The 144179-nt window shown below is 33.0% G+C and overlaps 7 protein-coding genes and 1 long non-coding RNA gene across 15 annotated transcripts; 5 read left to right on the top strand and 3 right to left on the bottom strand.

The window, feature by feature from the left end:
* The first annotated feature begins 9324 nt into the window (after positions 1-9324).
* Positions 9325-24260, top strand: LOC112729697 (uncharacterized). The gene is made up of 8 exons (XM_025779858.3): positions 9325-9836; positions 9913-12435; positions 12608-12940; positions 16705-17472; positions 17672-18595; positions 19009-19677; positions 19769-20608; positions 22686-24260. Exons 1-8 carry the CDS (start codon positions 9366-9368, stop codon positions 24258-24260), a joined length of 8103 nt encoding a protein of 2700 aa, XP_025635643.2. The 5' UTR covers positions 9325-9365.
* Positions 24261-25445: 1185 nt separating this feature from the next.
* On the top strand, positions 25446-29821 carry LOC112729137 (uncharacterized). 2 transcript variants are annotated; one of them, XR_003166377.2, is made up of 4 exons: positions 25446-25772; positions 27747-28806; positions 29049-29147; positions 29364-29821. XR_003166377.2 is itself a non-coding variant. In XM_025779491.2 (2 exons), the coding sequence occupies exons 1-2, from the start codon at positions 25692-25694 to the stop codon at positions 28773-28775; spliced, it is 1110 nt and encodes a 369-aa protein (XP_025635276.1). In that variant the 5' UTR covers positions 25446-25691; the 3' UTR covers positions 28776-28946. The 2 variants fall into 2 exon arrangements, 1 of the variants encoding a protein (XP_025635276.1); XM_025779491.2 differs by lacking the exons at positions 29049-29147; positions 29364-29821 and having other exon boundaries at positions 27747-28946.
* Positions 29822-42960: 13139 nt separating this feature from the next.
* LOC112726874 (probable transmembrane GTPase FZO-like, chloroplastic) lies at positions 42961-99730 on the bottom strand. Of its 2 annotated transcripts, none has more exons than XM_072208812.1 (11): positions 99075-99730; positions 97495-98057; positions 97311-97379; positions 96657-96851; positions 96387-96518; positions 96184-96270; positions 95622-96059; positions 95364-95528; positions 94936-95160; positions 43534-43631; positions 42961-43265 (listed from the first exon to the last, which is right to left on the bottom strand). In XM_072208812.1, the coding sequence occupies exons 1-11, from the start codon at positions 99571-99573 to the stop codon at positions 43019-43021; spliced, it is 2718 nt and encodes a 905-aa protein (XP_072064913.1). In that variant the 5' UTR covers positions 99574-99730; the 3' UTR covers positions 42961-43018. The 2 variants fall into 2 exon arrangements, with proteins under 2 accessions (XP_072064913.1, XP_025632195.1); XM_025776410.3 differs by lacking the exons at positions 42961-43265; positions 43534-43631 and adding exons at positions 91758-92173; positions 92442-92557.
* Positions 47032-77238, top strand: LOC112729698 (uncharacterized). Of its 4 annotated transcripts, none has more exons than XM_072208810.1 (14): positions 47034-47204; positions 53040-53134; positions 54172-54256; positions 56705-56771; positions 61455-62010; positions 62105-64597; positions 64725-65066; positions 65527-66291; positions 66476-67318; positions 67735-68403; positions 68502-69320; positions 75177-76233; positions 76486-76604; positions 76815-77238. In XM_072208810.1, exons 5-12 carry the CDS (start codon positions 61516-61518, stop codon positions 76200-76202), a joined length of 7452 nt encoding a protein of 2483 aa, XP_072064911.1. In that variant the 5' UTR covers positions 47034-47204; positions 53040-53134; positions 54172-54256; positions 56705-56771; positions 61455-61515; the 3' UTR covers positions 76203-76233; positions 76486-76604; positions 76815-77238. The 4 variants fall into 4 exon arrangements, with proteins under 4 accessions (XP_072064910.1, XP_029146420.1, XP_072064911.1 ...); XM_072208811.1 differs by having other exon boundaries at positions 65530-66291; XM_072208809.1 differs by lacking the exon at positions 54172-54256 and having other exon boundaries at positions 47032-47204.
* LOC114924860 (uncharacterized) lies at positions 48819-51282 on the bottom strand. Its single transcript, XR_003812581.2, has 3 exons — positions 51112-51282; positions 50965-51019; positions 48819-50854 (listed from the first exon to the last, which is right to left on the bottom strand). It is a non-coding gene; the product is annotated as an uncharacterized lncRNA (long non-coding RNA).
* A 1426-nt stretch (positions 99731-101156) lies between the features above and the next one.
* On the top strand, positions 101157-104378 carry LOC112726875 (chloroplast stem-loop binding protein of 41 kDa a, chloroplastic). The gene is made up of 6 exons (XM_025776411.3): positions 101157-101880; positions 102160-102281; positions 102581-102683; positions 102782-102920; positions 103477-103754; positions 104092-104378. Exons 1-6 carry the CDS (start codon positions 101476-101478, stop codon positions 104272-104274), a joined length of 1230 nt encoding a protein of 409 aa, XP_025632196.1. The 5' UTR covers positions 101157-101475; the 3' UTR covers positions 104275-104378.
* A 9-nt stretch (positions 104379-104387) lies between these two features.
* On the bottom strand, positions 104388-106104 carry LOC112726876 (RAN GTPase-activating protein 1-like). The gene is made up of 2 exons (XM_025776412.3): positions 105666-106104; positions 104388-105441 (listed from the first exon to the last, which is right to left on the bottom strand). The coding sequence occupies exons 1-2, from the start codon at positions 105982-105984 to the stop codon at positions 105104-105106; spliced, it is 657 nt and encodes a 218-aa protein (XP_025632197.1). The 5' UTR covers positions 105985-106104; the 3' UTR covers positions 104388-105103.
* A 2317-nt stretch (positions 106105-108421) lies between these two features.
* LOC112726877 (uncharacterized) lies at positions 108422-112082 on the top strand. Of its 3 annotated transcripts, none has more exons than XM_029290589.2 (6): positions 108422-109179; positions 109656-110398; positions 110476-110589; positions 110770-110924; positions 111022-111223; positions 111626-112082. In XM_029290589.2, the coding sequence occupies exons 2-6, from the start codon at positions 109856-109858 to the stop codon at positions 111809-111811; spliced, it is 1200 nt and encodes a 399-aa protein (XP_029146422.1). In that variant the 5' UTR covers positions 108422-109179; positions 109656-109855; the 3' UTR covers positions 111812-112082. The 3 variants fall into 3 exon arrangements, with proteins under 3 accessions (XP_029146422.1, XP_025632198.1, XP_029146421.1); XM_029290588.2 differs by having other exon boundaries at positions 108761-109179; positions 109278-110398; XM_025776413.3 differs by having other exon boundaries at positions 108543-110398.
* The last annotated feature ends 32097 nt before the right edge of the window (positions 112083-144179 follow it).

Consider the following 144179-nt stretch of genomic DNA (forward strand, 5'->3'; position numbering starts at 1 on the left):
GTATATGTATGATCTGAATTGGTTGAATAAATCATTATATGTAGAGCTTGTTGACCTCTTCTTCAATGTATGAATTATTTTCTTATTTGTTGAAGTGGTTGTTGCACTCAATGCTATAACCATTGGCTTGTTTGAAAATCCTTTCTTTGTTTAGCTTGATAGCAATGTGCAGCAGCTTTTCTAATAAAGCTTGATTTCATCTTCAATGATATATATTATTCTCATTATTGCTGTTTTACACAATTCAAGCTTGCTTGTTTTGGTCATCTTTAATTACTTCTTATAATGTTTATTATAATAAATTAGTTATAATAAAAAATTATCAATTATGTTTATCAACACAAGAGTTAATATTCAAATATTGACTCAGCAATCTTTTTTTAGTGACAAACATGACTAAACAGAATTTAAGAAGAGAAAGAAAATGATAACTTCACTGAATTTTCAGCAAATTCTCCTGCTTATGAGCATCCAACCAATCAAAAACAAAAGTACAAAATGTGGTACCAGAGCATAAACCAAAACAGCATATATATAATAAGGAATTGCTAGATAAATATGGTGCATATGAAATTAGGATTAGAGCAGAAAAAAAAATCGAATAAGCACAAAAACCTATCAGGTCAAAATAGCAAAAGTAATGTAAAAAGATACCAAAAGCAAAAACCAAAACTAAGTTTATGCATAAGTCCATAAAGCATAAAATATAAAACTAGTCTAATAGTAAAACTAGTTTAATCTTTAACTTATCCTCTTTTTATCATCAAAAAGAAAAAACCAAAAAGAGTACCTACAGCAAGATATAAGTTCTAACAGTTTATAAAAAATAGAAGTTAGGAATTATTACAGTCATCCATAAATTAGTTTAAAAAAAAAATAGGAGATAAAATAAAAAAAATGTCTCTTAAAATCAACAGTATCAATAGCATAGAGATATCCTGAGACATCAGAATCAGATTCCTCAGTTAATCCTTCTTTCTCTTCTTCTTTAGATAAGTAGGATACGTCATTGAGCTTGCCCCTTAAAGTATTGCTTAACAATTCCCAATTTTCTACTTGGATTTCCTACATCCAATGCAAGATTAGTTTCATTCTTCTTTTGTATTTTGGTACGCATGATCTTCAAATTAGAAAAGAAAAAGACCTCGTGGAGCATATCTTTCACGATGCCTGAAAGAATCTTAATTTTGGAACTTTTGGTATGCTTTTTTGGATTAGTTGGAGAGTCTGTTATGCTTTACTATACCGCTCCCTTTTAAATTAAAAATCAGTTACGCATTTCGGTAATTTCAACAGATAAATCAACATTATAATACCAGTTCAGCAGCGCTACTACTACTAGTGCACATCTGTTCCTGGTACACCACAATCAGTTGCTCCATCCGCTTCCTGTCTAAGCTCTAACCTGAGAGAATTTGTGTTTGACATGCGCGCGAAGATTTCGTTATACCTCTCGCTGCTGAGCCTGTTGGTAAAGGCTCTAGGTGAGATTCAGTACCTACTCCCTCAAATTGACAACACTGTCCTCGGGATCGACATCACGGCTGATGGCAAAGGCAGTTGAAGCCCTCAATGTGGAGGTGCGGAGGTTGTTAGCGAAGAACGATCCTAACCTATAGACATGATTCTTGTATGGCTCAGATGCGGTCTCGTCCCAAATCGTGTTAGGATTGACGACTGCATCAACGGAGTTGTTATCGTCTTCTCCAGTAGGTTAGGATTGCTGGGTTGCGGCCTCTAGCCTCTATCACTCTATGTGTAGGACTCCTGCATACATGTTATGATTAGGACGCAAGTTAATTAAAAACTTTACTTACATAATGATCCGCAAACCGTTGATCATCAAATCTCTCATTATTCCCGTTCAAAGTGTGAGTATACTTGAAAGACTCCGCTGTTGTTGCATCACGATCCAACGACTTAGACTGCACATGTTAAAACAATATGTTAAATCAAATAATAATGACATTAAACGTCAAAGACAAAACGAACTTAACAACAAAATGAAACAAGTTACATACCAGCCTGACCTTTGTCTTCATGAAAGTCACTGAGCCGCCAATATACTTCGACAACCTGGCCGATGCCCTGTTAGCTCTATTTGTGAGACGTCGACGCCTGAACCCCTCATCAATCTTTCAATACAGTACCTTCTTAATGTCTAGGCGGAGCCAAATAGCCAGTGAGATAATCGTGCCTCTCACGTACGCCTCCCACGTATGTCCTTACATCTCAATGCTTCACCAATTTGATCCTTGTCAAGAACAATGATTTTGCTTTTCACATATGAAACAAACTCGACATCTTGATATCTCATATTAGAATAAAATTGCCTAACCAAATCAGGATGCACTTGTCGCGAATAGCAAACAAAGGCAACCATCCATGGCAGCTAAAAGTGAATAAAATCCAAACCTTTCTCAACTAAAGTTTCGAGGAAAACCAATTTTGGAGTAACAATGGGTCTATCAATAATGTCATTTTGAAAGAAATGCCAATTAGTAAGCCTCAAAAACTTTTTGGAATAAAAAATTTTCTTTTGGAAGTTTAGCATATTCGGATTTTAGGCAATAGGGTCATGCAAATAACATGGGAATAATGAAAAAGATACCTAACATGGGAATTAAAATAACGGTTTGGGTGTGAGACTTGTTTGGAATTTGGCTGAAATAACACTTGTTCACGTCGTATTCCAAAAGTTGATGAAGACTAATTTTCTAAACTTCTTTTAGTTAAGAACTATGTTGTTGATAGAAAAAATTGTGAAAAACTAATTTGAAGTATCATTTAAAAAAAGATAATGTTGCATTTTCCAAGAGCATATATTTAAAAAATTGAGCATTTTATATCGTTAAAAAAATCAAAATAGATTCTTAAATAAAAGAGGAACTATAGGGAGCCAATAAAATATTTGTACAATGTGTACAATGAATGTTTAGGGATGTCCAATTCAATATTAGAGATATAACCATTAGTGTTACATTTTTCCATCAGCTGAAACTTTTGGATGAGTGGAATTATGACATAGTATGTTAAAAATTTGAAAAAAATGTTAAATTTTTGGCGTTTACTCTGCAATATTTATAGGAGGCCACTCAGATAAAGACGTCTAAAACGTCTTTTTTTAAAAATGTTTTCATGTTGTGTTTTAATTGGTTTCTGTATAATTTATTCGGTGTTCCTCATCACATATTATTAAATTCCTCAAAAGATTTTCTTTCCAAAAATAATAAAAAATATTTAATTTGGACTAAAACAAAAAAAAGTAATAGATTAACTATTAAATTTTTTTTAAAAGATTATTTACATAAAAAAATATATCACATTCATCAATATATATATATAAAACAAGCTCTTAAAATTTTTATAAATAAAAAAAATAATTAATTTTTATTCGTATAATATATAAAACAATTACTATATTATTATTATATTATAGATTAGAATTTACTAATTTAAATTATGTTTTTATTTTTAATATAAGCATTAGAAATAAATAAATTTTTTATAACAAGATGTAATGTAACAAAATATATATAATATTAATTAATTTTTAAAAAATTCTGAAAAGATGGTTTTTTCTAATAAAGTGTTATTAAAAAATTAACATTATAAAAATTAATTTCAACCAATATGATATAATAGGTTATTAAATATATTTAATACAAAACACATTGAATATAAATTTTTATTGAGTTTAAATTTTAAATAATTTTTAATTGAATTTTAAATATTTTTATTTTAAAGAGTTAGAATATTTTAACATCATTCTTTTCGTATCTTTTTAATTGCGTCTTTAATTTTTTAAATTATAAACCTTATTATTTATAATTAAGAGTAATGTTTTAACACCACCAATTAGTCACACATATAAAAATACAAGAACAATTCTATTGTCATAATTATAATCTAACTTTATAAGCAATACAATACAATGAAACTATATATAAGTAATATAACTAAATTTTATCTATATCTATAGTCACATTTTATAAATAATATAATTAAATTATATTTATGTTTATAATTAAAATATGAATAAAAATACAAAAAATTATCAGGATGGTTAATTTTTTTCGTTCATAATTTTTTTTATTATTTTTGTTTTGAAAAGTTTAATTATTTTAATAATTAATTATTTTTTAAAAAAGATAATTGAATAACACAAAAAAGTCTTATTAAGAATAATTTATTTATATATGATTAAAAAATAATTGAATAATTATATATGATAAAAAATTAATATTATTAAAAAATAAAATTTATTTTAAAATTAAAAATAAAGTTTATTTAAAAATAAAATTAAAAATCATGGTTTTTTTCTTTTTTTCAAAATTTATCTACGAGTAATTCTATAAATATTTTATGATGAATAAAAATATTAAACTCGTACTAAAATTTATTCTAATAAAATTTATTTTTATTCTACTAAACGTTAAATAAACTATTGAAAAGAATTTTGTTTCCTCCATTAGAGAAGAATGATAAACTTCCATACTTCTATTATGTTATGGCAATAATTTGGCCTGTTATTTTTTAATGTACATAATAATAATAATAATAATAATAATAATAATAATAATAATAATAATAATAATAATAATAATAATAATAATAATAATAATAATAATAATAATAATAATAATAATAATAATAATAATAAAACAAGTATATCACAGTAAAAAAGGAAGCACATCACTAAATAATTTATCATCCGAATTATATATGAATCAAATTGATAATATCAGGGCTAACACTACAAAAATCAATAACAAAGTTAGGGACTTACAAAATCTTTCTTAAGATCATAGAAAAAAATGTTTATATTTGTGTGATATATAAAACAATTATCATATTATTATTATTATTACATTATATATATATATATATATATATATATATATATATATATATATATATATATATATATGAGCAAAAAAAGTCCAACTGTTTTAAAATAAAATTTTCTTTTAATATTTGATTAAATGTTCTTGTATTTAGTACTTTTTTTTTACACTTCCTCTTAGTTAAAAATATAATCATTATAATTTTTTAGTTATTATTGCTAGGATGTTTACAGATGGGATAATATGGCTGAAATTTCGATCCAATCCGCACTAAACTCATTAGATCAAATTCGATATTCGCACTTTTTATGTTTGGATCATACATCAAATATATCCATAAAATAAAAAATATTAAAAAATTTTATTTTTATAAAAAAAGTCAATAACTTTTTTTGTTTACTTTTTTAAACATATTTACTTCTATCTGATTAGAGTGTGGATCCAATTCGATCTAATCTGATCATCTTATAGATCATATCATATCCTCAAATTACAGATCGGATAAATATTGTGATTTATATGGATATGATTTAATCTATGAACACCCTTAACTACTACTATAGGTTCATTGTTGTAAAAGAATGCTTCTTTTATTATAAACCATTATTAGATCTTAATTACCATTAAAACAACTTAATTGTCAACAAAGAGATAATACTTATTGGTCTCTGAAATTATGTTCGTATTTCAATCCATAGTTGTAAAAACTGAACTGGATCGGCTGGTTCGACCGAAAAACTAGTGAACCGGACTAGAGTCCGATTTGGTTTATTTCTTGGACCGTTTAAAGAATAAAACCGGTGTGAACCGGTACGAACCAGTCTAACCGAACTGGTCTGCTTTAAAAAATTTTTAAAATGTCTCCACAAGGTCTCGAAACAAGAACCTTGGAGCAAAAACAACCTCTACTTGCCACTTAGCCATTACACTTCTAAATACTATATTTGACAAATACTAATTATATAGTATACATAAATATCTAATTTAATTTAATTTTTATTTTTTCTATTTTTAAAATTAATTATATTTTAATTATATACCATTATTAATATAAATATAAATTTCACTAAAAATTTATTAATTTACTTGATCTATTTTATTGCTAGTATTGTGATTAAGGTTATTTGTTTGATGTTAGTTTTAAAATCTACTGATATTATAGTTAGATGATAGGCTTTGTGAATTAATTATTTTTTTATTGTGTCAAAATAAGATACTATTGTAGTATTAAAATTTTATGGTTTTTTTATATTAGTTATTTTTAGAAGTTGAGACTTGATTCTTCATAAAATGTTAGTGAAGATATGTATTTTATATTTTAATTTTAATTTTTTAACTATTTTATATTTTATATTTACGTGAGACCGGTTTCATCAGTTTAACCAGTGATTTATCGGTTGAACTAATAAACCAGTGAACCAGTAGCTTGACCGGTTCGATCACTGGTTCGGTTCTAACAACTATATTTCAATCTAATTTCAAAAATTTTGATTTACTCAATTTAGTCTCCCAACTTAATAGTTATGACTCACATTGGTTCCTAATCTTATTTTTGTCACTGTCTCACAAAATCGTTAACGACATGCTGAGATGGACTAACGACTGCTGCATTATACATTCTAGCGACTTTTTGATGTGACAATTGAAATTTTTTTTATCTTATTTTTTTTTTCAACTAAACACTTAAAACCCTAATATGAGTCACGGATACCTAAGTTAAAAAATCAAACTAAGTAAATTGAAACTTTAAAAATTAGATTAAAGCTCGAATATAACTTCAAAACAGAACTTTAACTTATGTAGTGATTAATTTAAATGAGAATCAAATAAATCAAAATTCAACATAATTTTTATCAATGTTTTCAAATTCGAAATTTCTATACCAAAATTAACTAGGATTTTTTTAAATTAAAAATTTAATAAAATAGTGACTTTAATTATCTTAACCAATGTCCTAATTAATTACTTTTATGTCTTAAAAAAACTGTATATGAGAAGAAAATAATTAATTTGTCTGCTTTAATAAATAGTTATTTTACTAAAATGAAAGAAACTATTTTTTAGAATTTTTTAAGAACTAATTAATATTATATATATTTTGTTACACTACGTTTAGTTATAAAAATTTTATTTATTTCTAATGCTTATATTAAAAATAAAAAGAAAATTTAAATTAGTGAATCTTAATTTATAATATAATAATAATATAGTAATTATTTTATATATTGTACGAATATAAATTAATTATTTTCTTATTTATAAAAATTTTAAGAGGCTTGAGCTTGTTATATATATATATTGATGAATGTGATATATTTTTTTATGTAAATAATCTTTTAAAAAAAATCTAATAGTTAATCTATTACCTTTCTTGTTTTAGTCCAAATTAAATATTTTTTATTATTTTTGGAAAGAAAATCTTTTGAGAAATTTAATAATATGTGATAAGGAACACCGAATAAATTATGCAGAAACCAATTAAAACACAACATGAAAATATTTTTAAAAAAAGACGTTTTAGGCATCTTTATCTGAGTGGCCTCCATATTTATATGTCAAATATTTTGAAAGAAATTTGACAAAATACGTGATAATTCTTTGGGTGTATGAATCGAATCTCTTTAGAAAAAAGATCTTTTGTCTCATGGTAGCCTGCTCCAGTTCCCTTACAAAACTTTCGTTATTGGGTTAGCCATACACTTCACATGTTTCTTGTTAGTTCCGATCCCGAAAAGAAAGGAAGAATTTTTTTACAAAGTTTTTGTGTTGTCAATTCCTAATCGTAGTGCTTCTTCCCCCATGCCGCCTATTGCTACTAGTGGAGTAGTGGAGTAAAGTTAATCTAACTCTATAGTATAAGTATAACCTTTCGCTTAATACTAAAAATCTATAATTGAAGCATATGAGGCTGCATTAATGGTGCATCGCTTCTATAAATAGCAAGGTTTGCTTCATTTCAATTTGAACCAAGAGAGGGGAAAAATCTAGCGAGAAAATATGTGAAGGTTGAGTTATATATTAACAGATGTTTTTTTTGTGATAAAAGGTGTTTGTTGTGTTTAAAAATTATAAAGTTTGGTAAAATATTTTTGGAATAAAAAAGTTTAGGGAGCCAATTAGCACATAAACTAACTCAAATCAATTCTTTGTATTTTTAATTTTGAAATTTAAAAAATTAAGATAATGAGAAATTATTTTTTTTTTATAACAGACTTCCTATTTTTTAACTAGTTGATTCTAGTTGACTATACTCCTAGTTAGTTCTTAGTAGAATCATTTTGAAAATAACACTCCATTATATTCCTTGGTATAGAAATATGTAATCAGGACAAAATAGTATCTATAACATAGGAGTATAGAAATAATACTATGTAATTATTCTGAATGTAAAAAAAAAAAAATTAAAGCTAGTTTGTGATTTATATCCAATTTTAAAATTTTCATGTTAAATAATGGGATAAGTTATTATTCATGTAATAGTTCTTTTGTAATTTTTTTTATCCGTACATATATATATATATATATATATATATATATATATATATAGAGTAAAGTATCGTTTTTAGAACCCAATGTTTGGGATAAATTCTATTTGTATCCCTAACGTTTGTAAAAGTGATTTAATGTTATCCTGCCGTCAATTACACATCATGAACGCTTTAGTTTTAGTTTTAAATCGATGATCTAGTCCTAAAAATAGCTCATCAAAAGTTGAAATTAATTCCTACAACATTTACATAATTCACTTTTCTAGGGACTAGGGACATAATTGAATCTAAACACAAATAGTGAGTATAATATTAACCGTTAGTATAATTGAGAATAAATACATCGAATTGAGAATAATTGAAAAATATAATATGATTTGTTAGTATAATTGATAGTAGGATAACATTGAATCACTTTTATGAACGTTAGGGATACAAATAGGATGATTAAAACGTTAGGGACACAAATAGGACTTACCCCAAAACGTTGAGGACAAAAACAATACTTTACTCTATATATATATGGATTGTTGACATATCTATAGTATTATACTTATATATGTATATAATAGTCTTAAGACAACTACTCAAATGAAGATGACAAAAACATCTTTCTATGAAGATGCTTTGTTTAAAAGTGCGATTTATTTATTTAGCCACACTTTAAACAAAACAACACTTTTATAAATATCAAAATCTAACCATTCAAAATCCATCATCCAAGAGTCAAAAGAAAATATTTTCATATAAAGACAATTATCAAATTTTCATTGTAGTATCCACCTAGACTTAATGTATACGATATTATTCACAAATATGATTTTTCAACAAATTAATGCTTAAATCGTTTAGATTGAATTTCGACTGGAGAATGGTGTCATGTTTTCCTAATTTTTCCAACATAGCATTCCATTTTACATTTCCAATATGTTCTCATTATTATTTGTTTATATATATATATATATATATATATATATATATATATGCATGCAGAAAGAAGATGTAAGTCAACAAGAAGAAGGATAAAAGCATGTGTAATCCGATTCCTGATTTTATACAAGAACGTATTTTCGACTTGGTAACTGAGAAACTTGTAGTTGCATGGAAGAAGTATGCAAGCAATCCGGTGAACTATGTGGTGAACAACAAGAAGAAACTTAAGGAGCTAGAGAAAGCTATAAATGATCTCCAGGAGGATAGAAACAGGGTATATGGAAAAGCCGAGGAGGATGAAGTGCGATTCGGGAGAGAAGTATATCATGTTAAGGCATGGTTGCGTCAGGTAAAAGACATAGTCGATGAACATAACAAGTTGAAACGAGGTAGGCAAGAACACTTTGTGGCGTCCTTCCTAAATCCAATTCAAAGGTATGTCTGGAGCCAAAAAGCAGAAGAGATTAAAGGAACGGTTGGAGAGCTACAAAATGAAAAGTGTGATATTATTATATCTTCTTGGCAAGATCTATCATCCATCGGTGTTGCGACTTCTGAATTTGGTGATGTGAGTTTCTACAATGCTTTGTTTTTAAAGGTTTTATATTTATGATTATTTTTCTAATAAAAGATTTGTATTCCAGATACCTTTAAGATCAAGAAAAAAAACCAAGAAAAAGATCAAGGAATCACTGGAAGATCCTAATGCAAGATTGATCGGTGTTTTTGGGCCAACTGGTGTGGGAAAGACCACTTTGGTAAAAAGTGCTACTGCTCTGTTGGAAAAGCCGAACGAGTTCGATGTGGTGATAACGGTTAAAGTGACAAAATGTCCTGATATAAAAAGGATACAAGGCCAAATCGCTGACATGCTGGGAGTGAAGTTTGAAGGGGAAAGTGAGCATGCAAGAGCAATCGCCATACAAGACAAGCTTAAGAATGAGAAGGATAACATCCTTATAATCCTAGATGATCTATGTGCAAAAATAGATCTAAATTCATTGGGGATTCCATCACCAACCAATGATCTTGGTCCTCTTCTCTTGACAAAAGGTGAATCTTCTGCTGACAAACAAACTGATGGAGCAGATAAGGAGAAACAAACTTCCACACAAGATAACAGGGAAAGAGCTCACACAGAAACTAACAAGCAAAAAGCTCAGACAAAAACTATCTCCAATGGCTATCGCAAGTTGAAAACAGAAGAGGGTAGCAGGGGGTATAAGATTTTGTTGATTTCTGATCTGAGACAAGTATTGACTGAAATGGATGTGAAGCTAGAGCTTATTATCCATGTGAAACTCTTAAATCGTAAGGACGGAGAGACACTGTTCAAGGAGATGGCTGGAATAGGAGCCAACAATTCTGAAATTGAAACATTAGCAGCAGAAATCGCCAACAAGTGTCAAGGTTTGCCGATGTCAATAATTACAACTGCAAGGGCATTGAAAAATCAGAGCAACTTAGTTTGGAAGGATACTCATCGAGCTCTTGAAAAGCTTGAAGAGGAAAACCAATTAGCAACACCTGAGTATTCTACAAAGTTGAGTTATAGGCTTCTAGAAAATGAGGAGCTCAAGCTTACCTTCTTGCTTTGTGCCCGTATGGATCATGATGCATTGGTTGCGGATTTGGTGAGATATTGCATTGGTTTGGGTTTTCTTCAACGCGTCTGCTCAGTTTGGGAAGCCAGAGACAGAGTACAAATGCTACTCGTCAAGTTAAAAGAGTCAGGTTTGTTGTCTAACAGTTATTCAAGTGATCGTTTCACCATGCAAAATCTTGTTCGTAATGCAGCTTTGTCAATATCATCTGAGGAGAGGCATGTGTTCATGATGACAGAAGAAAAACTAGATGAATGGCCTGATGAGGATCTACTTAAAGAGTACACTGTTATTTCCTTACAACGTTGTAATTTCATTGAGAGATTTCCTGTGAACATGTGTTGTCCTAGGCTTAGAGTCTTTCATATTGAAAATAATGATCCATCTTTACAAATACCAGATAATCTTTTTCGAAAAATGAGAGAGCTTAGGGTGCTGATTTTGGTGGGGTTCAACCTTTTATCATTGCCTTCCTCAATTAGATACCTAAAAAAACTAAGAATGCTTTGTTTCGAGAAATGCATTTTAGGTGAAGGTGAGAAATTAGGTGTCTTGGGAGAATTAAAGAATTTAAGAATACTAAGCTTTTCAGGATCTGATGTCAAAGTTTTACCTGATGGGCTAAAGCATTTATCTAAGCTTCAAATCTTTGACATCAGTAACTGTTACAAGCTTAGAGAGTTTCCACATGATGTAATGAAAAGTTTGACTAGGCTTGAGGAGTTGTATGTGAGAAACACTCGTATTCAATGGAAGGCAAATGACAGTTTTCTATCTGTGTTGGGTGATCTGAATCAATTAACAAATCTAGACTTGCAAATCCCAAGTGTTGAGCATCTACCCAAGAATTTGTTCTTTGACAAGTTGTACAGTTACAAGATTATCATTGGCTCTTTAAATAGATATTTAGAGGCTGATTTCAAGATTCCAGATAAGTATGACCTGTCAAGATGTTTGGCATTATGCCAAAAGGATGGCTTTGACATTCATTCCCAGGAGGCAATCAAAATGTTGTTTGAAAGGGTTGAAATCTTGTTGCTGCAAAACTTGAACGGTGTCCAAGATGTTTCTTATGAGTTGAATCTAAATGGATTTCCTCATCTTAAACGTTTATCCATTGCAAGCAACAAGAGTGTTCGCTCTCTCATTAGTCAGCAGAGACAGCATTCTGATCAGAAGGTTTTTCCCAAATTGGAGTCATTGTATCTCTATAAGCTTAGGAAAATGGAGCAAATTTTCTCTTGTAAGTCACTCTCAAAAGGTTCCTTTGGTAAGTTGGAAAAGATCAAGATCAAACTGTGTGGTTGCTTGAAGAATGTTTTCTTAATGTCTATGGTTGGACTTCTAAATAAGCTTGAGACAATTGAAGTTTCAGAATGTCACTCTTTGGAGACTATTGTTGGAGAAACAAATAATCATAATAAAACAGAGCCTCTTAAGTTTCTTGAACTTCGTTCTTTAACGCTGCAATCTTTATCCAAGTTTATTGGGTTCTATCCAATTTCATCTGAAGAAAATACCAGATCATCTGAAGAAGATAGCAGATCACTGTTTGATGGCAAGGTATGCTCATAACTACTTTTCAGATTTGATTCTCTTGTACATTTTGAACTTTGTTTCATAATAGGAAGAAAGCTTGTAAATGTACTAAAAAAAGTGACAAAAGAAAATAATTTGAGAAAATTATATTCAACTACTTTTGGAATCAGCATTAGTTGTTTATATTGCTTGGCAGATTGAAGTTCGGAAGCTAGAGAGAATTGAGTTGTCTATGCTCCAAATCAACCACATATGGAGTGACCAAATATGGACTACTGTGGATCAAAGCAAATCTCCTTTACAAAAGTTGAAAGAGTTGGGCAAGAAGTACCACACTATCAAACAAACTTATTCTCCCTTTCAAAACTTGATACACCTGGATGTCAATGGGTGTTGGAATTTAAAATGCCTGTGGTCTTTCTCTATTGCTAGACATTTGGTGAATCTTCAAAGCCTTTTTGTTACTGATTGTAACTTGACCCACATCTTTCCCCAACATCAAGGTGGTGGAGAGGCTAAAACGAAGAAGGTAAGTAAGATTTTTTTAATTAATTAGTTCTTGATAAAAAAGTTTCAAGTGCTTCTAAAGAAAATTACAGATTATTGGTTTTAATATATTTATTACATGATATATTATTTATTCAAAAATGCTATTTGTATACTAAGATCAACCACTAATATATTTATGTATAAATATATGTGTAATTTAATTTATTTTCAATGAATTTTTATATTCTAATATGTATTTTATGACTTTAGTAGCTGATTTTGGTGGAGACGTACTATTTCTCTTATTTATTAGATCCATATATCCATATATTAATATAAACAACAACAATAAAAATCTTTATCTCACTATGTGGCTGGAGTTAGTTAGACAGATCAAATAATATCATTATGTCTCATCATGTGATGGCTCTTGTGAGACTTTTCATAGAGATTTTGTTTAACCTTCTCATGTAGAATCTTTTTAGGTTTTCTTTTGTCTTTAACTACTATATAGGTCTATCTTTTATCAAATCTACCGCTGTCCTTGTTGTATGATTTATTCATTGTGGTGAGAATTTGAACTTGAGTTCTTTATGATATTTAAGCACTTTTATCTATTAGACTACTTATGCTTTTAATTTTATATATATATATATATATATATATATATATATATATATATATATATATATATATATATATTTATTTAAATTTTAAGTTAGAGAAATATAGTTGTTTTTTTATAAAGTTGATAATTAAAACTATTAGATTATTTGATTTATTATATTTAATTAAATTATTATTTAATAATTTTTAACTATCAATTTTATGTAAAGACATACTATTATATATAAATTTTTTCATATTTTAATGCCTTTGATTTTATTTATTTAATTAATTAATTTATTTTTACTATTTAATCATCATACCTTCTAACATATTTCATCTTATACTAAACTTAGTATTTATTAAATAGCCTTTAGCCTATCTAACAAACTTACATGGCAAATTAGGCCTGTTAACAATGAAGCTTAGTCTAACCTTACTTAGAGATGAACCTTTTTTAGCTTGTCTCCACCATCTCTCACACACACACACACACATATTGACATATATATCCAAACTATTTAATTTGAATGGCTTTGATAATAAAGATTAATTATAATAAATTTTACTAAAATTGGAGACTAATAAACATGCAGATCAATATGCAAGCAATTTTGATTTATATGCATTTTGAACATATATTACATTAATTTTTAAATATATACGTTATCAAGTAGTTTTCAGTCCACTTACAATTTTGTAGACATAATTTATAGGATATATAAATTTTTATTCAATACTTAGACTTTTAAAAAGGAAAAAACTACCATGCATAATGAAGAGTTATTCAATTATATATAAGAATTGTTTAAATTTTCACCCATCATTATTTATTCTAATTCTATATACTTACAGCAAATGTTAATGCGCTGACGAAAAAGTTATTAGGACTGCAGCACCCTTTAAATTTTAAATCTTAAATTATTAATACTAAATTCTAAATTCTGAATATTAAATTATAAATTCTAAATTTTAAATCATAAATTCTAAACTTTAATTTTAAATTTTAAATTCTAAACCTAAAATTTATAAACTCCAAATTTTAGTTACTAATATAAAATATAATAAATAAACAATTAAAATTTATTTAATTGAAAAAAAAGTATAATACACTTTACTTAACAAGGAATATTTAAGGATTAAACTATACATACACACATAAAGATAACTAGAGTGAAATTCATGCGATATACAAAAAGATAAATTAATTATACTATATACTGTATTTTAATAGGTGTTATATTATTTAGTAATTGATTAGATAATATATTTAAACTAATGTTAAATTTAAAGTGTTTTATATTAAAAATATTTTATAGAATATTTATTTGATAATTTATATATAATTTCATATAATTGTTTAACTAAAATGTAATATAAATTAAAATATAGTTTGTTATTTTAAGAATTTGAATTTATTTATTTTTTAAATAAAGCATAAACCTTTTATATTAGAGTTATACAAAGTTACGTCTTCACTTGTTACTTCTATTTTTACATTTGTTTTAGTTATTATACTTTAACTTTTCATATGGTGTTTTTTGGTTTGTAAATAATAAAAAAAATTTAAAAATAAATAAGAATAAAAAATACAAAAAATATAATATAAAATTATGAATTAACTTTATAATCATGATATATTTAAATATACATAATAACTAGTAAAAAGATGTACTAAATTTAAACTTACTTGAGTTAGAAAAAAATGAATAAGAATAAAAAATATTAAAAATATAATATAAAGTTATGAATTAACTTTATAATCATAATATATTTAAATGCATCTAGTAAGAAGATGTGCTAAATTTGAATTTACTTGAAAAATTTTTACCAATTAGTATGAGAGAAAAAATAAAAGATAATATGAGTCTTATGTAATATATATAAGTAGACTAAATAGTATAGTAATAAAATTGTAAAATTCTTAACATGTATAAATTATAGAATATCAATATTTGTAATTAAAATTTTTATAATTATTATTATTATTATGACACTTTTAATATATATTTATTGTATTTAGTTAGTACTTTATGTTTTAACTGAATAATAATAATAAGTAAGATTTTTTTTATTGTTTAAAAATCTTTTACTACAAAATAATTTGATGAATTTTATCTTTTGTTAAGTTGTTAAATTGCTGATGTATAATATTATTAACAAGAAAAAATAATTTAAATTTATTATAAAAAATTTGATATGAAATTTGATATGTTTTAAATAGATAAATTTTAGTATGAGAACCTACAGCACTCTTTTTTTATATATGCAGAGAAATAATATTCATTCTCATACATATTGTCGGTAAATGATTGACGATGACACTCCTAAAATATATAACATTGTTATTGTAGAATAAAATAACAATAATAACAATAATAATAATAATAATAGGAAAAAAAAGGAAGAAGAAGGGAATGAAAAATTATTTTATTATTGAAAGGCTTAATGATATGTGTCATATATAAAGAATACCAAAGAGTTCTTTATAGTCAAATATGAATCAAATCAAATAACAAATTTAAAATCGATTTATAGTTAATTCTATCTAATTTAATCAAATTCTAGCTAATAACAAAAAAAAATTATAAGAATTAGAAAAATTTATTATTTTTTATTAGTACTTTTAATTATTAATCTAATTTTTTTAGTCTAACAATAATTTAATAATATATTTTTAGTTTACATTTTTTAAAATTACTGATTAATTACTGGTCAACAACAATAAATTTTGTTGATACTTTAACCTTTTTTTAATAAAATTAACATTTAAATATTTCGTAACAAATTCAACTTTTCTGGCTTTTTATTTAGCTATAAACAAATTTCTGTTACACTCTTAAACATTAAAAAATATAGAATAAGTGATCTCATTTTCGATAGTTGGTGAACATTTGACATTCAAAAAAAATAATTTCATAAGCCGCTCTGAATCTCGTGCTTCCTTTGTTACAATGTCTTTTGAGTAAAACTGTAAAAGAACGAACAGGGCTTTTAGTTCTCCTTCCTTTTCTGCATATATAGTTATCTCTTCATCCATTCACATTCATATTCCTTATTTACCTTTTTATATACACCCATGCACCTTCACATGAATTTCTATACCGCTTCATTCAATCACCCATTTTGAATGCAATACATGTATTTAGCATAGTTGCTAATTTTGACTAGCTTGCTATTGTATGTAAACAAAAGCAGGATGCCATTTTTCCAAACTTGAAGACCGTCAAGCTGAGTAGCATGAAGAGATTGTGTAAGATATGGAATTCTGATGAAGCTCCTGAAACTTCCTTTGGCAAGCTGAACACTCTGATCATTGATAAGTGTGATGAATTGGTCAATGTAATTCCTCATAATATGGCTCGAAGATTGTCTAGTTTAAGTTGCTTGAGGGTTACGAACTGCGCGTCAATCAAAGTTATATTTGAAGAAGCTGATGATGATGATAAAAGACAAGATGCTATGCATAACATTAAGTTGCAAGATATTCATTTAGAAGCACTCCCGAAACTGGAGCATGTATTCAAATGGAAGAAAGAAGTAAAATGGAGTGATCTCAAATTGCAAAAGATATGGGTGCATCATTGTGGAAGGTTGAAAAACATATTTTCAGTTTCTGTAGTCAAGAATATTGAAATAAAGATTGAAAGCCTTGAAAGCTTTGTGGTATCAGATTGCTCCCAATTAAGAGAAATAGTTGGCAAGGGAAAAGATGCTGTCATCAACTCAAGTAGTCCTATTCAATTTGAGTTTCCTAAATTGACTACTGTCAAGCTTTTTGGATTATCGAAATTCAAGAGTTTCTATTCATCAGGAGCTTATGAATTAAGTTGTCCAACATTAAAAGACCTATCTATTGAACGTTGTGACTTGTTGGAACTATTTGAAGAAACCTCATCACATTCAGAAATAAAGAATGCTCTTTTTCCAGAAAATTCTAAAACTGGAGAAATAGAAGTAAAGGAGGTAATACTAGCAAGTCTTTTAACTCTGCATAGATTCTAGCTTGCTAGTAGTAAAATGGAAGAAAGTTTATGGCATAAGAAAAATTAAACAAATTAATTAAAATAGAACAGTCAATGGCAATGTTGTATGTAAATATATTTTAACATATTTAGTTTCTAATATATATAATTTATTGATTTTCATTATTTATTTGATATAGGTAATCAATAACAAGTTAAAGTCCATGCACATTGAATCTCGACATGTCGGGTCATCAATGGACTATGACTACAGAAGGGATAGCTTAGAAGAGCTTCAGTTGTCTCGACTGAAGAATTCTGATATTATATATTGTTTCCTTCATTGCAACCCTAACCTCAAGAGCTTATGCTTGAATCATTGTAACTTTGAAGAATTGAAGCCTGGTGGAACAAGAAGGCCTGCTATTGGAGTTGTGCCAAAGTTGAAAAGCTTGACATTAACAAACATGTATTATCTTAAGAAGATCTGTTTTGAACAAGATGTAGTTCTTCAAAGGATAGAGTCATTGGTTATAAACAATTGTTCATATTTGCACACTATAGCACCTTCGTCTGTGTCTCTCGCTCACTTGACAATTCTAGAAGTGGTTGACTGTGAGGAATTAAAATATGTGATGTCACCATCAACTGCCAAAAGCTTGGGTCAACTCAAAACCATGAAGGTAATCAATTGTAAAAATCTAGAGGAAATTGTTTCAGAGAAAACACAAGAAGAAGAGGACTCTGAATCTCTAGAGGAAGAGGAAACACAAGAAGAGGACTCTGAATCTCTAGAGGAAGAGGAAACACAAGAAGGACAGGAAGAAAAAGAAAATGTAGGCACGGAGATTCCCATCATTTTCAAACAATTGACAACTCTTGAGCTTGTGTCATTGAAGAGCCTTAATAGTTTCTGCAGCTCCAAGAATTGTGCCTTTAAATTCCCATCACTGGAGAATTTTATTGTGAGTGCATGCCCCAAAATGGAAGTTTTCTCTGCAAATGAAGTGGACTGTGGGCCAAATTTGCAAAAGATATATTATGTGCATGACAAAGAGAAAAAGAGATGGTGCTGGCACGAAGACAATATAGGATCTACAATAAGATACATATTTGACAATAAGGTAAGTCTTTTATGAAATTTCATTTTTTTTTTGTTAGTGGTTCCCTTTTCATTTCCTCATTTAATTAATAATTAAGACATATATATTATTTTATTTTATTTTATTCTGTAACTTATTTTATTTTATTCGAATATGACTTTGTTTGAATTATTTGGACAAGACCTTATAATTAACATTTTTATTTACGCAGTTTATTATTAAATAAAATATTCGAATAATATAACGAGTATACTTCAATTATTTTTTTTTTGTTCTAGTAAACTTTCGAGTTGCATTTTTGTTAGTGGTTGGTTGCAGTTATATCTCTAGCTATTTGACGTAAGCTAATAGGAAAAACATTTTGATAATAGTCATGCATTTGGTTTGCATGAAATAAATTATAATTGTGATAACTAATTTTGCATTATTCACAGAAATTTTTTGAAGGCATGAATGAGTTGGATATGAAAGAGTTGGATTTGGATTCTGATCAAGATCTTCTAAAACCAATCTGGCCAAGTAAAGAAGGTTCCCGAAAAGATTGGTTTTCCGGTTTAAAAACTCTGAAGGTATATTTCTGGGATGCATATAATACGCATGCAATTCCGTCAAATGTCCTCTGTTGTTTGAAGAGCTTACAAGAACTCCAAGTGGAGGACTGCCACAACATAGAAAGCATTTTTGAGATGGATGACACTAAGAGCTGGGAATCATCATTCCAACTGAAGAAGCTATATTTACATCATCTACGAAGTCTGAAGAGTGTGTGGCAACATGACAAAGGAGAAATCCTTCTAGGCTTTCAAAATCTGCAGCAGGTCACTATCTATGATTGTCATAAACTGACAAGTGTGTTTCCTACTGTCTTGGCCAGAGATCTTAAAAAGCTCGAGAAGCTCGATGTAAGCGATTGCGCTGAGTTGCAAGAACTTGTTGGTAAAGACGTGGGAGGATCAGAAACGTTTAAGTTTCCTCGTTTAACCACACTGATACTATCAAAGTTGCCACAACTAAATGACTTTGAGGCTGGAAGATTGAGTCTGGAGTGCCCCGAGTTAAAGCAGCTGGAGCTGTATCCGAAGCAACAACAAAAATATCCGGAGGTAATAAGCAAGTGCATGGAGTATATATACATTTCTTGTTCTCCTATATATTTTGTTTCTTATCATTTGCGTTGCCTTAATTCATTAATAGGGCGGTTTTTCCAAGGTGGAGAAGTTGTCGCTCATGAATCCAAATCACACTTTGGCGCAGTTTATGAATCAAGGCGGCTTTCATCACTATTTAAATGAACTTCACCTTGCGTATTTCTTTGATTACAATGATGATGGAGAGAACTCTACTTCACCATTTGAGATATTTGCCGATGACAAGATGCTTCCTAATGACAAGATGTTTCCCAAATTAGAGATTATTCGTATATATGGGAACAATTGCAAAACCATCAATATTCCCAAAGAAGCGGGTGAGAGGATGCTTCACTTGAAAGAATTGAAGTTGAGGTCGCTATCTGAGCTGAACTCCATTAGTGGGCTAGAGTACTTGTTAAAGCTGCGGCTATTGAAGGTTTCTTCTTGTGAAAAATTGACAACAGTATTAATCCTACATTCATGCTCCAATCTGAAAGAATTGCATATAAAGCACTGTAATGAATTGGAATGTTTATTGACATCCTCAGCAGTAAAAATGCTAATACACCTTGAGGAGTTGAAAGTTGAATGGTGTAACTCATTGAAAGAAATAGTGCAACAAGAAAGTGGGACGGAAGACATTATTGAATTTAAGCGCCTACACAGGATAACTCTTGCTGATTTGGGAAGCCTGGAATGCTTTTATTCAGGGAATGCCACACTGCAGTTCCCCTACTTGATTCGGCTGGACATACTAGACTGCTACAAGATGAACTTTTTTTCTCAAACGGAAATACACGTGAAACCACCATTATTTCAAGTATTTTACTCCGATGGTGAAGCTGAAAGATTGTTCCTCCATGATCTAAACGTAGCTGTTGCATGCCAATTTCTACGACGGAAGGTAAAAGCTTTTGAATTTATTTCCATCAAAGTTTTTTTTTTTTTTAAACCAAGTTTTGTTTTCTTTCCAAGTCTAGCCAATAATAATAATAATAATAATAATAATAATAGTTTGACTTTAACTTTGAATACTACTACAAAGTCTACAACGCAAAAAATTTTATGTTTCTCACATGGTCAAAAAGACTAGCTAGATCCTTGAGTTCATGACGTAATTAACATATAGGACGACAAAGATATATAACTTTTTTAAAAAACTTATGCATATGGTTTTCTTTTTCAATCCATAAGACAATCTTATACTATATAGTGATGTTAAACAATATATGTTTTGCACTAATTTTTCATTTTATGTAAAAAATTATTACTTTTCATGATGTTATCTTTTCTAGCTAAATGTTTTGTATACATATAAGTATGACTTGGCGCCACTATATAAGTACGTATGACTATTCCTATTTCTCAATGTATGTTAAATGTAAAATAATTAAAAAATTATAGCACCTATAAATAAATGATAGGTTAAAAGTAAAATATGTTTTCTTTGAATAATGACTTTCAAACTAATTTTAATATTTGTCTTAATAAAAGTCACTTTGGTTATATACAATATAAATTTAGTTAGAATTATTTACCACGCTCAACTAATTTAACTTAATCCTCTTTAATCTATTATATATCTATTAGTTATAAATTTATCTAATGTAAAATATAAAAAAGGCATATACAAGAGTAGTGAAATGGGTGAGGTAGGTGACGTCAAAAGAAATTTATTAATAAAATAAAAATTTTAAATATAAATAAAAAGAGAAATATGAGGAAATGAGGATAGTAAGGGAAAGGTTGAGGTGTGAAATTACCAAAAATAAAAAAAGGTGGTAAGTGGCATAAAAAGAAACTTTTCAACCAAACTTAAGATTTACTAAAATTTTTTGTTTAGTGATTGAAATAAAAATAATAACAAGATAAATTTATATAAAAAAAAATATTTGATATTTTTCTGATATGCCATTAAATAAAATTTTCCTATAAAATTTAACATTTACAAAAAAAATATTGTGAGAAAGATTTAGAAATAAAGAATAATATATATAATATTTTGTATATTCAATTATTTAAGAGTACTTTTATTTAATAATAAATTTTAAACGTTAGTAAGATTTATTTTTATATTAATATGCATTCCTTTTGTTTGAAATTATCATAAAAAAAAGAGATTGCATTATGGTATATAAGTATATACACATACTCCATTGTTACTTTATTATTAATTAGTGTAACTTTTTCTTTCTTTTATTTTGTTTCATACTATTTTTCATTCTCATTTTTCTATCCTAATATATAACCAAATTTTTCATTAATAAGTTCATTTAGAATTACTCAACAACTATCTTTCTTTTTTTTACTAATTAAATGTTATTTAGTAATTTTTTTAGATTGATTTTAGGTTTCCTAATAACCTGACATCTAGCCAAAGTAAGGGATAAAAAAGAATAAGTAAAGCATATTTTTGAAAACAAAAATACTATTAATACATAAGAACTCAGTGACATCTAAATAAAAATACAATTGTTACTAAAATATAAGAAATTGATTATATATCCTTTTATTATATATTGATATAAATTTTAGAAATGAAATGAAAATTGGCAATATATATTTTTTTTGTTAGCATTGTTTTATGGTCATGCCAAAAGAGGTATAATTAATTAAAATAATTTTGACAAAATGATCAATGTGGGTAAATATAAAATTCCAAATATCTATTTATAAAATGTTTAATTTGAATATAGTGGTAAGTGACAAATAAATGATTTATCTAAACCTTTATAAACAAGTGATACATAGATTTTTTATACCAATTTCAAACTATCGGCAAAGGAATTTATGTGTTGTCCATTAAATTTAATAAGATGTTTAGTCGTCTTTCCAATTAAAAAACTCAAAATCTATTTATTATTTTTTCTGTAATTAATTATATTTACCACTATTGTTATTTCTGATAGAAAATTTGAAATGTTCAAAGTTCTAATTAATCATTTTTATTATATCTATTTTTCTGACATAACAAAACTCAGATGTATCTTGATCTTGGGGATCACCCAGAGCTAAAAGATTTATGGCTTGATAAAATGCATATCCCAGCTGAGGCCTACTCCTTTGGTGTCAGATTGGAACGTCTGGTGGTAAAAGGGTGTAATGAATTCTTTACAACCGCAATATTTCCTTCTCATTTACGTCCCTTCCTCAGTCAATTAGAAAGGTTGGAGGTGCAGGGATGCAATTCTGTTGAGGCCATATTTGAAATTAAAGATACAACAACAAATGTTGTTATTCCTTTGAAGAAATTGACTTTGGAGAAACTTCCAACTCTGAGGCATGTTTGGAACAAAGATTTTGAAGGAAAGCTCAGACTTCCCAAACTGGAGGAGGTTATTGTTGATGAATGTGCAAGCATAAAATCGGTGTTCCCAGAATCAGTTGGCAAGGGTAACATACAAAGGTTAGAAGTGAAGAATTGTGCAGAGTTAGTTGAAATTATCACTGGAGATGATGTAGCCAAACAGGTTAGCATCTTCTCCACGCTATGTTGTCTGAAATTGGTGAATTTGCCAAATTTGGAATGTCCATTACTATCGCAGTTGCTACCTTCTCTTTATAAATTAGAAGAGTTAGTGGTTCAAAAATGTGGTTCCTTTAAGATTATATTTGATGTGAAAGATGCGCCAACAAATGAAGAAGATGCAAACGTGATTACTGTTATTCCTTTGAAGAAATTGACTTTGGAGAAACTTCCAACTTTGAACCATGTTTGGAAAGGAAAGCTCAGTCTTCCAAAATTGGAGGAGGTTATTGTTGATGAATGTGCAAGCTTAAAATCCTTGTTCCTAGAATCAGTTAACATACAGAGGTTAGAAGTGAAGAATTGTGAGAAGTTGGTTAAAATTGTCTCCATAGATGAACTAGCCAAAGAAGAAGAAGCACATAAACAGGTTAATATCTTCTCCAAGCTATCTTGTCTGAAGCTGTGGAATTTGCCAAATCTGAGCTACATTTATCATGGAATGGAATACTCTGAATTTTCATTATCAAATGCATTACTACCTTGGCATATGCTACCTTCCCTTCATAAATTGAAAGAGTTGGTGGTTGGAAATTGTGGTTCCTTTGAGACAATATTTGATGTAAAAGATGCTCCAACAAATGAAGAAGATACAAATATGATTACTGGTATTCCTTTGAAGAAATTGACTTTAGAACAGTTGCCAACTCTAAGCCATATTTGGAACAAAGATCCTAAAGGAAGTAGTCTCAGCTTTCTATGTCTGGAGAAAGTGATTGTGAATGGATGTAAACGCCTCACAAGCTTGTTGCCAGCATCAGTGGCCATGTCTAACATAGAAGAGTTAGATGTGAGAAACTGTGAGGAATTGGTTGAAATTGTTACAAAAGATGAAACAGACAATGAAAAAACTACAAATAAGGAGCTTATTATGTTCTCTGAGCTAATCTCATTGACTCTGCACAATTTGTCAAATCTTACACACATTTATGCTGGAATGCAAATTTTAAATTGGCCAGAGTTAATAAAATTTGATGTTTCTCATTGTAACCTGATAAAGAAATTCACAGATTCTGCTGCAAAGGTATGAAAGCTCTTATCTTAAAAGTATTCATAACTTTCTAGTCTTGTTAATTTTATATATGGTATACTTTTTTCTCCATAGAATATGCAGGAGACTTCATTTTATTTATCATAATAAGCAGCTCATTCATATTTTATTTCTTCATATAGCTATAGTGTATCAATCCAAACACTAGATATTGGAATTCTTGTACATTCATAATGAGCCTAATGCATGCAGTATCTAGTGTGAGAAGCTTGCCAACTTTAGAAAGTATGAGCAACTTTGGCCAATAGTGGGGTTAATTGTTACATGAATGAAGCACATCTAAGATAGCTATATATATGCATTGCTATTAAATTTAAAAATTGCATGCTCAACATATAAAACAGTGCATATGTATATACTAACATATGTATAAATTATAATTTCTATTAATAACCTGTTATACGTAATAATTTTAGATACTAGTATTTTTACCAGTAATAACGTTACGGGAATATAAATCTTTTAAAACTACATCGGTTCTGACATTATAGATTATGGCATAAAAAATTTATAGCATTAAACTACTTTTACAAAAAGGTCGTAAGGGACAAAAGTCCCCGTCGGCTAAGAAAATCAGAGTCTCTGTAAATAAAAAAATTAAATAATAAATTTTTTAGTTATTATTTTCATATAAAAGAGTTTGATTAGGTGTTAAGTATGTTACACAAATAAAAATAATTAATTTTTATGTTTGTTATTTAAAATTAATATTTATATATATATATATAAATTGTAAGACTCCAAGTTTTCGAAAATTAATTTAATAAAATAAAATTTAATTTAGTTCTTATTATTATTATTATTATTATTATTATTATTATTATTATTATTATTATTATTAATACGCAATTATTACTGTTATTACTATTATACAAACTTCCTTAGTTATTACTATTGTTATTATTATTATATGTATCATTACATTCATTTGGCGGAAAGCCATATGAATATATACATATCATATGCTATTATTATTTTTATTGTTATTATTAAGTAAAGTTCCTTAGTTCCATATAAATTGGCTGAAGCCTTTAGGGAATCAAGGAAAAGAAAATAGAACTTATATGCATGTATACACAGATTTAGAATCAAGCCACGTTGCCTTTGTATATATAAAACACAAATGACTCATGTTTCTTTACTTTCATTAATCAATAGTTATATTTCATTCATTTCTTCTTTAACCACCGAAAGGAATGACCGAGAGAGAAGAGAGAAACCGTGAAAACTCCTCAATTTCCGGCTTCAAATTCTTGCGATCCGTAATTCCAATAAAAAAAATCTAATCTGGTAAAAGTGTTCGTATCTTCTTCCTCTACACGTTGGTGTTACTTTGATCCAGTAGAAGTTGACGGTGACGTAGCTCCTCTTTCCCTTGAGTTCGGCCAACTGGAGTTCTAGGAGGCACATATGATTCCTGACATTTTTCTCTTCAGCAGCGTGGTCAAAAAGTTTTCCTGGAGTTTTCGTTGTTGTAATTTCTGCACGGAGGTAGGGTTTGGTAACTTTATAGTAATTAAATGTGAGTTTGATAAATGAATGTTGATTTGGTTGATTATTGCTTGAATTTGAATGAGTTTATGTTAAACTATTATTGAATTATTGTTGTTTGCTTGAGATTTTGATTCAGTTATGTATGAACAACTAGCTGGGATGCTTTGATTATTTTGGGAGTAAGAAATGGAATTTTCAAAAGCTTTAAGAAATATATTAACTGATTTTGAATTATTAAAGAAATGTTTTTGCTGCTGGAGTCGGTTGGATTATTAATTGTTTTAAAGATTTTGGAGAATGGCATAAAGATGTGGTTTTAGTTTTAAAAGAAAAAGAGAAGACAAATCGGCACGTGTACTTATGAGAATGATTGAAAGGTCACGAGAGGGTGACGGAAAGTAAATAGTTATGGTGCCGATGTGAAAGTGTTAAGCCGTGGGCTTTGTTTTTGAATGATTGTGCGGGGACGCCCGTGTGTATGAAATGGCTTCCAGGAGAAAGTGGCACATGCTTCAGTTGGAGAATCAGCGCCTGCAAGTACTTGCAGAGGTCATGTTCGGCATACTTCAGCTGGAGAATCAGCGCCTGCAAGAAGTGGAAACTTGCAGAGGTTATGCCGCTGGAATGCCTTATCTGACTTGCGAGTCGGATTGCGTCGGGTGCGGGTCGAAACCGACAAATGAGCTCATTACCTGCGATAGGAATAGACATGTATCATGCTTGTTTGCGCATATCTCTGTGCTATGTAACTCTGTAATTTTGTGTGTGTGCTGCATGACTGATTGACTTCTGAGTTCTTTTATTATTCATGCTTATAAGTGTTTTGTTGTTAGTTGCGGTCGGTTAATAATGGCAAAATGAACTTAACTTCTAACCCCGACCCTACTAAGAACTTTCCAGTTCTTACCTCCTATCTCCACCCCTTTCAGCTACAGGTGCAAAGGCTCATTGCCAAGCTACAAGAGTATAGAGGAATATGTTTATAAGTTGAGTTGTTAGGATTTATTTTCCCCTCGCCTTGTTAGTTAGAGTTTTTAGAGGGGTAGGATTTGTTTCTAGGAATCTTGAGATAAGTTTATGTATTTAATACTATGTGAATATATATACTTTTGTGATTTAGTGGCGTAAAATAAAGTCTCTTTTCGTTTTCTTAATTAAAGTTTCGGTTCGAATTCGCGAAGGCTCAATATTAAATAAAGATAGTATATAATAAAAAGGTTTAGAGGTAAGTAGCACTCGGACTTTTAGTACGATCATGATGAGGTGCTAAAAGTTAGGGTGTTATATTATTTTTAATTAGATATTAACATAAAAATTTATATTGATAATTATAAAATTAACTCAAATTATTTTTTTAAAAATAATTGAATCTTAATTCTAACTTTTAAGTATAGTGTCAATTAATATTTTTGAAATTATCTAAATGAATTATAATTTGGGAATGAGTTCAAAATAAGTGACTCTTATTTTGAGTTTAAGATTAAATTAAGGGTATTTATAAATTTTAAATAGAAAGACTAAAAAATAATCAGTTAATATTTTATTTAAAAAAAACACTCAACTATTTTGTCATACACTTTGTCTTAATATATAATACTTTTCCATAACTCAAAAAAAAAATGCCAAATTCTTTATTAAATTTGTTATTTAATGTTAAACAAATTGATCTTTTTATTTAAAATATTTTTTAATTTGAATTTAATTGTCATGTGAAATCTTTTTTTATTTATAACAAAAGCTATATTGATCGAGTAAAATAATCTTTTATCACATGTTATCTTCATCATCAAGAAGAGTAATTTCTATAACACATGTTTAACTTATAAGCTTCTGCATGCTTCATTTATTTTATTTTATTTGGAATACTTTACACATTTTGCAACATTTAAAAAACGGAGAAGGTAAATTATATTGTCATGTCATGATGATGGTGTGTTGTCCTTCTTACTAAATTTGAATCCAATGGAGCAGGTTGTTACCCCTCACTTACAGCAACTGTCAATAGACAAGGCAGGTGTGATGATGCTTGACAAAGAACTGCTTCATTTGGACCCCCAAAACATAAAATATCTGACATTGCAAGGCTTTAATGATATTCATGACTCAGATGCCGCATCTGTCTTTGATTTCTTTCCAAAGGTTCCACTTCCCAATATTCAGATGCTTGGAGTGGCTGACAGTGCTTTCAAAGATATATTCCCCTCACAAAAGCCTGAGATTATTCATTCACAGTCACAACTGCTGCTTATTAGCAAATTGGAACTGAGGAATCTGCACAAGCTTGAATCTATTGGGTTAGAGCTTACCTGGGTAACCTTTTCTAATCTCACATCGCTAAAACTTGAGGGTTGTGCATCTTTGAAGTGTTTGTTCACTTCTTCAACCTCCAAATGTCTTGATCAACTTGAACAGTTGCACATATCCAACTGTGAAGCACTCGAAAATTTAATGGTGGATTATCAACCACATGATAATGATCATGATGTCATCATATTTAAAAGTCTTTTTGAACTGTCTCTTAGCCAGTTACCAAAACTTGAGAGCTTCTACAAAGGAAACTCAACTTTGAATTTTCCATCTCTATGGATAGTCGAGGTTACTGAATGCAACAGATTGGAGTATATGTTCACATTCTCAACTGCCAAAAGCTTCAAAAGTTTGATTCAGATGAAGATTTCCAAATGTGAGTCATTGGAAACAGTAGTATTAGCAACACAAGAGGCAGACGAGCCACATGAGCTCACATTCCCAAACCTCGGGTACCTGTTTCTAAGCGAATTGCCAAAACTTGGAAGCTTTTTCACGGGAAAGTCAACTTTGAAATTCCAAAACGACTTGATTGTTGAGATCAGTCAATGCAAGATCATGAAAACTTTCTCACACGGTGGCGTGGAAGCACCTCGATTACGGGAGGTGGAGATAGATGGATTGAGTTGCTCGACAGATAATCTAAATGTTGCAGTCAGTCAAGAATTTGAGAAACGAACGAAACATCATTGATGAGTTAATTAGTACAATCATAATTTAATATGTAAGTTATTTTCTATCTGCACAATTTATATCTTCTTTTACTTTTCGTGTTATACACTGCACCAAAACAAGTTTCTGTTTTGGAATGTCATTTAATTTGCTTCCTCCATATTCGGTTATATAAATTTTTGACATTGCTCATTTTATTATCCAATGTTTGTCCTTTGTGAGAATTTAATAAATTAAAGAACGGTATAGTTGATGTATCTTGAGTTAACTAGCTCTTTTATATAATTCTTGCAGGAAATTTGTTGCTTGCTAAGAGAAGCTTATTTTCAATGCATTTGTTACCAGCAAAACTAGTAGTCTAATCAAGGAGCAACGGACAAATAAATAAGAATGGTTGGTAAAAATTTTTTTTTTTTGAGAAAATAAATAAAATGATGCAGTTACATATTTCTTTTTGCTACAGGAAAGTTTTTACTCTAATAAGTTTGGGTAACATTATAACAATCATTCAACTCAAATCATGAAGAGTTTCTTTTTTACAACCTATAATTTTTTTAACTTCAACGTAACTAATATCTAACACAATTGTATATGAACTTTTTTTTTAAGGTTCTATGCGACACCAATTGCAGCAATTAATAGGATATAAGTGGATCCCATCATGGCAACAAATATTCATTTCTGTTTGAGTAGTGTGGTGTGGTGTGCATGATATGAATAAGTTCCCTGTATCACTATGCAGGAAGAAGTGTGTGATTGCCTTTTAAGTGGCATAGCTATAAACTAAGTGTGTTTTTATCAATTAAATTATATCTTGTATTTTATACAAGATGTAAGGTGTGTGCGCTTTGTAATTTATTGAGAATACTAGTGTGTTTTTATGTATGACAGTGAATGGTAATAATTTTATACCATTCAAGGATTGTGATTTGTGATGAAGTCGTAAGAAGAGAATGCTCTGAAAATAAAGTTGAGAATGGTATGTAGATATATTTCTACATGAGAAATGTTATTTGTACACTAAAATTAGTCACTAAAAATTAGTCACCAATGTATTTGTGTATAAATATATGTGTTGTTTAATTTATTTTTAATGTGTATTTATATTTTAATATGTATTTTATACTGGTGGCTGATTTTAGTCACTGATTTTGATGTACACATAGCATAACCCTTTTTACATAAGATCGTTTTCATGCATAAAGTTAACCTTATATTTCAATAAAAATTCAACATGTGTCTCCCTTTCTTGCATAAAATGTGCTTCTGTAATAACAATGTATATTTTTTATTTTAAAAAAATGCGATTGTTAGATAAGATTTGATGTATTAACTAGAGAGTATAGAGATGATGAGTATCTTAATAATCTATTCTGATATAATTATTAGAGCATAGATTACATCATAATTTTAAATTAATAAAAAATTGTGAAATATAATTTTTGTGCGTACATTTTTTTAAGTTTTAAAAAATTATATTTAATTTGTTTTAATTTTTTCTCTAATTTTTTTTTATAATTCATTCAAGACTCTCAATCTTACTTAGAAAAAAATAAGCAACAAGTACATATAAAATACCATAAAAACCTATTTTCAACCTGAATCACAGGCAAAACATAATAACTCCCAATACCAAAGCTAAAACTTGGATAATACTTTTTGAACCATCTAAATGGCTTAGCTAAGAAGACTACCAAATATCAACACCCAACTCTCAAAAACATATTAACAACATCCAAGAAACACACCATACTCTTCTATTACTATCACTCAAATATACTGGCCCCTAAATTTGGACACTTTTCTTTGCTACTATGGATTAAGAATTTTTACGCACACCATTATAAAATCCACTCTCCTATACTCCCAAAATTCAACCACAAAGAAAACAAGATTATTGCAATTAGTATCACCAACCTGACTAAAAGTCTAAAACTAGTTCTTTTCCTTCCTCTGAACCTTATTTTTATACTGACTTTCTCTAGAGCTTTTCTTTCATTTTTGACTGTCCTCCAAAATTATTCCAAAATTGCATTTTCATCACTACAATACATCATAAGTTAGGATCCAATCCTCTAAGTCTTGATTGCTTCTCCCGCTATGTCTTCTATATAACTGTCATTTTTATTTTCATGTTCATAATTTCTTTAGCTCTTTTCTAATTAGCTTTTTTCTTTTTGTGACTATCTTTTTTTATTCTTACATCACTACTAAAAAATAGTTGATTTGCTACTGATTTTTCTATAATTTTTTATTGAATTAGCAAATAATTTTGTTTGTTGCAAAATTTGCTACAAAATTCAATCTACAACATATGAGCTTATGGATAACTATTGCTGCAAATTTTTAAATTTGCAAGTAACTTATCTACAAATTTTGTCGCAAAAAATCTATAAAATTTGCACATAATTTTATGATAAATTATATAATTTGTCAAATTTTATTTTAAATTTAACTTCGAATCTTTCACGTGTACCAAATTTGCAACAAAATTCATAGGTTCATGTGGCAACAACTTTTACAAATAATACATCCGCAGCAAAATTTATAATTAATTTTTGCAATAACCTCCACACGTAACAAAATTTGCAACAAAAATTACCATTCACCTTTGCAAAAAATTTCACAAATAATCAATTTACGACAAAATTCATAGCTAATCTTTACAGCAAATTCTGCAAATAACAAAATTCACAGCAAAATCCATAGTTAAATTTGTTTTGCTCTTTTTCTTATTTTATTTTTATCTTGCATATATTTTTCTAATTTCTCCCCTTTTCTCTCTCCTTTGTTGCTAATTCTTTTTATGTGGATCATTCTTTCCTTTTGTCTTTCTCGTTCAAGCTAAGATTGAGCCACTCTCTTTTTAATAGTGTTTACAAAGCCAGGTGGATATAGAGGGGTTGAGATTAACTTGTTATCCTTCTCTCTTCATGTACCAATTTTCTTATTCTATCATGCACACCATCTGTTTCAGACCATGTGCCTCCTTGCAAGTCCAATTGGGTTTCTTGAATCACTTCTTTAGTGTTCCTATATTGTCTTGAAAATATATATAGGTCAATTTGAATCTTCAAAGAGGTTTAAGTTCTCCATGTATTGTACATCTAAGAAATTCTCTCCATCTTCCTGAGTCTCCACTTCTTTGATCTGTGGAGTAGTATTTAGCTAGATATCATTTATTGTCTCTACATTTCATTGGTTCTTTGGGAATCTTCTCTTCATCATCTACGCAGTGGCGGAGCCAGAAATTTTTTATAAGAGGGGTCAAATTAAATATAAAATAAATTAAAATAATATAATAAAAAATTAACAAAATATAATTTATAGTATATAGGTCAAAATTAATAATTATATTATATCAAAATTAATATTCAACTACATACTTTAGGATTTTGATATTTTTAAATTTGTTCTGTGATATTTCATATAACTAAAATATCAATTTGTTACGATGGGTAACCGAAGATTAATGGGCTGGATGGCGTTGGTTGGCCCAAACGTATTAAGGAGGAAGCTTTCGAGTGGATCTGTAACTCGGTGCCCTTCGTCCGACTTGTGTGTATGGAAGAATGGGGGGTAGTACCTGCAAAGACACTCCGATGCCTAAGTTAGCAAGGGCGTGAGCAGGTTTAGAGAGTATTGGAACTTAAAGATACCTGAGGGGTATCAGTGTATTTATAGTGGCGAACCAATAACCACCGTTGGAGTAATGCCACTTTTCTAGGGCGTTAACCGTCCCTTTATCTTAGGGAGGTTAAGATATGGCTCGTGGAAGTGGTTAGAGAGATTCTTGGGGCAGTTACTCATTCAAATGAGTGCTTATCTGCCAGCTAACCCTCGTTCCCGACTTCTTTAGAGCAAGTCGTGACGAGTACCGACTTCGCAGGGGCTGATTTGGTGAAAGGTGGGGTCAACCCTTTGGGTTGGGCCTTTTTACTTGGTTCCTGGGCCTTAACGTTGGGCCAGGGTATGAACAGTGCCCCTACTCGAGCCCAATTTCTCTTTAAGATTCGGGTTCGAGTATACTACTCGGGCTTGTAACCGACTTGTTGGAGGACCGACGTGATGTTCTGAAACCGACGTGTCTTTTCGTGACCTTTTGGTTCTGACAGTTACGTCTAATCAAGCGTCGTGTCCGTTAGGGATGTGCGTAGGGATTGATGGTCTTGGTAACGGTGCATTTTCATTAATGACTGCCCCGTTTTTACCATTGTGCCCCTAACGTACTTATAAATACTTTCCCTCTCTTTCATTGTTTCGTTTCTGCAATTTTTCAAATTTCTCCTTCATTCGTTCGTGCTGCGTTCTTGTATCTTCGAAGGCTTTCGTTTTCTCCAACCCTTATTTCAGATAAAGGTTAGTTCTTTTTGTAACATACTTTTCTATTTGCATGCTTTTATTTTGTAGATAGGTTGGTTTGTAGACTTTAGTTCCGTATTCCCTCCCTTTAGAGACCGTGTTCTTGATTTTCCTTTTCTTTTTTTTTCCCTTGTAGGTTTTTGTTACCTTTTTAAGAAAAAGAAATGGCTTCCGTAGACGTTCTTTCTCAGTGGGTTGATGTCACGGTCCTAGGGGAGGAACCCTCGTTCGATACTGAGTTTATCACCAACCTTCGTACTCACCACAGAATTTGTACTTCTGAGAAGGACGAGCCGAAGTATGAGTTGGTAGTCCCGGGTCCTGAAGACCGGGTTTGCTTTGGGAGGGTCAATGAGGCGGCCCCTCATTTTTTCTTTATGTATGAGTGTATGATCACCCGTTTGGGTGTTTTTCTTCCTTTTTCAAACTTTGAGATATCTGTTTTGCATCACTGCCGAGTTGCTCCTACCCAGCTTCACCCCAACTCTTGAGGTTTTTTGAAAATTTATCAATTTATTAGCCAGGCTTTGGAGTTCCCGACTTCTTTGAAGATTTTTTTCTATCTCTTCCATATGACCAAACACTTCAGTGGGCTAAACAATAAGCAACAGTGGGTGTCTTTCCGAGCCATACAGGGTCGGAGAGTTTTTACCCTTTTTGACGAATCCTTCCATGACTTTAAAAATTATTTTTTCAAAGTTCAAGCTGTAGAGGGTCACCACCCCTTTTTTCTGGATGATAATTCTTCTCCCCGCTTCCCTTTATACTGGCTGGAGGCCTCCTCCTGCGAGAAATATGGTCTAGATGACCTGGATGAGGTAGAAGCGGCCATTGTGGGGTTCCTCCGAGAAGTATGGGGGAGGGCCCCATACTTAGACACTAAAAAGTTTCTCCAGGGGTCTCCGACCTTTGTCCAGGCACAGCTAGGTAGCTTTTATTTGTTTGTTAGATTACCGACTTGTCTGATTGACCTTTCCGACTTGTCTTAGCCTATTATCTATTGTTTTTTCAGAGATGGCGAAGGCAAACGCGCAGGAATCTTACCAGAGAGTCCAGGAGGCTAAAGCAAGGTCTCGCGCCAGGACGGGTGGCGCCAGGGCGGTTATCTCTCCTCCTCCTCCTCCTCGGAACACTAGGACTCTTTCACAGCCCATTGTAATTTCTTCTTCAGCTTTCTCTCAGCCGCCCCCCTCCGCCCGATCTTCTCCTGAGCCAGAGAAGAAGAAGCGCAAGACTTTAGAGTCTGGCTCTTCTGGTGAGGTTAAGGCGGATGCTCTTGCATTCGTCCGAAAGAACATCTATCCCCATGCTCGTATAAGCATGGATGATGTTTCTGTTCGGCGCCACCTTACCACTCTGGTTGAGGAGAGCCTCAAGGCGGCGGGGGTTTGTGATAAACTCTTAGATATTTTTGAGAAGGCTCCTCTCAGCTCTTTAGGGATGACCTCGAGGGTTGCGGAGCTGGAGGGAAGGCTTCTTTTATATTAGGAGCAGGAGAGGGAGTTGAAGGAGGAAGTCGCCAAGTTGAAGGAGGAGATGGATAGCCTCAAGGAGAAGGAGAGGAAATTGCAAGCCCAATGCAACATGGAGGTGGGTTTGAGGAAGACAGCGCAACACAGCTACCAAAGTTTATTTAACGATCTTGTGTCTGTGAAAAATGAGCTGCTGAATTCTCAGAGGGCCTACACCGAGTTGGAGGACTCTATTGCTGATGGGGCTGAGGAGGCTTGGAGGATCTTTAGGGAGCAGGTCGGAGTCATTGCTCCTGGCCTGGACCTTTCCCTTTTAGATCCTGATAAAGTTGTTATTGATGGTGCCATTGTGGATCCCCCTGTCCCCGAGATTATTTCCGAGTCAGACTTGAAGACTCGGGGGCAAAGGATTATAGAGTCTCCTCCTCGCTCTAAGGACGCTCCGAGTTCTTCCACAGTTCCTCCGACTTCCTCTTCATCTCCTATGGATGCCTCTCTTCCCGGTCCTGGTGGCGCTCTTCCTACCTCTGGTGGTGGTGATCTATCTACTCGTCTTGTAAAAAAGTAATTTGCTGGCTATTTGGGGCCCGGCCTGTGGGTCCCCTCTTTTTAAACTCTTTATTTTTTTGGTAGTATTTGAACAATTTTTTGGCCTTTTAAGGCCGTAAACAAAACGTTTAATAATACCCTTTTTAATAAGGGTTTAAGTTAAAAAATAAGTACCCTTTTTTGGATAAGGGTTTAAGTTACCTTGTGTGTGCATGCTTTTCTGATTTCGAATTTTCCTTTGATCTTTTCTGAAAAAACCTTTTCTTTGGCTTTGTCTGTCTTTCTGAACCTTTTTATTTTAAGGATCTTTAGGACAACCTTTTAACCTTTTCTTGGGGTTTTTTTCTATCTCTCTTTTGTTATTCCTAGTACTCAATTTCGTTTCATTGAGTTTTTATGACTTAGGCTACTTTTGTGATTCATTTTTGTTTTACTCGGTTTCCCATTCCGACTTAGGAGTCGGAATGTTTCTGAGTTTATCATGATCAACTTCTATAACCTCTTTACACCGACTTGTACCTCGTCGTTTTATCTTGACGACCATCTAGGTCGGTTCATAGGATTTTCACGTTTTGTCGAGCTTAAGTCGGCGCGTTTCGTCGAAAGAAAAGAAACAAAAAAGGAATTTGCAAGAGATATATATGAAAAAGATCTTTTATTAATTGGGGAGGTACCTTATTGCTACTAAGGGTTTTTGACAATATATTTCCCTTAGTCTCTACTATGATGCCTCGTTAAAAACCCTTCTCCAGAAAAAACCCTTTGATTTTGGGAAAAAAATCATGAAGTTGGGAAAAGAGTACATCAGGGAGTAGAGTTCGCTTTTAACTGTAGTACCTTTTCATATTACAGGCATGCCACGACCTCGGTAACTCGGTGTCGTTCAGGTCGGTCACTTTATAATAGCCTTTCCCTAAGACTTCATTGACCTTGTATGGTCCCTTCCAATTTGCAGCGAGTTTTCCTTCCCCTGATTTGTTGACTCCTACGTCGTTTCTGATCAAGACCAGGTCACTTGGGGTGAATGCTCTTCGAATGACTTTTTTGTTGTATCTTGTAGTCATCCTTTGTTTCAACGCTGCTTCTCTTATCTGGGCTTCTTCTCGGACCTCGGAAAGCAAGTCGAGCTCCTCTTTATGCCCCTGTATATTTCCGATCTCGTCATGGAGAATCACTCTTGGGCTTTGTTCGTTGACTTCTATTGGGATCATGGCTTCTACGCCATAAACTAGTCGGAAGGGTGTTTCTCCAGTGGCAGATTGGGGGGGTTGTCCTGTAAGCCCATAGCCTTGTGGGAGCTCTTCGGCCCAGGCTCCTTTTGCATCTTGTAATCTTTTCTTCAGCCCTGCTAGTATGACTTTGTTGGCTGCCTCGGCTTGCCCATTGGCTTGCGGATGTTCCACCGAGGTGAACTGGTGTTTGATTTTCATACTGGCTACTATGCTTCTAAAGGTAGAGTCGGTGAATTGGGTTCCATTATCTGTAGTGATGGAATGAGGTATCCCATACCTTGTGATGATATTTTTGTAGAGGAACCTCTGACTTCTTTGTGCGGTGATGGTGGCCAATGGTTCTGCTTCTATCCACTTTGTGAAATAATCTATTCCCACGATCAGGTATCTGACTTGTCCTGGCGCCTGGGGGAAAGGCCCTAACAAATCCATTCCCCATTTCGCAAAAGGCCATGGAGAAGTGATACTGATGAGCTCCTCGGGGGGAGCCACGTGGAAATTTGCATGCATCTGGCATGGTTGGCACTTTTTCACAAATTTCGTGGCATCTTTCTGCAAGGTCGGCCAGTAGAATCCGGCTCGGATCACTTTTCTGGCTAGTGACCTTGCTCCGAGATGATTTCCGCAGATCCCGCTGTGGACTTCTTCCAACACTTCGGTGGTTCTTGAGGTCGGTACACATTTTAATAATGGTGTTGATATCCCCCTTCTGTAGAGGATATTTTTCACCAAAGTGTAATGTTGTGCTTCCCTTCGGATCTTCTTAGCCTCTTTCTCCTCCTTGGGGAGGATGTCGAATTTCATGTATTCGACCAAGGGGTTCATCCAACCGAGGTTTAATCCGACTACCTCAAGGACCTCTTGTTTGTCTTTTTCTTTTACTACGGAAGGTTTCTGGAGAGTTTCCTGGATCAGGCTTCTGTTATTCCCTTCTGGCTTGGTACTTGCCAACTTGGATAGGGCGTCTGCTCTGCTATTTAGATCCCGAGTGATGTGTTGGACCTCGGTTTCTGCAAAGTGCCCAAGATGTTCCAGAGTTTTTTCCAAGTACCGTTTCATATTTGGGTCCTTTGCCTGATACTCTCCACTTATCTGGGAGGTCACCACTTGCGAGTCGCTGTATATCATCACTTTTGTAGCACCGACTTCTTCCGCCAGCTTCAATCCAGCAATCAAGGCTTCATACTCTGCCTGATTATTTGAAGCTGGGAATTCGAATTTGAGGGAAACTTCTATCTGGGTTCCTCTTTCATCCACCAATATTATGCCTGCACCGCTTCCTGTTTTGTTTGAGGATCCATCTACATAGAGTTCCCATGTAGTTGGTTTTTCCTCTTGGTCTCCTGCGTATTCTGCGATGAAGTCGGTGAGGCACTGGGCTTTAATCGCAGTCCGAGTTTCATACTTCAAGTCGAACTCGGAGAGCTCTATTGCCCATTGAACCATTCTCCCTGCAACATCCGTCTTTTGGAGGATTTGCTTCATGGGTTGGTTCGTGCGGACTCTTATGGTGTGAGCTTGAAAGTAAGGTCGTAGCCTTCGTGAGGCTACCACTAAGGAGTAGGCGAACTTCTCTAGTTTGTGGTACCTTAGCTCAGGGCCTTGTAGAACTTTACTGATGAAATATACTGGGTGTTGTCCGACCTCGTCTTCTCTGATCAGGGCCGATAAGACGGCCTTGTCTGCCACGAATAAGTATAGGACGAGATCTTCCCCAACTATAGGTCGGGCCAAAATAGGAGGTTGGCTTAAGAATCTTTTGAACTCCTGAAACGCCTCCTCGCATTCAGGAGTCCATTCAAACTGACATCCCTTTCTCAATAAGGAGAACAGTGGGAGGGATTTTAGTGCCGATCCTGCCAAGAATCTGGAAAGGGCTGCAAGTCGACCATTCAGCTGCTGGACCTCTCTTAAACAAGTCGGGCTTTTCATCTCCAGGATAGCTCTACACTTGTCGGGATTAGTTTCAATCCCTCTTTGTGTTAGCATAAACCCTAGGAATTTTCCCGCCTCTACCGCGAAGGCGCACTTTGCAGGATTTAGTCTCATCCCGTGCAACCTTATGGTGTCGAAGACTTGTGAAAGGTCAGACAAGAGGTCGACTTCTTTCTTGGTCTTTACCAGCATATCATCGATGTATACTTCCATTAGGCTCCCTAGGTGAGAGGCGAACACCTTATTCATCAACCTCTGATATGTGGCCCCTGCATTCTTCAATCCGAATGGCATGACCACGTAGCAAAAATTAGCTCTGGGCGTGATGAATGATGTTTTCTCCTGGTCGGGTTCGTGCATCGGGATTTGGTTATACCCTGAGTAGGCGTCCATGAATGACAAGTATTGATACCCCGAGCTGGAATCTACCAGGGTGTCAATACTTGGTAGTGGATAAGGGTCCTTGGGACAGGCCTTATTTAAGTCGGTATAGTCGACACACATTCTCCATTTACCATTTTGTTTTTTGACTAGCACTATATTGGCTAGCCATGTTGGGTACTTTACTTCTCTAATGAAGCTGGCTTCTAGGAGCGCTTGTACCTGCTCTTCTACTATTAGGGCTCGCTCTGGGCCGAGCTTGCGTCTTCTTTGCTGTACAGGTCGGGACCCCGGTAAACCGAGAGCTTTTGGGACATAAGCTCGGGGTTTATCCCAGGCATGTCGGAGGCCTTCCAAGCGAAGAGATCGGAATTATCTCTTAGGAGTTTAGTCAACCCTTGTTTTAGGGTTTCCCCTAGGTTGGCCCCTATGTGAGTATTTTTTCCCTCCTCTTCGCCGACCTGTATCTCCTCGGTTTTTCCTCCCGGTTGGGGACGCAGCTCCTCTCTAGCCCTTGCGCCTCCGAGCTCTACTGTGTGAACTTCTCGGCTTTTTCCTCTCAGGTTTAGGCTTTCATTATAGCATTTCCTTGCCAATTTCTGATCTCCCCTTACCGTTGCTATCCCCGCTGAAGTCGGGAATTTCATACAAAGGTGAGGAGTGGATACCACCGCTCCGAGTCGATTAAGGGTAGCTCTGCCAATTAAAGCATTATATGCTGACCCTACATCGATGACTATGAAGTCTATGCTCAGAGTTTTTGATTTTTTCCCTTTTCCAAAAGTGGTGTGGAGGGGCAAAAATCCTAGTGGCTTTATTGGCGTGTCGCCTAGTCCGTATAAGGTGTCGGGGTAGGCTCTTAATTCTTTCTCATCCAACCCTAGTTTGTCGAAAGCGGGCTTAAAAAGGATGTCTGCTGAGCTTCCTTGGTCTACTAGGGTTCTGTGGAGGTGAGCATTTGCTAGGATCATAGTTATTACCACTGGATCATCGTGTCCAGGGATTATTCCTTGCTCATCTTCTTTTGTGATTGAAATGGTGGGGAGGTCGGATGACTCTCCTCCGACCTGGTAGACTCTCTTGAGATGCCTTTTGCTAGAGGATTTGGTGAGTCCCCCTCCCGCGAACCCTCCTGAGATCGTGTGGATATGTCTCTCCGGGGTTTGTGGTGGTGGGTCTCTTCTATCCGTATCCTCTCGCTTTCTCTTCCCATGACTATCCGACCTTTCTATGAGATATCTGTCGAGCCGGCCTTCCCTAGCCAGCTTTTCTATCACATTTTTAAGGTCATAGCAGTCGTTTGTGGAGTGACCATATATCTTATGGTACTCACAGTAGTCGTTGCGGCTCCCCCCTTTTTTATTTTTAATGGGTCTGGGGGGTGGCAGCCTTTCCGTATTACAAATCTCTCTGTACACGTCCACTATGGAGACTTTTAGAGGAGTATAAGAGTGATATTTTCTTGGTCTATCGAGACCGAGTTCTTCCTTCTTTTTGGTTTCCCTCTCCCTCTCTTTTGTTGAGGGAGGGTGCCCAGGTCACCAGCTCAAGTCTCTCAACTTAGCATTTTTCTCCATGTTGATGTACTTTTCAGCTCTTTCCTGTACATCACTTAGAGAGATGGGGTGTCTTTTGGATATGGACTGTGAGAAGGGACCTTCTCTAAGCCCATTGACTAACCCCATTATGACTGCCTCTGTGGGCAGGTCTTGAATCTCTAAACATGCTTTGTTGAACCTTTCCATGTAGGCTCGTAAGGATTCTCCGACCTCCTGCTTTATTCCCAGGAGGCTTGGTGCATGTTTTACTTTGTCTTTCTGGATAGAGAACCTCATCAAGAACTTCCTTGAGAGGTCCTCAAAACTGGTAACCGACCTCGGGGGGAGGCTGTCGAACCACTTCATCGCCGCTTTCGACAAGGTTGTCGGGAAAGCTTTGCATCGCGTAGCATCAGATGCATCAGCCAGATACATCCGACTTTTAAAATTGCTCAGATGATGCTTCGGATCAGTGGTTCCGTCGTAGAGGTCCATATCGGGGCTTCTAAAGTTTCTCGAAACTTTTGCCCTCATTATGTCCTCACTAAAAGGATCTTCCCCCCTAGGGGCGAATCTTCTCTACCGTCGCGGGAGTTCTGACCTTTGAGGGAGGATTCTAACTTTAAGAGTTTTCTTTCTAACTCTTTTCGTCGCTCCATCTCCTCTTTTAGGTTCTTTTCAGTTTCCTTTTGTCGCTCCCGTTCCTGTTCTAGCTGCTCGAGGCGACTGTGGACTAATCCCATGAGCTCAGTTGCATGGGATGGTCCCTCTTTCTCTGAATCGCGCCCTTCCGAAGAATTTACTTTCGGGTTTTTTATTCCGGAGGTGCCTTTCCTGTGTTGGTCATTGGCTTCCTGGTGAAGGGTCAGGTCTGCCTCATTGTTTCCGGTGTTCAGATTCTCTTGTTCAGAATCTGTCTCTACATGACCCTCCTCAGGGGATCTATCCGCCATCTCTGGTTGATCTCTCGGGTCCCCGGCAACGGCGCCAATGTTACAATGGGTAACCGGAGATTAATGGGTTGGATGGCGTTGGTTGGCCCAAACGTATGAAGGAGGAAGCTTTCGAGTGGATCTGTAACTCGGTGCCCTCCGTCCGACTTGTGTGTATGGAAGAATGGGGGGTGGTACCTGCAAAGACACTCCGATGCCTAAGTTAGCAAGGGCGTGAGCAGGTTTAGAGAGTATTGGAACTTAAAGATACCTGAGGGGTGTCAGTGTATTTATAATGGCGAACTAATAACCACCGTTGGAGTAGTGCCACTTTTCTAGGGCGTTAACCGTCCCTTTATCTTAGGGAGGTTAAGATATGGCTCGTGGAAGTGGTTAGAGAGATTCTTGGGGCAGTTACTCATTCAAATGAGTGCTTATCTGCCAACTAACCCTCGTTCCCGACTTCTTTAGAGCAAGTCGTGACGAGTAACGACTTCGCAGGGGCTGATTTGGTGAAAGGTGGGGTCAACCCTTTGGGTTGGGCCTTTTTACTTAGTTCCTGGGCCTTAACGTTGGGTCAGGGTATGAACACAATTTATCATCTGAAATAAATTTAAAACATTCTCTTTTTTAATATATACAATCATATAATCTACTAAAAATTTATCTTTTATCTTATTTTAAAGTTTTATTTTAATAATTTTTATTGACCATTCTCAAATCAGCTATGACCTCTTTATCCAACCATGTTTTCTTCACATAAATATCAAACTTTTCTCCATTTAGATCCATCTAGATCCTGTCATTGATTATTGGCACCCAAGTAGTGTCCATCGTCATTTTGACTGAGTCGAAATTTCTTCTTTGAATCAAGTTTTTATATTTTATCCACACTTAAAACGGTTCCCCATACCACCGCTATGATAAAAAAGGTTTCTTCATTCCATTCATGTAGAGGCATGCCACAAATTTCAATCTAAACTTTTCTTATCATATATGTTTCTCCTGCAATCCATCTCCTTATCTCTCCAAAATAATTCAGTAAAAATGATGATTGCAGAGTTTCATTCATATTCTCTATCGAGTCAAAAGTTCAGATCATCTTAAATGATCCCAGACATTTAACCTCCGAAAGAGTATAGACTGAAATGATCTCGTAAGCATTCAACGGGCTAACCGATTCCCTAATAATGAATGACTGATTCTCCAATAATGCTTCTATTTAATTTCTCCAACATATTCTGATTAACTTTTCCTTTGACCTCTCTCAGCATAACTGTTTCCTTGTTGCTATAATCTTTTTTGATGTTGGCCTTCATTTTTTTTTCTGATCAGTTAGCACCGCTTTGAAGGTTTTTTCTATTAGGTTCAGTTATGGTGTCCCCACTTCCTTCCTTCTTCATGCAACACATGTCCTCTATTTGGCTGCTGCGTTGCTCTTTGTAACGAATAAAAGGGTACCATATATCTTCCATCTCTTAAGAAATCTAATTGCTCTTTTTGCATGATCTCTGAATGCAAATCTCATAAAAGCAAACTTATGATACGTATTTGCTTTGGGGTTTTTGCGACAAATAATTTTATCTTGAGTTTAAAATGATTTTAAAATTAAAACAAATCAAAACGTCAAAAATAATTTTAAAATTTCTTGAAAATTTTTTATGCAAAAAATATATTTCACCCAGAAAATCATAATTACAATTAACTAAATGAATCAAGAGTTTGTACAGAAATACTCTGACTTTATTACTAAATTCACCTCATAATAGATTTTCGTATTCCAAAACTAATATTATGCCAAAATATAGTGGAGAATTCCTAAGCATCATCAACATCAACAAAAATGAAGATGGTTGCAATGTTCTAAATTTTTTTTTTTTCAATACTCGATAATTCCTCTTGAATCTCTAGAAGCATGTTAAGTCTATTCTGTGCTTGATCTTGGTAAGGCTTACCAAGGATTTTCACATAATTGTTCAAATTTTCCATGGCTTCATTGAAATCTTTCTTCATGGCCTCTTCAAGCTCAGATGCTAACTTCTCTGCTTTTGCTTTCACTTTATCTATCACACTCTGTCTGCGCCTTGGGAAATTTGATATAGCAACATACCTGACAAAAATATATGTCAACCAAATTTCAGCAACAAGTCATCAGCATGATCATAAATTAAACCAATTAAATCCTTAGGCACATACCAATCTACATTTCTTATTTATAAAATATGAATCTAAAGGGACGTATTCTTTAGGTTACATGATAACAACTCTTGCCGTAACAGTGCAATATGTTTCTTTAGAAGATTTAAGATTTTGAAATACAATCTTGAGCAACAAGAAAGGAAGCCAAATTATAAGTAAAAATTAGAAAATCATAATACCCGCCAGCAGAACAAATGGCAAGAGCAAGAAGATACACAGATGTCAGTAGCGAAGCAGATAGACCAGCCACACCCACTCCACCAAAAGTCGATAAAAACTAAAATTTAAAAAATTTCAGATATATTGACAGTATAATACCTATAATTTTAAGTAACATAAAAATAAATAAATAATGATGTCAAACCTCAATATACCAAAGGAAAACGATAATGAGAACATTATATTTACTACTGAAGAAGTTCCACAAGTGATGGGATCCACATTAGTACAGAGGTTGCAAGGGTCAACAACAAAGGGTAGCCTAATACTCAAGTATCCTACCTTGAAGTCACCCAAACAACTAAACCGTTGCTCAGGGTTTCTCTTTGCATAACAACACTAATGGAAAAAAGTAACTAAAAAAATGAAGCAGCAACCCAGATGAGTCTAGCAGCAATAATAATTTCTCAATATATAGACATCACTTACTTATCCATCTACTTTGAAGGCATTAACCTTACTTGAATACAATACTATGACCACAGTTAACCTTATCACTTTGAATGGTAACCCTAACAAGGCCAAATCCCAGAAACACTTCAAACTTATTAGACAAGCATATTCTTCTCTTGCACAACATAATATCACATAAAACAGCAAAATCAAGGGAAGCCTAGCTCCAAATCCTTCTAAAATTGGTGGGTTGGGTGTTAATTGCACAATTGATACCTAGTTGAATTCTGAGTTTTACTAGCCTTTCTTTTTTTGAATGATGTGACCAGACTTTTTTTTTAATAATGACTCATTCTTCTCAATCTCACTATTTTCGTGATTCAAAGATGGCCATCGTTTTTCAAAAGACTCCTTGTATAATCTCCCTTGCTGGGCACTTTTGGTACGCAACCGATTAAGTACGGATTGGTTTGATTCGGATAATTGGACACCGATGACTTCAAAATTCATAAAAAAAAAAAGTTTATCTTAAAAATTCAACAAGTACAATAAACATGTAACATCAATAGAAATAATTCAAACATGTTAAATACCAAATACATTAAAAACTAAACTCATTAAAATCCAAACATATTACTAGTGAATAATTTTTGTCTAATGAAAAAGTCATATATATATATATTTTTATTTAATTAATATATGATCGGGTTCGCGAGTTGGTTCGGGTTTTGCACCCCAGAAGGCCAGAACCGGTATCCGAACCAATCACTAACGTTTGGTGGAGAGACAGAGACGGAAAGACTGAGACTGAGAGACAGAGACTAAGAGACAGGGATTGAAATAAATCTCAGTATTCTGTTTGGTGCAAAATGAGAGACAGGAATTGAAACAAGAATGAAACTCTAATTTAATTTGCACAAAGGGTAAAATTAAAATTAATTAATTGAAATGAAAGTATTTTAGGTATAAAATGTTATTAAAGTTTCAGTCTCCATCTCTAAAAATTTCAGTTCCTTGTGTCCCTACTTTTTGGAAGTACTGAAATACTGAAATTTTAGAGACAGAGACAGAAATTTTAGTACCAGTCTCTGAACTAACAAACACGATACTGAGTCTCAATCTCTTAGTCTCTGTCTCAGTACCTCAAAACAAACGCTACCTAACAAAAATCATTGATTTGGTTTGGATTAAACCCGATTACCCATTAATTAGAGAACCAATTTAATTCGAACAGGTATACCATTACCCGTGCTCATCCCTTATTCCACCTGAATTATTTTGATACTTTGAAGAGAGTAATTGTGAAAAACATTCATTCAACATTGAGTAATACAAACGTGACTTGATATATAAGCTAGATATAAACTGATTTCACAATTGATTCTCTTTCGATCATCTTCTAGAACATGTCTAACATCTTTATAACAAAGTATCTCTAGTGAGGTTTTTTTTTTTTTTTTTTTTTTTTTTTTCAGAGATAGCAAATTGTGAATGGGTGCGTTTGTTTTCAGATTTTGTAAAAAAATAAAAAAAATAAAAACAGTAAAATTCATTTATTTATTTTATCTTTTTGTTAAAAGATAAATAACTTTCCATTCTAAAATTTATAAATTTATTAAAAATATTTGTAATTTTTTTATTAATTTATATTCAAATACATTAAATTATTAGGGACTATTTGACTCATTTTGAACTGTAATTTTTATTGTATCTATAGTTTTTTATATATTATATATGAATTCAACTGTATAAATATATATCAAAATTTAGTAATTAAATCAATCACTCGTATAAAATATATATTAAAATATAAAATAATATTAAAAATAATTTAAACAATATATATATTTATAGATAAATACAAGATGATTGATGTTTAGTGTATATATAATAATTTTTATATGAATTATATTGTCATTTTATTCACTAAAAATCAAATAGATATTAGGATAGATAAGACAAAAACTAATACAATATAATTTAAAAAGTCTCTAGTCTAAAAAAGAAATAAATAAAAAAAAATCACGCATTTAAAAAGGATGAATTAAACGAGCATAATAATATCATACCATGTGCATCATCTTGAGCAACCTATATATGTTGCTCCCGAAACAAATAAACAACCACGCCAACCTTAATGCCTTCATCACAAGCAGAGAATCTATAATTAAGCAGGAAAACTAGGTTGAGCGCAAATGTTTCAAATACTGTCTTGATTGTGTTTTAAGTACGAAGAAGTCTTTATATATATTTTCTTCTTTTTAGAAATTAAGAGTTTTATTAGTAACTTTTAGAAAAAAGAACAGAGATCACAATTAATTTTATAAATTATTAAAAGATATTGTAATAATCCCAGATTGTAGTGTTTATGCGATTTTGAATAAATTTTTTATCTAGTTTGGAAATTCTATGAATCATGCTTGGATTTGGAATAATGGCTGAATTAAAGTAAATCGTACATCCCAGTTCTTATTTAGCTTGAGCTCAAATACTCTCTGGATATATAATTGATTTCTTAGTATCTTCAAATAGAGAGTTAATAGTTCAAATAGTAATAACAATAAATAAAAACAAACAAGCAAAAAACGTTGATGAGGTGATACAGAATAATTAGTGTAAGAATTTTCTCTTTTTTTTTTTTTTTTTTTTTTGAAAAAAAAGGGAAAAGAAGGAAAGGAAAAGCAAAAGGCAAAGACATGAAATTGTTTTGTTTGGGAAACGTAATGAAAGAGTGGCAATAATAGATTTATAGCATCCAAAGTAGAGTTGGTCTCTGAAGCAAAGAATGTGGCTAAAATGCATTGAGGCATGTTTACTCAAACAAAAAAGAAGCGAACCAATAAGGGAAGGAATAAAGAAAAAAGCCTAAAGGATAAAGGGGAGTGCTAGGGTAACAATGAAAATTTTGAACAACATGAACACTCACCAATCAAATGAAAATACACTACACTTTAATTTAATGTTACTAATTAAATTTACTATTTTAACCCTATTAATTCACATTATTTACACATTGTTCAAAAATCTTGTTGGTTACCTATACTTTTCCAAGCGTAAATTATTATGTGCCTGAAGCAAAGCAAAGAATTTATGAGATGTTGGTATACATAAGACCCAAAGGATACCAAAAATCTAGGAAGGAAGGAAAAGATCTAAGCAGAGGGATCGGAGAGAAAGAGAGATTGAGGAAGCATAAGAAAGCTGAACCAAAGATATTATTGTACCTTTGATTTTCCAGGTCCGTATAATAATTTAATTAACTTGTCTTCTTCCCCGTACTCACTTCTTGTTATCCTTATTATGTTTGCTTCTAAAATACTAAATGGCTAATAGACAACTTGTACTATTTAATTTTTTGCCCCTCTATATGTCTGATGATGATGATTTAATACAAGTACTATGCATATATAGTTCATGCTCTTTTGTTTGCAGTTTTGCACAGCAAGTAGTTGAATTGATGATGTGTTGGAAATCACATATGTTCAATTGCCATTTCACTCCCTCTTATAAAATATAAAGTACAAAAATAAAAATAATTTAATTCATAAAACTTATACAAAAGAAATGAATACTTTGTTGTGTCAATAGTAATTAACTTTTTTTTTTTTCTTTTATTACTGATACTTACGTACTTATTTGATCTCTAAATTAAATCTTAATACACAGGTAAAACTTTTATTAATATTATTATAGATATAATAGATTTAAGGGTAAATTATATTTTTTGTCTCTGAAGTTTGTTAAAAGTTTTAAAAATATTCCTAAGTTTTATTTTATTTCAATTTTGTCCCAAAAATTTTCGATTTGCATCAAATATACACTCGACAGCTAAATTTTCAAAAAATTTAAGACCAATCTAACAATAATGTATGAAAATTATGCTTAATTTGCTTGTGTACTGTTGATGGGTTGTTCTTATAAAATTGTTGTTGAATCGATTTTAAATTTTTTGAAAAATTAGCCATCAGGGATATATTTGATGCAAATCAAAAACTTCTAGAAGAAAATTGAAATAAAATAAAACTTAGGGATATTTTTAAAATTTTTGTCAAACTTTAGGAACAAAAAATATACTTTACCCTAAATTTAAAAATTATATGTGTTTCCAAGTATATGAAGTTTTATATAATAACGATCGATATTGACAATAACTTGTTTTAAAGTCTACATTATTAACGAAAATTCGTCGAAAATCTATCCAAATTGCAAATGGATTTTTCATCGGTAAATAAAAAATTTCCTCTCTTTTTTAAGGTTTGATAGAAAATTCATTGAAAATTTGACTAAAAAATTATAGGTAGAAAACTCGACGATAATTTAACAGTTTTGTCAACCTCTTAATTTTAATTTTAGAAAAAGTTTTGCTGGTAATTTTTTGACGAAAAGAATCAATGAACAAAAATTTATTGATAAGAGTTTTGGATGAAATCCAATTGATAAATTTGTCAGTAATTAATATAAAATTCGTCAATAAAAATAAGAAAATAGCCCGTGAAAAGAATGATTTGATAATAGCCGGTGAAAAGAAAAACAATATATCTTTCTAAGTCATGTTCTTAAATATATCTTTAATTTTTAATTGTCTTTAAGGTTTTTAAAATATTAAATTTATTTAAATTTTTTATCTGTTTAAAAATTAAGAAAATAACAAAAAAAATTATTAAATATTCCTTGAACACATTTTGTAACACCCTACCACATTGAACTTTACACTTAAGTCGTAAAACAGAGGTAGTGTGGTATTACGACCTCTAAAATAAAATGTGTACATATAATAGCAGAAGAATTATAATATGCTAGGAGTCTTGAAGAATAGAGGAATTAAAATCGTGAAATAAAAGCGCAACGCTCAAGAAACGAGTTAACTTGCGTGTTAAGGAAGATATAACCATCAAACATAAAATTATAAAAGTAGGAATAGAGTGCCAAAGATACAAAATAACAAGCTCCTAACTCAACTTGCGAAGTCAAGACTGGCCGGAGAATATTTACACATATATACGTACATATCCAAAACCCAAATGTACATAAACAAAATCTTGTCTCAGTATGGTAAAGGTGCCAGAGGCAATCCTAGAACGCCGACACTCAGATTACAGAGCTTAAAGTATTAAATAGAAGCCATAAAAGGTGGTTTTCTAAGAGTATCTAAATCTGACTTAACTTAACCTTAAATCTAAATCTCATACTGCCATTCCTTCATACCTCCATCTCCATCAATATTTTACAGACAGTTAAATAGATAAAAAGCAAGCAAGAGAAGGTTACAAATACAGCAGGTAACAGTTATACATTTAGCATGGCAAATACACTTAGGCACATCCAGTTAATGCACAAGCAAGTAATTCAAGTAATATGCAGATGATGCATGCCTGTCCTATGACTGATGAGGCTCATCTGTCGGTTATCCAGCCAATCCGACAAGTTCGAAAACCTTAGACTGTCCTTCGACGTGCATCCCCAAGAGTCTATGCATAGTTTTTTATCAAATAATCAATATTGCTCAAGGGGGTTAACATTTCCGGGAATTTATAGTGCCCCAGTTACCCTTACGTCGTAGGGTCAACAGAGTATCGAGTTTTCAACCTAGTACACGTGGTGGCAAGCCACGACACACTTTATCCAGGGAATCTCGTATCTCATATCATTTAATCATTCAAGCCAAGTTTCATGCATAATCATTCATTTGATTATCAAGTCAAGTATCATACATGATCATCTATAATATTTCATAATCAATTCATCACTTTTCATCTTTATTTCACCTCCAAGTTATCCCCATTTCCTAACTTCATCTGATTATCAGGTGTAATACTACTATTCATGACTAAAGGAATGAAAATAGAGGTCTAGAAGTTTGAAATATGATTTAAAAACTAAAAAATCATGTTTGCTGAAACAAGGGCCACACGTACCCGTGGCTCACGCGTGCGCGTAGGTGAAAACTTCGTGTCACGCGTGTACGTGGGTCACGCGTACGCGTGGACATGCTTGTTTGCCTTACGCATACGCATGAGACCAGTCGCGTACGCATCACCAAAATTTCATACCAGGCGTACGCGTGGGCCACGCGTACGCGTGGGCCACGCGTACGCATGGACATGCGTTCTTCAAAAAAAAAAAAGAAATTAACAGAAAGCTGCACAATCAGGGAACCACCTGCATATCCACATATTCTTTACCAAATTTTTCAACGGCCATAACTCAATCGTTTTAAATCATTTTTCATCCGTTCTTCGAATGGCATAAACTTCACGAACCCAATTTTCATTTAAAACAAGTTATAATCAATTTGGGATTCCAGAAGGCAAGTTATAGCCGGCCGAAATTCAGCCCAAAACCAAATTTTGCAAACAATTTCAAACCTTATTTTCATTCAATAAATTCCATTCCATTCTTTTCCAATCCTATCAATACCAACTCAAATGCCGACATCATTACTCAATAAATTCTACATCATTTCGTCAACCTCCATTCCATAACATTACACAATTTCTTTTTCATCAAAACCACCAAGCTTTCCTTTATTATACTTGTAACCATATATTCAATAATTCAACAATATATCCTCCTACCAATCATATAGTAACCATTTCCAGCATATACCCCAATCACCAAATCAAACCAAATATATTCACCAATCAAATTACTAAATATTATATATACACCTGCATTCCAACTTATCCTATGGTCATCTAACCTAAGTTTTCACAGAACATTATATATTAAATGCAAGAAACATAAACTATACCTTGGCCGATTTCTGCGTAGCGACCAAAGCAATTTATCCAACACAAACACAGCCACTCAAAATTCAATAAACACTAGGCTCAGCTTCCTCCAAGTTCCAATATCCACAATTTCAAGCTCCAACTATTCATTCACAACCTAATACATATTCATAACATATATATATATATATATATATATATATATATCCAATTTAATACTCAAAACTCAAATTCAATAAAATTAAAATAGAATTATTGTATCCTCACCTTACCCAAGCTTCATATAAGTAAGAGTGAACGTTTTCCTCAAGCTAATTGGATCCTAAAATATCATAAATCAAAGAAATTCAATATTTCTACTCAATTCTAAAAAATTTGGGGGAAGAGGAGGCTGGGAGTGATTAAACAAGTTACCAATGAAATTGTTCCGGTAGAAATGTAGAGCTCAACGCGGTGGACGCGTGGCCGCAAATGATGCGGCGATCGGAGCTCGGACAGAGAAGTTACGGGGGATTGGAGTTCACCGTAAGGGTTTCAGTGTTTCCTCTCTTCCCTGGATGCATTTCACGTTGCTCCAGCTGAATGAGGAAGAGAAGGGAGTTTGGGTTCATTTAATAAGTTGGTCCGGTTGGATCGACAATTCGGTTTGGGTTTAGTTCAATCGATTCGGTTCGTTCGGTTCAATCTTAAACCGTTTTTTTCGAAATTAGTGTTAAAATTCTCGTTTCGATGAGTTCTATCCTAATTTAATATTATATTCGTATTTCTAATCTTTCTTATTAAAAATTAATTTATTGACTAATTATTTACTAATTTATCATGGTTTACACATTTAATTAATATGTTTTTCAAAAACATTTATAATAATTCATTATTTATTTTATACTTAGATTGTAATTATGAAAAATAGACTCAACTAATCTATCTATTTATTATAACATATTAAAAGAGAGCTCAAAATAATATTATAGTGAATGAATGACATATAAACTTTTATATTTCATATAAAATTACTATATATGTCATCTATAGCAATAATATAGAAAAAATTATCTATTTTAGGCCTACATTTATACTACTATAAAGAATAGCATTTATAGAATCAATTTAGCATTAATCTCATAATTTCACATATTAATTAAATTATTTAATTCAACAAAAAAGCAACAAAAAAAATTTAACTCATAGCAATAGTCTAAATTCTAATATCGCATATCCTATTTAAAGAATAAATTTCATTTTATAAAAATCTATTTGTCTATTTATTAATTTATTTAAAATGTATAAAAAAATTAAATATATAATGACACAATAGATACTTGACATATTAGATAACTTTTAATATTATCACATAAACATTTTAACGAAATTGTCATTTTATAGTTTTTCTATCATCATATTACTATTTTTTAATCTTCTTATTATTAGGTAATGTTTAGTCTTATCTTTTTACTCTATTTTTATTTAGGTTATATTATTTTATATCTTTAATAGTAATATTATTTTTTTTAATAGATATAAATTAGTTAATAAAACTTATTTTATTTTCTCTTTTTATTCTCACTTATATTCATATTTACTATATAAATCAACATTTATTTTATACATATTTTATTTTTCTCACATCATCTTATGTCTTTCAATCTTTTTCTTCTATCATTGCTAATGTTTTACGTGATTATTTGAAAAATTTAGTTAATGATCACGGTTTGTTATTTTAGTTTGCTAAATAATTTTTTTATTATATATTAAGTGATGAACTCCTAAAACACTATAATGTAGTGAATTTTTATAATTTTTTAAGTTTTATTTTGTTATTTATTATCTAATTTTATTTATCAATTATATATTATCTTTGTCATTTATATATTATTTTTTTTAATAATTTATATTTTTTAATATTATTTAATTATAATAATAATGTTAAAAGGTATGATGTCATAATTCATGAATGTTATTTTTAATTATTAAAATATTATATTCATATTTACATTATATCTAATAGTTTTAATCTTGTACTATATAATATTTAAGTTTAATAAATATATATATTAGATGATGAATTTTTTCAAACACTAGAATGTATTATATCTTTAGAATTTTATTTAAATTTAATATTAATTTTTAAGTTTTTTTAAATAATTTTTTATGTATAAAATTAATTAATTTTAATTCCACACAACGTGCAGATTTAAATATAGTTGAATGATTATTAGGAGGCTGTGTCTCATTCCAAAATAAAAATCATATGTTCCTTCTAATCTATTTATTTCTTCCTCTTGCATTCATTTTTCATCCACCATTATTTATATTATTATCTTACAAATTAATATTTTTTTCAGCCTATTGCTTAGCTGCTTCTTATCCTGGCCGGAACTGTGATGGTGGTGAAAAAAGAAATCATTACTTAGGATCATCTTAATCAAACTATACAAAGGTATGTTTGAAGCACATTATGGTAGTTTGTCTCTGAATCTAGTCGTAGCTTATTAAGTTTGGTTCATTGCTTGGGCAAGGATGAAACTTATTGGAAAGAGGGATGTAAATGCTAAAAAAAATGTTATTTCTTCTATATTTAAATATACTTTTATATAACTATCACTACGACTGATAATTCTGCTACAATAATTTAGCTCAAATAACCATTCACAGCAAGAGCAAGAGAAATAAAATACATAATCCATACAGATTATGAATATATATGCATCAAATAGTGAAATAAAAATTGTGTATGCAAATTTGGAATTAAAATGTATAAGAACTTTTTTGTTCGAGTAAAAGAAAAATACTCTTTAAAAAAAATAATACAAAATTTTTATTCCTCTTTCTTTGGTTCACTCTCTTCTTTTTTGATCTCTTCCTCTCTCTAGGTTGTTATATAACAAACTTGGCACTACCTCTATTTTATTCCTAAGTGGCATTCCTCATTTTACATGTCATAATCCTTCAAATGAGCATTTAAAATGCTTAGCAAAGAGTTGGTTCTTTTGGCACTTACAAGGTCTAAGTGCTCTTTATGTTCCTCTTTACTCCGATTATATACGAGAATATCATATCATAAAAAAATATAACCACAAAATGCCTCAAGAATAGTTGAAAAATCCGATTCATGGTAGCCTAAAATATTGAGGGTGCATTCGTAAGCCCAAATAGCATAACTATAAACTCATAGTGACCCATGTGTGTTTTGAAAGCTGTTTTTTAATATCTTCCTCTTTTATGGATCGCCAATCTTAGAGAAATAGATAGCACCATGCAATTCATCTAAAAGTTCATCAATAGTAGAGATCGAAAATTTATCTTTTAATGCAATGGAGTTGAGTGCTCGATAATCAACACAAAAATGCTAGCCTCCATCCTTTTTTTTTTTACTAATAATATTGGGCTAGAGAAAGCCCTTTGGCTATTGCAAATGACTCTCGTGCTAAGCATCTCTTTTACCAATTTCTCCATTTCTTCGTTTTGGAAGTGCAGATATTGGAATGGTCGAACGCTCACAGGTGTTGACCCCGGAATTAGATGGATAGGATGGTCCACCTCACACTACGACAGTAACTGGGTACGTAGGTTCCTCAAATACATTCGAAAAAGTACCGAGAATCTCCTATATGATGTCATCTTCTGTACTCGCCAGTGGGTTATTTTTAGCCTTAGCATTCTCCAAATGAACATGGATCAATGGGTTTGCTATCGTTTAGCTTATTAAATTCTCTGAAGTTAAGACTGGTCTCCTTCAACAACCGTTCACCTTGAAACACAACCCACTTACCTAGGACTTTAAACTTCATGAATAATTCCATGTAATTAATTCTGATGGTGCCTAATTGCATCATCTAATGCACGCCCAAAACCACATCAGCCCCTTCAGATCTAACACATAAGTATCTGCGGCAAAATTATATCATTGTACTGCCAATGCTAGATTCTTACACATCGCTCTACAGTGGATAGAGTCTCCATTACCCACCATTACTTGGAGAACCGGAGTTGGACTGAGTGATAAATTCAGTCTCCTAGCGATCGACCCTTTTACGAAATTATGGGTACCCCCCCCCCCCCATCAATGAGAATCATCAAGGGGCCGATTGGTGGTTGTTCCTCACTTTCCTCATCGTCATCGAAATCAAAATCCTCAGCCTCACCCATTTTGGAGCCGTGCATAAATTCTCACAACTTGTCTTCTCCCACTAAGAGCTGCAGTGATGACTTGCAACAGTGGCCTGGGGCGTATTTGTCATCGCAGTAATATCAAAGCCTTTTTTGCCTCCTTGCGCGGATGTCAGCACTAGTAAGTTTCTTAATTGTTGGTGGTGGTTTGGGGGTGGAGGATGCTATCTATGAGTTAATGGTTGAAGGAGTAATGGGAGGGTGAAGGTTTGGGTGGTAGTTTTCTGAGTTGAGAAAATTGGGTTTAGGGTCCGGTGGGGGTGCAAAACGGGTCGATGTCCCAAATAAGGAGTTGGGCCTGCCTCCATTGTTTTTGGTGAGGCCCAAAGTTGCATCATGTTTTTGGTCATGTAACTTGGCAAGAGAAACAACTTGAATATAAGAAGTGGGCCAGGCCAGCAGCAGCTCAAACTTCAGGTGTTCTTGGAGTCCAGTAGTGAATAGGGCCACTATCCACTCTTCACAAGGCCACTATCCACTCTTCACTCAATCCCGTTATTCGGTTGCTCAATTCTTCAAAGTGACACTGATATTCTTCCACAGAACCACCCTACTTCAATTCTTTGAGAGCTGCTCAAGGATCATAGAAAAAGATTCTTACCGAAACGAATGCTCAAGGCATCCAGGAAGGATTCCCAGGTATAAGTAATATTGTCATTGACCCCCCAACGGTACCAAGCATATGTAGCACCCATTAAGTGAAACGATAGTACTCGAATCTGCTGCTTGATCAGAATGTTAAAGATTTCCAAGTACTGTTTTACCCGGAAGACCTAATCCTTCACTCCCTCTCCTTCAAACATTGGAATGTTAGCTACCTTCAGCTTGCATGACCATTGTGACTCTACATTCAAATTGAAAGATCCCGAACTAGAATTCGCCATAATGTCGTTATCGGTGAAACCCAAGTCGTTAATAACACTCTTCGCCTTTAACCCGTCGCAAAGGAGCTTCTCAATCACACGCAGTGACGAGTCGTTCGTTGTCAGTTTTGCTACTGTGTCTCTGTGATTCTCTAGATCGCTCCCACTATGCCGCGGCTCAGCGTTTCCACCTCATGCTTGTTAGAGAGTGTTAATTCTTCCAACCTAGACAAGCGAATTTCTTCGGCCATTGCAGACCCTCAATGAAAGCATCAATGATAATCCTGCTATAACAATTCAGCTCAAACAACAATACACAGCAAGAACATGAGGAACAAAATACGTAACCCAGGCAAAATATGAATATAAATTAAATAGTAAAATAGAAATTGTGTAGGTAAATCTGGAATTAGAATGTATAAGAACTTTCCCTTTTCGAATAAGGAAAAAATACTCCTCAAAGGAAACAATACAAAATTCTTACTCCTCTCTCTATTCACTCTCTTCCTTTTTAATCTCTTCCTCTCTTTAGGTTGTTACATAAAAAATTTGACACTACCTCTATTTTATTTCTCTTTAGCATTCCCTCATTTCACATGTCATAATCCTTCCCTCATACTGGTGGCTTCCTCACACGTTTGCTTCTCTGTTTTGGTATTGGGTTACCTTTCCCAATTATTTCTTCATTATTCTCAGCTTATTTCATTAGGCCTGTAGTAGCAGCTAATGCTAATGAATTCGTATCAATGACTAATATTTTTAATAGGTTCCACACACTCATGTAAAATAGATATTTTTTTAGGAATGTATATTGTTTTATGTATTTGAATGAAAGATATATACAATATCTTTTGTATTTTTCAACTACCGTGCAAATTTTACACATTTCTTTTTAAAACGTTTTCAAATTAAAGGGTTTCTAATAACTTGGTTAATTCATTATATTTCAACTATGATATGATTGAATAATTTTACAGTGCCAAAGAAGAATGTAGATAGAGAAATGGACCAGAGTTATTGAAAAATTTGTGTTGGGTGCCGAAGGTATGTATGATCATATTACTTTTTATTTTTAATGAAGTCCATGCTTAATATTACTATATATGAACGTGTAAATATTTACATAATATTATATTCTTCATCTTATGAGAGTTCGTAAATGTTTTTAGTGGAATATGTCTTGTCCTAGTACCTGTACTGCTATATAAAAATCACATAAAAGTTATTAAGGGCACCAATTATTGAAATAATAATAAAAATAATTAATCAAATTATAATGATAACAAAAAGTACATTTTCTAATCAATACCATAAATAGGGAAATACCATAAATAGGGAACTAAATGTTAGGTATTAGAGTGAACCTAATGGAATAATATAACTAGAATTTGAGAATGAAAAAAATAAAATTGAACAGATTTATTTTAGATAATAATATAAAAATTATGACTAAATAAAAAAATTATAAATTTTAAATTATAAAAAAAATTATAATATTCTTTCAATATGTATAAAAATTACACTCATTACAAAAAAAAACAAAACAAAAATTCAACTAAAAGACATCTATTTTCCTCTCTAGTTAGACTCATTAATTGTTTTTTTTTTTTTTTTTGGAACACACTACGTTTGAGAATTTTTTTAGTTTTTGTGCTACGTTGTTTCTTGTTAGACACTCAAGAAGCTTAAAACAAACACACACACATATAGTGTTGGAAAGTGGTGGTTCACCATAAAATATCAACCTTGGCCATAATTACCATCCTTTACTTCTGAATACAAATCCACCCACAAGGGCCACATTATTACTAGCTTGGCCTCAAAAATCATTAAAAATATCAATAACCTAAACTCATTCAAAAATATCATGCGTTAAACAAGAAGCTGTAAACATAGGTAAACAAGATAAAAGATATAAAATAGCTAAAAAGATTTAAAATAGAAACAATGAAAGTAATTATCACTCATTTTTCAAATCAGCGCTGCCTGATCTCAGCGGAAATCTTTGTGTAACTGAATCAGGACTGATCACACATTAACTTGATGACATTCGTCATCTCTTAAGTACACATGTTTAGGTTCGACAAATACCTAACAACAACCCATGAACAAGAATCAACCCTAATCATTAAATCTAAAAACAAGAATCAAGAATCATAATCATGAAAACTAGAAAACAAAAAACAGCAATCCAAATCAACCTAAATCCACTAAATAGGAATCAAGTTTCAGGAACTTTTAGCAATATTAGGAATCGTAATCATGAAAACTAGAAAATAATAACCAACAATCCAAATTAACCTAAATTCATTGAACATGAATCAGGTTTCAGGAACTTTCAGCAATATCAGGAATCGTAATCATGAAAACTAGAAAATAAAAACCAGCAATCTAAATCAATATGAATCCACTAAACAGGAATCAGGTTTCAGAAACTTTCATCAATAACGGGAATCATGATCATTAAAACTAGAAAAAAGGCCAGCAATTCAAATCAACCTAAATCCACTAAAAAGGAATCAGGTTTCAGGAACTTTCAGCAACATCAGGAATCGTAATCATAAAAACTAAAGACAATAATCAGCAATTAACGTTTAAATCAACTAAACTAAAAACAACTTAAGCACTTTCAGCGATAACCATAAATAGGAAATACATGAGCATTGAACGTGTTACTTACCCCGTGCCGCCATCGGGCCAAATACGCAACTGTGTGGTAGGAGATGGTGGAGGGGCATCAGCTGCTGCCTCACTTCCGTGACTGGACTTTGGGACCCCAGCATCCGTCACTCGAGTCGGCGTTGCCGTGAATGCAGGTTGCTGAGCGGTCGGAGGTGGCGTTGCTGCCATAGATGGAGGCATGTAGTTGGGGTTAGGGACCATGATGAAAGGCTAGTCCACTAAACACGCAACCTGTGACGTCATCGGCATGGTCGGAGTATCGGGAGACGATCCAGAAGTCCCGGTGGTACCGGAAGAAATCCTCCCTCTACCCCGACCACGGCTACGACAACGACCAAAAGCCTAATCCGCAACACTACTGCCTGTCAACATGTCTACAAATAACAATCATCAATGCAACAATTAACACAATTAGACAATTCTAAACACTTCAATAATTCAAGACCTAATGTATTGAATCTAACCTAACTTAATTAACCTAAATCAACTAAGATTAGAAACTTAATCCTAAACTAACTTTGAAACTGATTCAAAATTGAAATTAAAATTCTAACTAAATCTAACCTAAATTAAACTGAAATTAAACAATTAGCAAACAATCTCAGCAACAATTTCTCAACAAGACAGTCATAAACGCATGAAATAACAAAATTAGTAAATTCCAAACACTTGAACAATTCAAAATCTAATGTATTGAATCTAACATAACTTAATCAACTTCAATCAACTAAGATTAGAAATCTAACCCTGAATTAACTTTGAAACGGATTCAAAATTGAAATTGAAATTCTAACTAAACCTAAAGTAAATTAAATTGAAATTAAACAATTAGTAAATAATCTCAATAACAATATCTTAGCAAAATAGTCATTAATGTAGGAAATAACAAAATTTTAGTAAATTTCAAACACTTGAATAATTCAAAACCTAATGTATTGAATCTAATCTAAATTAATCAAACTAAATTACAAACTCTAAACAAATTCAAACTACAAACCCAAGAATCACAATAGCATGCTTAATTACCTATGAACCAAGAAAAATCCTAATAAAAAATAAAAATTATAATTTTGCTCTAAATCAACCTATCAGCAAAAAGTAGTTTAACTAAACCAAATTATGAACGAAAAATTAAAATCTAATTAAACCACAATGAAATTAAGACAGAGAAGATTAAATTGAAAATTGACAAAATTCCAAAACCAACCTCAGAGCAAGAAGAGTAGAGCAACGATGGAGATGGAAGTTACGGCAGTAGGATGGCTCGCCGAAGTGCGCCTCGGTGGAGAGAGTGGCGGATGTCACGGTGCTGGAGGCTTAATGTCGCGGTGGAGAGAGCGTTGAGCAGAGATTCTGACTCACCGAGAACGGTGGAGTGGCGGCAGCAGCGACGGGAGGGGGCAGAGAACCGGCGGCGACGGTGGAGGCAGTGATGAGAGAGAAAGAGAGGGTGGAGATGTAGATAGAGAGAGAGAGAGAGGAGGAAATTCGAAATGAGGGAGACAAAGGTTCACGTTATCATTTAGGGCACATTATTGTCGGAAAAATTCGACAGTAACATTTTTCCATGTGCCCAAAACGCGACGTTTCACTAAACAAGGTTATCATGGATTCACCCGTCGGTAAATCCAACGGTAATGGGGCGCGCTATAAATTTTTTTCCGTCAAATGTTACCGTTGACCTTACCGTTGGAACATCAATTCCGACGATAATATTTGACAGTTACAAATTTATAGCCAAATTTGACAGCAAACTCACCGATAACATTCGACACTAAATTTGACAGTACTCAATATTTTTTTTTATAGTGTACAGATAGTGCCAAAGCTCTGCCAATAGCTGGAATAGTACTCTTATATATCGTATTACTCCCTATTACCCCAATCAAGCTTAACTTGGTGAGAGATGTTCATTATAGAACATCAAGAAGACAAAGCTTTTTCCATAATCCAAATACCACCACAATTTTCCTTTTAACTTCAAATACACTTCTACCTCTCTAATAAATAGGTTTAATTACTCTATTAATTCTTATTTGCAATTAGGTTCTTATATTTTTTCTTTCAATTGAATCTCTACATTATTTTTAATTATATAATTAGATCATTTCTAGTGTAAAAAATGTTAGAGTTAACTAAATATTTTTTTATAAATTGAAAAAATTTATAATTAAGAATTTAATTATATCTTCGACCACATATTTTTTTAGAGAAATATTTTGTTGATTCTAATATTTTTTACATGAAAAGACCTAATTACGAAATTAAAAGTAATATAGAAATTCAATTGAAAAGAAAAAATATAAGGGCCTAATTAAAAATTTTAATAAAAGTATAGGACTAACAAAATAATTAAACCTTATAAATATTAGAGGACAAAATATACTTTTTATTGTTAACATTTGTGATTTTTTTTTCAAACATATTCTTATATTTAATTTTATTCAATTTTATCCCTAAAATTTTTTATTCATTCAATATTCTCTCTAATATTTTCAATTTGTGTCAAGACTGTCTTTGGATGTTTTCAATTTTGTAATATTTTAGATAGAGTTAATATTCATAAGTAATTTCAACACAAAATTAAAAATGTTAGGGATAAAATTGAATAAAATTAAATATTAAAAATACTGTTAAATAAAATCACAAATATTGTGGACAAAATAAAAAAAAAAAATTAAACCACACAGTATATATGGTCTTAGACATGTAGTACATGATCCAAAAGTCCTAATAATAATTATTATTTTAACAAAAATGTTATTTGTACACTAAAATCAGTCACTAAAATCAGCCACCAATGTATTTGTATATAAATACATGTGTAATTTAATTCATTTTATTTATATTTCAGCATATATTTTATACTGGTGGCTGATTTTGGTGTACACGTAGCATAACTCTTATTTTAATGCAAACTATGTTGTAATTCGAGTAGAGATTTTTCAATCAAATTGCTTATTATAATAGCTCCCAAGAAAACTTTTTTTAGAAGATGTCAATTGCTTTTCATTTCACAATTCATACACGTTTCTTGTTACACAGGCATGCATGTAGAGGAGAAAGAAGATGTAGCCATGTAGGGCAACAAGCTAAGAACAAAAGCATGGCTAATCCAATTCCTTTACCTGATTTCTTGCAACAACGTGCCTTCGACTTCGCAGCTGACAAACTCACAAATGTGTGGAAGAAGCATGTAAGGAATCGGGTGGACTACGCATTGAACTGCCATAAGAAAGTTAAGAAGCTAGGAAATGTTGTGGATGAGCTCAAGAAGGATAGAAACAAGGTCCATGATAAAGCCGAGGAGGACGAAGGGCTTTATGGGAGAGAAGTATATCATGTTAAAGCATGGCTGCGTCAAGTAGATGGAATAATCTCTGAATATGGCAAGTTGAAAGATGAACACAGTAACCACGTTGTCATAAATCTGAAGAAAAGGTATCTCTGTAGCAAGAGGGCAGAAGAGATCAAAGAGTTAGTCATGGAGCTACAAAAAGAAAAGCAGGATAATATATCTTACTGGCAGCAGCAGCAGCAACAACAACAACAATGGCCATCCTCTGGATTCATGGGTGTTACATTTTCTGATTCTGATTATGTGAGTAGCAGTTTCATTTCTATGATATTCATATAGCGTTGTATGTATCTTAATTAATACTCGTATTGAATTTGTACTTGTGCATCATATGTAGATGGAATTTAAGTCGAGAAGGACTACAATGAAAAAGATTATGGCATCGCTAGAAGACTCGAATTCAAGATTGGTTGGTGTTTATGGGCCAGCTGGTATTGGGAAGACCACTTTGGTGATAAAGGCTGCCAAACAAGCTCAGGAAATTGACAAGTTGTTCGATATGGTGATCATGGTGAACGTGACAAAACGTCCTGATACAAAGAAGATTCAAGGCCAAATTGCTGAGATGCTAGGAATGAAATTGGAAGAGGAAAGTGAGGAAGCAAGAGCAACTAGCATACAAGAGAGGCTGAAGAATGAGAAGGATAACATCCTTATAATCCTGGATGATCTGTATGCCAAATTGGATCTGAATGCTTTGGGAATCCCGCTACAAACAAAAGAAGAATCTTCTGCCATTGTGGTTCACAACCAAAATCCTGAATTGGAGCAAAACTCTGGGAGGACTGATGATGATAAGAATAAGATGAAAGCAAAAACCTCCTTCGTCTATGGCTCTAGCAAGTTAAAAGAGCACAACAGGGGGTACAAGGTTTTATTGATTTCTGAGATGAGACAGGTATTAACTGAAATGGATGTGAAAGCAGCCTCTATTTTTTCTATAAACTTCTTAAATTCCAATGAGGCAGAGACATTGTTCAAGATGACAGCTGCAATAGCTGACAAAAATGTTGACGAACTAAAAAAGTATGCCCCTGATCAAATTGCCGAGAAGTGTAATGGTTTGCCTATGTTAATAGTGACAACTGCGAGGGCATTGAAGAACCAGAAGAACCACTTGGTTTGGAAGGATACCCTTGGAAAACTTGCAAAACTTGCAGCTGAAAATCCAAACGCAGCACCTGAGTATTCTACAAGGTTGAGTTATGGGCTTCTAGAAAATGAAGAGCTCAAGCTTACATTCTTGCTTTGTGCTCGTATGGATCACAATGCTTTGGTTGCTGATTTGGTGAAATATTGTATTGGTTTGGGCTTTCTTCAAGGCGTCTACTCAGTATGGGAAGTTAGAGACAAAGTACAAATGTTACTTGCAAAATTAAAAGATGCAGGTCTGTTGTCTAACAGTTATTCCAGCAATCGTTTCACAATGCAAAATCTTGTTCGCGATGCGGCTCTGTCAATATCATCTGAGGAGAGACATGTGTTCACGATGACCGAAGGAAAATTTGATGAATGGCCTAGTAAGGATGAACTGGAAAGATGCACTGTTATTTCCTTAAAACATTGTGACTTCATTAGAGGATTTTCCAATAGCCTAAAATGCCCTTCACTTAGTGTCTTTCATATTGAAAATAATGATCCATCTTTAGAAATACCAGATAGTTTCTTTCAAGAAATGAAAGAGCTTAGGGTGTTGATTTTGATTGGTGTCAATCTTTCATCATTGCCTTCATCAATTAAATGCCTCACAAATCTTAGGATGCTTTGTTTGGAGCAATGCATTCTAGGTGAGAAATTAGAACTCATAGGAGAGTTAAAGAATTTAAGAATACTTAGTTTTTCAGGATCCGACATTAGAATCTTGCCGGATAAACTAAGTCTTTTGTCTAAGCTACAAATCTTTGACATAAGTAATTGTTACAAGCTTAGAATAGTTCCATATTGTATAATGTCAAGTTTGACTAGACTAGAAGAGTTGTATATGAGAAACATTCCATTCCAATGGGAGGTTGATGATGGCAAACAGAAACACCAGATTAAAAATGCTAGTCTGTCTGTGTTAGGAGATTTGGATCAATTAACAAATCTAGACCTACAAATCCCAAGTGTCTCTTATTTGCCCAAGAATTTGTTCTTTGACAAGTTATACAGCTACAAGATTACCATTGGTTCTTCAATCAGATATTCAAAGCCTGATTTCCAGAGTCCAAATAAGTATGACTTGTCAAGATGTTTGGCAATATACCAAAAGGATGGCTTTGACATTCACTCCCATGAGGCAATCAAAATATTGTTTGAAAGAGTAGAAATTTTGTTGCTGGAAAAACTTAACAGTGTCAAAGATATTTTCTATGAACTGAATTTGCAAGGGTTTTCATATCTTAAACATTTAACCATTGCAAGAAATTGCAGTATTCAGTGTATCATCGGTCCAAAAAGAAGGGAGCATTATTTGGAGAATGCTTTTCCGAAATTGGAGTCATTGCATCTCTACAAGCTCAGGAAGATGGAGCAAATTTGCTCTCATCAATCATTCACAGAACCTTCCTTCAGTAAATTGAAAACCATAAAGATCGAGCTCTGTGGTATGTTGAAAAATGTTTTCCTAAGTTCTGTGGTTGGATTTCTAACTGCTCTTGAGACAATTGAAGTTTCTGAATGTAACTCTTTGAAAGAGATTGTTGTCATGGAAACAAATAATAGTAATGAAACAGAGCCTATTCTCAATCTTCCTAAACTACGTTCTTTGACACTACAATCTTTATCGAAGCTTATTGGATTCTATCCTATTTCATCTGAAGGAGATACCAAATCACTATTTCATCGTAAGGTATGTTCAAATTCGATTCTCTTGTGCATTTTGAATTTTGTTTCATAGTAGCTTGGAAGAATTGACTTTCTTTTTTCTCCAAGGAAGGAAATTAATTTGAGAAAATCAAATTCATATTGCTTTGCAGATAGAAGTTCCGAAGCTGGAGAGAATGGAGTTGTCTATGCTCGAAATCAACCACATATGGAGTGACCAAATATGGGCTACTTGCCATACTGTCAATCAAAGCAATTATCCTTTACAAAAGTTGAAAGAGTTGGGCAAGAAGTACCACACTATCAAACAAACTTATTCTCCCTTTCAAAACTTGATACACCTGGATGTGAATGGGTGTTGGAATTTAGAAAGTCTATGGTCTTTCTCTATTGCTAGACATTTGGTGAATCTTCAAAGCCTTTCTGTTACTGATTGTAACATGACCCACATCTTTCCCCAACATCAAGGTGGTGGAGAGGCTAAACCGAAGAAGGTATGTTAACCCCCCCCCCCCCCCCTCCCCCCTTCTCTTTTTGTTTAATTAATTAGTTCTTGATAAAAAAAATTTAAGATGAATAATATCTTCTTGTTATCTGCTGGATTTCTTGTTCCTGAAAGTCCAAAATTGTCTTGTACTCTAGACCCTTGTAGTTGTAAGATGAATAATATCTTTTCTGTCATGTGAACAAAAATGCTTTACCTTCATCGATTCAAACTCATAATCCTACTTACAAACATTCATATTCCTTATTTTACCTTCATACATCCATACACCATCACATGAATTTCTATACCGCTTCATTCCATCACCCATTTAGCGATAACTTTGATGTGATTTGATTAGCTTGCTATTGTGAACCAAAAGGTAATGCAATTGAATTGTTTGGACGTGAAAGCAATACAGTATTCAGTATAGTTGCTAATTTGATTAGCTTGCTATTGTGAACCAAAAGCAGGATGGCATTTTTCCAAACTTGAAGACTGTGAAGCTGAGTAGCATCAAGAGTTTGTGTAAGATATGGAATTCTGATGAAGCTCCTGGAAATTCTTTTGGCAAACTGAACACTCTGATAATTGATAAGTGTGATGAATTGGTCAATGTAATTCCTCATTATATGGCTGAAAGATTGTCTAGTTTAAGTTGCTTGAGAGTTACGAACTGTTCATCAATCAAGGTTATATTTGAGGAAGCTGATGATGATAAAATACAAGATGCTGTATTGCAAGATATTCATTTAGAAGCACTCCCGAAACTGGAGCATGTATTCAAATGGAAGAAAGAAGTAAAATGGAGTGATCTCAAATTGCAAAAGATATGGGTGCATCATTGTGGAAGGTTGGAAAATATATTTTCAATTTCCGTAGTCAAGAATGTTAAAATAAAGATTGAAAGCCTTGAAAGTCTTGTGGTATCAGATTGCTCCCAATTAAGAGAAATAGTCGGCAAGGGAGAAGATGCTGTCATCAACTCAAGTAGTCCTATTCAATTTGAGTTTCCTAAATTGACTACTGTCAAGTTTTTTAAACTATCAAAATTCCAGAGTTTGTATTTATTGGGAGCTTTTGAATTAAGTTGTCCAACACTGAATGACCTATCTATTGAAAGTTGTGACTTGTTGGAACCATTTGAAGAAATCTCATCACATGCAAAAGTAAAGAATATCCTTTTTCCAGAAAATTCTGAAAAGGTAAAAGCTGGAGAAGTAAAAGCAAAAGAGGTAATAATAACAACTCTTTCAACTTTTAATAAGTTATATTCTAGCTAGATTAAAATGGAGCAAAGTTTATGGCATAAGAAGAATTAAACAAATTAAAACTGAGCAGCCAATGACAATGATGTGTATACATACATTTTCAAATATTTAGATAATTTATTGATTTTTCATTATTTATTTCATACAGGTAATCAATAACAAGTTAAAGTTCATGCAAATTGAATCACGACATATAGTAAGGTCATCAACTGGCTATGACTGCAGAAGGGACAACTTAGAAGAGCTTCAATTGTCTGGACTAAAGAATACTGATATTATATATTGTTTCCTTCATTGCAACCCTAACCTCAAGAGCTTATGCTTGAATGATTGTAGCTTTGAAAAATTGAAGCCTCGTGGAACAAGAAGGCTTGCTATTGGAGTTGTGCCAAAGTTGAAAAGCTTGACATTAACAAACAATCTTAATCTTGACAAGATCTGTTTTGAACAAGATGTAGTTCTTCAAAGGATAGAGTCGTTGGTTATAAAGAATTGTTCATGGTTGCGCACCGTAGCATCTTCGTCTGCGTCTCTCACTCACTTGACAATTCTAGAAGTGGTTGGCTGTCAGAAATTAAAATATGTGATGTTACTATCAACTGCCAAAAGCTTGAATCAACTCAAAACCATGAAGGTAATCAATTGTGAAAATCTAGAGGAAATTGTTTCAGAGAAAACACAAGGACAGGAAGAAAAAGAAAATGTAGGCACGGAGGTTCCCATCATTTTCAAACAATTGACAACTCTTGAGCTTGTGTCATTGGTGAGCCTTAATAGTTTCTGCAGCTCCAAGAATTGTGCCTTTAAATTCCCATCACTGGAGAATTTTATTGTGAGTGCATGCCCCAACATGAAAAATTTCTCTAAAAAGAATGTCGAGTGTGGGCCAAATTTGCAAAAATTATATTATGTGCATGACAAAGAGAAAAAGAGATGGTACTGGCACGAAGACAATATAGGATCTACAATAAGATACATATTTGACAATAAGGTAAGTCTTTTATGAAATTTCATTTTTTGTTATTAGTGGTTCCCTTTTCATTTCCTCATTTAATTAATAGTTAAGACATATATATTATTTCATTTTATTTTATTCTGTAACTTATTTTATTTTATTCGAACATGACTTTGTTTGAATTATTTGGACAAGACCTTATTATTAACATTTTTATTTAGGCAGTTCATTATTAAATGAAATATTCGAATAATGTAACAAGTATACTTCAATTTTTTTTTTTTTTTGTTCTAGTAAACTTTCGAGTTGCATTTTATGTTAGTGGTTGGTTGCACTTATATCTCTAACTATTTGACTTAAGCTAATAGGAAAAACTTTTCCATGAATAGTCATGCATTTGGATTGCATGAAATAAATTATAATTGTGATAACTAATTTTGCATTATTCACAGAAATTTTTTGAAGGCATGAATCAGCTATGGGTTTCCGATTCTGGTAAAGATCTTCTAAAATCAATCTGGCTAAGTAAAGAAGATCTCCTAAAAGATTGGTTTTCCGGTTTAAAAACTCTGGAGCTATATTGCTGGGATGCATCTAAAACGCATGCAATTCCGTCAAATGTCCTCTGTTCTTTGAAGAGCTTACAAGAACTTGAAGTGTGGGGATGCGAGAGAATAGAAAGCATTTTTGAGATGGATGACACTAAGAGCTGGGAATCATCATTCCAACTGAAGAAGCTAAGTTTAACGGATCTACCAAGTCTGAAGAGTGTGTGGCAACATGACAAAGGAGAAATCCTTCTAGGCTTTCAAAATTTGCAGCAGGTCACTATCAATGTTTGTAGTAAACTGACAAGTGTGTTTCCTTCTGTTTTGGCCAAAGATCTTAAAAGGCTCGAGGAACTCCATATAAGCTATTGTGATGAGTTGCAAGAAATTGTTGGAAAAGATCAAGAGGAAGCAGTGGAAGGATCAGAAACGTTTAAGTTTCCTCGTTTAACCACATTGAAACTATCAGAGTTGCCACAACTAAGTGACTTTACGTCTGGAAGATTGACTCTGGAGTGCCTCGAGTTAAAGCATCTGCAGCTGTTTCCGAACCAACAACAAAAATATCCCCAGGTAATTAGCATTTGGCAAGTGCATGTGGTATATATACATTCTTTGTTCTCTTATATGTTTTGTTTCTTATCATTTGCGTTGCCTTAATTCATTAATAGGGCGGTATTTTCAAGGTGGAGAAGTTGTGGCTCAATCCAAATCGCACTTGGGCGAAGCAGTTTATGAATCAAGGCGGCATTAATCACTATTTAAATGAACTTTACCTTTGGTACTTTGGTTACAATGATGATGGAGAGAACTCTATTTCACCATTTGAGATACTTGCTGACAAGATGCTTCCCAAATTAGAGATTATTCATATATATGGGAACAAACATTGCAAAACCATGAATATTCCCAAAGAAGCGGGTGAGAGGATGCTTGACTTGAAAGAATTGAAGTTGTCGTCACTAGATGAGCTGAACTCCATTAGTGGGCTAGAGTACTTGTTAAAGCTGCGGCTATTGGAGGTTTCTCGTTGTCATAACTTGACAACAGGATTAGTATTACATTCATACTCCAATCTAAAAGAATTGCATATAAAAAGCTGTAATGGATTGAAGTGTTTATTGACATCCTCAGCAGCAAAAATGCTAATACACCTTGAGGAGTTGAGAGTTGAATGGTGTGACTCATTGAAAGAAATAGTGGGAAAAGAAGAAGAAAGTGGGACGGAAGACATTATTGAATTTAAGCGCCTACACAGGATAACTCTTGAATTTATATATACCCTGGAATGCTTTTATTCAGGGAATGCCACACTGCAGTTTCCCTCTTTGATTCGGCTGGACATACTAGGCTGCCCCAAGATGAAAATTTTCTCTCAAACAGAAATACATGTGAAACCACCATTTCAAGTTATTTACTCCAATGATGAAGTTGATAGATTGTTCTTCGATGATCTAAACGTAGCTGTTGCATGCCAGTTTCTACAAGAGGTAAAAACTTTTGAATCTATTTCCATCAAAGTTTCTTTTTTTTTTTTTTTTTTAAATTCAAGATTTGTTTTCTTTCCAAATCTAGCCAATAACCATTGATCTCTTACAATAATGGGGCCATTGCTTCTATAATAGTAGTAGTAGTAGTTTGACTTTAAATAACTTTGAATATTACTACAGCGCAGAACATTTTATGTTTCTTACATGGTCAAAAAGACTAGCTAGATCCTTGAGTTCATGACGTATATATAACTTTTTAAAAAAACTCATGCATGTGATTTTTTTTGTTGTAGTATTTATTTGGATAAAAAAAAATTTAATTAAAAAAGATTTTTTTTAATTTTTTAGTATTTGATAAATTTTTAATAGTAAAATTAAAAGTATTAAAAAATTAAAAAATAATTTTTTTAAAAAACTACAATTTACATTTTTTTTTAGATTTTTTTCTTAAAAAAAAGAAATATTTTTTACATAATAAATGAATAAACATAAAATTATTTTTATTTTTATAAAAAAAATTTTTAAAAAAAGATCATTTAAAAAAATATCTTTTCTAAAAATGGCGTGCAAACAAATTATGTAAGACAATCTTATACTATATAGTGATGTTAAACAATATAATATTATAATGGGTTTAATTACTCTGTTGGTTCTTATAATTTCGTGAAATTTTCAATTAGGTCTTTATACTTTTTTTTTTAATTGAGTCCCTGTACTATTTTTTTTTTCAATTAAGTCTTTTTTAGTAGTAATTGGCTTAATTTTATAGGGACCTAACTAAAAAAAAATTGGTATATAGACCTAAATAAAAGGAAAAAAAAGTGTAGGGACCCAATTAAAAAAAAAATTGGTGTAAAGACTCAATTAAAAGAAAAAAAAGTATAAAGATCTAATTAAAAATTTTGCAAAACTATAGGGACCAATAGAATAATAATTAAACCTATTATAATGTCTTGCACTAATTTTCCATTTTCATTATGTATTTAAGATGACCCGACCGTATTATATATATATATGGAGAAAATTATTACTTGGCGCCAATAAAAAATATAAGTACGTATGACTATTTCTCAATGCATGTTAAATATAAATTAATTAAAAAATTTAGCACATACAAATAAATGATAGGTCAAAAATAAATTATGCATGTTTTCTTTGAATAATGACTTTCAAACTAATTTTAATATTTCACTTTGGTTATATACAAAATAAATTTAGTTAGGATTATTTACCACGCTCAACTAATTTAACCTAATCCTATTTAATCTATTATATATTTATTATTTATAAATTTATCTAATGTAAAATATAAAAAGGCGCATACAAGACTAGTGAAATGGGTGAGGCACTACAACTGAAGCGCAGAATAGGTGACCTCAAAAGAAATTTATTAATAAAATAAAAATTTTAAATATAAATAAAAAGAGAAACATGAGGAAATAAATGAGGATAGTAAGGGAAAGGTTAAGGTGTGAATTTACCAAAATAAAAAAAGGAGCTAAGTGGCATAAAAAGAAAATTTTCAACCAAATTTAAGATTTACTATATAAAATTTTTTGTTTAGTGAATGAAATAAAAAAAATAAAAAGATAAATTTATATTAAAATAAAAAATATTTGATATTTTTGTGATATGCCATTAAATAAAATTTTCCAATAAAATTTAATATTTATAAAAATATATTGTGAGAAAGATTTAGAAATAAAGAATAATATATAATATTTTGTATATTCAATTATTTAAGGGTACTTTTATTTAATAATATAATTTTAAACGTTAGTAAGATTTATTTTTATATTAATATGCATTCCTTTTGTTTTGAAATTATCATAAAACAAAGAGATTACATTATAGTATGTAAGTGTATATTAGTATATACATACTCCATTGTTACTTTAATATTAATTACTTTAACTTTTTCGTTCTTTTATTTTGTTTCATACTATTTTTCATTCTCATTTTTCTATCCTAATATATAACTAAATTCTTCATTAATAAGTTCATTTAGAATTACTCAACTACTATCTTTCTTTTTTTACTAATTAAATGTTATTTAGTAAATTTTTTTAGATTGATTTTAGGTTTCCTAATAACCTGACATATCATCTAGCCAAAGTAAGAGATAAAAAAGAATAAGTGAAGCATATTTTTGAAAACAAAAATACTATCAATACATGAGGAATGTTAGGGGGCAGCAACTTTTGTGATTTGTAGCCATCAAATAACCATCAATGATAGTTTTAATGGTATGAGATTGGTGTGAGATTTCATCTAATAGCTCATTTTTTTTACTGGTTATATGCTGGCCAGAATTTAATAAAGTTGCTGTCCCCTAGATTTTTTCTTAATACATAATATATAACTCAGTGACATCTAAATAAAAATACAATTGTTACTGATTAATTTTGTATGTATGTAGGTTTTTTTAATTGACAAAACAAAATAAAAAGAAAACATATATTAATTGTTAACAAAATGCAAATATCAAAATGATATTTACTCTAACTCTCTAAGGTTAAATGTATGACGGTGTTTTGATAAATTTTTATATGTTCAATCTTAAAAGCATATTTAATTCATGTTATTACAACTATTTATTTTTAGGTTTTGTACTATTTTTTATATTATAAATGTCTTTAAAATATATATTAAATATGACATACTTACAAGAAAGATACAAGCTTTATCACAACCAAAAAACGGACCACTTATTTTTATACCGTTTATATTGATATAAATTCTAGAAAAGAAAACTTTTTGACAAAACTATTAATGCAAGCATATAAATGTTTAATTTGTATATAGGCATTTCGTAAGGAGATTAGCATATACATAATATTAATCACGTGTTATACATGTAATTCAGATCTAAAAATTTTTATTATGTGCGAGTTTGAAATATTTTTTGTAAAAAGTTAAACACTTGATTATATTTAACTAATTGGTGAATAGTTTTATTTTGCAGTAATTTTAACATTGAGGGACAGTATGGAAAAAAAAAAGGAATTAAATAACAGAAACCGTAAAATGAATTAATCAGAATTTTAGTAACAAGATACACTTTTTAACAAATAATAAGGCTTATTTTTAAACACTCAAATAAAAATATTATACTCCCTTTTAACTAAATAAATTTTAGTTTTTTTATTTATTATTATTTATATTAATAATTTAAATTTAAAATTTAAAATTTAAGATTTACAATTCGAAAAATATTGTATTTTTTATTATTTTTTTTAGAGTGCATGAGAATTCGTCAATAATAACTAAATTTAAGTTTGTGTATTACATTGAAAAACATTATGTGTTGTTCGTTGTCAAGAATCACTTGTCATTCTCTAATTAATAATAATAACACAATATCAACAAAGTCTTATTTCTAATTGATAATGCTACACTTTTATTATCATATGTTATTTCTAAATTATTCTTAATAAAAAATTATAAAAAATAAAATAATAAAAATAAAGGATAATATAAAAATTAACACACAAAAAAGAGTGATATTATCATTTTGGAAGACGATAGAGACTTAATTTGAGAAATCATTTACTTTTCACAAATAACTTTACCAAATTGACTTTTGAAAGATATATTTGTAAAAATTATAGCATTTATATTTGATAAACTAAATTAAAAATGACTTCAATAAATACAAATAATAATTATATTTAATAAAACAGTTTTAAAAATTTAAAATGATCATAATATATATAAAAATAAAGAAAATTTTGATTGTAAATAAAATTTGGCATATAGCAATAATTTAATCAAGAATAAATATAAATATTTATTAATATATAAAATTATATTAAAGACTTTTTAATTTCAATAAATACAAAATAAATTTAAAAAACACTTCAAAAAGTATTTCCAATTTTTTAAAACTAAAAGTATAAATATACAATTATTTTGATTTATCAAATACAAAATAAACTACTATGACTTTTTAAAAAGTTTAACAAAGCAAGCTAACATCACTCTTCTATATTATGTTACTCTACAATATTTTTTGATAGCATATCTCAAATATTCAACTAAAAGAATTATTATTTTTTAATATAAAAGAAATATATAAATACTTTTAATTCGAGATATTGGATACCAGAATAAAGAAATAGAATAATGCAACTAAAATACTATAATTATTTTTAGACAATAATACAATATGAAAAGCCAAACATAAAGAAGTGCAACAGGTGATGTATGATGAAAATACCTTTAACAAATTTTCAATAATTTGGATTTATATTAATAGAAAAATATTTTAATTTAATAAAATTTTTCATTAGAAAATGAGATAAAAAATAAGAAATAATAAATAAAAAGATATATCATAAAAATTTAATTGAGATAACTAAATAATTATTATTTAAGTATGTTCAATTATTTAAAATTATTTTTATTTACCTATTATTTTAAGCATTATTAGATTATATTCATTTTTATGGTTTTTTTTATTTAGATAATTATTTTTATTAAATTTTTGTTCCATAATATCTCTTACTTTTAACTTTCTAGGCTGATATATGTTTTTTATTTTTTTTATTTTTTGTACAAGTATATTAAAATAAATATATGACGTATCTTCTTCTAATCTATTTATTTCTTTTTTTTTTCACCATTTTAAAACTTTTTTCATGATATCACTCTCATTTTTCTAAATGCCATTAAATTGTCATCAATTGTATTTTTATTAATCAATAAATGCATTTATTTAGAGTAATATATAAAAAGGATGTATCGAGTATAATTTTTTAAAATCGACGAAGATAAATTTTTATATGTTTTTAACATTGCATTTGATTTATGCTATTACAACTATTATATATATATATATATGTTCGTACTGCTTTTGCCATTTCTATTAAAAAATCATTCATACTGAGCCAAATGCATATATCTAATATTAGAAAATACAAGCAGCTTTTGCCATTTCTAGTCTCTTGCTTGTATATGTGGTAATAGCTTATATGCACATCTAAGAGTCAATTTAAAAATTGCATGCTGAACATATAAAATTGCATATGCATATATCGATTTATATTAATAACCTGTTATACGTAATAATGTTAGATATTCGTTTCAAAAATTCGTTAACATAGTTTATTTTTTTGTCAAAAAAATATTTTAGTCTTAAAAAAAATATACAATACTAAATTTATTTTAATTCTTTTATGATATTACTTAAAGAAATTAATACTTCTGTCTTTCTTTTAAAAATAAGCTTATTGAGAAAATTTAATTCCATTAATTTATTGTTCTCGTATGTTTTAAGTATAATGTCAAATAATATTTTTAAAATTATCTACAATAAATCTAGTTTGACAATGAACTCAAAAGAATTGATTCTTATTTTAAGTTTAGGATTGAATTAAGAGTATCTAAAAATTTTAAATAAAGAGACTGAAAATAGTGAGTTAATATTTTATTTAAAAAATATTCAACTATTTTATAATAGACTTTGTCACAATAATACCTTTTTATAACTAAAAAAAAAATGCCAAATTCTTTATTAAATTTGCTATTTACTGTTGAACAAAATGATTTTTTTATTTAAAATATTTTTAAATTCAATTGTCATGTGAAATCTTTTTTTATTTATATCAAAAGCTATATTGATCGAGTAAAATCACATTTTTTTTCCCAAACAATTGATGTTTTCTTCATCATCAAGAAGAGTAGTTTTTTAAGACATGTTTATCTTATAAGCTTCTGCATGCTTCATTTATTTCATTTTATTTAGAATACTTTACGCATTTTGCAATATTTCAAACATAGAGGGAGTAAATTATGTTCACATGTCATGATGGCCATGTGTTGTCCTTCTTATTAACTTTGAATCCGATGGAGCAGGTTTTTACCCCTCACTTAGAGCGACTGTCAATAGACATGGAAGGTGTGATGATGCTTGACAGAGGACTGCTTCATTTGGACCCCGAAAACATAAAATATGTGAGATTGCAGGGCTTTAATGATATTCATGACTCAGATGCCGCATCTGCCTTTAATTTCTTCCCAAATAAGGTGCCACTTCCCAATATTCAAATCCTTGTGGTGGCCGACAGTGCTTTCAAAGAGATATTCCCCTTACAAAAGCCTGATGAGATTATTCATTCAGAGCTTCTTGTTCGAGAATTGGAGTTGAGGAATCTGCACAAGCTTGAATCCATTGGATTACAGCACACCTGGGTGGCCTCCTCTAATCTCACATCGCTGAAAGTTGAGGGTTGTGCATCTTTGAAGTATTTGTTCACTTCTTCAGCCGCCAAATGTCTTGTTCAACTTGAACAGTTGCACATATCCAACTGTGAAGCACTCGAAAGTTTAATCGTGGATTATCAACCACATAATGATGATCATGATGTCATCATATTCAAAAAGCTTGAGAAACTGTCTCTTAGCCAAATACCAAAACTTGAGAACTTTTACACTGGACAATCAACTTTGAATTTCCCATCTTTGGAGGAAGTGGAGGTTACTGAATGCAACAGATTGGAGTACATGTTCACATTCTCAACTGCCAAAAGCTTGAAAAGTTTGAATGAGATGAAGATCTCCAAATGTGAGTCATTGGAAACAGTAGTTTTGGCAACACAAAAAGGGGACAAATCACAAGATCTCACATTCTCAGACTTCACATATCTGTCTCTAAGCGAATCGCCAAAACTTGGAAGCTTTTTCACGGGAAAGTCAACTCTGAAATTCCAAGCATACTTGTACATTGAGATCAGTCAATGCAAGATCATGAAAACTTTCTCACATGGTGACGTGGAAGCACCTAAATTAAAGATGGTGAAGATAGATGGAGTGAGTTGCTGGATAGATAATCTAAATGCTGCAGTGAGTCAACAATTTGAAAAACGATCCACGCAGCATTGATGAGTTAATTAGTACAATTATAATTTAACATGTAAGTTAGTTCCTCTATCTGCTAAATTTGCATCATCTTTTACTTTTCATGTTACGCAATGCACCAAAACAATGGAAAAAGTTTTTGTTTGGAATGTCATTTGATTTGCTCCCTCCATATTCGGTTATATTAATTTTTGATATTGCTCATTTTATTATCCAATTCTTGTCCTTTGTGAGAATTTAATAAATTAAAGAATGGTATAGTTAATGTAACTTGAGTTAACTAGCTCTTGTATATAAATTCTTGCAGGAAATTTGTTGCTTGCTAAGGGAAGCTTATTTTCAATGCATTTGTTACCACTTACCAGTTAGCCTTGCAAAACTAGTAGTCTAATCAAGGAGCAATGGACAAATAAATAAGGATGGTTGGTAAGTTTTTTATTTTATTGTGAGAAAATAAATAAAATGATGCAGTTACATATTTCTTTTTGCTACAGGAAAGTTTTACTCTAATAAGTTTGGGTAACATTGTAACAATCATTCAACTCAAATTTTGAAGAGTTTGTTTTTTTCAACCTATAATTTTTTTAACTTCAACCAATATCTAACACAATTGTTTTATGAACTTTTATTTTTAAGGTTCTATGGAACACCAATTGCAGCAATTAAGAGGATATAAGTGGATCCCATCATGGCAACAAATATTTATTTCTGTTTGAGTAGTGTGGTGTGGTGTGCATGATATGAATAAGTTCCCTGTATCACTATGCAGGAAGAAGTGTGTGGTTGCCTTTTAAGTGGCACAGTTATAAACTAAGTGTGTTTTATCAATAAAATTATATCTTGTATTTTATACAAGATATAATGTGTGTATGCTTTGTAATTTATTGAGAACACTAGTTTATTTTTATGTATGATAGTGAATTGTGGGTGGGAGTGGATCCTCTTCAGAAAAAAACTGGATGCTGTGAAGTGTTGAATCTAATCTTTCATTGTTTTCTCTCTTTTATTTAATTTTAATCCCACTTATAGAATTAAAGGTAAGAGATCACATTTTATTCTCTCAAGTATTTTTTTTTACTGGAGATGATCCATTTTCATTGTGGGTATATCTAAATGAGCACAATAATTATGTGCTTATTGGATATGCCATACTTATATAGACCATTAGATTTTATTAAATAAAAATCAAAGGCTAATATGAAAGAAGAGCATTGATGGACTCTAATAAATACAAAATATCCTAATACATAAATAAATACTTTAAATGGCAATACTTTAATACACAATATTTTAAATGACAACAAAATCTTTTATTCTTAAATAATTAAATAAAAAACATATAAATACAAAAATATGAGTATTCTTTATTTAATAAGATTATTTATTATGCAAAAAACTTTTATAATAGTGAAAATTATATTAAAATAAAATTTTAAATTGAAACATAAAAATATAAAATAATTAAAATTTTATTTTATATTAATTGACAAATAATTATATTATTATATTCAAAATTTATTATATAATATAATAAATATTTTATTATATAATATAATTTTTTATCAAAATATTTCAAAAATATAATTTATTTAAAATATTATATATAATATAGGACAAAAAACTAAAATAAGCCAAGGTGAGTATTTATTTATACAAATCCACCAAAGCCAAATCTGATTCATGTATCAACCAAAACACGTTTATATGTAGTTCGAATCAGGTAAGTTCGAACTGCATTTACATATAACACAATTGCACACTCATACTAATTCGAATCAACCTGATTCGAATTACATCCATGCACGCGTTCCCAAGTAATTCGAATTGGATTGATTCGAATTATTTATGGTATAATTTGAATTATGCTGTTAAAAAATTAATAATTTATTAAAAAAATTTATTAAAAAAATTACTAAAAAATTAAAAAATATATATTTTATTTCATACATTAAAAAAAAGCTATCAAAATATTTAATTACGAATCTTCTTTAAAATATTAATGAGCTATCAATTCGAATTTCATACAATACTCTTTTGTTCATTAATAGCTCAGGAATATTTTTTAAAAAAATTTTTAAATAAATTTATTTAAATTATACTAAAAAAAATATTTTATTCTATGCAAAATAATTTTTAAAAAAATGGCTTAAAAAATGTTAGGAGTACTATAAAAATTTGTAATGTTCTAATGACTTAAGTAAATACATGCATGTACTCAAATTTTAAATAAAATACTCTAGATAGCCAATAATAATTTAGAAATTAAAAAAAATATTTTATTCCATACGAAATAATTAAAAAATATATTTTATTCTATACAGAATAATTTCAAAAAAATGGCTTAAAAGATGTTATGAGTATTATAAAAGTTTGTAATATTCTAGTAATTTAAGTAAATACATGATAAAAATATATTTTCTTTAATTTCTAAATTATTATTGACTATGTAGAGTATTTTTTTAATGTCCTACGTCATTAGGACATTACAAATTTTTATAGTACTCCTAACATCTTTTAAGCCACTTTTTAAATAAATTTATTAAAAAATATTCATGAACTATCAACAATAGGCAGAAGAGAATATTGTATAGAATTCGAATTACTCACCATATAATTTGAATCAGAGTGATTTGAACTTCCCTATGGTAATTCGAATCATGTAATATCTCACCATATAATTTAAATAATTTTATTAGAAAATCATCATGAATATTTTTTAATAAATTTATTTAAATTATACCACAAAAAAATATTTTATTCTATGCAAAATAATTTAAATCATGGCTTAAAAGATGTTAGGAGTGCTATAAAAATTTGTAATGTCCTAATGACTTAGGACATTAAAAAAATACTCTACATAGTCAATAATAATTTAGAAATTAAAAAAAAATATTTTTATCGTGTATTTACTTAAATCACTAAAATATTACAAACTTTTATAATACTCATAACATCTTTTAAGTCATTTATTTAAAATTATTCTGTATAGAGTAAAATATATTTTTTAATTATTTTGTATGGAATAAAATATTTTTTTAATTTCTAAATTATTATTGACTATCTAGAGTATTTTATTTAAAATTTGAGTACATGCATGTATTTACCTAAGTCATTAGAACATTACAAATTTTTATAGTACTCCTAATATTTTTTAAGCCATTTTTTTAAAAATTGTTTTGCATAGAATAAAATATTTTTTGTACTATAATTTAAATAAATTTATTAAAAAAAAATTTTAAAAAATATTTCTGAGCTATTAAAAATGGACAAAAGAGTATTGTATGGAATTCGAATTGATAGCTCATTAATATTTTAAAGAAGTCTCTAATTAAATATTTTGTTAGCTTTTTTTAATGTATGAAATAAAATATATATTTTTTAATTTTTTAGTAATTTTTTTAATAAATTATTAATTTTTTTTAATAATTTTTTTAAATAAATTATTAATTTTTTAACAGCATAATTCAAATTATACCATGAATAATTCGAATAAGTCCAATTCGAAATACTTGAGAACGCGTGCATGGGTGTAATTCGAATCAGATTGATTCGAATTAGTGTGAGTGTGCAACTGTGTATAATTCGAATTAACATGATTCGAATTATATTTAAATGCAGTTCGAACTTACTTGATTCGAACTATATATAAACGTGTTTTGGTTGATACATGAACTAGATTTGGTTTTGGCGAATTTGTGTAAATAAATACTCATCTTGGCTTATTTTAGTTTTTTGCCCTAATATAAGTAAATATATAATGTGATAGGTATGTATTTAAAAGGGTAAAAAACTTATATGTGCCAAGGGGTTTAAAATTACCCAAATAAGCCAAATGAAATTCTGATACATCAATCCACCAAAGAGCAAATATATGTAATTCGAATCAATACAATTCGAATTAGTTTTCAACGTAATTCGAATTGATATAACTCGAATTACTCGAAAAAATTGGCAACACGTAATTCGAATCAATATGTAACGAATTATTCCCAACCATTGCGTACAAGTAATTCGAATCAACTTAGAACGAATTATAAAAGCATAATTCGAATCGTCTCAATTCGAATTAGTAGGAACACGTGAGTAGGAGGAAGTTCGAATCAAATTGATTCGAATTACTCACATTTTGAATCAAATGGCTAATTACACATTGTACAATAAGATACTAGAAAAAATACTATATAATGTAAAAAATATATACTAAAAGAAGTATAAAACAAGATTATAGTAAATTAATTTTAGTATAAAATTATTAAATATAAATTAATTTTAACTCCTATTAGTACATTGAATTAAAAATAACATATAAAAATGTACTTGTATTTATTAAATTTTAATAACATAAAAATTTAATGACTTTTTAAATATTTTTTTTATAATAGGAGTACATTTTTATATACTTTAAATACTTTGTATAAAAATGTACTTGTATTTATCATACAAAAATAAAGTGTTGTGCCAATATAATAATATTATAATATTTTAAATCAATTTTTTTCTAGGATTTTAGATTAAAAGCAGCACATGAAAAAGTATTATTGGTATTTTAAAGCTAATTTAATTAAAAAAAGATAGAATTGTATTTTTTAGGATTTTATGTACATAATTAGGCTAATTTTTTTTAATATTGATCAAAGATGTGTGTTACACTATGTTATTTGATTTTAGGTAAGTTTTACTCTACTATATTTTTTTTTTACTTTTCAAAAGACACAAATCTAAAAAATTTTATAAATTAATTTAAAAGAAAATATCATTGACGTTTTATAAAATTTTATAATTCAAAAGACACAAATCTAAAAAATTTTATAAAACGTCAATGATATTTTCTTTTAACTTAATTTATAAATTTTTTAGATTTGTGTCTTTTGAAAAGTAAAAAAAAAAATATAGTAGAGTAAAACTTACCTGAAACTAAATAACATAGTGTAACACACATCTTTAATCAATATTAAAAAAAATTAGCCTAATTATGTACATAAAATTCTAAAAAATACAGTTCTATCCTTTTTAATTAAGTTAGCTTTAAAATACCAATAATGCTTTTTCATGTGCTGCTTTTAATCTAAAATCCTAGAAAAAAATTGATTTAAAATATTATAATATTATTATATTGGCACAATACTTTATTTTTGTATGATAAATACAAGTACGTTTTTATACAAAGTATTTAAAGTATATAAAAATGTACTCCTATTATAAAAAAATATTTAAAAAGTCATTAAATTTTTATATGTTATTAAAATTTAATAAATACAAGTACATTTTTATATGTTATTTTTAATTCAATGTACTAATAGGAGTTAAAATTAATTTATATTTAATAATTTTTTACTAAAATTAATTTACTATAATCTTGTTTTATACTTCTTTTAGTATATATTTTTTATATTATATAGTATTTTTTCTAGTATCTTATTGTACAATGTGTAATTAGCCATTTGATTCGAAATGTGAGTAATTCGAATCAATTTGATTCGAACTTCCTCCTACTCACATGTTCCTACTAATTCGAATTGAGACAATTCGAGTTATGCTTTTATAATTCGTTCTAAGTTGATTCGAATTACTTGTACGCAATGGTTGGGAATAATTCGTTACATATTGATTCAAATTACGTGTTGCCAATTTTTTCGAGTAATTCGAGTTATATCAATTCGAATTAGGTTGAAAACTAATTCGAATTGTATTGATTCGAATTACATATATTTGCTCTTTGGTGGATTGATGTATCAGAATTTCATTTGGCTGATTTGTTGGGTAATTTTTGTTAGTAGTGTAACTGAGAAAGGGTAGCACTTGATATGATAAGTGTGTGTGTGACCCCTGTTTGTATATATAGCAGAGAAAACCTCTTGTACACAGTCTTCTAATACAATTCCAAAAAGCATTTTCTCTTTCAGTTTTATTTCTGTCACTGAAAACCTAATATGGTATCAAGAGCCTCAAGATCAAGTTCTTGATCATGGCCTTCCTCATTTCTGCTTCATCCTCAACAAAACAACCTCTCATTCCCATCGCTGAAAAGCTTGATGACAACAATTTCAACACATGGTGCCATCAAGCATGGCTCACAATTCAGAGTCTTTCAATGGAGACTCATCTTGATTGGGCTAATGCTCCTAAGAGATTTGAACCGGTGACGAAGTCTCCGCCTACAGCAGCATCAAAAGTTGATACAACAACCAAATCCGATTCTACAATAGAGACTTCAACAGATCTGCTACAAGAAACTGAAGCATTCAAGATCTGGAAGCAAGATGATCTCTCTCTTACCACATGGCTCATGGCTTCAATGACTACATCATACAAGAACAAGATTGTTCATTGTGCCCGCTTCTGTGATGCGTGGACCACCATCATCACCTACTTCTCCTCAACATCCAAGACAAGAATTCAAAGCTTGAAATCCCAATTAAAATGTGTCAAGAAAACAGGTATTGTTCATGATTATCTCTCCAAAATTCAAAAGCTAGTTGACTCCCTTTCTGCTATTGGGTACCAATTGGAGGATGATGATCATATCCAAGCTATTACTGATGGATTGCCTGAGGATTATAGTGGTTACATAACTTCTATCATGTCCAGATTGGGCACTTTCTCTGTTAGTGAGGCAGAATCCTTTCTTCAAGCGTATGATGATATGCTTGATAAATTCAAGACTCCATCCTCATCAATTCCCGTGGCAAACTTCACACAAGCTTTCTTGCCGTCATCAACTAGAGGAATGGGTGCAAGACGAGGTCGTGGTGGCGGTAGATTCCAAAGGGGTGGTCGAAGCTCATGGCAACCTCCAAGAACAATCTGCCAAATTTGTGGCAGGGTAGGTCATGCAGCATGGAGCTGCTACCATCGCTTTGATCAGCAGTTCCAACCAAACCCACCACGTCCCACTCCTCCACCACAATTCCCCTTTTCCAATACATGTCCTCCATCACCTTCCGCATCATTCCATCAGCCACAAGCATATATGTCAACAACATCCTCCATTGGAGACTCATCCTGGTATGCTGACTCAGGAGCATCGCATCATGTCACTGCCGACCCCAACAATTTGCTCTCTCATTCTCCAAGCAATCTTGATCATGAGCAACTTTTTGTAGGTAATGGTGCAGGTATTTCTATTCATAAATCTGGTTCCTCTTTTCTCGTTAATAAAAACAACAATCTTGGCTTTAAATTGACAAATTTATTATATGTTCCAACAATCACACAAAACTTACTCAGTGTTTCGAAATTTGCTCAAGAAAATGGTGTTTTCTTTGAATTTTGGCCTTATCATTGTACCATTTGTGATCAGGTAACTCGGGCCCCTCTTCTTCAGGGAATCACTAAGAATGGCATCTATACATTTGATGATCTTTATGTGCCAAAATCAGTTTCTCTGTCTGAAACCCAATTACATAATAGCTTTCATACTGCTGCTACAAATTTTCCTTCTTCTTTAAATTTTCATTGTAATTCAAACAACTCTAAGCATAGTTTTAGCAATCAAAATGCTGTTTTAACAGCAACTTGTACAAGTGTTCATGATGTAGAAATTTGGCACAAACGATTGGGCCACACTTCAATGAATAATCTCTTTTGTGTTCTTAAATAATGTGATATTCCTTTACCTACAAAACCAGCTCATTCTAAAATTTGTGAAATCTGCTCTATTTCTAAGATTCATGCTTTACCTTTTAGTGATTCTAATACTACATATAATTTTCCTCTAGAGTTAATCTTTGTTGACATATGGGGACCATCCCCTATTGCATCTAGAAATGGTATGAAATATTACATTAGTTTTGTAGATGCATGTACTAAATATACATATATTTACTTGTTGACTAATAAGTCCCAAGCTCTTAATGCCCTTCAGAATTTTAAAAATCAAATGGAGATGATGACTGGACATAAATTAAAATCTTTGCAGACAGATAATAGAAGAGAATTTGTATCTGCTGCCTTCACTACCTTTTTAACTGATAATGGTATTAGACATAGACTCTCATGTCCATATACACATTAACAGCAGGGTAGTGTAGAGAGAAGACATAGAAGTATAGTTGAGATTGGTCTTTCATTATTGGCAACAGCATATCTTCCCATGCAATTTTGGAAAGATGCTTTTGCTACTGCTGTTCATATAATGAATAGACTACCTACTGTTGTTCTTGATTTTATGTCACCATTTGAAAAATTGCATAATCGAAAACCAGATTATAGTGCATTAAAGGTGTTTGGGTGTACTTGTTTTCCATTTCTTCGACCATACAATAAGCATAAACTTGAATATCGCTCTGAGAAATGTTTATTTTTAGGCTATGACACTAAATTTCATGGATATAAATGTATGAGTAAGTCTGGAAAAGTTTATATGTCTCGCCATGTGATCTTTGATGAGTTGAGTTTTCCTTATCATGATTTGTTTCAAAATTCTTCTGCTCACATTACTAACACTGAATCTGTTCTTAGCTATATTACTGATGCTTATTACAGCTTACCCTCCACATTAAAGCCACCAAATACTACCGTCACAAGTAACTCGTTCTCAGATCACACTCAAACTGGTGGAACAACTACACACTTGCAATCACCTACACCTACTAGCGTGCAGGACACTAGTATTACTCCTAACCCAGTTTTAGAGACTAATGTCTCTATGCATAGTGAGGCCACTGGTCAGGGACTTGATCCCCCTCTAAGTAAGGTTCCTCATCCAACCACCAATATACATAATATGGTAACAAGATCAAAGGCGGATATACACAAGCTAAAGTCATATATTACACATATTGATATTGATCTTAAACAACAAGTACCTACAACTGTTGCTCAAGCTATCCAAACCCCTCACTGGAAGGAGGCTATGGACGCTGAGCTTAAAGCACTAAGGCAATGCAATACTTGGTGTCTTGTGACTCCCCCACCGAATGCAACTATAGTAGGGAGCAAGTGGGTTTTTGCCATTAAACGAAACACTAATGGTAAGGTTGTTCGTTATAAAGCTCGTCTTGTTGCCAAAGGTTTTCATCAAACCGAAGGCATAGACTATGAGCAGATATATAGCCCTGTGATAAGACCTTCTTCTGTTCGTGTTGTACTTACTCTAGCCATCACACAAGGATGGGTGCTACGTCAGTTTGACTTTAATAATGCTTTCTTAAATGGAATTTTAATGGAACAGGTTTTTATGACTCAACCACAAGGCTATGAGGATAGCAATACTAACCTGGTATGCAAGCTGAATAGGGCCCTGTATGGCCTGAAACAGGCGCCACGGGCATGGTACTTAACTTTGAAAGAAACATTGACAAAGTTTGGGTTTGAAAGTACTCGATCCGATATTTCCCTGTTTGTAAGGAAAAATACCAATTCAGTTGTATACATGTTAGTATATGTCGATGATATTGTTATCACTGGAAATGATGCTAATGAAATTGATCTATTAATTAAGCAACTCAATACAATTTTTCCTCTTAAAGATCTTGGTAATTTAAATTTTTTTCTTGGCATAGAATTTTCTTATTTGCAGGGAGGACGTGTACACCTCTCTCAAAGGAAATATGCAATGGAAATTTTGAAAAAGGCCAACATGGAAACGGCAAATGCCTTGCCTACTCCCATGGTTGGGAATTTGAAACTCTATACAAATGATTCTGAACCTTACTCTAATCCGAAGCTTTATCGTTCTATAGTAGGGGCTCTCCAATATTTGACTATGACAAGGCCTGATCTTGCATTTTCTGTGAATAGAGTTTCACAATTTATGCACAACTCCACTCTTAATCACTGGAAAGCAGTGAAGAGGATCTTGCGGTATTTGAAAGGGACGGTAAGTGATGGGATTATCTTTTCAAAGTGTACTGATTTTAGACTCTTGGGTTTTGCTGATGCAGATTGGGCAAGTGATCTCTATGACCGGCGGTCTGTCACAGGCTACTGTGTATATCTAGGAACAAATCTAATTTCTTGGAAGTGCTAGAAACAATCTAAAGTCAGCCATAGTAGCACAGAGGCTGAGTATCGTGCGTTGGCTTCCGTGCAGTCTGAACTTGTGTCACTACAGCATCTTCTTAGTGAACTGGGGGTATCTCAGAAGATTGCTCCAACAATTTACTGTGACAACCAGAGTGCGTGTATGCTTGCAGCCAACCCAGTTCTCCATAGCCGTTGCAAGCATTTGGAATTAGACTTGCATTCATTAAGAGAAATGGTGAATAAGAAAGAACTGTTTGTAGTTAACATTCCTGCACTTGATCAAATTGCAGATGTGTTAACAAAACCATTATCTTCTAGGTTGTTTGAATTTTTCAAAGGCAAACTTAGGGTCAGTAGTTCACTCCCCCAAAGTTTGAGGGGGGGGGGGGTGTTAGTAGTGTAACTGAGAAAGGGTAGCACTTGATATGATAAGTGTGTGTGTGTGACCCCTGTTTGTATATATAGCAGAGAAAACCTCTTGTACACAGTCTTCTAATACAATTCCAAAAAGCATTTTCTCTTTCAGTTTCATTTCTGTCACTGAAAACCTAATAATTTTAAACCTCCTTGGCACATATAGGTTTTTTACTCCTTATATTAGTAAGACCTAAACTAATCAAATTTACGTAATTAAAAATATAAAACATATAAATATAAAAAGTAAATATTTTTTATTTATTAAAATTAATTATTATGCAAAAATTTTTTTACAATATTTAAAAATTATATTAAAATAATATTTTAAACTACAACTTAAAAATATAAAATAATTAAATTTTATTTTATATTAGTTGATAAATAATTAGATTATTATATTCAATACTTATTAACTAATTATTTTTGTTAAAAATATTATTATATAATATAATTTTTTTTATCAAATATTTGTAAAAATATAGTTTATTTAAAATATTATATATAATACATAAGAATATTATTTTTTAATTTTTTAAAAAAAACTGAATAAATAATATATATCAACTGCGTATATGTATCATATGTGTGTATATAATAGTGACTGATATAGAATTGGTATATATTCTTTTATTCTTTAGCCTTTCTAATATATATGCTACCTTATTATTCTCTCTTCTAGTCATTCTTATTCATATTTATTTTGTAAAAATATTATGTAGATAATAATTTAAAATTATTTTTTAAATTTAACATTTATAATTTCATATATAAAATATTTAAAATTATATATTTATAATAATATTATTTTTTATTTTTATTATTTTCAAGTATTTTTTTATTGTTTTAGTTAAATTTTTTATTCTCCAATTTGACCAGGTTTTTATATATATATATATATATTAAAAATTTAGAGAATAAAAATAAAAATTTAACTAAAATAATAAAAATACTTGGAAATAATAAAAATAAAAAATATCTTATTATAAATATATACTTTTAAATATTATATATATGAAACTATAATTGTTAAATTTAAAAAATAATTTTAAATTATTATCTACTTAATATTACTATACAAAATAAATATGAATAAGAAAGACTAGAGAAGAAAGTCATGAGGTGGCATATATATTAGAGAGTCTAAAGAATAAAAGAATATATATCAATCTTATATTAGTCACTATTATATACACACATATAATACATATACGTAGTTGATATATATTATTTATTCAGTTTTTCTTAAAAAAATAGAAAAAATATTTTCATGTATTATATATAATATTTTAAATAAAAATAGTTAGTTAATAAATATTGAATATAATAATCTAATTATTTATCAAGTAATATAAAATAAAATATAATTATTTTATATTTTTATGTTGTATTTTAAAATATTATTTTAATATAATTTTTTAATATTATAAAATAATTTGCATAATAATTAATTTTACATAATAATTTTTTATATTTTATATTTTTAATTACTTGATTAGTTTAGGTTTTACTAATATAAGTAAATATATAATGTGATAGGTATGTATTTAAAATTATATTATTTATTCCATTTTCTTTAAATTAAAAAATAAAAAGGTTAATATTTTCATGTATTATATATAATATTTTAAATAAATTATATTTTTAAAATATTTTGATGAAAAATTATATTATATAATAATTTTTTTTTTACCAAAATAGGGAGACTCGAATCCGCGACATCTTAGATAAGTATGGAGAGATTATGCCATTTGAGTTATAACTCATTGACATATTATATAATAATATATTTAACAAAATGAGTTAGTTAATAAATTTTAAATATAATAATTTAATTATTTTTTAATTAATATAAAATAAAATTTTATTTATCTTATATTTTTATGTTACCATTTAAAATTTTATTTTAATATAATTTTTAATATTCTAAAAATTTCTTATATAATAAATAATTATATTGAATAAAGAATACTCATATTTTTGTATTTGTAAGTTTTTTATTTAATTATTAAAGAATAAAAGATTCTGTTGTCAGTATTGTGTATTAAAGTATTGTCATTTAAAACATTTATTTATGTACTAGAATATTTGATATTTATTAAAGTCCATCAATACTCTTCTTTCATATTAGCCTTTAATTTTTATCTAATAAAATCTAATGATTTATATAAATGTGACGCATCCAATAAGCACAAAATTATTGTGCTTATTTTAGATTACTCTTGTAATAATTTGATACGATTGAAGAACTGTGGTTTATATTAAAGTCGTAAAAAGAGAATGCTCTGAAAATAAAGCTGAGAATGATACGTAGATATATTTTTACATAAGATCGTTTTCATGCATTAAGTTGACCCTATCTTTCAATAAAAATTTAACACGTGTATCCCTTTCTTGCACAAAATGTGCTTCTGTAATAACGATGTATATTTTTTATTTTTAAAAAATGTGATTGTTAGATAAGATCTGATGTATTAGTTACAAGTATAGAGATAATAAGTATCTTGGTAATCTATTTCAATATAATTATTAGAGCATGCATGATATCATGATTTTAAATTAATAAAAAAATGTGAAATATAGTTTTTCCGCCTATATTTTTTTTAGTTTAAAAAATATAATATTTATTTTGTTTTACTTTTTCTCTTAATTTTTTTTATAATTGATTCAAGACTCTCAATCTTACTTAGAGAAAAATAAGCAACGAGTACGTACAAACTACCATAAAAATCTATTTCCAACTTGAATCACAGGCAAAATATAGTAACTCCTAATACTAAAGCTAAAACTTGGATAATAGTTTTTCAAAACAACACTATCTAAATAGCTTAGCTAAGAAGACAACCAAATATCAAACACCCAACTCTCTCAAACATATTAACAACATCCAAGAAACACACCATAATCTTCTATTATCATCACTCGAATATACTGTCCGCTAAGTTTGGACACTTTTCTTTGCTACTATGGATTAAGAATTTTTACACACAACATTATACAACCCACTCTTCTATACTCTCCAAAATTCAACCACAGAAAACAAGATCATTGCAATAAGTTAGTATCATCAACCTGACTAAAACTAGTTCTTTTTCTTCCTCTGAACCTTAGCTTGTTTTTATGCTGACTTTCTCTAGAGCTTTTCTTTCACTTATAATTGTCCTCCGAAATTGTTCTAAAATTGCATTCCCATCACTACAATACATCATCATAAGTTGGGATCCAATCCTCTAAGTGTTGATTGTTTTTCTTGCTATGTCTTCTATATAACTGTTATTTTTATTCTCATGCCCATAATCTACTTCGTTCTTTAGACTTTTCAAATTTTCTCTAACTCTTTCCTAGTTAGTTTTTTTGCTTTTGTGACTATCTTTTTTTTATTCTTACGTCACTACTAAAAATAGGTTATTAGCTACGGATTTTTCTGCAAATTTTTATCGAAATTAGCAAATAATTTTGTTTGCTGCGATTTTTACTACAAAATTCAATTTGCAGCATATGAGCTCATGGATAACTATTGCTGCGAATTTTTAAATTTGCAGGTAACTTATCTGCGAATTTTGTCGCGAAAAACCTATAAAATTCGCAGATAATTTCATGATAAATTAGACAATTTATCGAATTTCATTTTAAATTTAACTTCAAATCTTTCATGTGTACCAAATTCGTAACAAAATTCATAGGTTCATGTGGCAACAACTTTCACAAATAATACATCCACAGCAAAATTCATAATTAATTTTTGCAATAAACTCTACAGGTAACAAAATTTGCAACAAAAATCACCACTCACCTTTGTAAAAAATTTTGCAAATAATCAATTTGCGACAAAATTCGTAGCTAATCTTTACAGCCAACTCCACAAGTAACAAAATTCACAGCAAAAATCATAGCTAAATTTGTTCTGTTTTTTTGTTTATTTTATTTTTATCTTACATATATTTTTCTAATTTGTCCCCTTTTCTCTCTCCTTTGTTGCTAATTCTTTTTATGTGGATCTTTCTTCCCTTTTGTCTTGCCTGTTCAAGCTAAGATTGAGCCACTGTCTTTTTAATAGTGTCTACGAAGCCAGGTGGATATAGAGGTGTTGAGATCAACTTGTTATCCTTCTCTCTTCTTGTGCCAATTTTCTTGTTCTATCACGCACACCATCTGTTTCATAACATGTGCCTCCTTGTAAGTCCAATTGGGTTTCTTGAATCACTTCTTTAGTGTTCCTAACTATATTATCTTAAAAATATATATAGGTCAATTTGAATTTTCAGAGAGGTTTAAGTTCTCCATGTATTGTACATCTAAGAACTTCTCTCCATCTTCCTGAGTCTCCACTTCTCTGTGGAGTAGTATTTAGCTAGATATCATTTATTGTCTCCACATTTCATTGGTTTTTTGGGAATCTTCTCTTCATCCTCTACGTCATACTCTTTTACTCGTGGTTTTGTGCGTGTTCTTTTGTATTTCTTAACCTTTCAAAACCATTTCTAACTTCTTCATTGACCAATCTCAAATCAGCTATGACCTTTTTATCCAACCATGTTTTCCTCACATAAATATCAAACTTTTCTCCATTTAGATCCATCTGAATCCTGTCATTGATTATTGGCACCCAAGTAGTGTCCATCGTCATTTTGACTGAGTCGAAATTTCTTCTTTGAATCAAGCTTTTATCCACTCTTAAAACGGTTCCCCATACCACCGCTATGATAAGAAAGTGTTCTTCATTCTATGCATGTAGAGGCATGCCAAAAATTTCAATCTAAACTTTTCTTATCCTGTATGTTTCTCCTGCAATCCATCTCCTTATCTCTCCAAAATAATTTAGTAAAAATGATGATTGCAGAACCTCAATCATATTCTCTATCATGTCAAAAGTTAAGATAATATTGCGTTTTTGGTCGTAACCTCTTCTCACTGTCATTCACCTCCCATCTTTGGTTTTCTCTCATCATAATATTTCCACAAGTGAACCAAAAGCATTGTAATAATCTAACATACAGGTTGTAAATATGGAGTTCGAATTGCTCACCAACATAGAAGGACCCAGAGGAGACGCAAGTTTGTAGGGATAGTGCACAGGCGCGGCAGAAAAAATTAAAGCGTCAAAAATAATTTTAAAATTTCTCGAAAATTTTTTGCCCAAAAAATCATAATTATAATTAATTAAATGAATCAGGAGTTCGTACACAAATACCCTTTGACTTTACTACTAAATTCACCTTATAATAGATTTTCTTATTCGAAAAATAATATTATGCCAAAATATAGTGGAGAATTCCTAAGCATCATCAACATCAGCAAAAATGAAGATGGTTGCAAAGCGGCAAATTCAAAGTCATGAGACATGAAGATTTTGAATTTCAACTTGTAATGTTCTAAGTTTTTTTTCAACATTCGATAGTTCCTCTTGAATCTCTAGAAGCATGTTAAGTCTATTCTGTGCTTGATCTTGGTAAGGCTTACCAAGGATTTTCACATAATTGTTCAAACTTTCCATGGCTTCATTGAAATCTTTCTTCATGGCCTCTTCAAGCTCAGATGCCAACTTCTCTGCTTTTGCTTTCACTTTATCTATCACACTCTGTCTGCGCCTTGGGAAATTTGATATAGCAAGATACCTGACAGAAATATATGTCAACCAAATTTCAGTAACAAGTCATCAGCATGATCATAAATTAAACCAATTAAATCCTTAGGCACATACCAATCTACATTTCTTATTTATAAAATATGAATCTAAAGGGACGTATTCTTTAGGTTACATGATAACAACTCTTGCCGTAACAGTGCAATATGTTTCTTTAGAAGATTTAAGATTTTGAAATACAATCTTGAGCAACAAGAAAGGAAGCCAAATTATAAGTAAAAATTAGAAAATCATAATACCCGCCAGCAGAACAAATGCCAAGAGCAAGAAGATCTTCCAGTGTTGTTGGTAACACAGATGTCAGTAGCGAAGCAGATAGACCAGCCACGCCCACTCCACCAAAAGTCGATAAAAACTAAAATTTAAAAAATTTCAGATATATTGACAGTATAATAAATATAATTTTAATAACATAAAAATAAATAAATAATTATGTCAAACCTCAATATACAAAAGGAAAACGATAAAGAGATCATTTACTACTGAAGATGATCCACATGGGATGAGATTCTCATTAGTGCAGAGGTTGCAAGGGTCAACACAGACAACATAGTGCAGTATTGCAAAAGCTACCAAAACAGAAGGGCATTAAATTTTCTTTTAACAACACAATTTGATGTCGCAAAAGTATTCTAATAGCCACTACCACAAGAAAGCCTTTTTGAGTGTGCATAACAACGATAAAGGACAGCCTAATACTCAAGTATCCTGCATTATCTGGGATCCGCACAAGGACCACATTCAACGGGTTTAACATAGGCAACCTAAACTAACGCAAGTGTAAGAGGCTAATTTCGTGACTTAAACCTGTGACCTTGAAGTCACCCACACCCAAACAACTAAACTGTTGCTTCGGGTTTCTCTTTGCATAACAACACTAATGGAAAAAGGTAAGTAAAAAATGAAGCAGCAACCCAAATGAGTCTAGCAGCAATAATAATTTCTCAACATATAGATATCACTTACTTATCCATGCACTTTGGAGGCCTTAACCTTACTTGAATACAATACTAGGACCACAGCTAACCATACCACTTTGAATGTTAACCCTAACAAGGCCATAGCCTAGGCACACTTCAAACTTATTGTTACAAGCATATTCTTCTTTTGCAAAATATAATCTATTATTTTTTATTATTAATTTTACAACCAAAATATATCATATATCATTCTCTCATTGCAATTGAAATCAAATATTTTCCTCCAAACTTAAGGAGTTCTCTCTTCCTCTCTTTCTCTTTTCTTTCTGTATCTCTCTCTCCTTGCTTCACCTACTCTCTTTCTTTCTCTTATATATCATTACCAATGACTAATTATAAATTTGACAACTAAAATATGTAACATGATATTCTCTAATTGCAATTAAAATTGAAATTAAAATATAACTATATTATATTACTAATTTAGCAACCAAAATGTGTCATGTGACACTCTCATTAAAATTGGGATGAAATATTTTCCTCCAAAACTAATAAAACTATGTTCCTCCATCCTTTTATCTACCTCTCTCCACTTCTCTTTTTCTCTATCCTTTCCATCCACTCTATATATAACTTATAATTTGTATTTTATATTACAAAATTGACAAACCAAAATGTATCACAAGACATTCTTTTATTATAATTAAAATAGAATCTTTCTCTCCAAAATTAACAAGCTCCCTCCCTCCTTTTTTACCTTTCTCCCTCCTTTCTCTCTCATTCTCTATCTCTCTCTACCTCTTCATTCTACAACAAATAAAAAAAATAATATAATATAATTCAAACAAATTCATGAAAATATAAGACATTAAATTTATAATAAAATATAACTAAAAAAAATCTTATAATATTATTCACATAAAAAATAAGTAATTATTATTGTATACATATTTTTTCGAGTTTTTATTTAGTTTTAAATTTTCACCGCTTATCTTTTCAATCTATATTTTCACTTTTCTTCCTTCAAATATTTACTACATATAATTTGAAGAGAATGCTAATGCTATGATCAATGATCAAAATCAAGATTCAATTGTTCAAAAAAAATTAATTTTGAGTTAATTTTATAACAATCAATTTAAATTTTTTTTATTCTAATATCTAATTATATTTTTATATATAGAGAGATAATATTATTTTTAAATAACAAATATGAAAAAATTAATTATTTTTATTTGTGCAACAAACTTAATGGTTAACACCTAATCAAATGTAAAAATTTACATTAAACTCTTTTAAGTTTTAGATAATGAATGTTAAAATTAATTATTAGTAAAAAGTAAACTTTCACATGAAGATAATAACTAAAAAACTTACTTGATTTTATCTATAGAGATATTGGCCTTCTTAGCCAACAGGAACTTTTGTCCCTTACGACCTTTTTGTAAAAATAATCCATTGACTCTAAATTTTTTATGCCGTAATTTATAATGTCAAAACAAAGCTACCGTAGTTTCAAAAAATATATATTTCCGTAATATATTATTACGGGTAAAAACACTAGTATTACATAAAACAGCAAAATCAAGGGAAGCCTAGCTTCAAATTCTTCTAAAATTGGTGGGTTGGGTGTAAACTGCACATTTGGTACCTAGTTGAATTGTGTGTTTTAGGGGGTGGTAACACTGGCCTTCTTTGAATGATGTGACCGGACTTTGTTTGATACAACACAAATCCACGTCAGCCCAATAAATTTATGAAAAAACAAAAGGAAAAAAATTTACATCATTTCTTAAAGGGGTTCTAAACTTACCATCTCACGAACCTCTTGCTCAAATGACTTTGAAGCTGCACTACTGCTGAAGCCGTCAATCACCTGACTCCCAGCTTGATCCACTTTCTTTAATGACTCATTCTTCTCAATTTCACTATTTTCGTGGTTCAAAGTTGGCCATCGTTTTTCAAAAGATTCCTTGTATAATCTCCCTTGTTGGGTACTTTTGGTACGTAACCAGTTTTCATATTCTCCAAGTAAATTCTGTGTCCAATCAACAAACAATTTAGGAAAACACAAAGCAAAATAATGTTTTATAATTGCATCAAATTATGATGCTCTATACTCTATAGTTTGGATTCCTCTATCTACATCTGGGCTCGACTGAGAAAATAAAAGGTTTTATTTTTACTACACAACACACACACAAACACAAAAGAAGAAAAGAAAACTAGTTAGAGCTATACCTGAGTAGCTGAAACAGCAGGACCAAGTATGTCATTCTGGATTCTTGATGTAGCAGGCATTGTAGATTTTTCTCCTTTGAAAGTATATGAAGCAACAATATCAAGATTTGACAATAGTAAAGTAGCTTCAATGAGCTCCACAACACGTGATTTTGTAGTCTCAACCTGGTAATATACCACAGCATACCAATACCTAACCAATTAAAAGGGAAACAAATTGTCTTGATTAAACAAAATTATGAAATTCTTAAAACATACCAAAGATGAAGTTTGTCTCCTCCAAGAAACGCTCTCGGTTTCCATATTCATTGCAAAATCATTTACACTATTAACAATATCATTCACTGCAGCTAAGTCCTGCTTGGCATATCGGCAATCTTGTGTCACAAGTGTTTGACACGATGAAATTAGTCTCTCTGCAATTCCAACAGGTGTTTCAAGCTTGAGCCTCATTCTATTCATCCCAGGGATTGTTGACCCATCCAAAAAGCTAAACAAGAACTTTTCAAGCTCATCAAAGCTGCTGGCACCATTGTGAGAACCGGAACTAGACAAATCATTAAGCTTCCCAACATTAGACTTAGCTGTAAGTTTTGCTTCAAGAGCAGACCGAGCAGATACTGGATACAATATCACATCTTTAGTATTAAGCAATCTCTGTACATTGTCCTTAACAAAGGACATCGCCTCCTCAAGCTGCATTGAGTTTTAAATATATTTTGTAAATCTCTATTTGTTTTTTAACTACAGAAGAACTACTTGGGAGTAACATCAGTCAAGATGAAAATAACCAATGCAAATTCGCAAGAAATAAATAAACCTCATGGGCATTCTGATATATGTCAGCTTTGTTCAAAACAAAGACCACTTTCTTTTTCCACTGCTGAGAATAACGAAGAAAAGTAATCTGAAAAGTAACATAAAAAAATTATATATGTATATATATAACCCCTGCCAGGAAATTATCTCAATATCACAAAGAAGTCAGCAGTGCACCCATCCACAGATGACTGACCACCATACCTCACTTCCAGTTAAAGGACGATCAGCAGAAATAACAAACAGAAGCAAGTCAGCACGTGGTACGAATTCCTCTGTGAGACGTTGTTGCCTCTGAAGAATCACATTAGTTCCAGGTGTATCAACAATTGTCATCTGCTTTCAAAAATAATGTAAAAGAATTACTGAGAGCACATCCAATTGCATAGAGGATACTATGCAAGGTTATAATATAAAAAAACTGTGATATTCGAAGGAAGAAACAGAACAGAATCAAGAAATTAACTGACTGACTTCTTTAAGAATTGGAGCAGCAAGATAGCATATGAATTGACCATCTGGATGTCTTTCACATCGTTGTTGTTCAATATCCATGTCAGTGTATCGTAAAAATGTGATCTCATTAGTAGTGGGAACAACTCCCTCTTTCAGGTATCTTTCCCCAAGAAGTGCATTAATCACAGTAGATTTACCGGAGTTGAATTCACCCTGATGAACCACGATTTTAATGAGATGAAAGGTGTGATACCATGTCAAATAACTATTAGCATTCTATAGCATTTGATTTCTCTGTCTTCTGGAAAATCCATACAATAGCTAGCAGAACACATAACTTAGCTAACCAAAAGCATTTTGCATTTTTATACGTAGATTAAAAAGACTATTAAAGAAACTAATGTAGAGAATAACTACTAAACATGGTAAAAGAAGAATCAACCATTCCCTATATCTGCACCTTACATAAACTCTTCACTAAGATGCTTCCAAATGGAGGCAAATGAACTAAAGTAAGAATAACAAGATCAGAAGTTGAAATAGTTTAGCACTAATTGGTTGATTAGTTTCAAAATAGATGTATTAAAATAATCTTATCTTTTTTGAAATTTAGAGCTTATACCAATGTATATCCCAGGAACCAGAATTTGGTGAGATTCAGCACACAATTACCACTATAACCAGTAAGAATGGCTCGTCAATTTGAGAAACTGCATCATTAAGAAGTGAAACCTCTTCCATCTGCCATGTGAAACCAATCCCAGTTCAACAGAGAGTAAACAATACAGTGGTCAAAATAAAAAATAATGAAAAAAGTATTTTCTTCAAATACCAAATTTTTTAATTAAAAGATCACCAGTGGTGCAGCCTTTTTTATAACTTCTATAGCTTCATTCAACACCAATTTCTCTGTTTCTATTAACTGTTTCTCCTTATCCTCCAATTTAATGAACCCAGCCACAACCTCCGCTTCACTGTGAAGATCAGTATCCACGTTCGATAATGTATGCTTATTCAAAATGCCAGAAACACCATCCAGTGTTATCTTATCATTTGCATACTGCATGTCAAATAGTTTGCGCAGGAAATCATCTTCTAACAAACTAAAACCTTCCAAAGTAGTCACAAAACCACTACCACCAGAAGCAAGTAAACTTGAAGCCTCAGCATAAGACATCCTGTCTCCATGCAAATTCCACGAGACAAAAATAGGTATCTTCACATTTTCACGCACAGAATTGACTTCCTTGCTAAGATCTTTCGGATCAACACTACCATATATAAGAAAATCAGCACCTTCGGATTTAGTTGCATTCACTGCAGCATCTATTGTTTGGACAATCCTAGCTACCAAGGGAAGTACCACCGATTCAGATTTCGAATCCAACATAGTATTTCTAGCAACAACAGTGGGAAGACCTGCAAGAGAGAAAAGAATAAAGAAAGCACATAGAATGTAAGACATTAAAAACAACAGAATTTTTTGTTGTTGTTTGTTGTTGTTGGGGGAGGGGGGGTTCATTTTTTACGGCTTCACCACTTTAAATAATATATATATTTACTTGCATTTAGCTTCAATAAAGTACCCATGCAAAAATATTTTACATTATAACAATTTTCTGCAAAACCTCATTTATCATGTCAACCAAGAGGCGTCAAACTCATCAGATGCTTAGGTGAGAATCATTGCATGCAAGAGTTTAAAATAAATAGAAGGAAGGTTTGAAGGGCTTGCTATATATGTCTACAATTTTGTCCTTTATTAAATTATTATTCATAAAAAGTAAATGGCAATAAATGGTAATACAAATATTTATTAGGAATAAAAAGGTAATATAAATTTGAATCTCATAAAACCTCCCAATTTGGGGGAACTTGAAAATGGGGCATTCGGTGGGTTTTGGAGTGTTAACAAAGACCTTCAAAACCGTTGCCGTCGGAAGAAATAAAATTTGTGGATGAGGTTTAATCCCCCTTTGCATTGCTCTCCAAAGCCTCCACTCAAAACATACCCTAAAGCTCACAGGAATTTCCTCTCATTGTCACATTCACTATTTAACTCCGCCTATGTTACATAGCCTATTTCAGCCGATTTCTACAACTACATTCATTCAGTTAATGTAACTAACACGCATGGATTCAACAGCAAAAGGTGGCTCTATCAAAACCAGTACATCCAAAACTATCATATACTCTATTTGATATATCAAAGTAATACAAAATATGGATTTAACATTCAAAAATTAAGTCCCAATTAAGTTAAAAGACACTTAAAATAGGGAGATTTTCTAAATGCACTTGATATTGCTAATGATGTTGGAAATTGGAAGTGAAAACCTCTGGAAAGTTAGTTTTTTTTTTTTTTCCCTTACTAGTTATTTAAAAAAAAACATTGATAGATAAATAAATAAATAGAATTATAAAATAAAATAAAACCTTTATCGGAGAGGAGAACTCCGGTAGCACCAGCAGCGGCAGCGATATCGACACGCTCAGAGACGAGCAAGTAGGCGCGTTCTCTAAGAAGATTCTTCAAGACGCAAGCAGCCTCATAAAGCCTGCCACCGCTATCGTCGCCGGCAGCAGAGAGCACAACAACCCCAACGAACTTGGAAACGGCCTTGTCCACCAGATCCAAGGCATTTGAATCGAACACTTCGTCGGTTCGAAGCTGGAGAACCAGCGTGGGGACCTTGAGTTCTGGCCTCTTGTAGCCACCGGGGAACAGCGTCCGTGGTTGTTGCTGCGAGCGGAGAAGTTGCTTTTGCGGATTGGTGGACTGGTCAGGGGCATTATTGGAAATTGAGCATGAAGACGTGTGGTGAGTGCGGGGAAGAGTGAGGAAGCGAGGGGTGAAGTGTGAAGAAGAATAAGAGGAGAAGGAGTAAGGCCTGGTGGTGATGGAGGTGCGCTGGGTGAAAATGACGGGCACCATGGATATGGCGGAGGAATCTTTTTGTTGGAGGAGGTTCAGTTGAATGTGTGAATCTGTGTAGATACTAGAAAGTAGAAGAGAGAGAGAGAGAGAGAGATTGGGTTATCGGGGAAGAGTTTATGGGAGTCACTGAATTATATTGATTTTATCCATTTCCTGATTGGTTTCCATTAGTGGACCATTCAAACATGGGCACATGGCGGTCCACTTCAGTTGATAACAATTTACTTAAAGCAAATTTATGGGCATGTTAAACATGATATAATTCTATTTTTGATCTTAAGCTTCTTGTAAGATGGAAAAGAAATGGATTAACCATTATTTGATAATTGGATAAAGAGTAGTGCTAGGGAGCCAATGGCCTAAACATACTGTGTACAATGGGCTAAATCTTTGGTTTATGAATAAAATGAACATTACCTATACTATCCAGAATAACCATCCTAAACATCTCATGTTATAAAAAGCTAATTTTGGGTTCACAAAGATTTGAACTCTTAACCTTCTAAATCTAGAACTTTAATACCATATCTTAAAACCACTCATCCCAAAAACGTAACCTGACAGGATAATGTAACACTAATAATTATAATTATATCTCTAATACTTTCTAAACTTTCATTTAGGTCGTTGGCTCCCTATACTTTCTCTCTCTTGGATAAATAAACTCCCCGGAGTTTATCACACAATTGAAGATATACAATACTTACTAATTTAATTAATATTAACACGTGTGAAAAAAATTTACGTATATTATTGTTTAACTATGTTTAGTTTTTACGTGATAGAATTCTTACTAATTTTTTTTAATCAATATGGGATTAAAAAAACAAATATATTAAGTGTATATTAAAAATTATTTACTAATTAATTATTGTATAAAAATATATTTAGTGTTCATAAAATTTTTTATTATTTTATTATTGCAAGTTTGGTTTTTTGTGATTAATTATTTAATTATAAAAAGTATGTAAATTAATATGTATAAATACAGAGAAATATATAGTATTTGATTTGTTGTGTTTATATAGTATTTTTTAAAAAGTTAGTGAAAGATTACACTTAAAAATAAAATTGAAATTATTTATTGAAATAAAAATAAGACAAAATTTTTTGTGTCTATAAGTTTGGTGTGGAACTTATCTTCTGTGGGAAGTTTTGAATATTTAAAAATTATTTATTTTTATATTTTTAAATTAAATATTAATTTTTAGATGCATATTATTTTTTTGGTGTCTTTTAGATGCATATTATGGTGTCTATATATCTTTACCTAAATTACTAAAATAAGATAAAAGTTAATATTTAATTTAAAAAATAAAAAAAATAAATAATTTTTAAATATTTAAAACTTATCCTAAAAGACAAGTTCGGTAATTTCGATACCAAATTTATAGGCATCAAAGAATTTGTCTAATTTTTATTTTTTTGTTTTTTAGTAAATTAGACAATTATATATAGACACCATAACATGCATCTAAAAATAAATTATTCTAATTTTTTTATTTAATTCTTTCACAAATAATCTCTATAGAAGTTAAACCAAATTATCTATAACTCAAACTAAAAGAAAACTTGTGTGCACTTAACCTATAGAATGGGAAGTAATGCTTAGTATACAATAAGATCAACCTACAAAATCATGTGGTTAACATCACTACACACAAAAAAAACTGATGTGACATGCAAGTATAACACCATAACTATTGATTCATAACAAATACATTCACTACTTATTGATATCTGAGGAAATTTTTTGTAAGAGTAATTCACCTCTCAATCAAATTCTTACAATATTTCCAAACCATAACTCTAATTGTTGGTTACTTTATCTGAAACTGTTGGTTCTCATTCTTCATTGTCTTTGAGGAACCAAGAAAGCAAAAGAATTCAACAAACTCAATGGCCACACTTTCTTCTTCTTCTTCAGCTTCTTTGCTCTTCTCTGCTTTCTCTTCCAACCTCTTTCCACTCTCACATTCTTCAACTTCACGCCTTTCTTTCTCTTCTTCCCTTCCTTCTTCTTCTATTTTTTCAGCTTCTTCTCCAACCTTTCTAGCATACCCTTCATCATCATCCAGGCTTTTTGCAACAAGCAACAATGATGGTGGTGCTGCTTTCAGCATCAATGCAAGTGCTGCAGTGAAGAAGAAGGTTCTTATTGTGAACACCAACAGTGGAGGACATGCTGTGATTGGATTCTACTTTGCAAAGGAGCTTCTTGGTTCTGGCCATTCTGTTACCATACTCACTGTTGGTGAAGAATCCTCAGATAAGATGAAGAAACCACCTTTTAACAGATTCTCAGTTAGTCCTCTATTTCTATCTTACTACTATGATTCTCAATAACATGTTATCAAAGCACAAAAAATGCATGAATATGAAAATATCTTTGTTTAATAAGGTGATTTGTTAAGGACTAATTCGTCTAGCGTTCGTCTTTTAAGTATGAAATTATCGGTCCATAATCGATTGGGACTAGTTTAGTTTGTCAGTGTTTCATTCTTTTGAGGATCAAGTTGTTGTTCTCACTGGATTTAGATTCTTGCATTGAATGAATATTCTGGAGTTTGACAAAATGTTTAGGAAATTGTGAGTGCTGGAGGCCAGACAGTGTGGGGAAATCCGGCAGATGTAGGGAGTATTGTCGGAGGGGAAGTGTTTGATGTGGTTTTGGACAACAATGGCAAGGATCTAGAGACTGTGAGGTTTGTAAATTTTGTTCTTCTTGTGTTCAAGCTTTGATTTTGTTTACAATTTCTCTTACTTTAAGATAGCATACCACAATATTAAAATACATTAACATCCAAATCTTGTACTAGTAAATGAGATCGGCTACATGGATCAAGCGACATTACTGCAAACTACCAATTTAATCTTTGAAAGATTGATATACTTGCAAATAAGTACCTAAACAATGTCATTTTAGTTAATGATACCTGTATAATGGTTCTTAAGTTCATGGAATATGTAAGATACATGTGCAAATGAGAATCTTCACTTGCAGGCCGGTGATAGATTGGGCAAAGAGCTCTAGTGCCAAGCAATTCCTGTTCATAAGTAGTGCTGGAATCTACAAACCTACAGATGAGCTTCCACATGTTGAAGGGGTAATGTTAAAAAAAAGAAATCATTGTGATCCCTTATAGCTTATTAACCACTATGAAAATGTGCTAAAAAGTGATAATCCTTTCTGATGGTGTTGTAGGATACTGTTAAAGCTGATGCTGGCCATGTTGCAGTGGAGAAATACCTTGAAGAAACTTTCAGCAGTTGGGCATCATTTAGGCCTCAGTACATGATTGGTTCTGGCAACAACAAAGATTGTGAAGAGTGGTTCTTTGATAGTAAGTGGAAAATACCCTCAAACAAGCTTTGTTTTTGGTGTTAATAGCTACCTACTTTACATTTAAATAACCTCTAAGATAGTAATTAAGTCAAACACTTTCACTTATGGGACAATATATAAACTAAACTCCCGTAGTCTCTCAAATTCACAGCTTTCACCAATTTGGTCCCTCATATCCCAATCGCACTATGCTCAATCTCGGATACCATTGGGATATGAGGGACCAAATTAGTGAAAACCTTGAATCTGAGGAACTACTACGGAGATTTGTATCGAAGATAAACTGATATAACCTTAAGAACTAGTTATAGTATTTGTTTGAATATGTGAACATATGTATCATAATTAGGGTGATACTATGTTAATTCTTTTTAGTTTATTCCCTCTGTTATAAATAGGTAGTTTGTATTGTATCATAGGCACACTCAATAAACATCAGAAACATTCCTCACATTTTTCCTTGTCTTTAGTTTCTATCAGTTTTGAATAACTTTTTTATTGATATAGTTAATGGTATCTATTCTGAGAAAGAGTAAGTGTCGCGCCATTCGCAGGGATTGTCCGGGACAGGCCAGTACTGATTCCGGGGTCAGGACTGCAACTGACCAACATATCTCATGTTAGGGACTTGTCTTCAATGCTTACTCTAGCTGTTGAGAAACCAGAAGCTGCAAAGAACAGCATCTTCAACTGTGTGAGTAACCGTGCTGTGACTCTAGATGGAATGGCAAAACTGTGTGCTCAAGCTGCAGGGCGCCCAGTGAACATTGTCCATTATGATCCAAAAGCTGTTGGTGTTGATGCAAAGAAAGCTTTCCCTTTCCGCAACATGGTAAAAAATTGCTTTTAACTTGCACTTTTGTGATCTAACTTTACTAATCACACAGATCATTGAAGTGGTTATAAGTTTATAAGAAGAGATTGCTGTGCTAGCATCTTGTTAATAAGTTTAGTAATATATGTTTGGTTCATTTTCTCAAATAGAACATATTTTTGGGGGGATCACTTTATTATTTACATCTTTTGGAGTTTATTTTGTCAAAATCCTTGCAATATATGAACACTTTTAATAATGTATTTTTCTTAGACACTCAATTATACAAGTCAGATAATTTTTTTATGAACTTAATGTCTTTTTTCCTCATTGAACTTATGTATTTATTATGCAGCACTTCTATGCTGAACCAAGAGCAGCCCAAACAAAATTGGGATGGAGTCCTACTACAAACCTCCCTGAAGACCTCAAGGAGAGGTTTGAGGAGTATGTAAAGATTGGGAGAGACAAGAAGCCAATCAAATTTGAGTTAGATGATAAGATATTAGAGGCTTTGAAAGTTCCAGTACCTGTGTGATCCATATATAATTTCTTTCTTTTTGATTAAAAAAATTATGTATAAACATTAATTTGACAAAGTGTATTACAGAAGAAAGTTACTTCTCTACCTGTTCAGAAAAAGAATCTATGAATATGATCTACACCTCCAACAGAGATCAAGTTCTTTACTATGAAAATAGATAACACCAAAAAATATCTCAAATCTCAAACATATTTGTTACCAATAAAGATCTATCATACTTTGAGAAATCATTTCTATTCTACTACATGGCCATAAAAGTTTAAATCCATCATTATGTAAAACTAAGGCAAAGATAAAATAAAAATAGATAATAAAAGAGTAGATATTAGGTATTCCAGATTCTAGTAGATTATTCAACAAAACCACCAACAAAATTGCACCTTCATCCTTCAGTTCATTCTCAGACATATTCAACTTGGCAAGGAACTGTTTTGATGATATACATGCCACTAAAGATGAAGCAACATTTGCAGTAATGTCATTTCCAGCCATATCCAGAACTTCCAGTGATGGTGCAGATTCCTTGAGAGCATTTGCAGGGATTCTGCACCATCATCCACACCAAACATGTTGTCATGCAAGTCAAGCTTCTTCAAGTGTTTACAAGTTCCAAGTGCTTCAGCCAGGACAACTCCACCATCAGAACCTACCCTGGTAGATGAACAGCTGCAGACTGTTTCACAATTTCAGAAATAGCAATTGCCCCTTCATCTCCAGTCATGTTATTATGAAAATGAAGAACCCTGAGCTTCTCGGTTGAAGGAATCAATTCAGATACTAGTTTTGCAGTTTCCTCTGATATACCATCATTCATTAAATAAAGCTACTCCAAGTTATTTTGTGGTTTTAGGAGGGACTGAAATGCTCTAACTCCCTTTTCACCTGTGGCATTATTTGACAGGTTAAGATACCTTAAAACACAACCTTCCAGTGCACAAGAGAATATAGTCATCACTTCAAGAGCTTCTGCTTCCGGCCTGCCACCAACAAAATCCGACCAGTCTACTTCCTTCAATTGATCCTTAATTGACAGTAGGATGGATTCAGCAACTTGAGCAGCTTCCAAGCCAAAACTTCTGTTACTGAAACATATCTTAGTATAAGAGCTTGGTGCCCTCAATGGCTCCAACAGTTCTGCAGCTTCCTGTGTCAACGAAGGCTCTGCGACCACCAGATATGTCAAAAACAGTTTCACTCTCAGGCCTCTTTTCAAAGAATTTGAATCCTCTAAAGTGAAGAAATTGATAAAGTGGTAAAGTAAAGGGTTAATCGCAATTGATTTTGTAACTTCTATGAAATATGTGCCCCACTACCAACTTCACTTTACCAACTTCTTCACTTTAGAGGATCTAGATCCCTTTTCAAAACCTCCACCACGAGCTTACTCGATTCCTTGGCATAAATTTGCACTGCAGAACTCCCATCACCATCAGGCTCCTTCTCAAAGTGCTGGGTTGTAGTTGTAAAAGCAATTTCTTCAATTTGCTTAGCATCCTCCTCAGCCTCTTCTTTGCTAAGCAGCCCATACTTTCTTGAGAAAATGGATGGAGTTGTAAGGTTCTTGGTCATTCGTTCAGCAAGCATTAGCCTAGTACCCTGGCTAGGGGGCCATAACTTGATTGAAAGTGGGCGATGTTGGTAATTGGTATGTCTGTGCTGTGGAATCCATATCAACCAACCAGGAAACACATGCAACAACCACATTTACAAGTGTCTAACAAATCCATACATTTCAATTCTAGTATAGTACTAGAAAACAATGAGATATAAAATTACTCATGTAAAATAACAACAAATTTCATATAATTATTCCTACTCTCTCTAGCCACAAAGCTTAGTTTGTGTATCTACCACAACAACAAAAAGCATTTAAGTTTGCAACACACAATACACAACAAAAGCAGCCCATTCCATAAGTCATGAACAGAGTAATGATGTCCAAAGAATAAAGAAGTACAATAATTATGTAATACCTTTTCTTATCAGAAACAATCAAGAATCAATATAAACCTAATCAACCATGAAATTTAGATTCTTTCAAAGAACTATCACACCTAAACTATGTTATATTGTGGTAAAAATGTGATATTAATCATCACATAATTTTGTCGACCAAATCATGAAGTCTGTTAATTATCATGAAGTCTGAAACAAAATCAAAGAACCATAGTATGCATATTAAAAAAGATTTTTTTAAAAAAAAAAAAAGAATAGAGGGAAGGGGAGGCCTCGGCCCAACATTTAAAAAGAAAAAATTAATAGTAATAAATTATTAAATATAATTTAATTTTTTTTAAAATTTATTTAATATTTAATTTAATATAAATAAAAGTCCAGTATAATCTAAATATTAATGATTTTTAATATCTAAAAAGTAAGTAACAATATTAAAAAAATTTAAAAAAATATTATTACTAATATTTTTTAATTAAATAAAAATTTTTAAATCTCATAAAGTGGATTTTTTTTTTTTCTTGTTAGTATCTTTCTTGATTCATTTTTCTTGATTCATTTGGTATTAATTCTTTCTCTTTCAACTACTACAATTGAGAGATCTTTTTCAACTATAAATATTGTGAAGAATAACTCAAAAACAAAATGAAAGATGAATTTCTTGCTAATTGTATTTTAATTATATTGAAAATAAAATTGCTAAAAAATTTGACACAGATTCTATTATCGATGAATTTTATGATACGAAGAATTGACCATTTTGTTGATAAAAAGTACATACATATTTTTTGTGCTTTAAAATATATTCTCTATCGATATATTTTTATAATACATTTTACATTATATAATTTTTTGCATACTTTTTTAATATTATATATGTTGTTGGCTCCTATGATAATATTTCTAAATCCGTCCTGAATATACATATTGTTGCAAAGATGAGGTATAATATTAAGATTAAGATTATGATATACATATTGGTCAATAACTCCAATACACCATTTAAAAGCTATTTAACATTAATTCATATGATGTCAATTGAACGAGTAAATTCTTATAATGATTTCTGGATTTCACACATTTATCTGAAATGGTTTTCAAGATCCAAATTTTTTTATAATAGTTTCTATGTCATTTTCGGTGTTGAGTCAGCTCTAAAAATATTGTGAGTTTAGTTTCATTGTTATCATTTGGAGAACTTGGTTGAAAATGAATGATAGAATTTTCAGGAATCTTGCAGGAGTAGTTAATAGGTCGATTAAGAGTTATAAAGAGTGGAGTGATATTTGATCATTTGGGCTATTGATGGCTTTTGTCAAAGATGATTAGGAATTATTTTATTTTATCTGTTTAATACTTTTCTCTTGAGACGTTGATGCTTTACCTTATTGTGTTGAGCTTTTTATTTCAAAAAAATATTGATGTGATCATATTTTGCCACTTTAGACAGTTCTAATGTCTTTTTCTTCTTGTTTATTCTTCGATAATAAATAATGATATAACCGCTACATTTTATTTTTTGAGTAAATGTGTAATTACTCTATTAGCTCTATAAATTTTTTAAATTTGTAATTAAATATTTATATTTTAAAAATTTTAACTAAATTTTTATATCATATTTAATTTTATAATTAAGTCTTTATTTGTATAAAAAGTATTAGATTAACGAAATATTTTTTGTAAATCAAATATATTAACAATTAAGGATCTAATTAGATATTTGTCTATATATTTTTTGAGAAAAATTTTTCATTAATTTTATTATTTTTTATACAAAAAATATTTAATTATAAAATTAAAAACAAAAAATTTAATTAAAAATTTTATAAATACTTAATTATAAATTTAATAAAATTATAAAATTGGAAGAATAATTAAATATTTTGGGGTGCATGTTTTTTATTTTGTGTTTATTGATTTTTCTAATCCAAATCCAAATTGTATTAGTGAAAATTCGCCTAATCTAACTCGATCTAACTGAATTTTTATGAAAAGAATAAAGGCATTTAAATTAATATTTTTTAATTTTAATACTCCAATGTGAAATTACTAATTAAGAGACTAAAAATGATTACAAGTCAAATTAGTTAGATTTCGCACGTTTGTTGAGAAGTGTACTTTTATCACTTGTGTTGATATGGTTTTCTTCTCTTTTGGTATTTATGGCTGTCCATAGAAGGAAGCATGTATGGAAGCTGCCAAGTACACCCATCACAATGCAAACAACAAGAATCACCAAAACTTCTGAAGGGAAATCCCATGTCAATCCTCTTACAATAAGAGCAATCAAAATGGCCAAGTGCCTTCCTGACGATGCATGGAAAATTTGTGCTTTTTGTGGTAATTGAACAATAAAAAACGGAAGCACAGATATAATGAAAAAAATCAAAGAAATGCACGTTGGATGAACCGGCTGAAAGCCGCTGAACCAGCTGGAACCGGCCAGTGGGACCGAAAGGGGCCCGGTCGGTTCTTGTGAAGCGACGTCGTTTTGCGCGTTATTAAGAAAAAGAACGCCTCAGTCCTCACCCCCATTCCTCTTCGCTAATCGCTACAGTACCCCCACCCCCAGAACACAACTTTTCACAGAAGTCTCCCCCACCGGCGACGCCGGCCATTCCGCTCAGTCACCTTGACACCTTCAGAAATCAGAACCAAGCTTCCCTCTCTCAAAGAAAGAAAAAAAAGTGACAAACCCTAGCCTCCATTGTCGCCGACGTTCTTCTCACCGCCGTCGTCCCGCCGTTCTTCGCCAGCTTCTTTTCTTGGCGCGTCGCCAGCTTCTTCGCCTGGTCCAGCGGCCTCGTCGTCCGCCGCCAGGTCCAGTTCCTCGCGTCGCCAGCTTCTTTGCCTGGTCCAAGTTTCATCGTCCGTGGTGTTCTTGTCGCTGCCGTCACATTCTTGCTCCCTCTCGTTCATACTCTTCTCGTTCCAAGACCAACGAAGGTTAGTTAATTTTTCTTGCTTACTTTTTTTTTTTTTGTTTTTAATCTGTTGTTTATAAAAAAATGTGATTGGGTTAATTTAGTTTTTAATGTGTTCAGGGAGATTTGAGCGAGGATTTTGGCTACAAAATAGTGAAATTTTAATGATCACTCGTAAACCTCGTGTAGATTAGATTCACATGAGTTTGAATTTTGAAAAGATTTAGGCTTTTTCTTAAAAAAAAATTATCTTTTATCATTTCCTGTGTTCGTTCCGACATTGGTTCTGCATCATCATGTAGACTACAACTGAATTTTAAGAAAGATATTTAGAATCTTAAATTTTTCAAATCTTTGCTCAATAGTTGGCTGTCTTTGTGGGTTTGTTGTTAGTGAAGATTCCTTCACCAGCGAGATTCTCGGGTAAATCTTCAATAATGAAAAATCCCTCTTTTTGTGAAACTTAGATTTGATTAGATCTTTTTTTTTCCCTCTCAGATTATGGTTCCGGATTCTGTGTGTGTTGCTGTTTTGAGATATCAAAAAAAGAGTTTGACCCTATCCTTGTTCTGATTCTCTTGAAGATTTTTCATTTATGTTTAAAAGATTCTGTTCTAGATTTTCCGAAAGCACACACATTATTCGAGAGAGAGAGTAGCTGGCAAGCATTCTTTTATTCTTTTTTCTTTTCCAATTAAATGGAAGATGATCATAATACAAAAGTAGCTCAAGAGCTTCAAATACAAAACTATAGTAGCGATGGTAATGGGAATGGTAGTGGCGGTAGCGGCGGCGGTAGATCTTCGAAGAAGCCGAAGCAGAGAAAGGTGCCACAGAGAGGACTTGGTGTGGCAAAGCTTGAGAAGATAAGGATAGAAGAACTGCAGAAGAAGAATTCTGCTACCCTTCAATTGCATCAACAAGAAGATCCAATTGCATCAACAAAACCTACATATATGCATCCACCGATCCAAAACTTTCATCACTCAATTCAACCTGCTCCTAGATCACAAGCTGAATTTAGGCCTATGTCACTCCAACAACAGATGTTGGATGCTAAGGTTCCGGGCACCGGCACTGTTCCATTGACAAACAGTTCAGGATTTGAGAAGGAGATGTTTGTGGTTGATCCTGCAGCTATACAGTTTCTACCAAGCTTTTCTTTTGAATCCAATCCTTTTTGGCCTTTGCCTAATTTGGGGCCGAGAGCACCACAATTTCATCATCAATTGACTTCCATGGTAAGATTGAGATAACTTCTTGTATGAAGTGTTTTCACTTGTGATCTTTGTTAAGATTTGTTTTCTGGGATATGTAGGTTAATGTCTCGCCGTCCGGAATGTCAACACCACCAATGCTTCATTACTCAAAAGAGCCCCCTTCAAACCAAAATTGTAATGTTAACGACCTGTTAGCAAGGCAAGCCGAGAAGGTAATTGCAATTTGCCATAGTAATTCCAATTTTTGTAATTCCAACAAATACCGAATTCCTTGGTTTTGGATCATGCTTTTTTAGTGAATTAAGTAAAATCATGTAGCAAGACATTAAGGTAAACTTCACTACCCTGGGAATTTGTTTGTCGATAATGTAGAGGTTTGAAACTTGATACAGATTATTGGCGTGAAGAGGCCTTACCCCTTCTGCCTGGATGCTCCTCCTGTGCCTGCTTACAATTATAAGTTGCATCCGTTTGCCGAGATGCAAATGAATGCTGCAACTTTGTGTAATAGTGGATTCAATTATGATGCTGGCAATTCAAGTCTAAGGTTGTTGATTTTTTAATTGTTTCTTCTATCACATTATTGTAGTTGCAACTTGCAAATGTTGTTTTGTCTCACCATGCACTATATTAATCATCTGCAGGGAACTGCCATCATGTTCTGCTTCCAACTCAGAGCTAAACTCAAGGAAAAGAAGCAAAGAAAATGAGAATTTCAATGGAGATTTTCTAACATTGGCTCCTCCTACTCCTACTTCATCCCCGCCTTCACAGACGAAGCCTTTTTCGGCTTTCCTAGAGATTCCCAATCAGGACAATCCTGAATCTGAATCTCCATCTTTTCAGGTAGGAAAAATCATTTGTTTGTTTGGTTTAAAATTTTTTGAATAAATGTCCTTTTTGGTTCCTAACCATTTGTCCTTACAAAGCGGCTCTTTACAATTCAAAAATCCCGAATGATTCTTAATTATTCCAGTAAATGGTGACATGCTGACATGTTAGGGGCTGCTTAGACCATTTACTTAAATAGTTGGGGACTGGTTAGTACTTTTTGAATTGTGGATTACTGTTTCGGACAAATGATCAGAGACCAAAAAGGGTATTTAGTCAAATTTTTATAATTCAATCTTTGCCTTTGTTTTCTATTTTTTGCTAATTTCATTTTTCCATCTAATGTGACAATATTTAGTTGCTTCTGAAGTTGTAATACTAATTTCATTCTTAATTTCGATTTTGCATTTGCTAAAGGGTACTATAGAAGATCAAGTTCCCCAACCGCAAGCGTTCAACCGGTTCAATCAACAGGAGCAACCTTTTTATTATTTCTTCCCTCCGGCGGCCCATGAGTTGCAAACCGGACTTTCAACAGCTAGAACTCCCAATGTTAATGGAGCTAAAGAAAATATTGATCTTAATTTGAAACTTGGAAAATAGAAGATCAAGTTTCATCCTCCTAGTTTCATATGTATTATGATCAAACTTTTAGGCCAGTTGTTCCTCATTATGAAACTTTTCATAGTCATATGTTAGGTTAAATTTTTTGCAAAGTGGGTAGATGTTTCTATGTTTGCACATGTAAAAGTTTGAGTCTGAAAGGACTTGAAATCGTGGCCATGTGTAAATAGAGATGTTGCATTACTTTGTTTCTTTTTACATAAAATACTAAATATAGGGATGACCTCTCACCAATCTCAATTTATTTTTAGGCTTTTAGCACATGTTTCGCTTTCTTTCTTATGCATGCCATCTTATAAGTTTTTCTATAAATTAGGACATTTGATTGGTCACCTTTTTACCTAAACTACATAATTAATTCAAAAATATTCTATGACATAATCAGAGCAATTAACTACCGAAATAATCAAATATGACTCGGTAACATAGATACTCAAATTTTTTAATACTAAATATGTATTTTTATAAAGTGATTGGTTAAAAGCTTATTTTTTGTAACATGATTGTAATTAATTAGGGGCATCAATTTGAATGACCTTTGTATTATCAAAAAAGACACTTAAATATCAAATATCTCACAATTATTGACTCTTGTGCGATGAAAATTCCAACCCCATCTATTTTTTAATGGAGTTTTTTGGTGACTATTTTTTAATGGAGTTTAACTGATGAGTTAATATTTTTAACCAATATCAAATAATATTTTAAATTTTTTTTACAATAAAAAATTAGTTAATATTAATTAATTAAAAATTAATTTTCTATATTTATTGTTTCAAATTTTTTAATAGCAAAAAAATATTTTTTTTTACTGTAAAAAATAGTATGTTAATTAACCTATATGATTAAAAACAAGTATACATTAAAATTAATCATAAAAATTAATTATTAGTATAAAATATATATTAAAATATAATATATAATTTAAAAGATATTAAATTATATATATATAATTGATTTTAATGTGTAAATAATATTTTTGAATTAAAAATAAGGTACATGCGGCTCTAACTATGCTAAATCATTAATTAATTAATTGAATCTCAAATAAATGGTGAGGAAAGAGAAGGAAAAATAATTGATAACCAATCAGTGGTCGAAAGCGATACTTCTGCTGAAATATAATCAAGATGAGATGTCAATATAATATTATTGCATGCAAACCTCCCATATAGAATATAATAGCTTTCAAAATTTCTTTAATTTGTGATAAAATACCGAAATTCAGTTCATATTATACTAAACTAAATTTTAATTTTATTGAATTGAAATTCTATAAAGCTAAATAAAATAATTTTTGTTCTTTGAATTAATTAAGTTACCTTCAATTGATGAACCTGTTCGGTGTCGGTTTCCGGACAGGTCGGATAGTTATGAGATGGGGGGTGCCTTGCTCACGGTTGTGCCAAGCCCGGATTTGTCGCGTAGCCGAGCTCCCGTTCTGGAGGAAAAGGAGGGGGGTGCCACCTGCAAAGACACTCCGACGCTCTAGTCAGCTAGTGTGCAGGCGGGAGAATATGATATGGAAAGGTGACTGTTCGGTGTCGGTTTCCGGACAGGTCGGGTAGTTATGAGATGGGGGGGGGTGCCTTGCTCACGGTTGTGCCAAGCCCGGATTTGCCGCGTAGCCGAGCTCCCGTTCTGGAGGAAAAGGAGGGGGGTGCCACCTGCAAAGACACTCCGACGCTCTAGTCAGCTAGTGTGCAGGCGGGAGAATATGATATGGAAAGGTGACGTACCTCGGGGGAAGAGCCAATCTTCCCTTTATATACATGTCAGTCGTGGGCCCCTCATGAGGACAGGCCCATATTCTCAAGGACGCTGCCCTGTAGACGTGCGTGAGCCGCACAGAACACGTGTCCGGGTCGTTTGAAGGGCGCGGAACCGGGTCGGGTGGTGCTCGGGCCGGGTCGACCCGTTGGTTCCTTGGGCCAGGCCGCAACAGTGCCCCCACGCGCCAATGGTAGTCGTGGGAGCTATCAATGGCGTGTTGTCTCGCCTCTCATTTGGGCTCGTCTGGTCGGCTGTTCGTGACAAGGATATGCCCCCAACGCGCGTGTCCTTTGGTTGTACAAGCAACCGTTTCGTCGCATCGTTTCCAACGGCGAGCATTAAATGCTCATAATGGGGTGGAAAACCCTTGCTGAAAAGACCATTCTGCCCCCAGACGTTTCGCGCTTCCTGGGGAGGTAGTTTTTAAACAGGCCAGTTTTGGCACTCTTTCCTTTCTTTCATCTCTTCCTTTTTCTTGCTCCCAAACCTCAACATCTCTTTGTAGTGCCCCTGCGCGTCTCTCCCTTTGCATCTTCCATTACCAACTGCTCCGTCCCTCTTCCGCTAATTCAGGTAATTTTCGAACTATTCTCCCTTTTATGCATTGTTCTTGCATGTTTGCTGTTTGTTTTTCGTTGTTGTTGTGTAGCCTTTTAATGGCGGTTAGATATGTCAGGGGGAAAGTACCATTCCAGGGTAGGTTTTTCTTGGTCTTTTCGTGTTTTAATCCTGTTTGGGCCTTAGTCGGGAAGTCGTGGGGGTAGTGTTTGTATTCGGCCTGAGCAACCGATCTCTTAGACTGACTGGATGGTCCCCCCATGTAGGTATGGCTCGCACGGTTTCCCGGGCTTCCCCTAATCCCGCGGCGTACGATCCCTATGCTTGGGTCGTTTCCGACGTGAAGGATTCGCCTAACCAAATGGGCGAGGAGGAGCTCACCGAGTTCCGACAAGCCGAGTACTTGTGTGGAGGGACTGATGAGGAAGCCAATTACGACGTTTTTGTCCCGGCTCCTCACGAACGATTGTATGAGATCAACCTCCAACACCCGCGAGTTGCCGACTGGATCTGGTTCTACAAGTCCATGTTCACCCAAGTCGGAGTTCGTATTCCATTTTCGGCCTTCCAAATGGCTCTTTTAAGTCGAATTTCCGTGGCGCCATCGCAGTTGCATCCGAATAGTTGGGCCTCGATCCGCTGTTTCGAGATGGTTTGTGAATATCTCGAGCTGCCGGTGTCCGTAGACGTTTTTCTTTTCTTTTTCAACCTTACAAACCCTTCAAAAGAGGGAAAACACAAAAAGGGGTTCATGTCCTTCCGGTCTGCCCAGGGTCGGAGGATTTTTGGTTTGTTCGAGGACTCCTACCATGGGTTTAAGGACAAATATTTCAAGGTCCGCCCTGTCAAAGGTCGTCATCCCTTTTGGTTATCGTTGGAGGGGGTACGGCTCATCCCGACCTATTGGAGTTTCGGGGCGGGGTCCAATACCTTCATCAAGGTAACCCGTAACGGCATGTCGGCGGTGGATAGAAAGATTGCCGACGTGTTGTTGGCGGTCTTCGGGAGGAATCATGTGAACCCTCACCTTCTCATGGGTGATCGGGAGGCCGGTCGTAATTATATTTGTGAGAAGCCTCTGCTCATTTCGTCTTATATTTTCCTGCTTTTATTAATATTTGTTGTGACTAACCGACTTCACCTTCTCTCTCCCTCTCTTTTTTGCAGTGGGAATGTCTGCCGAGGTAACGGGTCTCCCTGACTTGTTCCAAACCTTCCTAGGTGGTAGTCACGAAGAGGAAGGTAACGAGAAGTCCGCCGCTGGGGAGCCTGCTGCTCCTCCGGAGGACAAAGCTTCTCCCGAGCAGACGGCATCGGTCCCCGAGGCCGGCACCTCGGCTCAAGGCGCCGCGACCGAAGGTGACCAGGCGGTTCATGCTTCTCCATTTCGCGAGGTTATCGGCACTGGGGGTTCCACACCTAACCCGGATGCTGATGAAGAGGTGGAAGAGGTTCCCAACTTGAAGAGGAAGAGGAAGGCTTCGTCTAGTCCCGAGGGGGTCCTTACCGTCATGGAGAGGAACTTTGACGCCGGGAACTTTATAGACTCCCAGCTAATTCCCGGTACTGAAGAGTACTTTCATGAGTCATCTCTTGCCGGGCAGGCGAGGTGGATGTATCGTACCCTCCTGCGTGGCGCTGTGATAGCCCGAAAGGCCGAGTTCGAGCTGTCTGGGATGGAGTCCCTCCGCAGGAGGTTGGAGTCTGCCGGGAAGGCCAATAATGGGCTAAAAAGTGAAGTTGAGACCCTTCGTGAACAATTGACCCAATCTCAGGAAAAGCTTGATGCTGCCGAGAAGAAGGCTACTGCCGCTGAACAGAAGGCTACTACTGCCGAACAGAAGGCTACTACTGCCGAACAGAAGGCCACTACTGCCGAGAAAAAATTGGAGGAGTCGGACGCAACGGTTACACGTCTGGTCGAGCGTGAAATGGCCTTGGAGAGTCAGGTCGGCGCGGCGCAGAAGCGCGTGGCCGAAGTCGAGAAAGAGAAGCTGGCCGTGGAGGCCAAACTGGCAACATGGAAGGCAAAGTATAAAGACGTCGTCAAACAAGGGAAGGGTGCGATTTTGGCGACCGAGGAGGCCCTCAAAGCTCAAGTTAAAATTGTTGCCCCCGAGTTCGACACGTCGGCAATTAGTGTTTTCAAGGTCATTAAGGACGGCAAGATTGTTGACGTCCCCAAGAAATGAACTTTATGATTAAAACTTTGTAGTGTGGCCGTTTTGTTTTGGCTTGTGAACAATTTGACTTCTTAGTCGTTTGTCCGCTTTAATTTAATTAACTTTTTCTTATTCGACTGGTCGTGTTATCGTCTCTATTAACCGTTATTGGTTTATAGCCGTCGCTTATATTAGCAGGTCGTGGCCTTTGCGTGGCCGTTTTTTACCGCGATAGTAGACGGGCTCCCGGGGTGATCAGTCCCGGGGTCGCGCATCGTTGTCGGGTTGTGATGGGGTGATTTGCCTGGGAAAAAGGAAAGGGAACAATACACGAGAGAAAATTTGCACAAGTATATCTTATTTGGTAATCGCATAAAGGATTCATAGGTTATATTGGAAATTTCAGATCCACAATCTAACCACTTAGCTTAGTTGGTCGGCGCGTCGCTGCATATGTTAGGAGTAGAACCTTCTCAAGTTGTTCGCGTTCCATGTCCTTGGGATTTCCCTACCATCGAGCCTTTCCAACTTGAACGCGCCCCTACCCACCTCTTTTTTGATTCTATAGGGGCCTTCCCAGTTTGCCGCCAGCTTGCCCTCTCCAGGGGTCGGTGGGCCGATGTCGTTTCGCCTCAGGACGAGGTCGTTTGGTCCGAACTCCCTTTTGAGCACTTTGGTGTTGTAGCGTAGGGCCATTCTTTGTTTCAGTGCGGTTTCTGTCAAATAGGCCATTTCTCTGACTTCATCTATCAAGTCCTTTTCCACGGCTTCCTCTACTCCCTTCAAAAGTAGCCGGGGGCTCGGCTCCCCGATCTCTACGGGTATTACCGCATCCAACCCGTATGTTAGCCGGAAGGGGGTCTCTTTAGTGGAAGATTGTTCGGTTGTTCGGTAAGACCAAAGTACCGAGGCTAGCTCGTCGGCCCACGCCCCCTTTTTGTTTTCCAAACGCTTTTTCAGCCCTAAAAGGATGATCTTGTTCGCGGACTCCACCTGCCCATTTGTCTGGGGGTGTTCCACGGAGGAGAATCTCTGTCTTATACCCAGGCCGGCGAGAAATTCCGTGAACTTTTTGTTGGTAAATTGCGTGCCATTGTCCGAGATGACGGCTTCCGGGACCCCGAATCGCGTTATTACCTGCCTCCACAAGAACTTCCTGCAATTGGATGAGGATATGCTAGCTAGCGGTTCAGCTTCTATCCATTTGGTGTAGTAATCAATGGCAACTATGAGGTACTTGACCTGCCCGGGACCAACAGGGAAGGGTCCCAAGAGGTCGATTCCCCATTGAGAGAATGGCCGGGAGGACGTTAACAAGCTTAACTCGGAGGCCGGTGCCCTGTGAAAATTGGCATTTTCTTGGCACTTGACGCATTTTTTGACGAACTCTTTGGAGTCTGCCATCATTGACGGCCAATAATATCCGGCTCGAACTAATTTTCTTGCCAGGGCCTTGCCTCCTATGTGGTGTCCGCAGCAGCCTTCATGGACTTCCCTGAGGACGTAGTCCGTTTGGTCGGGGTGTAAGCACTTTAATAGGGGTTGGTTGAGCCCTTTCCTAAACAGCTGTCCCTGGATGACGGCGTATTTGGCTGCTTCCCTTCTCAGTTTCGCCGCGTCCTTCTCGTCGTCAGGGAGTTTGCCGTTTTCCAGGAAACTAGTGATGGGGTCTAGCCACGAAGGGCTCTGTCTTGTCACGTGCAGGGTGACTGCCGGCTCTCTCGCCATACCCTGGATAAGAGATCGGTTACCTTCTCCCGGTTTGGTGCTGGCCAACTTTGATAGGAGGTCTGCCCGTGTGTTCCTTTCTCTAGGCACGTGGTGGATCGTGACCTCCTCAAACTTTTGGCTTAAGCTTTTGACCTTCTCCAAGTATTTTTGTAATAGCGGGTCTTTGGCTTGGTAGCTCCCGTTTACCTGGGAGGTGATGACCTGAGAATCGCTGCATATTTCTAGCCTTGTTGCCCCGACTTCTGCTGCTAGAGTTAAACCCCCTACAAGAGCTTTGTATTCTGCCTGGTTGTTCGAAACGGGGAATTCGAACCTGATCGACTGTTCGTATACGACTCCAACCGGGCTTTCCAGGATGATCCCGGCGCCTCCAAACGTCTGGTTGGAGGCACCGTCCACATGGAGCTTCCACCGTGTGCTCGCTTCTTCGGTTGGGTCCCCAGTTACCTCCACCAGAAAATCTGCCATCGCCTGCGCCTTGATGGCTTGCCGGGGTTCGTACCGTATGTCGTATTGGGAGAGTTCAATGGACCAAGTCATCATTCTCCCCGCTAAGTCGGGTTTTTGAAGCACTTGTCGGATCCCTTGGTCCGTTCTCACGACAACCTGGTGACTTTGGAAGTATTGCTTCAACCTTCGTGAGGAGGTCAAGAGCGCCAAAGCTAGCTTTTCTAGCTTGATGTACCTTAATTCTGCCCCTTGCAGGGCTCTGCTTATGAAATAGACCGGCTGTTGGGCCCTCCCTTCTTCCCGCACCAGAACTGCGGCCAGGGCTTCTCCTGTTATGGCGAGGTACAGGTATAGCGGCTCTCCGTCCTTTGGCTTCCCCAACACAGGTGGTGCCGCCAGGATTTCCTTGAAGTGTTGAAAAGCTTCCTCACATGCAGGTGTCCACTCGAACGCCATCCCCTTTTTCATGAGGTTAAAGAATGGCAAGGCTTTTGCTGCCGACGCTCCGAGAAACCGGGATAACGAGGTCAGCCGTCCCGCCAATCTTTGGACGTCCTTAATGCAACCTGGGCTCTTCATCTGGAGTACCGCCTGGCATTTCTCCGGGTTGGCCTCTACCCCTCTCTGAGTTATCATAAATCCTAAGAACTTGCCAGCTTCCATGGCGAAGGCACATTTGAGGGGGTTCAATCTCATGCCGTTTTGCCGGAGAGATGCGAATACGTTCTCCAGATCCTCCAGGAGGTCGTCTGATCGCGTTGTTTTCGCGAGGACATCGTCGACGTAGACTTCCACCGTTCTGCCTATAAGATCCCGGAATATCTTGCTCATCAGCCTTTGGTATGTCGCTCCTGCGTTTTTTAGGCCGAACGGCATCACCTTGTAGCAGAAGGTTCCCCCTGGCGTTATAAACGCCGTTTTATCCTCGTCTGGTCGGTGCATCGGTATCTGGTTATACCCGGAGTATGCGTCCATGAAGCTCAGGTAACGGTAGCCCGCCGCAGCGTCGACCAGCGCGTCTATGTTGGGGAAGGGGAAACAATCCTTTGGACATGCCTTGTTAAGGTCAGAGTAGTCCACACACATTCTCCATTTGCCGTTGTGCTTTTTCACTAGGACCACATTTGAGAGCCACGTCGAGTACTCAACTTCTCGTATGAAACCTGCTTCTAGGAGGCTGGCCGTTTGCTTGGCCACTTCCTCCGCCCTTTCCGTCGACATCTTTCTTCTGCGTTGCGTCACCGGGCGTGCTCCCGGCCTGACGGTCAGATGATGTGACATGATTTCCGGGTCTATACCCGGCATGTCGGCAGGTGTCCAAGCAAACAAATCCCTATTGGCCCTTATCATCTCGATCAAGGGCTCCTTTAACTCTTGTGGGAGGTTCTTGTTAATGAACGTAAATTTCTCCTCCGTGTCGCCGATTATGAATTTCTCCAGGTCCCCTTCTGGTTCCGGTCTAGGTTTGTCGTCTACCCTGGCGTCCAGGTCAGCCAAGAACACACCAGACGCCTCCTTTGATTTCTTTCTCAGGGAGAGGCTGGCATTGTCGCAGGCGACCGCCGTCTCGAGATCCCCTCTTATGGACCCTATTGATCCTTCATTAGTAACGAACTTCATGATCAGCAGCTTCGTGCTGATTACCGCTTCAACATCGTTTATCGTTTTCCTTCCCAAGATGATGTTATAGGCGGTGGAATCTCGGAGGATCACGAACTCGGCCATTGTCGATCTTCGACCTTGGTTCTGTCCTACCGAGATCGGTAGGGATATTACTCCGTCAGGTTTAATGAAGTTGTCGCCTAATCCAATGACCCCGTGTTGATGGGTCGTCAGATCGGCGTCCCTAAGCCCCAGTGCGTCGAATACGTTGCGGAACATGATGTTTGAATCAACCCCTGTGTCGACAAGGATGCGTTTAACGAGGCCGGTTCCCACTCTGGCCGTGATGACCATGGGGGGGCTTTCCGGGGCATTGTCGAACCATTTGTCTTCCGGGCCGAAAGAAATGGACGGAAACTTCTTAGGGTTTCGCGCCAACGAGGAGGAAACCGCTAAGACCTTAGCATCTTTCTTGTACGCTGATCGGGACTTTGGCGCGGTGTTTTTGGCTGTCACCACGTTTATCACAGTGAGGCCGTGGTCTCTATCTTCTGGCTCTTGTCGCCGCTTCGCCGAACGGGTTTTGGCTTCTTCGTCTTGGTCGCGATAGCGTCTCCTCGGCTCTCTGATAAGATGGGAGAATTCTGCTAGCTTGCCTTCCCTTATCGCTTGCTCCAGTGCATCTTTCAGGTCAAAGCAGTCCTGCGTTTGGTGGCCGTAGCCCTTGTGATAGTCGCAATAGAGGTTCTTGTTTCCTCCCGTCCGGTCCTTAAGTGGTCGGGGTTTCGATAGGATCCCCTTCTCAGCTATTTGCTGATAAACCTCCATGATGGGAAGAGTGAGTGGTGTGTAGTTGGCGAATTTCCCGACCCAGGGGAACGACCTGGGAGCCTTGTTTGGCGCCTCCTCCATGTTTTGTTCTTTCGGTCTTTCTCCGTTACCAGGTTGCCGAGATTGGGAGTAGCCGGACTGCCGTTTATTGGCAGCCACGACTGATGTCCGCGAAACCGCGGATGGATCCCTGAGGTAAGCCGTTGAACCACCTGATCGCGGGTCCCGCGAGGGTTACCGGGAAAGCTCGGCATCTCACCTCGTCCCCTACTCCCTCTAGATTCATCCTTGCTTCAAAGGCAGTGAGGTGTTCTAGGGGGTCTTGAGTCCCATCGTACCTCATGTCCGTCGACTTGTCGAAGTGCTTCGGCAGCCGGACCTCGAGGATGGAATGGTGGAACGGGGTGGTGCCCATTATTACGGGTTGTCGTGTCCTGTTGGACCTCCTGTCTTCGCGACCTCGCGATGTGCGGCGCGTCTCCTTGCCTCGGGAGTAAATTATCGTGTCATTCCGTCTCCTCGGGATTGGGGATTCTTCCCGGGTGCTCTCCGCTTTCGTTCGGGATGCGGAGGCATGTCGCGGACGGCTTCGGTAAGAGTCTCGTTCCTGGCTTTCGGAGGATGGGGCGTAGCTAGGATCGGTAGCTCGTTCGCCACGCTCCTGGTTGGCCAATTGCCGCTCCAAGTTTTGGACCCTGTGACGTAGCTCTTGCATTATTATGGCGCTGTCGCCGCCCGTTCCTCCGAACGGTCGGGTCCTCGCGTGTTCGGTGTGCTGTTGGGGGGACCTTCGTCGCCGTCTTAGGGAGGCGACAGAGGCCGCCCCTTCTGCTCCGACTCCCCGGCCTTGGTCTCCGGGACCCAGCACAACATCCATTGAGGCTTCCCCACAGACGGCGCCAATGTTCGGTGTCGGTTTCCGGACAGGTCGGGTAGTTATGAGATGGGGGGGTGCCTTGCTCACGGTTGTGCCAAGCCCGGATTTGCCGCGTAGCCGAGCTCCCGTTCTGGAGGAAAAGGAGGGGGGTGCCACCTGCAAAGACACTCCGACGCTCTAGTCAGCTAGTGTGCAGGCGGGAGAATATGATATGGAAAGGTGACGTACCTCAGGGGAAGAGCCAATCTTCCCTTTATATACATGTCAGTCGTGGGCCCCTCATGAGGACAGGCCCATATTCTCAAGGACGCTGCCCTGTAGACGTGCGTGAGCCGCACAGAACACGTGTCCGGGTCGTTTGAAGGGCGCGAAACCGGGTCGGGTGGTGCTCGGGCCGGGTCGACCCGTTGGTTCCTTGGGCCAGGCCGCAACAGAACCAATATATATAGTTATCATCTTTGACAATTTTTAAAGTAATTTATTCTATCTTAAGTTGAAATAAATAAAAAAGTTTCTAACTTCATGTCATGCCAATGAAGAAAGCTATCTCAATCTTTTCCTTTTTCTCTTCCCTTAGGACCACTTTTTCTTTATATTCAGGCACAACAAACTTCAAATCAATCTCCATAAGATAGTAGAATATCTAATACTTTTTAAGGTTTTTTTTTTAATTGCAGTTACATCAGATAAGATTGCATTAAAAACTGGAATTTAGTATTGTGTTTGGTACTAAAATTTTAATTTTTTCAATACTTTTAAAGAGTGAAGATACTGCATTTAGTTATTTAAAATAGGATAAGATAAGATACTAACAATAAAAACAGAGAATTGAGACACAAAAATTAATATTTTTTTATTTTGTTTGATAATAAACAAAATATAAAAAAAACTAAATTATAAAAGTCCAATTTATCATATTTTTTCATACAAAAATTTTAGAAAAAAAAGTATAATTATAAAAAATTGATAAAAATAATGAAAAAAAATAAAAAAAATAAATTGTATCTCATACAATTTTATATCTCTATGTCTTGTATTCTATGTTTGTAAACAAATTTAGTTAAGAAACTAAAATTTCTAAAAAAAAACTAAAACTTTAATAATATTTTTTTAAATAATTAAATGTATTTTAATAAATATTTTTATTTTATTTTCATATTTATTTTAAATCAAACAAAATACTAAAATATCACTCAATTCGATATATTTTATACTAACATAATACAGAATCTTCTTCTTAACTACAACCTAAAATTTGTCATTAACAAAGAGACAAACACCACCGTTTTTGAAACCTGAAGAGGAGGAAACTAAGATCATATGTATATGGCCCTACAATTTTGTCTTTCATGGCATTTAAGGAGCATTAAGATCTTACTACCTACACCAAATATTTGGGGTATTCACCAAGCCATCTATGATAAGATTCTATGTTATCTTAATTTTCACATTCATAGGACCATGTTTGGTTGAACCTTGCACCTACCATATATATTACACCTCATTAGGTCTACCTATTTCATACAATGCAACCAAACATATGACGTAGAAAAATTTTACACTCTTCCACTCAGAACATGTAGCTCTAAGATTTGATTTCATAAGAAAGCAAGAATTTCCCATGTTAGCAAAAATAACAAACAAAAATCAACCCTACATTAAAAGGTGCATTGAAAGAAAACGATACAAAGTATATTTGCCCATATCAAATTCTTAAATAAATTACTAATAGTTCAAGCAAAGAAGAAACTTGAAGCCAAATTTAGTGTTTACGAACACAAATGGTTGTTTGCTAATTGCTAATAACCATCAAGTATTAGCCCTATAAAATGCAATGGTATATATATTGGAAGATGTTTCCATAAAGACACGCATAACGTCTTTTTGTAAAGATATTTATGTGTCGCATTATTATTGAACGTATTCTGATTATTTTTGAATTTCTTAATAAAATAAAATAAAATCGATTTTTTATAACAATAACAATAAATTTAATTATTATCAGATCTAATTGAATCGACTAATTTACATAACTCATTAGATCATAATTTTTTTTTTTTAGAAACAAAAATTAGAAATATATTTATCTTTTTATCAAAAAATTTAAATATGATTCAGTTTAGATTATATAAATCGATCGGATCAAATCGGATCTAATAATTATAATGCACATAATTAAATTTATTATTGTTACTATAATAAATTAATTTTGTTATAATTTATTAAAAAATAAATTATTAACTGATTTAATAAAAATATTTAATAATATTATGACACATATATCTTAAAAAAAGACATTTTTAGTATTTTGAGGAGGGTGGCCTCCATATGTCTTTAGTGGCTTCCACTCATTTTATCCAAGATTAGCTCAAAAAACATTAATTCTTTAAGGCTTGGCTTGCACACGCCAATGGTGTGTTTCACCAAATGAAGAATGCTTTTTTGATCTCATCTCCCCAATAGAATCTAAGTCAGATATACATATAATTTCCACTAAATTTTGTTCCCGGCCCCTTAAAAAACGTCCTTTCAAAAAAAAAAAAAAATACGTGCAATATAAACTACTATGAAAAAAAATTACAATATAAGAAAATATACATAAATGTGTATTCCACGTCAAAAAATGAAGAATTATTATTTTTTAAAAATTATTTTGAATATTATTTATTATTTTAAATGTAATTATTTTATTCTATCATTCACTTTCTATTGACTTTTATTTTGGTCGTTTCCTACTGACAAAGTATATAATATTTTTAAGTTTTAATTATTAGTTCAAGAAATTATAACCCAGATTATTATTATTTTAATTGCAATAATTATTTTAACTGTATTTATTATAATGAAATGACTTAAAATAATTTAGCCTAAAAATATTAAAAGAAAAAAGTATGAGTGGGATAATTGAATTCAGGTAATTGTGTTTAAAATTATATAACTCTCTATTACTTTACTAAATTAACATAGTTGACTAAAAAGAATATTTTTTTAAACCGTAGGAGGAGGTGGACCACTTTAGAGTAGAATTTATTTTCCCGATTCTATTTCATGAAATGAATCAAGACAGAGATGAAGCCATTAGAGGACATAAAGTAGTAAGATTATCCAAGCCATCCTTACTGTTGTTGAGTCCATATTGTCAAATAAATTCATATGATATTGACAGTGATTAATCTAAGTGTTATGTATTCTTGGAATAGTTTGAACATTTCTTGTAAAAATTTGTGAATATAATCCACTTTTATTGTAATTTTTTTCCATAATTAAACTGTCTCTGCTGTATTCAAAAGCTCTAAATTACAGGTTTTAAAAAATAAAGGAAAACAACACCAAATCTACTAATACGTCCAATTACTCTAATAATACACCCAGATATAACTGCTATATATCCAAAATGAGTCCTCGCATATTTCAATTGAAAAACCAACAAAGATGTATGGGAATTCAGAAATTTGAATTTTTAACCTCTTTTATGATTTGATTGTATATGTATACTAAATCTAAAACAAACAAATATAAACAAAACACTAATTTTTAACATAAACAGCAGCATCTGAAAAATATAAAAAAATTGAATTTTACACCCAAATATTTTCACTATACACCCAAAATTCTATCCCCTGCTGCTGGATCCCTAAAATCCTAAACTCCTACACCCTAAACCTTAAACCCTAAAACCCTAAACCATAAACCCCTAAACCCTAAAACACTACACCATAAACCCTAAACCCTAAACCCTAAAACCCTAAATCCTAAATCCTAAACCCTAAACCCCTAAACCCCTACACCCTAAACCCTACACCATAAACCTCTAACCACTAAACGTTAAAACCCTAAATCCTAAACCCTAAATTTTAAACCATAAAAACTAAACAAAACACTAATTTCAAACATAAACAGCAACATCTGAAAAATATAAAAGTAAAATGTCAAATACAAGAAAATTCAGAAATACACCCAAAAAATAGAGCGTTACACCAATATCCTATAACTATACACCCAAAAAATTATCCACTGCTGCTGGTTCCCTGAACTGATAATTCATAACATGTCCGTGATATTGGCTGGAATTTGGTTGCACCAGTGATGCAGCATCAAAAAGGTTTAACTAGAAATAATAAACTCACATATTAGCAAAACTATTAACAAGAAAATTAAACTCAATCACCACCTATTTAAAGATCATCACTTTTACCTCGCTTAGAGCTTTCGTTTTCTTCTTCTTTGAGGGATTTGAAATATGTTTGTCTAACTTTGAACCTAGCCTATTTTTTGGATGTCCTCTTGTTCGAACCCTTGGACGGCTTTGAAGCTCGTTAATGGATTCCAAGTTGGCATCTTCGTGAAATAACAAACATGTCCCCTTCCTTTTGCCTTTCAGTTCTTCCATTTCAACCATGACCTTATCATAGGCACGGAACAGAATGGCAGTCATCTTCTTGAATTTTGATGCAAATTCGCATATATTTTGTGAACGAAACACCAATTCATCAAACCTCTTGCTTCTTGGCTCCAACAGTAGCTCGTTGTGGCTGCTCTTGATGTGTGTGTGTCGCCTCTTTACTTTCTTGCTCCATCATTCCAATATATATCTCGGTTACACTTGGGTTACTAGTTCAAAGCTTAACACGCTTAAGGCGTGACGGTACAATATCCCTCTTAACTCGAACAATAAGCATTGGCATTTCACTTGGGCTGCTACTGAGTCGTAAGTAACCGCAAACTTGTTGAATATTGAGCTAGAAACTTGTTCTCCCACTTCGTATACTGAATAGCCTAGAGCGGAGTTCGTTAATCTTGTGATGTAATTCGCCTTCCTTCTGAATTGTGCTTGGACTTACGTAAACTTTTGGTGAGTGTACACATGTTGAAACTGAGCTTCTATGAAGGATTTTGTTGCACACGGTATGACGGTACGAAAATCTGTAGCATCAGATTCTCTCTCTCTCTTTCTCCATGCTTCCGAGGCAATTATCGTATTATTTGACAAATTGGATAAGTGAGTTGTTCTGGGTAATGAACTTGTTAAAAAATGAATGTATGCTCTCGCTCCTTTGTGTGCTTCTCATCCCGGCCTAGAAGTGGTGATCTAGATAAATTGGAACCCATATATGACGGTCTTCATAAAGATCTACAAAATACACCCAAATCAGACTATATTACACCTAGAAACATGTAATTTACACCTCTGTTGCAGATTTTAAACAACATTACTTGAAAGCCACTTGTTGTCCATAAGACCATACTTCAGCAGAAAATCATTCCAATTCCTATCAAATAATTCTTTGGTATGAGAGTTCCAGACAACATGGTTCATTTCTTGTTCGATTTCTATGTGTCCCTTGTAGCCGTTTAATTTGCTTGGAATCTTCTTCGTGATGTGCCAAATACATGAACGGTGAATTTTTGTAGGCATACAAGCCTCTATAGCCCTTTTCATTGACGCGCATTGATCGGTGAGAATTCCTTTCGGAGCATTTCCTCTCATGCAACGAAGCCAACATTGAAATAACCATTTGAATGATTCAATATCTTCATTTTTCATCAAAGCGCATCCAAGAAGTGTTGACTGACCATGGTGATTCACCTCGACAAAAGAACCACAAACCAAATTATACCTGAAACAAATTACGAGAAAACAAAATTAAAATCATTACATACACCCAAATAATGATTTTATACATCCAAAAACATCCAATATACACCTCTGCAGTCGATTCATAAAATAACACACAAAACATAATTAAAATCATTAAATACACCCAAATAATGATTTTATACACTCAAAAACATTCAATATACACCTCTGCAGCAGATTCATAAAACAACATTAATTTAGCATCATAAACAAGAACATCATATTACCTGTTTGTATTGTAGGTGGTGTCGAATAAAATAACATCTCCGAAATACTCAAAGGCAGCTCTGCTCCTTGTGTCGGCCCAAAAAGAAAGCTTAATCAACTGATCGTCCTCGAGTTCGAGCTCGAAAAAGAAATTCTAATTCTTCTCTTTCATTCTTAATAAGTATTTCCCGAATTCTTTTGCATCTTCTTGTTCCAAAACATTCCGTACTTGAGTTTTGCTTGGTCTGATACCGGCTTTCTTGTTATTTTCTATTATATGACGGATGGACATGCTTACTTTCCTGTGCTATTTGAGCATCTCTACTTGAGTTAGATGGCAAGGATGTGAATGATGCAACACGATCTTCGAAATGATCCAAGCACCAACATCTTTCAATGTGTGTATATAAATTCTTGCAGGACAATTTAAATCAGCTGTGGGATTTGTCTTCTCATTCGGAGATATTTTAGATTTCCATTTTCCCTCTCTGCTACATGTAATCAATTGATTCTTAATTTCATTTCTCTTCTTATTTTTGCTCCGAACTCTTCTAGAAAAACCTGCAGCCTTCGCATAGTCATTGTAAAATTTTGCAGCATTTTCAAGAGTGTTAAAAGTCATTCCAACCTTGGGAACAAACTGGTCATCAACAATACAAAGGGGCTGCAAAATACACCCAAAAATACACCATGTTAAAAACAAGGATATACTATAGCGTTTCTGCACGTCATAGAAAATAACAATTCAACTAAATACACCCAAATATTCCTGATCTACACCCGAATGACAACAACTCAACTAAAATAATAAGAAAAGTCATCAACTATAAATACACCCAAACTTTCCTAAAATACACCCAAATAGTTCTGAGCTACACCCGAACGTCTGGTATAAAATGCACAAAATTAATCAAAACTAGTACATTAGATTCAATTCACAGTCAATGTTTATGCATTAATTTCACAGTCAATGTTCACGCATTATTCAGCTAGACAATCATAAACGACTAACTGCATTAAATTCAGATTCAATAATTAACTGAAACTAAATCACACCTCAAGAACTTCATTCGATTCAAATTCAAAATCAACTTCGCTCTGGTTCAGCTAACAATCTGAAGTTGAATAATCCATTATCTTCAAAATGATTTCAAAGCTTGATTTAAGAAACCATGAAAATCGAGAAAAATGAAGCAAAAAAAACAGAGAGAGAAACGCACGTAAATGACGAACGAGAAACCAGTGAGAAATGCACGTAAAAAACAAATGAAAAGGCAAAGAGAAATGCATGAACGAGATCGAGCAAAGAAGGCAAGAAATTCGAAAAAGAAAACGAAATCTTTTAAAAAAAGGAAGTTATATATTCGAGCGTTAATTGATTTAAAAGTCTGTTAAGGAGGCGCAAAAAATACACATGCCACAAGAGGCGTGTTTGAAGGTAAAAGACTTGTAACATTTGTAAGTGTTAATCGCTTGTATACTTAGATTATTCCTTTTTGAAAAGAAAAAAATTTACCAAATCAAGTCTAAGTATTTTTAAAATCCCTCCTATCTTTTAAAAATTATAAACACAAGTACATGATCTTTTTTATTTACTAAATGCCAAATAAAGAATTTCAACAAATTTTATCAAACCAAACCAAATTTAAACCAAAAGCCAATCAAAATATTTTTTTTTAATTTGGATTAGATTAGATTTTATTTTATACAAACTAACATGATATATTTGATCAATTTTAAATTTACTTTTCAAAACTAATCTAATCCAATCTAAAATGTACAATATATTAAGATATTATTATTTTATAATTAAATTTAAAATTTGAATTAAAATATGTGATAAGTTTGGAAAACTCTAAATTAATATTTGTGATGACTAAACATTATTAATTATATTAATTACAAAATTATTAATTTGATTTTTATTTAACACATGTTAATTAATAATTTTGTGATGCAGTTTATTATTGGGCCGAAAACAAAATTCTGGTGCAAGCCCAATTACATTCAGCTTTGGTTTAATGCAAAAACATATGATGAGTGTAGCTGAATTGTTGTGATACTTATTGGGCCAGAATGAATTTCATTGCTCCAAAGCCCGACTATGTTCTATGTTTAGTAATCCAATGCTTGATCCAAAAATTCATCAGGAAAGCAAATGTTATCATTTGCTCATGGCTGAAATCATTTTTATTAATTGGGCCAGTTTTATCCATTATTGATACAAGCCCAAAAATTGTCCTCATGCATGGTCCGAAACCATGAAGCAAAGAAAACAAAGCTTCAAATGCTTCCAACGGATTCCATCTCACTCTTTGGATGGATTTCAAATTCAATTTGCTAGCATTGGAAACATGAGAGAGAATTTGACTTTGATTTGATAGAAATCATTATGCTTCACGCTACTCCACCTAAGGGAAGTAAAAGCAACCTCTTCTCAATTAATTTTGTTTATTTCATTAAATTGCTTTTCTTCCAAGATTGTTTCTTCTCTCTCATCTCTTTCTTCTCTTCGGTCATTAACCAGAAAACAATGGATGCCATGGAAGCTACACCTACTCACCGAAAAAAAGATGGAGCACGTCTCAAGACCATCATGATGATGGCAAAAAAAAAACATAACAAAATAAAAGTATGTTGTGGCTGAGATTTTCACCAAAAATGGTAAGATTTGGTGAGGTAATCTCGAGCTCTTCATACCCAAAAAGAAAGAAGGAGATTCGGCCAGCAAGTAGGAGATCTTTGGAGGCATGGCTTGTCTCTGATTCTGCTCAACCACCACAGGAAGTAGCTAGAGTGGCGAAGTGATGGAAGAGGCAGAGATTGGAGCAGATGAAGCCATCATCATCATGAAGCATCAAGGGCCAGAAATTCATCTTGGAGAGCAAGCCAAGGATGGAGCGCTCGGAATGATGAAGAGTGATGACCAAAGAAGAACTAGAGGTATTTGCATGTTGGGTTTTGCATGAGTTACCTCTTCTCTCTCTGTGGCCGAACCGGTTCTGTTTTGAAGGAAAAGAAGTTAAGCTTGGTTTTGTTTCAACTGTGAAGGCTTCTCTTCTCTATAAAAGGGGTGAACAGTCACGGTTTGATTAAAGGGAGAAAGTTTGAGAGTTCAAGGCACAGAAGTCTCATAGCTACCTAAGCTTACAGATTTTCTTCTCCTTCAATGTATTCTGTTTTGTAATTTTTCTGTTTAATTTTGTCATGTCTTGAGTCTCATGGGAAAAAGGAAAACAGTGAGGTTTGTATGAAAAAGCCATAGAGCGAAAAAAGGCAGAGAGTGCAAAATTAAAAGAAAAAGCCATAGATGTCTAAGAGTTCCTTTGTACGTCTATGTTGTGTTTCATGATTCTGTGGGAATTCTCTTGTAAGTTGGGTTAGCACTTTACAGTTTGTAATCAGGATGATTATAGTGAAATTCCATCATAGTTGTGATGGAGATTGAATGTAGGCTGCATTGCAAATAGCAGCTGAACCAGGATATATCTGGGTGTAATTTTCTTTCCCTACTACTCCATTTCTGTTTCTACTGCTCAGGAGATAAAACCAAAAATATCTCGTGCCAAGTGACGAGACAAAAATAAAAAGTCTCGTGGCTAGGGACGAGACAAAAATAGAAAAGTCTCCTCAAAGACCAGAAAGTGTAATCAAGCAAAAAGGGGGCTAACATTCAACCCCCCCTTCTCTTAGCCACTGAAACCATCAATTGGTATCAGAGCTTGGTCTCAAAGAGATCAAGCTTTGCAGCTTGGAGAAAAGATCCTCATGGCAGAAAGCAGTGGCTCAAACATGGTGTCCTATAACCTTACAGAAGGACAGTCAAGCAACAAATTGCCTCTTTTTAATGGGAAAAACTACACCTATTGGAAGGAGAGAATTAAGATCTTTGTGCAAGCAGTGGACTACAGACTATGGAAGATCATCCTGAAGGGTCCTCAATTTCCTACCAACACAAGTGCTAAAGGAGTAGTCACTCTTAAGCCTGAAGCAAGCTGGACCGAAGAAGATAGAAAGAAAATAGAGCTAAATACCAAGGCTGTTAATCTACTCAACTGTGCTATCAGCTTTGAGGAGTACCGACGGGTATCACGATGCACAACGGCAAAGGAAATCTGGGATAAATTACAAATCACTCATGAAGGAACCACCATTGTAAAGAAGACTCGGATAGACATGTTAAACAGGGAGTATGAAATGTTTACAATGAAGGAAGGAAAATCCATTGATGAACTGTTCGAACGGTTCAACACCATCACTGTTGGCTTGGATGCTATGGGAATAACACATTTCGATTCTGTGCTTGTGAGAAGAGTGCTGAGATGTCTCACTAAAGAGTGGGAAACAAAAGCTTTAATTATTTCTGAGAGCAGTAACCTTAATTCCATGACACTTGATGATTTGAGAGGAAACCTTCTTGCTTTTGAAAACACTTATTTAAAAAGAGAGTCAAAAAAGAAAGGAATTACTTTTTTTCTGTAACTAACCCCCTGGATGATGAATCCAGTGATAACTCCTCTGAAAACGAATTTGTGTTGTTTGCCAAAAAATTCAGGAAAATGGTGAAGTTCAAAGGCAAAGGTAGCAGCTCAAGAAAAATGAAGAAAGACCTTAGCAAAGTAACTTGTTACAACTGCAAGGAAATGGGACACTTCAAATCTGATTGTCCCAAGTTAAGGAAAGAGGAGAAGCAAAAAGGGGAAAAGAAGAAGAAGGGTCTGATGGCATCATGGGAAGACTTGGAAAATGACTCAGAAAGTGATGAAGAATCTGAGACCAAGTCACAGCCTTGTCTCATGGCAAATCATGTAGATCAGGTATTTTTTCAAAACCCTGACACTGAAGACCTTCATCTTATGATAGATCACCTTTCTGAAAAAATAAGATGTTTTCTGACTGATAATCAAGATCTTGAACAACAAATTTTCATTCTTAAAGCTGAAAATAATTTTCTCAAAGATAAGCTAAGGGAGGCCGAAACTGCTTGTGATCTTGTGGAAGAAAATAAGCAGTTGAAAGCTCAACTTAGAAGTTGTGAAAGTGATCACTCGGTAGTTGCATATGTAAACTGTTTTAAGGAAAATGAAGAGTTGCTGAAAAAGGTTAAAAGTCTTGAAAATGACTTAGCCAAATTTACTCAAAGTTCTGAAAATCTAAATCAAATTTTGGCTAGTCAAAAACCACTCTTTGATAAAGCTGGTTTGGGGTTTTATAAATCTGATAGGAAACCTTCTTTTAAAGATAAAGCTTCTTCATCCAATGACACAAGGTTTCAAGATCCCACCTACTTTAACTAACAGCAACTCCAAGGTTTTGTAGGTTATGCAACCGAAGCGGTCATTTTCCTGTTCAGTGTTTCTTTGGTGAAAGGATGATTGGTGATAAAGTTTACAAAGTTGTTTTTTATTACAATGATTTGGGACATAGGAGATGGTTTAACGTGAAAGGATCCAAGAAAATTTGGATACCTAAGGTCACTTGAGCTTATTTTGTAGGTATGTCTAGCATCCAAGAGGAAGGAAAATATGTGGTACATGGACAGCGGATGCTCTAGGCATATGACCGGAAAGACAACCTTCTTCATAAAGCTTGATGAATATGATGGAGGACTTGTCACTTTCAGTGATGATGGAAAAAGAAAGATAGTGGCCGTTGGAAAAGTTGGTAAAAACTTTTCATCTTGTATAAATGATGTTCTTCTTGTCAATGGTTTGAAACATAATTTACTTAGTGTAAGTCAATTGTGTGATTTAGGATTTGAAGTAATTTTTAGAAAATTTGTGTGCTTGGTTGTTTGTGAAAAAACTGGGGATATTCTTTTTGAAGCTAAGAGATGCAACAATGTGTATGGATTAACTCTTGAGGACTTGAAAGAACAAAATGTAACATGTTTTACATCTCTTGAATCTGAAAAATGGCTATGGCATAGAAAGTTGGGTCATGCTAGTATGTACCAAATTTCTAAGCTAGTGAAGAAAAATCTGGTTAGAGGAATTCCTAAAATTAAATTTGATAAGGATCTTACTTGTGATGCTTGTCAATTCGGCAAACAAGTCAAATCCTCTTTTAAACCAAAAGATGGAATCTCAACCAAAAGGCCATTAGAGATGTTACACATTGATCTTTTTGGTCCAACTAGAACACAAAGTCTAGGAGGTAAATACTATGGTTTGGTAGTGGTAGATGATTACTCTAGATTTGGTTGGGTACTTTTTCTTGCTCATAAAAATGATGCTTTCCATGCTTTCTCAACCCTTTGTAAGAAAATTCAAAATGAAAAAGATTTAAAAGTAGCTCATTTGAGAAGTGATCACGGAAAAGAATTTGAAAACCAAGACTTTGAAAAATTCTGTGATGACTTTGGAATTTCTCATAATTTTTCATGCCCTAGAACACCTCAACAAAATGGGGTTGTTGAAAGAAGGAATAGAAGCCTTCAAGAAATGACTAGGGCTATGTTATGTGAGAATGAGGTTCCAAAATTTCTATGGGCTGAAGCTGTAAATACAGCATGTTATATTTTGAATAGGACAATAATTAGAAAAGGGTTGAAAAGAACTCCTTAAGAGCTATGGAAAGGAACCCCTCCAAATCTTAAGTACTTTCATATTTTTGGATGCAAATGTTTTGTGCTTAACAACAAAGAAAATCTTGGTAAGTTTGATCCAAAATCTTATGAAGGAATGTTTGTTGGATACTCCACCACTAGCAAGGCCTATAGGATTTACCTTAAAGAACATAGAACCATAGAGGAATCCATACATGTTACTTTTTGTGATTCTAACTTAATTCCCAGTACTGTGATAGATAGTGATTCAGATTGTGAAGGAGCTGGAACAAGCAAAGAAAATCCCAAGTCTGCCCAAATTGAAAAATCTGCCAGTCCAGAATTGTCTCGTCAGATTGGAGGAGACATTTTCATTTTGTCTCCTGAGCCAGCACGAGAAACTGAAACAGTGAGACCAACAGAAACTCATCAAAGCTCAACACCACAAAGGAAGCCTAGAGAATGGAAGTCTATGAGGGGTTATCCTCATGACTTCATCATTGGTGATCCCTCCCAAGGAGTGACAACAAGATCCTCAACCAAAAGACAATCCGAACTAAACAACTTTGCATTTTTGTCACAAATGGAGCCCAATAATGTGAAAGAAGCTCTTGAAGACCCATCATGGGTCAAGGCCATGGAAGAGGAGCTTGCTCAATTCGACAAGAATGAGGTTTGGACATTAGTACCTCATCCGGATGGTAAGAAAGTTACGAGTACTAAGTGGGTGTTTAAAAATAAACTTGGTGACGATAGACAAGTTGTTCGTAACAAGGCTAGATTAGTGGCCCAAGGTTACGATCAAGAAGAGGGAATAGATTTTGATGAGTCTTTTGCTCCGGTAGCTAGAATGGAAGCAATTAGATTGCTTCTTGCCTATGCTACCCATAAGGGTTTCAAAATGTTTCAAATGGATGTTAAGTGTGCTTTCCTTAATGGCTTTATTGATAGAGAAGTGTATATGGCACAACCCCCCGGTTTTGAACAGAAAGATTTTCCAAATCATGTTTTTAAACTAACTAAGGCTCTTTATGGTCTTAGACAAGCTCCAAGAGCTTGGTATGAAAGGCTTAGTGCCTTCCTATTGGAAAATCAATTTCAAAGGGGTACCACGGACACAATTTTATTCATTAAAGCATCTAATGATGATATACTTCTAGTTCAAGTTTATGTGGATGATATTGTGTTTGGATCGGCCAATGAGTCCTTGTGTGAAGAGTTTGGAAAACTCATGACTAGTGAGTTTGAAATGAGTTTAATGGGAGAGCTAACCTTCTTTCTTGGCCTCCAAATTAAACAAACTCCTAGTGTTACTTTTATTCACCAAGGAAAGTATGCAAAAGAACTTATCAAAAAGTTTGTCCTAGAAAATTCTAAACCAATGGGAACACCAATGCATCCAAACAATAAACTTGAAAAAGATGATGATGGCAAAGATGTGGATGAAACACGGTATAGGGGAATGATTGGTTCATTAATGTATCTTACCTCCTCTAGACCAGATATTGTTCAAAGTGTGGGTGTATGTTCAAGATTTCAATCTCACCCAAAAGAATCTCATCTTTCGGCTGTTAAGCGCATCATTAGATACATTAAGGGAACATGTGATTATGGCTTGTGGTATCCAAAATCTGATGATTTTTGTGCAGTAAAATTTTGTGATGCAGATTATGCGGGAGATAGAGTGGATAGAAGAAGCACCTCCGGCATGTGTTGCTTCCTTGGAAGCTCACTCAACATGTGGTCAAGCAAGAAACAAGCCACAGTTGCTCTATCCACAGCTGAAGCTGAATATATATCCGCATCTGCTTGTTGTTCACAATTGATTTGGTTAAAAATGCAGTTGGAAGATTACAAATTAAAGATCAATAGTATACCATTATTTTGTGATAACATGAGTGCAATAAATATTTCAAAAAATCCTGTTTTGCACACAAGAACAAAGCACATTGAGATCAAATATCACTTTATTAGAGAACATGTGCAAAAGGGTACTATTGATATTCAATTTCTAAAATCTGAAGATCAACTTGCTGACATTTTTACAAAACCCCTCTGTGAAGACAGATTCTGTTCACTAAGAAAAAGCTTGGGAATGTTTGATTTAAGTTCTATTGAAATTTTGTGAAATTCTAACTCTGCTCAGTTTTGTCTCGTAGGAATGGACGAGATAAAAATCCAAGCGTGTTGGAGAAGCTGTAATTAAGGGGGAGGCTGCGAAGAATTTATCTCTCATGGGCCCCACAAAATCTCTTTGACCCCACCTTGACCCTTTTGATTGGTTCCTCATCTTATGATGATCAAAATCTTTTTGTTGTCTTATCAAATCTTTTTGAAAGTAGTTATTGTCAAATCAAATCCATTTTTCCATCTAATCTCTTGATTCTAGGAAACCACTTTTTCAAATTCCTGAAAATCCCTTGGTTAATAACCGCGCCATGATGATCATTAACTTCCCTTTCCAATCAACATTTAATGCACCTCTAACTTCTCTCCACTCTCCACACTCTTCGCCATCTCTTCTTCTTCCAACTCCATATCTTCTCTTCATCATGAAAAAGAAAACGGCTTCTAGGAAGAGTGAACGCATTCGCCTTTCTCAAAAGACCCCCTCTCCACAGACCCACACTCATATCCATATTCATTCTATATCTTCATCTTCTCCCTCACCACCATCCAAATATACGGCCACCATGAGAAAGAAAGTAATTGCCCACAAAAGTTCAGGCCGAGGCAAAAATAAGAAGCCAAGTGTTGAGGAAGAATCATCTCACACCTCACCCATTGCATCACCACTACCATCACCGAAGAAAGCCACACCTGGGAAGAGTGCTCAAAAATCAAAAGAATTTGTTCTACACAACACCATGGAACCGGCAAATCTGGAATCTTTGGAGTTCAAGAATAAATTTGCCAAAACTCACTCCTATTATGACCCTGCCTGATTCAACTTTTGCACTTCTTATGAATTCCACAAAGAAGTTTTGCAAAAGCGTCATCTCTGTCTGACTTACCTTGTCAATCTTGAGATTCTTGCCAAAAAGGGAATAAATCTCTCTCCTCTCTTCGAACTACTTCAATGGATTCCTCTGCTTCACATCCAGAAGCCAGTTTATCCAGGTCTGGTCCGTGAGTTCTACGCCAACATGAGACTTATTGATGGCACTCTCCATTCATATGTGAAAAGAGTTCACATCACTCTTGACACTGCCACCATTGGAACTGCCTTGGGATACAAAGATGAAGGGCCGAGAGCATACATGGCCGACAGATGGAACACACAAGTTGGCGTCACCCATAAGGTTGTTCTTCAACACATATGTGAGCATCTCTCAGGCTTGGATGGAAATGTTCCTACTCACAAGGCCCTAGGTTCCACCAACTCATTGCTTCACAGGATCATCACCCACATCTTGACTCCTCAAAGCGGGTCTCACAATAGAGTAACATATTCTGACTCCCTCATCTTATTTGCACTTGTTACATCTACTCCCATTTCTTTTGGTTATATTATGATCCGTCATATGTGGGACTCGGTCAGGAGCACCAAAAAGGCAAATCTGCCCTATGATATGTTCTTAACGAGTATCTTTGAATTCTTTAAAGTTGACCTTTTGAATGAGGCTGTAGAGAACAAAGTATCAATGGTTAAAGGAGGAGGAGCAGTTAAAGGACCCAAAAGCAAGAAATTCATGACTTCAGAAAGTGAGTTTGAGGACAGACCTGAGTCCTCCAAGACTACCAAGTCTATCAAAGAAATTCTCACAGAATTTTCAAATATGTCAGAAGTCATAATACAATCTCATAAGGCTGCACGTAAACTCGCATATGAATCTGAAAGAGCATGGATGAGATGCAAAGATAGAGTGGGTTTAATGCTGAAAAACTTAGAGAAGGATTTGGGATTTGATGATGAAGAAGATGCAGGAGAATCTGATCTGCATTTATCTGATGATTAAATTTCTGTTTAAGTTTAGGATATTGGCTTAAATAGGCTCAATCTGTTTCTCTGTTTTGTGTTAAGATACTGCTATAACTCTGAGATACTCTGTTTTGTTTGGTTATATCTTGCATATCTTGTTTCCTATGACAAAATTTTGATTGCAGGTGCCCCTTTGATGACAAAAGGGGGAGAATAAGGTTAAAAAAAATTGAAACTGGAACAGGGGATTTGAAACTGGAATAGGGGATAAAATTTTCATTTTGTGAAAATTCATGATCACCTCTGTTGATGATTAAACAATGCATTTGGCTTATGTTGATTGAGAATGCATTCTGTTTATCTTGATTGCTGCCATTATTTGATGTTTATCTTGGTAAAATGTGTTTACTACTTACCTTGGTAAAATGATTTATGGATTTATTTTTGGCAGTTCTTAATGATGAAAGTTGCTGTGTTTGGAAAGATTAAATCATGATTGAAAAATATTTTTCCTACCAAGATTGCTCTGATTTATTGAAAAATATTTTTGAAAAGCAAGATTTCTACCAAAAACAGATTTTGATTGATTATGGTAGGTTTGAGCAGAAAATTAAATTTGTGATAGCAAATAAGTTTTGTATATCATTCAAATCTGCTCATAAATCAAGCATTTAGCATCATGGAATGAATATGCTAAATAACATTGTTACTTGAAGCTTGATTGAATTGTTACAGGTATAAAGCTTCCCTTGGTAAAAATGACATATATTAAGGGGGAGCCTTGTGACAATTTGAAAGGGGGAGAAATTCAAAACATTCAAAGGGAGTATCCTATACTCTAACCTTTAATTTCTTTCCATTTCAATTTTTAATAATGTTTGTCATCAAGAGGGATATTGATAAGTTTGGAAAACTCTAAATTAATATTTGTGATGACTAAACATTATTAATTATATTAATTACAAAATTATTAATTTGATTTTCATTTAACACATGTTAATTAATAATTTTGTGATGCAGTTTATTATTGGGCCGAAAACAAAATTCTGGTGCAAGCCCAATTACATTCAGCTTTGGTTTAATGCAAAAACATATGATGAGTGTAGCTGAATTGTTGTGATACTTATTAGGCCAGAATGAATTTCATTGCTTCAAAGTCCGACTATGTTCCATGTTTAGTAATCCAATGCTTGATCCAAAAATTCATCAGGAAAGCAAATGTTATCATTTGCTCATGGCTGAAATCATTTTTATTCATTGGGCCAGTTTTATTCATTATTGATACAAGCCCAAAAATTGTCCTTATGCATGGTCCGAAACCATGAAGCAAAGAAAACAAAGCTTCAAATGCTTCCAACGGATTCCATCTCACTCTTTGGATGGATTTCAAATTCAATTTGCTAGCATTGGAAACATGAGAGAGAATTTGACTTTGATTTGATGGAAATCATTATGCTTCATGCTACTCTACCTAAGGGAAGTAAAAGCAACATCTTCTCAATTAATTTTGTTTATTTCATTAAATTACTTTTCTTCCAAGATTGTTTCTTCTCTCTCATCTCTTTCTTCTCTTCGGTTATTAACCAGAAAACAATGGATGCCATGGAAGCTACACCTACTCACCGAAAAGAAGATGGAGCACGTCTCAAGACCATCATGATGATGGCAAAAAAAAATATAACAAAATAAAAGTATGTTGTGGCTGAGATTTTCACCAAAAGTGGTAAGATTTGGTGAGGTAATCTCGAGCTCTTCATACCCAAAAAGAAAGAAGGAGATTCAGCCAGCAAGTAGGAGATCTTTGGAGGCATGGCTTGTCTCTGATTCTGCTCAACCACCACAGGAAGTAGCTAGAGTGGCGAAGTGATGGAAGAGGCAGAGATTGGAGCAGATGAAGCCATCATCATCATGAAGCATCAAGGGCCAGAAATTCATCTTGGAGAGCAAGCCAAGGATGGAGCGCTCGGAATGATGAAGAGTGATGACCAAAGAAGAACTAGAGGTATTTGCATGTTGGGTTTTGCATGAGTTACCTCTTCTCTCTCTGTGGCCGAACCGGTTCTGTTTTGAAGGAAAAGAAGTTAAGCTTGGTTTTGTTTCAACTGTGAAGGCTTCTCTTCTCTATAAAAGGGGTGAACAGTCACGGTTTGATTAAAGGGAGAAAGTTTGAGAGTTCAAGGCACAGAAGTCTCATAGCTACCTAAGCTTACAGATTTTCTTCTCCTTCAATGTATTCTGTTTAATTTTGTCATGTCTTGAGTCTCATGGAAAAAAGGCAAACAGTGAAGTTTGTATGAAAAAGCCATAGAGCGAAAAAAAGGCAGAGAGTGCAAAATTAAAAGAAAAAGCTATAGATGTCTAAGAGTTCCTTTGTACGTCTATGTTGTGTTTCATGATTCTGTGGGAATTCCCTTGTAAGTTGGGTTAGCACTTTACAGTTTGTAATCAGGATGATTATAGTGAAATTCCATCATAGTTGTGATGGAGATTGAATGTAGGCTGCATTGCACTTAACAGCTGAACCAGGATATATCTGGGTGTAATCTTCTTTCCCTACTACTCCATTTCTGTTTCTACTGCTCAGGAGATAAAACCAAAAATATCTCGTGCCAAGTGACGAGACAAAAATAAAAAGTCTCGTGGCTAGGGACGAGACAAAAATAGAAAAGTCTCCTAAAGACCAAAAAGTGTAATCAAGCAAAAAGGGGGTTAAGATTCAACCCACTTCTCTTAGCCACTGAAACCATCAATATGTTTAATTTATTATATATTTTTATTATATTCATGTAATAATAATAATAATAATAATAATAATAATAATAATAATAATTATATTATTATTATTATTATTATTATTATTATTATTATTATTATTATTATTATTTCGTAGCATTTTATAAATGTAAAATAAAATTTATTTATTTATTTATTTTATTAACATAAAATTATTTTTATATTTTAATAATAAAATCTAAAAATTTATTTTTTAAATCAAATAAACATATTCCATCTAAGCCGCAATAATTTGTATCATATTATATTGGATTAAAGATAAAAATAACCCAATCTCATTTAAATTACAACAAATTATATACCTCAGGTTGGATTAATATATTTTTTTAAAAAAATCCAACTCGCAGTATAATTAGAAACAAACTTATTTTGAAAGTGTAAATGGTTTTAAAAAAATTTTAAAATTAGTTTTTCAGCACAAACAAGATTGTGACCATAAATTTTTTTAAGTCATTTTCAAAAACCGTGATCATAGATATCATTAAATTATTCTTTAAAATTGTGATTATAAACTTTTTTAGATCATCTTTCATAAAACTGTAACTATAGACATTTTTAGGTCATCTTTTAAAACCATGATCATAGATATCTTTAGGTCACTCCTCAAAAACGTGATTCTAGACTCTTTTAGGTCACTTTTTAAAACCGTGATCTTAAATTCTTTTAGGTTACCAACTAAAATCGTGATCATAAACCCTTTTAGATTATTCTTTTTTAAAAAATTATGATCATAAATCTTTTTAGGTCACTTCTAAAACTATGACCATAAACTCGTTTAGGCCACTTTTTTTTAGAAAATTATAATTATAGTTTTTTTTCACGATAAAAAGTCGTAATCATAGATCTTTTATGGTCACAATTTTTTACCATAATAAAAAAATTGTGATTGTAGACCGAAAATATTATAGGAATGAAAAGTTCTACAGTTTTTTTTTTTAAAAAGTTGATACTTATGTAAACTTAATCAAATAGGTATATTTAATGTAAAATGCTATTTTTTTGGTGACTAATGTAAAATGCTATTTGAATGTAAAAAAGAATATGTACTAATTTTTGTTTCCAATCTATGATACTGACCAAATAAAAAAGGGGGGTTTTGAATGTAAAAAAGAATATGTACTAATTTTTGTTTCCAATCTATGATATTGACCAAAAAAAGGGGGGGGGGGGGATCAATTAAAAAAAATGGTAAGTAATAATTAAAAAAAATCTTGATAGAAAAGTCGTTAAAAATAAAAATATTTAAAATTTTTTATAAAAAAAAAATACCTTAAAAATATATCAAATTCTGAAATTTTTTCCGTTAATCAAGTGTCTTACAATACTTATTAGTAAAGTTCAATTAATCATTATAAACATGGACTAAATATATAAAACCAAAACCAAGGACAGAAAGTATTTAAAGTAGGCATACACATAATCATAGAGGGAAAGTATAGTGACAACTTAGAGTAACGCATATAATCTCACAAACTAGAGTAGCGACCACCAATCCTGAGGAGGAAAAAGATCCTCTCCAGTTTTTTTAACAATTGATAGAATCTAGTGTGATCTATCACCTTTGATTTTATGAGTGGGACCAAAAATAAATAAGAGAGAGAGCGCAATGAATGGTTAGATTGAACACTGGATACCATCCAATTTTTTTCTCACGGGAGAGGATCCACTCCCATCCTGACGAAGATAGATAAGTGATTTGTCGGACATAGATTATAATTAAGATAGTAAAAAATCCAACAATATTATTCATGAGAATCCCTCCATATATTTGTAATGGTAGAAATATTTACATAATTATATTTAGTTTATTGAAAATAATATATATACATAAAAAATTAATTATTAAATTAATAATTATGTATTTATGTATAAATATATCTGTTGTTTAATTTATTTTAAATGTATATTTTATATTTTAATGTATATTGTATATGAGTAACTATTTTTTAATATTTACGTAGCAAAATAAAAACTAGTGTTGCATGATGAGTAACAACAAACCAACCTCAGAAATAATAAGAGAAATAGTTCTAGAATACTTATAGCTTGCTTTTTTTAATTGCTATAGTTGCTTTCCTTGTATTTATGGCCAAGGGGACTAGAACAAATGAGACAAAGCTTGCACGAACTTTTAAATTATTGTTAGAGAATTTTCTGACACTTTTCATAAGCGGTTGTGCCACAATGCATATCATAACAATTTCTAGCACCACATTTGTTGTGGCCATCAACCTTTCCCAAATTGATTTATTTACTATTGCTTTACTTTTTTTACTTTCCCCCACCATGCCTGTCTCTTTCTATGCCTTTCATGCAGTTATGCACAATTAAAGAGAGTAATAAGTTGACACTTAATATTGTCCTCTCTAATGAAAAATACAAATAATTTTAAAATTGTTGTAAAATAAATAAAAAATATATAATAAATATAAAATAAAAGAATTGTAAATAAATAATTTTAAAAATAATATTTTTTATAATTACTATTTCAATATAATAAATATAATTAATATATTTATTAATATTATATATCATTAGTATATATAGTATCTTATATAAAATAGAGAAGAGTATCTAATAGTATAAAAGAGGGATAATTTTGTGTTAAAAGAAATATTTTTTCTTCAACTGTGAAATCATGTGGCTACACAAAGGGATTGACACATGTTGTAATGCTACCAATCATTCTGCAAAGTGCTGCTCCATACGCAGAATTTGTAAAAATTATCCACAAAATTTTCGGTTGTATTGATAGACGATTAGCTGGTAATCTTATGAGTAATCTTGTAGGCTTTTTTGTCCGGTGTTTTGAAGAAATTGTTTGGTTTATGATGTTGGGCTTTTGTTTTGTTGATATGGTTTAAATGCTATGTGATTAAAGGGATATGATGCCAATAATATTGTGCAGGAAGAATAAAATAAGATATGGTCCTAAAAAATAATAATAACAATAACAGAAAAATAAAACAAAAAAAATTACCAAAAAAATACTAGAAGTAAGTGTGTGGTAGGGTATGAACTATGATGCCATTGAATTAAGTTGGGTGGGATGGGTATTAATTGTTTTTGTTTTTATTTTTTAATTAATGTAACTTTTTTTAAATAATTTATATTTATAGAAAATTTAATTTAAAATTTAAATAGATGTAATTTAAGTCAACAATTTTATTTAATTTGGATAAACTAATCTTTTAAATTAAGAAGTTAAGCATATTTTTATTATTTTTAAATTAATGATGTTCGAAAAATAAAGATG

This window comes from Arachis hypogaea, chromosome 12 (genome assembly GCF_003086295.3).
Source record: "Arachis hypogaea cultivar Tifrunner chromosome 12, arahy.Tifrunner.gnm2.J5K5, whole genome shotgun sequence".
Taxonomy (NCBI): Eukaryota; Viridiplantae; Streptophyta; class Magnoliopsida; order Fabales; family Fabaceae; genus Arachis; species Arachis hypogaea.

Excerpts from the sequence above, each read along its gene's own strand:
- LOC112729697 (XM_025779858.3), top strand. The coding sequence starts at position 9,366 with ATGTGTAATCCGATTCCTGATTTTATACAAGAACGTATTTTCGACTTG. Across the intron at positions 18,596-19,008 it reads GATACATATTTGACAATAAG|AAATTTTTTGAAGGCATGAA; the intron begins GTAAGTCTTTTA and ends CATTATTCACAG. Across the intron at positions 20,609-22,685 it reads GCCAATTTCTACGACGGAAG|ATGTATCTTGATCTTGGGGA; the intron begins GTAAAAGCTTTT and ends AACAAAACTCAG.
- LOC112729137 (XM_025779491.2), top strand. The coding sequence starts at position 25,692 with ATGATTCCTGACATTTTTCTCTTCAGCAGCGTGGTCAAAAAGTTTTCC. Across the intron at positions 25,773-27,746 it reads GTTGTAATTTCTGCACGGAG|GTTGTTACCCCTCACTTACA; the intron begins GTAGGGTTTGGT and ends CCAATGGAGCAG.
- LOC112729698 (XM_072208809.1), top strand. The coding sequence starts at position 61,516 with ATGGCTAATCCAATTCCTTTACCTGATTTCTTGCAACAACGTGCCTTC. Across the intron at positions 67,319-67,734 it reads GATACATATTTGACAATAAG|AAATTTTTTGAAGGCATGAA; the intron begins GTAAGTCTTTTA and ends CATTATTCACAG. Across the intron at positions 69,321-75,176 it reads CATGCCAGTTTCTACAAGAG|GTTTTTACCCCTCACTTAGA; the intron begins GTAAAAACTTTT and ends CCGATGGAGCAG.
- LOC112726874 (XM_025776410.3), bottom strand. The coding sequence starts at position 99,573 with ATGGTGCCCGTCATTTTCACCCAGCGCACCTCCATCACCACCAGGCCT. Across the intron at positions 97,380-97,494 it reads TAAAAAAGGCTGCACCACTG|ATGGAAGAGGTTTCACTTCT; the intron begins GTGATCTTTTAA and ends TTCACATGGCAG. Across the intron at positions 96,519-96,656 it reads CTGCTCCAATTCTTAAAGAA|ATGACAATTGTTGATACACC; the intron begins GTCAGTCAGTTA and ends TTTTGAAAGCAG.
- LOC112726875 (XM_025776411.3), top strand. The coding sequence starts at position 101,476 with ATGGCCACACTTTCTTCTTCTTCTTCAGCTTCTTTGCTCTTCTCTGCT. Across the intron at positions 102,282-102,580 it reads AAGGATCTAGAGACTGTGAG|GCCGGTGATAGATTGGGCAA; the intron begins GTTTGTAAATTT and ends CTTCACTTGCAG. Across the intron at positions 102,921-103,476 it reads TGAAGAGTGGTTCTTTGATA|GGATTGTCCGGGACAGGCCA; the intron begins GTAAGTGGAAAA and ends CGCCATTCGCAG.
- LOC112726876 (XM_025776412.3), bottom strand. The coding sequence starts at position 105,984 with ATGTGGTTGTTGCATGTGTTTCCTGGTTGGTTGATATGGATTCCACAG. Across the intron at positions 105,442-105,665 it reads AATTTATGCCAAGGAATCGA|AGCCTTCGTTGACACAGGAA; the intron begins GTAAGCTCGTGG and ends TGGTGGTCGCAG.
- LOC112726877 (XM_029290589.2), top strand. The coding sequence starts at position 109,856 with ATGGAAGATGATCATAATACAAAAGTAGCTCAAGAGCTTCAAATACAA. Across the intron at positions 110,399-110,475 it reads ATCATCAATTGACTTCCATG|GTTAATGTCTCGCCGTCCGG; the intron begins GTAAGATTGAGA and ends TGGGATATGTAG. Across the intron at positions 110,925-111,021 it reads GCTGGCAATTCAAGTCTAAG|GGAACTGCCATCATGTTCTG; the intron begins GTTGTTGATTTT and ends AATCATCTGCAG.